A 121,896-nucleotide genomic window follows, 5' to 3' on the forward strand; every position below is an offset into this window, starting at 1 on the left:
ATAATAATAATAATAATAATCAAATGCCATATCAAATCGGACCAGACTCAGGGAGAAAAACAAACAAAACTAAATTAAAAGAAATCTCAATGAGTTTCAACTTACAGTTAGCTGTGACAATCAGGTTGAAATGTTTAGCAAAATCACTTCTTGTGAATATTTTCGAAGTTTGATACATAATGTTGACAGTAGATGACTTATATACTGTTATAGATGAGTGGGGATGAGCTATTTTTAGTCAGGGGAAGTTTACGAACTGCCTTTCCCGAAAACGGGTCAGAAGCAAATTCGAGCACAAAATCCAGGAATAGGGTTGGGTGAACAATTATATAAACTAGCATATATTTTATTTTATTTTTTTATACAGATGCGATGATATTGGCGAGTATTTGACAAACCCACGCTCTCGACAGTGACAATTGATTTTCGAGTTACGGTTAGATAGGACTTGATAAGATTAAACCCAAATGTGTGTTTTCCGTGTATCCTGTTACGTCCTCATCTTGAACATGTGTCTGTCACGGAGGAGGGGGCGGCATCGGGCGAAATAGATCTACAGTGACATCCTAATTTATCAGTCCCGTGTTCCTGCTTTTATTGGCGAGGGGTACCGTACCGAGTACCGTAGTCCACCCATACAAGTAGACAGCAGCGATACAGCACAGTTTCATATATCACGGAAGTACCTGTCATACAATGCATATATATTTACCTGTATGCAATTATGTCCACGTTCATGCGGTTTTCTAAACCAAGTTATGATCGAGAAAGTGATGTGAATTCTGATTTTCATCTGGAGATTCTGTCCGTCACGGCCTCATCTATTTGTTTAGTTCTTTTCATTCTTCAATTAGGGCGGTGAGGTAGCCTTGTTGTTAAAGCGTTCGCTCGTCACTCAGAACATCAGGGCCCGATTCCCACATGGGTACAATGTGTGAAGCCCATTTATTTATTATATTCCGCCGTGATATTGCTGGAATATTGCGAAATGCGGCATAAAACAATGCTCACTCATTCATTCTTCTATTCATCTTGAGGGTCTGTCAAAGTCTCATTTATGTACAGTTTATACATGTTGGTAAAATGTGACCTAAAACCTTACGCACAAATTCATTCAAGACTTACACACTCACTAACTCACTACGCTCCATGATGTAAGTAATCAATTTGTTACCTATTTTTAATATGTTAATTACTTTTAACAGCATTATTAAACACTGCTTATGATTTGTTACAGGTGTTCCTAATATCAAATTTAAAAATATCAATATCATCCTCATCTTTTGATATTGTTAGAAGCTGTATTGATTACATCAATTAATCAAACATGCACTCACTCACTCATTCACTCTGAGGGATCTTCCTAAGGCCCAGTCTGACAAAGACAGCTGTTACATACTTTATCACTGACTTACGGCAGTCTTAGCGCTAAGATCGCTTTGTGGAACGGGTCCCAGAGTCATTTATGAGTGAGGGAGTGAGGGAGTGAGGGAGTGAGTGAGATCGGTTTAACATGCTTTGAACAGAGTGATGCAGGTGTTAGATGTTATGCTTTGTCAGTCGCAAAGGTATGGGGCGGAACTCTACACAGTCGACCACCTGTAACCCTAATATAAGTAAGCAATTATTTATCACAACCAGTGATACCATGTACAAGTTTTATTTATTTGTAAGATAATCGCAGAAAACACGGCCTGTTTGATACACCAAGCTTGGGTATTTTCATTTGTGTCCGTGATAAGTGATTTTCTTTTTCCATTCAAACTCAACAATTACAATACTGAATAATAGTTCCTCTTGTCAAATCAAAACGGCCTCATCTATACCATCTTTAAGACGAACAATATTGTTGTTCATAGGAAGAAAATGAAAAAATTTCACTGTATTTTATAAAGTTTAATAAATACCCCCTTCTACACTCCAGTAAGGGGCGGTCGGGTAGCCTAGTGGTTAAAGCGTTCGCTCGTCACGCCGAAGACCGGGTTCGAATCCCGACATGGGCACAATGTGTGAAGCCCATTTGTGGTGTCCCCCGCCGTGATATTGCTGGAATATTGCTAAAAGCGGCGTAAATCCAAACTCACTCACTCACTTCACTCCAGTAACACAAGCAATTTTCAGTCAGCACAAACAACAGACGCATATTTTGGTTGCATTTTGTTTATTCAGTTAATAAACAGTATCCATGCACACACACACAGGCACAAAGACACACACACACAGACACAAAAGCGCGCGCACACACGCACAATATATTAATCGCACATTGCAGGAAAATAATGTTTGTGGCGACATAATTATTTATCGTGTGATAACATCTATATGTTGTGGGTAATATTTGTTGGGACCCAAATGAAATCGATCCAGGCAATTGGGATCGATGACATGCATCAACCCATCCCGTTAGTCGTCTCTTACGCCAAGCATGGTCGCCTTTTACGGCAAGCGTGGGTTGCTGAAGATCTATTCTATCCCGGATCTTCACGGGTCGCCTGTCAATGGCCGAGGCTAACCATGTTCCACTATAGGAATAACAGCTTCAACAGCTTCAAATGGGAAATTGTTACTTTATTTGAACTACACAAAATTCCCATGTCCAACTCTAAAACTGATCACGGTCACATACGCCTGGGGAGATATAAAAACAGGATCCGGTCAGATTAGATTAGGCGTTTACTCAACACTACGTCAGTGCGAGTATGCTTTATGAGGTGGCGATGAGCCAGCACAAATTATAACTGTCGTCATTCGCCAGACTCGGTGTTGAGCGGATGTAGCCTGTGTCCGCGTTATAGGGGGGACTTTCCACAGTGACGTAGGTCCTAGATGTTTAGCACTTGCAAGCTTGAGGTGATTTGAGGTGAAATTGGGTTTAACGTCGCGTCTAAGATTATTGCACTTCTATAGCGACGTGCATGTACGTGTGCGTCTGTGTGTCTGCTTGTCCGGACTGATGCCGATTTATTGACTTAACGTCTTTTGGTATGACGCGGCCGGGGATCGAACCCCGGACCTTCCGCTCTCCGGGTGGACGCTCTACCACTAGACCAATAAGTAAGGAATCATAAGTCTTGTAGAAATTTGCCATTTTTAAGGGTTTTGCTATATGTTATCATTCAAAGGACTAGTGGACTAAAAACGTTAGTTTCTTCCGCTGGACACGGGTCGTGACAAACCAAACATCACAAACACGTTGAAGCTGGGATTCGAACCAGCATCATCGAATATTGGGATTCTGTGCGGGAGAGGTGTGGTGGTGTTCTACTCCTGGAATAGAGAATAAAACTAATTCAATTATTGTCACATATTGTATGTAGGTGAGGTGAATTGCGTTTAACGTCGCGTCCAAGATTATTGCATTTATATAGCGACGTCCATGAACGTGTGTGTGTTTGTGTGGCTGCTTGTACTAGTCCGGACTGATGCCGATTTATAGTGCTGGCTCACTGAGATACCATGCCGCAGTTTAACATGAATACCCCACTCAGACACAGTATACTGACTCCGAGCCGACCAGTCCTTGTTTTAGCCCCTTAATGCCGAGCGCCAGACAGGGTAACAACAAGTACCATCTGTTAACGTCTTTTGGTATGACGCGGTCGGAGATCGAACCCAGGACCTTCCGCTCTCCACTAGACCACGGAGGCGGTCCCATATTGTATATAACACAGGTATGACATAAATTAATTCAAAAGCACTACTAATACCAAACACGTCATACAGATATTATGAAAGGGTCGAAAATGCATTTATTAATACCGGAATATATGTGGATATATTGTTGAAATGTTTAAAAGTGTTAAAGGAAGATGAAGAGAGAGATTGAGATGTCTGTGACTGATATTATCATTTTAAATGCATTATTATATTTTATGTTGCCTTTTGAAATTTGGTGCAACGGCAAATAGATCTTCCATCGGCACCGTCTTTGACTACGTTTGACATCTACTGCCCATGTTATACAAGTACGCAATGAACTTTGAACTGACACTCAACATGCATTCGTGACCGCTCGTGTTTTTCCGGGCAAGCCGGGTCGGGCGGGAACTAGTGCCCATTTTCTGATTGGTTTGTGGTGCGTTCGCACATGACAATACGTGCGTTCGATTATTTCCGTGACCTGAGTCAACAGAAGTTACCAGGATTCCGGAAACCGGGGTTGACTGGGTTCAACCCGAGTGAACCAGTGTTAATCATAAATGACTCCGGAGAGTAACCGAAGTATAACACATACACTGCAACCCTAAACAGTGTACAAAATTGTTGCTATAACACACAACTAGGAGAGTTAACAAGTTTTTATTGCTTGAGAAATCTGCCAATGTAGATTTTATATACAATGCATGTAAACGGACAAGAAAGTTACATTAAAAATGAAACAGATGTAAAGTCATCATACATGTTGCATTATTGAGTCTAAAGTATTTATTTCAAAAATCGATAGTCCCCCGTCGCATATCAGAATACACATATATATCTTACACCCAATCTGTGCAACTCCCCATTACGTGCAATGTGCAGGCCGTTTGCTCAGTGAACGCAATGTGCAAACAAATATCTACTCAGTGCACGCAATGTGCAAACAAATATCTACTCAGTGCACGCAATGTGCAAACAATTATCTGCTCAGTGCACGCAATGTGCAAACAATTATCTGCTCAGTGCACGCAAATGTGCAAACAATTATCTGCTCAGTGCACTCAATGTGCAAACAATTATCTGCCCATTGCATGCGATGGGCAAGAGTTGTGAATGAAAAATAAGTATTCAATAACTTTGTCCTTTTGGCTTCTGTAAATAAGATTTTAAAACTCATACACGTCACTGCCCATTGCACATATTATGTCATTCAGCTATAGAAAATGAAATTCATTTTACCTTTTTATGACCTTATAACTGTGATCTCAGTAACAAGTTTATATACCAGAACGTTATCTGTCAAATTGTCATGTGTCTGCGTAGACGCACTTTAATATGATGCTATATGAGGAGGGTACCAACCCCTTGTTACGACGGATGACAAGCCCTGTCAAGTGTCCAGTCTAGTATCTAAGACTCCGTCTTGGTTTTGCTGGAAATATGATGAGGGTACCAACCCCTTGTTACGACGGATTACCATTCCTGTCAAGTATCTAGTCTAGTATCTAAGACTCCGTCTTGGTTTTGCTGGAAATATGATGAGGGTACCAACCCCTTGGTACGACGGATGACAAGCCCTGTCAAGTGTCCAGTCTAGTATCTAAGACTCCGTCTTGGTTTTGCTTGAAATATGATGAGGGTACCAACCCCTTGTTACGACGGATGACAAGCCCTGTCAAGTATCTAGTCTAGAATCTAAGACTCCGTCTTGGTTTTGCTGGAAATGAATCCGAGACGCATTCTGATTCTTGTGTCAAGCTCTGAATTCTTACAAGATACAGTTTAATGGTTCCATCCGGAATTTCAGAATTTCGTCTTACACAATTGCCGTGTCCTAATACATCATAATAATTGATAATTAAAAACTAGGGGAACACAAGGGGAATTTTCAGGCGATAGGAGATGAGAAACGCACAATTAGATAGAGATTCCCTAATGGCCAATTCGTTGTCTCATTACGTCACAGTTGTACAAATACTAAAATGGGTTGTCGCCAAGGACTGCCTTACTATTCCAAATTTGCCAAAGCCCCACCCATAAATGCATTCCCCATGTTTTCTGGCGTCTACAGTACAATCCCTGAAGCTCATTTGGTTATTCAGGATAGAATGACCAAGATGATGTGTGTCGTGTACTGCTGACACTTACTTCCGTGTTTACAGGACCTCATGAAATGACTTAATGTCATATCACAGTGACGTTAAACGTTGACTCTCACAACAATGAACACAATATAAAGTCATTAGGAATTACTGTTATACTCGAGAAAAAGTTATCAAATGCAAAAGAAACATAACGTTTTAGAGAAAAATGATTGGAGTTCCCCTTAAATAATTTGTGATCAATTAAACTAAATATCATTCGATTCGTGTCAAATACTGCAAAGAAAAGATAGAAATGCTCTTCGTCTCTCGCGAAATGTATGATACAATAACAGAGATAGCTTAAGCAGGAGATTATCATCATGAATATGTATTGGAATCAGGGCCTATTTACTAAATACTTTATTCTATAATATCCGATAATTATACAGGTATACCTACAAGGTTAATAGCGTGGCACGCGCACTTGATACTCTCATACCCCACGTATGGCGTCACCAAGTTCGGGTCACTGAAGGTAGCACATGCGTTCCACTGACTCCAGTCAGACTGAGGCCGTGTCAGTTATCAGATTTCTCTTCCGTGTGTTTCAAGTAGCACTGCTGCGGGACAGTATCACCTTAAACAAAACATGTAGGATCGGTTTTGACAACCAGATTGTGATATTTCAATCAGATGCCAAATCATTTAGTGATTCTTCTATTGATGACCAATCGTTGTCATTTGGTCTTTTTTTATTCATTACATTTGTATATACATTTTTTATATTTGTGGAACTTGCCTAAACCGGCCCCCTCTGTGGATGTCATTTAAGTCCGGTTTAGACATAGACCCTGATTAGAGAGGTTTTAGCAGTCGAAAAAAGGATGGAATTGAAGGAAATATTATCTATAAAAGTATATTCGGGACCGTAAATGTTGACTGTATTAGTCCGGTTTGGACAGGTTGTCACTGTAACATTGTCTGTGTAAATACTTACAATACATAACATTGAGACCCGTGAAGATTCCGGGGTAGAATAGGTCTTCAGCAACCCATGCTTGCCGTGAAAGGTGACTATGCTTGTCGTAAAAGGCGACTAACGGGATCGGGTGGTCAGGCTCGCTGAAATGGTTGATATATGTCATCGATCCCAATTGCGTGGATCGATGCCCATGCTGTCAATCACTGGATTGTCTGGTCCAGACTCGATTATTTTACAGACCGCCGTCATATAGCAGGAATATTGCTGAGTGCGGCGTTAAACAACAAACAAACAAAAAAACAAAGCATAATAATGAACCTTGTCATTTCATTCACACTGATAATTGCGTAGTTTCTGAACGAACCTTATCGTCATATTAGTAACATAGATACGTGCTTATTTCAATGTTCAATTCAAGACAAGGTGAACTGGAAAAGCATTCTGGAATAACATTAAACATGTATCTGTTTATGTAAACATCTATTGACTGTGCATTACATTATGTTAAACCTGGTCAAATGACCTCAAATTGATAATTATATAAGTGGGTATCTTCAGAATGAACCTTATGGTAATACTAGTAGCATATTTAATAAAATAATAACTAGTATGTAATGCTGGTGATATAGGGCTAGGCCCATATCGACATTTATGTATATACACTTCTATACAGTGTGAATTGCAAACACTTTCTTCAATAATTTTGTCATTTTTTTGTCTCACTGTTTTATTAATCAAGGCAAGTACAATGCAACGAAAACGAAAATTCACTCGACAAACGCATGGTGTGAAAATGAGGAAGTGTCAAAAACTGGAAAATACCTAATCTATTAATAGAATTAAATCGTTGCTCGACAAAAAATGCTGCCTACAATGAATGTTCTACCTACGCTACGCTTATTTCCTGTTTTATTTGATACGATTGAAGGTTGATTGTTACAGTTCACTATATGCTAGTCGTGATTACGTTGAGGCTGTTCATGGTTACTAAGCGGATGTTGACAAATAGAAAACATTATGATGGCATTTGAATAAGTTGATATCAATACGTTGTTATAAACGTTCAATCTTTCGAAACTAACAATGGAACAATTTTTTTTAAAACTTCTGTCAGGAGAGGTAACTGTTTTCTGATTGGAACTACGCGTTAAAATGTCACCCACACAAAGTCACAAAGTTTATTCGTTTTTTCAAATGTTGTAAAACATCACGTCAGTAACGGCGTCCGTTACATTTGAAGAGGGTGTGGATACAATATAGGCAATGGCGGTTACGTTTAAATCACAAAATTTCTACACGTATAAGATGCATTAAAATAGTAACTTAAAACGTCTTCAATAAGAAATTCGTTATGAAGTTGTTTGACATTCTTATATGACATTCTAAACATGTTGAAGCTAAAAGATTTGGAATTTTCATATCATCATATCATAATTATTATAAAATAATAAATTATTTCCAAAATGAACATGGTCCGGACTTATCAAGTTTAAATGTGCAGGGTTTTCGAAAACCATCTTTTAAGGTGACAAACATTCTGTGAGGTCCCTACGCAGCTACGATAAGTTTTACAAATTTTACGCGGGTTTTCTGCGGAGGCTTCGTGGATATTTTAAGAATAAAGTTTGTTTGTTTGTTTGTTGTTTAACGCTGCATAACGCATATTCCACCTATATGACGACGGTCTGTAAATAATCGAGTCTGGACTAGACATTCCAGTGATTGGCATCACGGGCATCGATCCAAGCAATTGGGATACGATGACATGCATCAACCAAGTCAGCGAGCCTCACCACCCGATCCCGTTAGTCGTCTCTTACAACAAGCATAGTCGCCTTTTACGGCAAGCACGGATTGCTGAAGGCCTATCCTAACCCGGATCTTCATGGGTCAAGAAATAAAGTAAAAGACTTTTGCGTTGTGGTGCATTAAGCGTTTAAATCTTATTTCACCTTATTTCTCGAATGACTAATTGCTTCACGTATTTAACATGTCGTAACACAGTTTCGTGTTTTAAGTTTCCCAAACTTTACACGCCTACCTGTCTTCACTGCTTATTTAAGTACTTCAACGCCACACTGGACGGGCTTGATTGCGTCACAGGTATTCGTGTACTACATGTCTCAGGACCGACTTCGTCTATTGTAATGTGGAGCATGACACATATATTTCCCGGAGAATCTCTTTGAACTAAGCGTCTTGTTCAAACGGCATGTAAACACAGCTTGTGAGCATGAATGAAATTTCACAACCCCGTGATACACCCGCGTTGTACCAAGAGTAAGTGCGTAGTTGTGAATGAGAACGGAAACACACTACCCGTACAACTGATAAACCGTTGTGAGGTTTGAATGGACAAAGATTCATGCAATTCTATTTTGTACTAGATGTCTTGATGATAGAATATACATAAAGTCCGTGAACATTTTAGGGGATTTTAAGCAGTTAATGATATGTAAATAAAGTCGCGATATAACGAAAAGGTGGATATGACTGAACCGAAAATATATAACATTGGTTGACGCCAGGAGTGTTCTCGTAAAGCAATGCATGTCGCTTATCACGAATCATGAGATGGTATCGCATCGTCTGTGCTTAGTGTCGGGTACTAAGGTGTGATTCATTGACTATCTGGACTTTTCTTTGATAAAACATGCTATTATCAATTCCCGGAGAATTATTTCATACGTGATTCCATGCCATAATTTCTCGAGAATGAACGCTACAAGAACCCCAGTAATGGACATTTTCTATGAATCAAGCTCCTTCATCGTAAAATGCTCACAGCTTAGGAATGTCTAATTGGTGTTGTAACTTCTGGGTCCTTTTTTATCACTAAGCTCTTTACAGATTACTATGATTACTATGGCGTGGGTGTTTTCATGAAAACTGGAATTGTACAACACGTGGGAGATTTTGTGCACGGAAATTATTAGCAAGAACTGCAGGTATCTAAAACGAAGAAATGCCCCAGCTATATATACCATATTGTACTCTGTGCTTGTGTGATACGTCATCCATATTCAAGTTAATCGTGTCGTATTTAGTTAACCTGATACGATGTAAATAAGCGAAATCGAATGCAGGCTGTACATAATTAACTTTTCAGTACGAAAAGTTCAAAAACAGTTTCTAAAATAAAGTTATACATAAATTCATGAAAACATACATACTGTATATGATTATGTGACTACGTTTGCCCGCTTGTCTAGCATTAATATTAAGCTATGCAAAATTTATTTCAATGGGTTTTTTTTTTTATTAATTTGCATTTATGCTCCATGCATCCATATTCCAGTTAATCGTATCATATTTTACATATATAAACTTTTTTTTTTTCTACGTTACATCATTTCGATTATGTATACATTAACGCATTTATAAAGATAATCTTAGATTTATACAGCAGAATTTCTGTATTGATAAGTGTAGATATTCTACATCACGAGTACAAAGGCTGGTGTGTGTGTAACAATGTATCTATTATATATTTAGTTCACTATTTCTTTCAAAGAACTGCGAAAACACAAAGTTTACGTTCATGGGTGAGTGAGTGAGTGAGTTTGGTTTAACGCCGCTAACAGTATTCCAGTTATATCGCGGAGTGTCAGCTTAATGTGGGAGGAAAGCCCAAAGTGATGCAGGTCTCAGACGTTTACCACTTCGGTGAAACCCACGAGCACGGGTATGGTGCTGACAAACCTAGAAACATAATCGGGGCGAACCGGGATTCGAACCCACAATCATAGGTTTCTGGCGTTACCAAGGGACGCAACTCTGCACAGCGAATCGTGGCGTTACGTTCATGAACTGTAACAAGGTGAGGTGAGGTGAAATGGGGTTTAACGTCGCGTCCAAGATTATTGCACTTACATAGCGACGAATAGAATAGTACATAGTATTTGAACATAAGGAACTAAAGAGCAGCGGCACGTTGACAGAAAGGTAAACCGTCTAAGGCTGTGCAAGATGCGCTCCTTAGGCGTGCCAGAAACATATATGAGCGTGGGTTCAAATTCTAGTTCCCACTGATCATGGCTCTTTATTTGTCAACACGATACCCGTGCTCGTGGTAAACGTCTAAGACATGCATCACTTCGGGCTTTCCCCCCACATCAAGTTCACAGGCCGTGAAATAACTGAAGACCCTCCAAAGGGTTAAACCAAACTCACCCAATAACCATAACAGGATATGTGTTAAAACATGTCAGAATATATACATTGATGAACTGCAAAGTTTTATGTTGAAGATGTGTATATACTTTACAGAAACTGAGATATCGTACACAGTCTCAAGTTTTACTTTCTCCTTAAATGATTAGTACACATTTTGATATGATTTTTACTGTAAGTCAGATGTTTCCAACGATAGTAACGCTAAGTCAAATGTTTCCTTCAAAACAAAGCATTTGGTGTATAAATGTCCAATAAAATCGTGAAAGAAATGCTATTACTCTATTACAATCACAAAATGGTGAAACAACGCTGAAGCCTTTATGTACGATATTTATTGACCGTTATTATTAACATACTCAAGAACTTTCTTTGTGGAAATTACACATACATAAATATCAAGTTCTACTTCACACACGTGTTCTTGTTACTCAGTAGGTAAATACTCAGCAGACAATCCTGACACAGATGCATGTACATTTAAAACATGTAAGATGTAAACCAGGCCTCTGGACATAGGATTGATGCAAATACACAAAATAAATCACCATCATCCAGAGTGTTGTTCAACAATGTAATGTTATACCCGGACCTGAGAGAAGAAATACAGTATGTGATAAGGATTGGGTCCAGAAGCAGAATATTTAAGGAATGTACGGAATGTGATACTTTTGCTGATGGTTGTCATCACCCTATCATGTTAAACTAGGTACAGTAAACTTCGGTTATAACGAACTCAAAGGGACTACTAATTTTAGTTCGTTATAACCGTAGTTCGTTATAAACACATATACAGCATAACTACAGAAAAGTAGTCGGGACCAAAAAAGTGAGTTCGTTATATCCGTCAGTTCGTTATAAGCGTGTTCGTTATAACCGTAGTTTACTGTACATGTACTTTAAGGGAGAGATGTGTTCTTTTCCAAGTTAATAATAAATGTTGATGTTGAAACGTATGTTAAAATAGTGATGATGGACGACCATGAAATGTTAGCATTCTTTCTTGGTGCAGATAACGATGATATTGATGAAGTAACGTGGCATTTTACTATTATAGAATTCTCAAAGTATGTACATAACATAAAGAAAAGCTTGACCTTCTTGTGGCAATGATAATACCAATATTTCTCATTGTTTGCAGCTTGTAACACTGTTCCCACCTTTGTGGTATGTAAGTTTGAATAATTTGTATGTAAATAGTTACATAAAAGATGTTTTGAGAATCTTCCGATTTATCTGGAAGCAATAACGATATTCATTCATCCATCCATCCATCCATCCATTCATTCATTCATATAATCAAAGCTCCGGAGAAAAGTTAACATACGTTTGCGTATTTCCGCAAAATATCACCGGTTCCCAATCAGTAGTGAACTGCTTGCGTGCAAATGCACATACAAACATTAAAAAACACAACCCTGCGTAATAACCCAATCGTATTTACTGGTGGAATGCAGACATGTGTATCGCTATTGTGCGTTTATGAGACATGTTACACCCGTGGCGTAGTACACGACAAGACACAGAGTAGAAATCACCCAAATACCCAATAGCCTAAGGGAGTAGATTTTTTTGAATATTCAAAGCAAGCTATCTATAACCAGTGTAAATGATAACATGTGCGTAAATATTCAATGGCTAAAAGAAAATATCTGAAGCTTTTGTAATATTTTTAAAGTTTGAAAAACACAACGAAAAATAGATGAAGACAACTTAACTCAAGATTTAATAAATACTTCACAAAAATGCATATACTCTACAGCCATGGTGCAGGACTAAATCAATGGTTGAATATAGTATCTGTATCCCTGAATGATATTTCATACATCCTCAGGTATTAGCTCAGACATACTGACCATGACCGTGAGGTTAGGTCTTTGTCCCAGCATAAATACAACGTCAGTAGATTAACCGCGTCCACCTACAGGACATTTCAGGTTATAAATCCCCTAACAATACCAATGCCTTTATGCAACCGGATCTGTTCCTTGTTTTTAATTTAATATAAATCATTTAAATTGAAGAAATACCTTCCTATCATGTTCCTGAAGTTCGTAAATAAATATATCTCTATTGCTCAATAAAACCTTTACTTTGCGTAGGTTCATTTAACACGAGACATGATCTTCTTCCATTCACGCTCATGCGGAAATACAAACCAGCCGTGTTTAAAATTTGACCTAGATTTTGGACGCCTTCTTGTTCATGCCCTGATGACTCATCCTCACTGATAAGGCATTTTCATTCAGTTGAAGCTATTGCCCCCGATATTTGAGGGAATCACAAGCGTTTGCGTGACGAATAAAGGGAGACTACTCTTCTGTCTGCCGCTCATTTTCAGCCTCGCTCAACAGCCGCTGTCATAAATACTTTGTGTGAAACTGAGATACTGTCTATGGACATTTAATTTAATCATTGGCTGCTAGATTGATATATTATGATAGAGGTTTTCAGTCAAAGTGAAACAGTTTGTAAGACTTATATTACAATTGCTAGGATTGACTATGAAACGAACCTTGTCCCCTAAAATCTGAGTGATTGAATTGGGTTTAACTCAGCTCTTTCCTTTTAAGGCTATAGTTTCTCTGTGGAAAACTTTGCAAGGTGGAAACCATTCGCCGAAACATTGCAAACGTAATGTCCAAAACACAACTTTGATACCCATATCAATACATCTCCATCGAATACACATTTCTTGTTCGTTCATTTTTACCCATCATCAAACATGGTGTATACCTTCTTTTGTCCGGTAGTGTAGTTCAGCCATTGTACCTCTGATACTACAATACGTATCATTAAGTTTCTGTAACCAGTTTATACGATCAACGTGTACATGATTAATTATCGTATAGTTAATTTATATCATTAATTAGTAGATGATCAATGTATATTCAATTACAATCTAATAAATTTCCATATGATCCTTTTATATGTCGAATTATTTGTGCCCTTAAATATACAAACATGTCGGGACAGTGTGTGCATTGGCTTCCACATGGAATATCTCGAGATATTTTAATAGCATTTAACATTTTGGAGAAAAAATCATTTCGTTTTCGATGAAACTGAGGGAATATATTTAGAAGCTCGTCTAATCTAAAAACACTTGTCATCGTTATCACAAAATATTACCCCTTTTTCAAATAGTTTCTGTGTTTATCCCATTACAATCATGTGGAACTTTAGAGGTAAATGTTTTTACATTTCGCATCCTCTGGATGCTGATTGGTCTGCCTCTCCTGCACGTGATTAAGGATACATCAGAAACTCGCCTCGTGATCTGTTCATTTCACAGCAAGCGGCTATGACGAAAGAAGGTATGTCCTTGTAGACAACAGCTGGGTATATCAACGACGGGTCACGAGCGCAACTCTACGTACAAGCTGATGAAGCGTCATAAGTCTAAACAAAGCAAATTTGGTTGATTATTTTTTCTCATGATACATGGCCCCTCTTCGTGAAATTCCCAAGTTACAGATGATGATTTTTTTTCTCACTTTGTCGTTTATACAAAGGTTATACTCTTTTAATCCTGCAGTTTTGCTCGAACATGTTGTCACTAAACACAAATTTTTTATCCACTAAACACAAACGTTTTATTTACCAAACATGAACGTGTTATTCACTAAACCAGAAACTTTTATTTAGTAACGCGAACATTAAAATTACTAACACAGACTCTTTATTTATCAAACATAAACGTGTTATTCACAAAATATATATAAAATTTCTATTAAATACGAACATTTTATTTACCAACACAAACACTTTATTTATCAAAATAAACGCATAATTCACCAAACACGCACGTTCTTTTTCTCAAACCTCGTACATTTTACTACCCCAAAAGGACGCTTGTCGTTTGAAGTGAGATCCAGGAAGGATATTGGCGTTAGCTCTGCGTCGCTGGGAACAAAGATTTTTTTTTCGACTCAACAATATTTTCATGACGGATATTGTGAAAAATGTCAGTGCTGTGTGATTGGCCACGATATAGTGACCGCGGAAATCGCAGTGTGTCGAGGATGGGTGTTTACTCATGCCAAACCGACGCGTCACCGTGACATCCGGTCGTCACGCTCGTTATTGAGGTTCAACGTTTTCTGTTGTCATCACACTAAAAAGTCATCGTTATTGTCATTTCAAATACTGGAATTCCAGATGAAATTACCAATAGGTAATTCAATTTTAAGCCATGAATAATTGCTATGCGTTCTGATCTAAATTCAATTTACAGGTAACCTTTCAGGTAAGGCTTTTTTCATTCAGTTTATTCAGTATGCAAGACCATATGACAAGTTCAGTTTTAACAGATACATATAAATCAACGTGATCTTGAACATGGTATAATATATTCACCTAAGTCTAAATACATGTTTCAAATATATTGCTAGCGATTTGATAACTTCTTCATTGGTCGAATTCAACAAATTGAACATCAATTGATTGTCTTTGTGTGTAATATCTAAATTTGGTAGAAACTTTAATCTCAACGTTTGACATTTTTCACATATAAAAAGAACATGAAACTCGTCTTCAATCTCCTTGTCGGTACAGTTAGAACATATATAATTTTCAAAATCACTATCCTTGGTTCTTCGATATTTATTGACAAGTTAGTTATGGAGAGATATTCTAAATTTACAAAGAGCTCTCAATTGAGTTTTAACTTGTAATATGCTTAAATGTTTTTCTGGTTGTAACAATGATTTAATACCAGCATAATGCTTGAGAACGTGTGGAGAGGACATTTGTTGGTGCCAGTTTTGCTGAAACATATCTAATAATCTTTGTTTAAATTTAAGCAAAAATAGTTTTCCATTACCAGGGTCTTGTGAGATCCATACAAAGGAAAATCCAGTTTGTACTTCTTACTCCAGACACCCAATTCGTTTTCCCTTCACCATCTAATTGCTTTATAATTTTGTAACATAGAAATTGGGTACCTTTGAGCTTCCATCTTTAATAATTTTATACAATATTTAACAATACGCAGATGGCTATGTACATATAAACTACACCGACCAGTTTCAACAAGTATTGACTTATTTGAAGAATATTTACCAATGCATAAAAACTGCTTAAAATACAAAGTGTAAACTTTCTCAATGGATTCAAAATATTTAATGCCCCATATTTCCGTACAACAAAATGGGTAGAATTTTACCATCAAATATCGAATTTGCTGTTGAAAATGAGATACACATGTATTTGTTTTACTTGAATAATTTATGAACAGGAAACATTGCCTTAGATGCCTGTAGCGCTAAGTTCTTACAAGCCTTGGACCAATTTAATCTTGAGGACATTAATAGACCTAAATACTTATAATAAGTTGCAACTTTCAAATGTTTATCACCATATTTCCAATTTTCATGCTAAAAAAGATGAATAAGCCTGGGCTCAAGATGCAACCTTGACGAACACCACAGGAAGTAGTAAAACAAGGAGTTGTACCAGAGTCAGTTTTAATACATGCTTTGACTGAGGAATACATATTCTTAAGAACTATTGACAGTTTACCACGACATCATTGAGTGATAAATAGGTACAGCAGGTGTTTTTTCTATCAACGTAATAAAAAGCTTTGCGGAAATCAACAAAGGTCGCGCTCGCTGACTTGGTTGATGCATGTCATCGATCCGAGTTGCGTGGATCGATGCTCATTGTATTCTTCTTTACATAACATGTATATCGGTCACGATTAATTTCACGTTCGTTTATAGGCATATTATAGACATTAACTATATTGATAATACCTGTGACCTAGTTAATCCACGTCTCAACTTCTCCTTAAAAGCGAAGTAAGGATAATCAAGGTTCACCAATTTGGGTCCTATAGCAACTATTATGTAAGTACATCCAGTGAGGGGGGAGTGACTTTCGGACATACACTGTTTCACTGATTATGTGTAGGTTTATTTATTTTTTTATTCAGTATCAATTTGTTATTTTACTGATTTTCTTGTCCAAAATTCAAATGTCAAATACCAAAATTGACTGACTAGAGGATGGTCATTTTGATGAATAAACATGACGACAGATATGTACACTAAATACATGCTCGGTATTAGAAGGCTTCTTTCCTTTAATAGGCTTAAACAAAATCAATTACACTAGCAAACGCTTTAACCACTAGGCTACCCGACCGCCCCTGTATGTCTTATAAAGCGTAGGGCTCCTTTCGCTACAAGAATGGACGCGTGCTGTAAACATGCATACGAAACCGCAGTCATAAAACCGCTGGGAATTCGAAAAACGGTTGATTAAGGGGATTTCGACGATACAACGAAATATGGCTCTCGGCCCCAAAATATAATTCAACTAAAAAACAGACATGACATTTTTTCCAGGGCCATGTGTATATATATATATATATATATATATATATATATATATATATAGTGAGCCTGACCACCCGATCCCGATGACCTGATGATGTCTTGATGATATCATCGTTATGGTTGGTTGGTTGTTTAACGGCGCACTCAGCAATATTCCAGCTATATGACGGCGGTCTGTAAATAATCGAGTTTGGAACAGACAATCCAGTGATCGATATCATATGAGCATCAATCCACGCATTTGGGATTGATGACATGCATCAACCAAGTCAGCGAGCCTGACCACCCGATCCCGTTAGTCGCCTTTTACGACAAGCAAAGTCACCTTTTACGGCAAGCATGGGTTGCTGAAGACCGATTCTACCCCGGAATCTTCACGGGTCTCATCGTTATGGCAATTAATCTTCATGTCATATCCCATATCAACACGAGATTCTCATATCAGCCTGAAGGACGAAGGTCATGGGGTAATTAAGATTGGAAATCTGCAATGTGATAACCTCTTTCGCAAATACATAAGTTGATAACATCAAATTGTGAATAGTATCCATTCCAACACACATAAATGCATGCCGCTGTCTGTTTTACCCAGATATCTACCATGCTCTCGTTTTTCAATTTGTTCACAAAACCTTCGATCCTTGTCCGTTTCTTTTTAAATGTATATATGTGTCCTCAGTTTTGTCCAAGAGATTGTATTTGCAAGTGGATGTTATACATTTTCACCTTGTTTGGAAGACATTGTCACGGCAAAGCAAGCCGAGCAGACGACATTCCAAGGGACGTAACTCCACTTTCTTACCACCGAGGATGATATCGACCGCCTATGTAACACGAGCCTGTAATACGTACGTGCCATAATTGTTATTATACCCCCTGTGATATGCCCGTCTCTGTGCTGGCTCTGTCGCAAATGCAGAGTATATGATCCGTTCATGACAGTTGTTATTACCACACTTACAATGACTGATTATTTAAAGTTAAAAGTCTACAGTAACCTAAAATAAACAACATTCAACAGACGCCTTCTCTCTGTCACAATACTTATTTTACTATTCGTCCCCAAGTAGTATCTCCACGTCGAGCGTATCAAAGGTCGGTAGTCGCTGCAACTTGGAGACAGATATTTAGATCATCATGCCACTGAAGAAAATACCTAATATCATTTCACCGGATTTACTGCATGTGCTTGCTCTCATGGGTCATGGAGACGAGATAGGTAAATATTAAAAATGTAGATTTCCGCAACCGGCAGTGACTGCAGGTTGTCTGCACTGAGGTCCGTGAACAGGTGCATGTCGCGGTGTCGATAGGACACTGATTTTCTGCGAAAGCGAGACAGGCTCTCATTCAGAGCGCGATCATAGCGCTACGTCTGTCGTATTCTATGTTGAAATGTTGCACTAGGCTCACAATCTATCTGTGATATCAAAATGTTAAACACTTTCGGTATATTTTTGTTTGGTAAAGGAGCCCAGAAAATCTCTTCAGTTTAAGATTAATAAGAAGAAATCTAGACTTGCCAAACTGTTATAGACTTGCACGGGTGTTTCAGATATTTTTGTTTCAGGGTCTGTGTGCATGATCTTGCATAGTTTGAGAGACTAGAATAAGATTAGTGATCGAACATTGCTTTTTATTGAAAAAAATATATTGTTCCCAAAAATTCTTGTAAAAAATAATAATGCTTCAGACTGTGAAAAAAGAAATTGTCTGCCACAAAAATTACATTGATGCAAAAAGATTCAGGCTCGTAGTTTTAAATGAAAAAGTATCTGGTTTTGTCGCTGTAGCTGAAAAATATCTGATCTCCATACAAAATCCTAGGCTCCCCACAAGAATATCAAGGGGTCGGTCCCTTACCACAATCAGGGGGCACGGGGGGCCCAGTCGTCTAAGGCGCCGCGATTCGCTGTGCAGAGTTTCATTCACTTGGGCACGCCAGAAACCTATGCCCGTGTATGAATACTGTTACACCAAACTCACTCACTCACCTTACCACAATCAAAGGACTAATTATGAGATAGGTTTGTGGACCATGGTCATGATTGTTTTAATGGAGCTGGTGTTTTATCAATAAACCATTTCAAAGAGTCCTTCCATTGTTCATGCATCCCTATATATACTGGCTAAATGAAATGAATAGTATTACCGTATTGGACATAATAAGCACTCAGGGCACTCTCAAAATTAAAAATAGGGGTCTCTTATTAGAATATTATTTTGGTTGAAAGATTAATTTTGTGGTTTATGCTGACAGCCTGAAATGTTTAAATACACCAGATATATTCTTCCGGAATTTGATTGCCCATATTTAAGGGTGCATATAACGCACGAGTGCGTATTATACACAAATAAATAAGTCTTGTGTACATTGATCTATTGGAAGGGGTGCTAATTGGGATTGTTCATTAGCCAATATATTAACAAATATCGTCATGGGCACTTATTAGAGCGGGAGGCTTATTACATCAAATATGGTACAGCCAGGATATTTCTGACTATGATGTAGTAATCCCTCACTCACTCACTCACTCAGGGGGCACCGGTGGCCCAGTCGTCTAAGGTGCCGCGATTCGCTGTGCAGAGTTGCGTCCCTTGAACACGCCAGAAACCTATGATTGTGGGTTGGAATCCCGGTTCGCCCCGATTATGTTTCTAGGTTTGTCAGCACCATACCAGTGCTCGTGGGTTTCACCGAAGTGGTAAACGTCTGAGACCTGCATCTCTTCGGGTTTCCTCCCACATTAAGCTGACACGCCGTGATATAACTGGAATACTGTTAAAAGCCCAACTCACTCACTCACTCACTCTGCTTTGTTTCAGTATTTGCTGATGCCCACTTCCCCTCGTCCTCCATCTGCCGAAGCGGTCCAAGGGAGCTGCGCGCTGATGGTCAGACATATTTTAAGAAAATTATATTGCATGCATTTTTAGCTCACCTGACTGAAAGTGTTGTGCATCATAAACAACTTCTTACAAACTGCTGGACCAATGAAGCTGACATTTCGCATGCGAAAAAAATTGTGCGCTCCAGTGACGACACCTGAAAATATGGGTTGAATTTGTTCAAGGGGTTTGAATCAGATTTTCAATATTTCCTCCATGGCAGGCATAGTGATGAAGCTATTTATCGTCTTTCCTCAGCCATTTTTGACAAAAAGTATGAAATTTGGTACATGTGTAGTGGGTCTGAAAATATATGTTAAATTTTTGGTGATGTATTAAAGTTTGACCTTTGTGATTTGACCATTATCTTAAATTCTTTCAATTGGGTCTGTAAGCTTCTATGATATTGTCAGACTCATGAAGTGGAACTTTGGCATATATATGCCTTTTCTTATTATAGTACGTCGTATAAGCTCACCTGAAACAAAAACAAAATATGGCTTTTGTGAAGGTTTTGCATCCACACAAACAATTAATGTTTCACATTATCTGCGACTTTAATGGTGATAGCTTCTTATAGCTGCTTATATGTTGGTGTTTATGTTTCAGGTCTAGATATCCCGTCGCTGTTAGAGGGAGTCTTAGAGCTGTTTACCCTGGACCAATATGTAGACAAACCGGTAAGATGGAAGATGAAGAAATAAAGGACATTCATTGTCAGTCAAAACCTTTATGAGAATACAATTGAGACTTTCAAGTGTTAAGATATATTGCACTAGTCAAGCCTCTAGCAGCAGCCTATTATGAAAGTATGCCAGCAGGAAAATAGTATCTGAGCTTCCACGACTTTTGTTACAGCTGTCCTGATTGGATGATATGGCTCCATGAGGATCAGGGTTAGAACTGGTCCTGGGCACTCAATTCCTTGTCAGACAGTGACTAAATTGGACTAGTAAAGATTTGGTTTGGTTTGTTTTTTGTTTAACGCCGCACTCAGAAATATTCCAGCTGTATGACGGCGGTCTGTAAATAATCAAGTCTGGACCAGACAATCCAGTGATTGACATCATGAGCATCGATCCACGCAGTTGGGATCTATGACATGCATCAACCAAGTCAGCGAGCCTGACCACCCGATCCCGTTAGTCGCCTTTTACGACAAGCATAGTCGCCTTTATCGGCAAGCATGGGTTGCTGAAGACCTATTCTACCCCGGAATCTTCACGGGTCGACTAGTAAGGAAACTTGCATGGTGACTTGGTTGATTGTGTATGATCATACACTGAAGATGTTTGACATTGCTCATTATATCAACCACTGGTTTGTCTGGTTCTGACTGATTATTTACAGTCATTACTATGTATTGAATATTGCTGAGTGTGGCGTTAAACCTGACAGCGAAAAAGAAAGCCCTTTTTCCTCCCATTGGAATGTGAAGTTTTCACTAACAATTTAAGAGGCACTATGATAATGATATGGGTGCTGTTGTACGGAACAACCTTAGCGCTACGACTGTCATAAGTCTATGTTAAGGAATGGGAATTACGGTGACCTTAGCGCTACGACTGTCATAAGTCTATGTTAAGGTATGGGAATTACTATCGACCTTAGCGCAACGTTCACTTTGTACAACGGCACCACTGACCATATGGCTTTAAAGAGAGGTCACATGAATTAGAACACAACAAACTGCTTGTCATATTCATGCACATCTTCCCGAGGCAAGCGAGTTAACTGACTATAAAAGTCCAGTTTCCATCCTTGCCGAACTAGGTGCAAGTGATGTAATCGGATTGGTCCATAGGAGAGGCTCAAAAGGGACATAACTCATAATAACCACTGGTCGGCAACGATCCAGCCCAGGAATTCCAGCCTAGTTCGGCAAGGATGGAAACTGGACTTTTAAAGTCAGTTAACTCTCTTGCCTTGGGAAGATGATTCATGCGGAGTATAGTTAGAGATCATAAATATTTTTTAAATATTTTTATGAAATTGTGTGCTCATTCTTCATTATGCAATAACTTTTTTCTTCAGTACATTTGGGTAACATAAAAAGTTATGTGTCATAATTTCTTAGTCCTCAAAACAGCTTATGTGAGTAAAAAAACATGAAACTTTTTTCCATGTGTACAGAATACAGATGTCTACGTTTGAAATTTACAAAATTATGGATAATAATGTGCAGTAGTATTTGAACTGGTTCAGAGTCGTGTGTCATAAGGGGTGGTAGGGTAGCTTGGTGGTTAAAGTGTCTTCTCGCCCAAGTTTGATTCCCGTCATGGACACAAGTCTATTTCTGGTGTTCCCTGCCCTGATATAGCTGGAGTATTGCTGACAGCATCTTCCCAAGGCAAGCAAGTCAACAAGCCTATATCAAAGTCTAGTTTCTACCATTGCCAAACTAAGGCCACTTGTCTTGGCTCGACCCTGGTGCCACCTCGTGTAGATCACGAGTTGTGCCTCTTGTAATGAAAACGTGATATCCAATCAGATCACTGTTCTTATTTCGTATAGCTTCAAAAGGTGGCAACTACCTAGTCGATCAGATAACTAAACCATTCGCGAATTCATCCCTGACACAAAAACATAGGCAATCGTTGGGGGGGTTTAAAAGATGAAAAAGACGTATTCGTGTCATCAAGAACAGGCAGCAGTAAATCACTTTCGTACGAAGGTGTACAAGTGGTAGATGTTGATTTTGTGAAACGTTCTGTGATTGGACTAGCGATATGTGCGACAGTCCAATCATATTTAGCACAGGAAAGTGGGCTTGATGTGGCAAGGGTGGAAACGAGACTTGATGAAAAGGATAGTGGACGCTCTTGCCTCGGGAAGATGTGCTAAGAGTGGCTCACTCACTGATGTGTGTTAACCTGAATGCGTGAGCTTGTTGTTTCAGGTGGGCAGAATGGATCTGGTTGATTCCGACAAGGCAAAGAAGCTCCCGACCCCAGTCTGGGACAAATACATGGCCATTATCAACAAGGCCGAGGGCAAAGAAGTAAGTCTCCCTCACATCAGGACTTGCGTTAGTTAGCGGGTTATGTGTAATGTAGTCACTTGTGAATAAGCTTCAGTTATGGTGGGCACTCTATGGCAGATTGTTGATTTTACGGCTTTCTGATTTTACGATTGTTGAGGTCTTGCTCCCTCATTTACTATTGTTTGTTTGTTTGTATGTTTTTTAACGCTTGGTTGGTCGGTTGGTTGTTTAACGTTGCACTCAGCAATATTCCACCTATATGACTGCGGTCTGAAAATAATCACGTCTGGACCAGACAATCCAGTGATTGACATGAGCATCAATCCACGCAATTGGATTTAATCACTGGATTGTCTGGTCCAGACTCGATGTTTACAGACCGCCGTCATATAGCTGGAATACAAAACGTTAACGTTAAACAACAAACCAACCAACCAACTGTGCTATTTTAGAACTTAAGCTCTTTTTACAAACTTAACCCACTCTCCACCCTCTTTTATCCTTAGCGTCAGTTTATTTGAGGAGGGAGGTGATAGCAACAGACATTTGGGAAGGGAGGTAGTGAAAATCTGGGATTCAAACTCCACATCAAATTGCGGTACCTTAAATGACAGGGCCACCCGTGCCCCCTATATACCACTGAAGTGATTGAATATGTTCCACACTTATTGAACATGTTTTATTTTATATTTCAGGTTCCCGTGGAACTCATTGAGAGATTTGAGTTTTATGAGCGAGCCAAGAAGGCTTTTGCCATTGTGCATACAGGGTATGTATAAACAAATAATATGTCCTGTCCTCTCACTATCAGTATAGTGATGTCAGCCTTATGAAAATCCTTATCCTCTGTCCAAGGCGGGGCGGTGGGGTAGCTTAGTGGTTAAAGTGTTGGCTCGTCACGCTGAAGACCCAGGTTCGTTTCCCAATATGGGTACAATGTGTGAAGCCTATTTCTGGTGTCCCCAGCAGTGATATTACTGGAAAATTGCTAAAAGTGGCGTAAAACCATACTCACACACCATCCACAGATGAGGCAAATTCATGGCTAAGGGGAGATAATTAGTCAACCATCCACGCCTCAGGTAGCTTTGCACAGACTATCCTATCTGATTAAAAAAATATTAAACTACTTTTAATAGTCTTGTTTTACAGTCTTGCATTTAGTGAGTGAGTATGGTTCCACGCCACTTTTAGTCTTGTTATCGACTGCCTCTGTGGTCTAGTGGTAGAGTGTCCGCCCAGAGAGCAGAAGGTTTGGGGTTCGCTTCCTTGCCGCGTCATACCAAAAGACGTTAAAAGATGGTACTTGTTGTTACCCTGGCCAGCGCTCGGCATTAAGGGGCTAAAACAAGGACTGGTCAGCTCTGTATGCTGTGTCTGAGTGGGGTATTCAAGTTAAACTGCCGCATGGTATTTCAGTGGGCTAGCACTATAAATCGGCATCAGTCCGGACTAGTACAAGCAGCACCACACACACACACACACACACACACACGCATGTCACTCTATAAGTGCTGCAATCTTGGATGAGATGTTAAACCCTGTTTCACTTCACTTAACACTTATAGGTTTGTATTCTGTTTAAGAAATAAACAACGACTGGGAGTTGTTTATCATACAATAAAACACTGCAGGGAGAATAAACCATGAGGGGCGCAGCATTTTATTTACAATTAACGACTACGATTCATTTATTTCTTTTATGAGAGATCAACATTATGTAAGTCCCTTTTAGAATAATGATCAAATGTACAAGCTGTAAAAATATTTACCCGTATTTGAATAATTACAAATCCCTCAATTAAATCCGACCTCAGCAATATTGGACAAGTCTGATATATGTGCACGTCAATTACCTGTACCTTTTCCATCCCTTCTCACAAATAATGTTGTCAAAAATATGACATCAGCAAGTTGCAAGCACATGTTCGAAACTCCAGAAATGATAGATCAATATTTTATCATGAAATAAACCATGCTTTGTTTTTTTTTGTTCTTTGCGATTTATCTAGCTAGCTATAAGTCTGGAAGGTAATTTAAGGTACTGACGTTTACTACAATATCTGGAAAACTATTAGACCTACTCCGGTCAAAGTTGGTATGAGATTATTAAACAGTCATACATTACTAGATATTACATTTAAAGACAATCGGTGCATGAATACAAAATCCGTCTATTTAGCTATCACTATATTTCAACACAGTTGAACTAATCAACTCAACTCGGAAGGGTGCACGGGAATCACGCATGCATGAATATGGTGTAAGCGTTGGGCGTCTCAACGTGCGTGATTCCTGTGCACCCTTTCGAGTTGAGTTGATTGGTTCATCTGTGTCATATGGCCCTGTGACGCAGGGGTAGCATTATGCAGATGGCTGTTACAATGAATGCTCCTTCCACCCGTGACGAACAGGTCTGGTTGTTGATGAAATATAGTGATAGCTAAATAGACAGATTTTATATTCATGCACCGATTGTCTTTAAATGTAATATCTAGTTATGTATGACTGTTTAATAATCTCATACCAACTTTGACTGGAGTAGGTCCGATAGTTTTTTAGATATTGTAGTAAACGTCGGTACCTTAAATTAACTTCCAGACTATATCTTAAATGTGCCAATAATGATGTTTTTGCCTTTACTTTTTCAGGGAAACTGCCCAGTACGGCAACATCATACTAAAGAAAGGCGTCTGCTTGTAGGCTAACAACTTACAAGTATCCAACATACATGTGCAATGAAAGAATAATTCCAAATGAGATATATAATATCAAATTTTAAGAATTATTTCATTATTTAAAAAATGATTGATGCTCAATCAAATGTGGGTTTGAAACTATTAATTTCATCAAAATGATTGGCCTGTGTTCAGACATCTCTCAGTAAAGTAGCATGAAGCTATTGGGGGTAGATCTTTCTGAGCAGGCAGTGGGTGCAACATTTTACTCGAGGCCAAACTCAATTATTTGTTTTACAGACATGCATGTCATTTTTTAGCCATTTGTCAAACTAAAAATGGGAATCTTTGGTACGCCATGCCTTTCAGTTGGGTAGCAAGCCGTTATCAAATTTGACATGTTTGTTTGTTGTTTAATGGCACAATTTTCAAGCAGAATGATAGAGGTTTGAAAATAATCCAGTCTGGACTAGACAGTCCAGTCAATGACATCTTGAACAACGATTCACAGAAAGAGGGAAATGATGACAAGCAACTCTAGATAGCCGAGGACCTATGGTCTTAACCCGAATTCTTGCTGGTTTTGACATGAAATGATCTCACAGTGAATTACATTACCTTTGAAACTGGAATACAAGACTGTAGAGCTCACATGGTTGCAAGGGATATTTGTTTGTAAATGGGCATTTAGTTTTGTGCCACACTGGAGTAGTTTTGTTATGTTTTCTCACTTGCTACGAGCACTGCTGGGCTGGTAGTGTTTCATGTGGACTGTATTATGTGTGGGTGTTTGTTTGAGGATTGTATGTCTGAGTGATTATATTTTGGAATAAAGATATTTTATTAAATCAGTTGTGTTTAGGTGAATTACAATGCCACATTTCCGCTCTGTTGAATGCTGATGCTATGACCTACATCTATACTATACATGAAACAGGCAAACAAGTGGTTGATAGTGTCAGCATTGGTGCACACCACGATACTTGTGTGTGGGAAAGTAGTTTTTTTTGTTAAGTCAGCAATATTCAATCTGTTGTTTAATACTGCAATCAGCTGTTTTCCAACTACAAAAGGGCACCTTATTAAAAATCAAATCTGATTCGTTTATTCTTTAACACAACAGTCAGTAGTATTCCAGCTGTATAATGATAAACAGTAAATAACCAAATCTGTACTTTCAGTTTACGCTGCAGTCAGCAATATTCCAGCAACGTGCCAGCTTGACAACGTTACAAGGATCTAAACGTCTCATACTAATAGAATAAAGAAGTAAACATCCATAAAATATCTTATCTTTAGTGATATGACTGATCATATTAGTAAAGATCCGGGTTAGAATAGGTCTTCAGCAACCCATACTTGCCGTAAAAGGTGACTATGCTTGTCGTAAGAGGCGACTAACGGGATCAGGTGGTCAGGCTTGCTGACTTGGTTGATGCATGTCATCGATCCAAATTGCGTGGATCGATGTTCATGATGTCAATCACTGGATTATCTTGTCCAGACTCGTTTATTTACAGACCGCCAACATATAGCTGCAATATTGCTGATTGAGGCGTTAAACTACAAACAAACAAACAAATACTATGACAGCAGCCTGTCAATAATCAAGTAACAGGACAGATATTATTTACAGTCTACTGTGATACAGTTGGAATGTTGTTGACATTGACATAAAACAACATTCACTCATTTCCAATTGCCGCATCTACCCACCATGATTACCTATTTCAAAAACCACCTCCGTCATGTGGATAGAGCGTCTGCCCGTGGAACGGAGGTTGGGGGCTCGATCTCCATCTGCGTCATACCATTAGACGTTAAACGATAGTACTTGTTGTTACCCTGCCTGGCAGTCAGCATTAAGAGGATAAAACAAGGACTGGCCGGCTCTGAGTGGGATTTCTATCTCAAAATGCGGCTTGTATCTCAGTGGGCTAGCACTATGAGAAAGGCTTAAGTCCGGACTAGTACAAGCAGCTACACACACACACACACACATGCATGTGGCTATTTTATATATTTGTATTTATTCATAATAAGGCCATGACTTGAAGACATTTAACAATACACAGTAGGCCAGTGACAACACTGTGATAGAGCTCCACTCACTTGACAGGTCCTCAACAAACACACACCAGTGCCAGGTTATACAGGGCCTAGATTTTCGAAACAATATTTCAGTATAACAAGATATCGTAAGAATGTCGTAAATCTAACTTCTCTGTCAGAGTTAGGATAGTACTTAGTACAATACGCGACATATTTAAGATATGTCGAAAATGTATCTTATCTTAAATTTAAGATACATTATCTTTGAACGTAAGTTAAGATTAATCTTAGCTAAGATTGTTTCGAAAATGTAGACCCAGAATTCAAAGAGTTGAAAAAGACTTAATCTTCTTCCCAGTGTGTCCAAGACTAGTGTTTTACTGTTGATATATCGCTTAAAAAAGAACTGTGTTTCATGTAACTCACTGAAATCATCCTTTCACTTGCGACCTAAAATGATCTATAATATCTGTAAATTAAAATATATCTTTTCTGAAAAAATTGTAATTTCAATATTTATCAGCTTATATATTCTGAAATGTTAAAGAAACAAGCTATTCATCTTTGACAAGTGTATGTTATCAGAAAACACAGTTAATTCTTTTACAAACATCAAACATTTTCAGATTTACAATCATATATAGCACCTTGAAAGTGGCAATCATAAATTCAGACATGTTGGTTGGTTGGTTGTTTAATGCCGCACTCAGAAATATTCCAGCTGTATGACGGCGGTCTTAAAATAATCAAGTCTGGACCAGACAATCCAGTGATTGACATCATGAGCATCAATCCACGCAATTGGGACACGATGACATGCATCAAACCATGTCAGCGAGCCTGACCACCTGATCCCGTTAGTCATCACTTACGACAAGCATAGTCGCCTTTTTCGGCAAGCATGGGTTGCTGAAGACCCATTCTACCCCGGATCTTCAAGGTCACAATTCAGACATGTGATAGGCATGTACACACATACATCAACATATTGCAGCATCAACACGAGCATAATCCCGAGGCAAGCATGCGCACTAGCCTACATCCATTTCAAGCCTACCAGGATTTTTCTTATTTTCTTTGCTTGATAGGAGTGGACTATATCACATATCGATACTCTAAGCAGAGAACTTTTTATGAAATCAACATTTATGTTCCGCAGCTATTGCCACAGACATATCCTGTTGAATTTGTGCTGAATTATTCCAAAAATATTTTCGAAATGGTTCTATGTCTTCTACCAATTCGCCCAAATACTTTTATATATTTTAGTGCAAATTGTTTTTTAAACTCAAAAAGACTGAATACCCATCACAGTGACTATTACAGTGAGATGCAGTGCTATTTTTAGACACACACCCCGCTGAGTGTTTCATGTTGCCACGATGTACAGTGTAACTGGTGTAGTTTCCGATGGTCTCTATGTTTCTGTTATTGTCAGAGTGAAAATCGGCAGTAATAAGTATCTTTACTGTGGTAATCTGTCATTTTGTGTCTGTCAGGGATGAGATCTAAAAATAATTCATAATCTGTACACCAAAACATATGGTATGGTAGTCATCTTTGTGAAGCCATTCAAAATAAGAACAACGATCTGATTGGATGTGGCAATTTCATGACAAGGGACACAACTCATGTCCTATACAGGGTGGAGCCAGAAAAGAAAAGTAGGCTTGAAATGTCAAGGGTAGAAGCTAGGCTTTGATATAGGCTAATGGACACGCTTGCCTGAGGAATATGTAACACAAGTTAACCAGTAACATTCCACAAGCATGCATGCACAGAAGTATTGATCAAGCAATATTTAAATAACTCAATTATATTAAGAAAGTCACGATCACCATGGTTACTACTATAGTAATGTTACTGTAGCAATGGAACGCAAGATGTATCCAACACATCATACCATATTTCCTCTATTATAAGCCTGGGTGTCTATTATTTTTCGCACAAGCCATTAAGACCTGGTATCTATTCTGTTTAATTCAGGCACAATGGCACTCAACATGCTCTCTACCTTAACGAATCCCAAATTCTTGTCAAACAAAGGGAGTAATCATTGCATGTCATTAGTTAATGTGATAGGGATCATTAATTTTATTAAAAGATGGGACCAGCTTCTATTTTTAGGACAGAGCATACAACTTGACGTTTTTTAATAGAGACGAGCATGTATTGATATCCTGGCGTCTAACAGAAGAAATACTGTAAATACCATCTGCTCAGTCTGTAACTATATAGACACTAACAAGCTTGAGAAACTTTCAGAATGGATGAAAGCTAAATGTACAATTCATTAATATTAACAAATTTTCAGTAAGGGACCGACTATTTGATAATTAGCACAGAGGGGCTGAGATTTTTGGAAAAAAAGCTGGAAAAACATAATTTTGCCTCAAGTAAATATACAAAAATAAATAGATCGGTAGACATGTTGGTGTCAAAACAATCTCATTAAAATCAGATCTTAGTTCTGGCTATCGCTAAACAAAGATCTGAAGACATCCCATTAGGGGTCACGTCAGAACGACCTTTCATCCAACCAATCAGAGCGTCGCTTAGCAGATCATGAAAGTGACAGTCGGAATGTGTTTCCTAATCATGCAACCACGAAATATTTAACACTGGGAATTCCGAACGACAGTTATGGGTTTTATGATTATATCCATACAATCTAGGTCATCTATTAGCAGTTCAAGAATGTTCTTCTTATCAGTCTTAAATTTTTTAATCGAGAATAGGTCAAAATATGTTTCGAAGCGTAGTTGCCAGTTTGATACAAGTGTCGTAAAGCTCGAGAAAGCTGCCTTCTGATTGGCTAATGTCGATTTCTTGTCAGTCATTTCATTGGTCGGTCAAAATTCGCGAGAGGTCGTTCTGACATGACCCGTAATGTGATGACCTCAGATCTTTGTTTTAGCAGTAGCGAAAACTAAGATCTGATTTTAATGAGATTGGTGATAAAAAAAATTACAATGACTAAATATGATTATTTAGATTCTCCTTCAGGAAAAACTCCCAGGCCCCCTGCCACAATATTAAATATTTGGTCACTAATAACAGTTAATATAACACCCCATCAACATTCCCGAATAATCCCAACCTGTATTTGGTTGGTGCATGGATCACAGATTGATTCTAGTGAGGTATTTATCTAAATCCTACTGTCAAATAAAGACATCTCTGAAAAATTAAATGTGAGAAATACTATTTACAAGTAAATGTGTAGGGTTTGTATTTTAGCTATACAGGAGACAAGGCGATCAGGTGGGATTCTATATATCCTGTACATAATCACATCAGAATCTACACACATTTGGTGTATATTTTCATGATTATCTATATCGTGTGATTATGATGATCGTGATTATCAGCTGCACTGCACCTAAAAAGTATCCATAACAACCTCAATATTACATTTCCTTCGTTCAACAGACTCAAACACGATCAAGAATCTGATCCTTTTATAGGAGACTTTACGGCATACAATTGCGTTCCTCATGTTCACAGCAGCCCTAGATAGTTTTCTTCTTGCATGGCAATGTACTTGTCTCCATGACAACAGCACCACTGCAGTACACATTCTTTTTTCATTGATAATTCAGCAGTTTCTCATTTCCATGGCAACAAAACTATTGGAACACATTCATGACGTCTTTTGCATCAGATGATTTATCTTTCATGATGTTACTTTACGGTGTATGTTTCAAATGTTATAAAGCTGCAAGCTTAGAGCTATATAAGTTAAGGTTCATCTTGACGTTGTGGTTGTGTTATCCATTGTACCAGTCGAGAAAGAGGAGAGAAAATGAACACACCACCAGGAAGAACAGAATCCAAACTCGAAACTCAGCCTTCTTCTTGATTGCCTTGGAAAAGAAAAAATCTTTGATCAAATAAATAAGCATAATGTTTTCAATAAACTGGAACAATTTACATAAAATGTGACATTAGAGGCAGCATTGATTCACATTTCATGACGTTAGACAGCAATGATTCCCATTTCATGACAGCGGCAGCAATGATTCACATTTCATGACAGACAGCAACAATTCCAATTCATGACATTAGCAGCAGCAATGATTCACATTTCATGCCATTAGGAGCAGCACTGATTCACATTTTATGACATTAGAGACAGCAATGACTCACATTTCATGACATTAGACAGAAATGAATCACATTTAATGCCATAAGAGACATCAATATTTCACATTTAACATGACACTAAAGACCATTTGAAAATGATCTAAAATTGATTTTGTTACTGAAATGTTCTCAATTGCTCTGGGTTTTTTCAATAGTAAACATGGTAAATGGACTTTGAACTACTTTTTATACATTTCTGTATTGTTTCTCGTTCCAAGTTTCCAGCAGTGCAGTTGATGCCAAATATGTTTCAGATTATTTCTATTTTCTTTTGTATTCAAATTTTCAATTTTAGATCATACCATTGTGATCACCAAATACATACTTTAAATCCCTCTTAAATTATTCATGGCGGTCTGGTAGCCCAGTGGTTAAAGCGTTCGCTCATCACGTCAAAGACCCCGGTTCGATTCCTGACATGGGTACAATGAGTGAAGCCCATTACTGGTGTCCCCTGTCGTAATATTGCTGGAATATTGCTAAAAGTGGCATAAAACCATACTCACTCACTCACTCTTAAATTATTAGAAAAATCATTCCAATGTGAGGAAGAAGGGATTTCTTTTTTGCTGTCAGGTTTAATGTCACACTCGGAAATATTCCAGCCATATGACCGCAGCCTGTAAATAATCAGGTCTGGCCCAGACAATTTAGTGTATGATATCACAAAAACAATCCACATCCGCAAGACACAATGACATACATTCAGCCAAGTCACCAGGCCCGACCATCCCATCCATTATATGTCGCCTCTTATGCCAACAGAAGATGCTGGTGAACAATTATGACCCACGATCCGAGTGGGACTCACCGACTTGATTATCATAATAAGCTGTAACCATGGTAACATACCTCTCTGATTTCCTCGTTGGCATCTTTAATATTCTCCGTTGATCCAACTGCTGTATTGGCTATCCGGTCTATATCTTTCTCCTGTAGCCAAAGTCATTAGAATTTTAACCATGGTAACAAAGCAAGCACAACATCAATGTCATTAAACATCAAAGTTTACACCGCCATCACACCTCTCTGTGTGAAAACCACACCTCCATAGGTCACATCAGCTGAACCCTAGGGGAGGATGTGTGGGTCCTTGAGCCAATCAGATGTTAGCTTTCTAAATGCGTCGCCTCCATATCTTTACCACAGAATCTCAGCACAAGAAAACCACAGCAGAACACAAACATACCTCCATTAGTACCCCTTACAGAAAATTTTTTGTGTTTTTTTTTTTTAATAACGCCGCACTCAGCAATATTCCAGCTATATGATGGCGGTCTGTAAATAATTAAATCTGGACCAGACAATCCAGTGATTGACGTCATGAGCATCGATCCACGCAATTTGGATACAATGACATGCATCAACCAAGACCACCTGATCCTGTTAGTCGCCTCTTACGCATGCATAGTCGCCTTTGATGGCAAGCATGGGTTGCTGAAGACCAATTCTACCCCGGATCTTCACGGGTCCCCTCAGAAACAAGATGATGTACAAACTATACACAAAAATATAACAGCATGGCTTTTATTTTTTGTATTCAGAACTCCCCAATCATATTTGTTTTCAGGTTACAGAAATCTGATATGATTGGCTGAATGCTTCGCTCACTTGCACCAAGAACTTTGCAGCCTCAGTGCTGATTAGCTAATTAGAATCTTTTCCTGATGTGGCCTCCTATAGAGGTGTGCACAGATCTTCCACAGAGAGGTAATGCATTGGAATAAAATATCTGATTTTAATGAGAATGACTTAACATACTCAAGTTTCAGGTGACATGCCCTTTATCATGTTAATACAACTTGTCAGCAGGAATTTCATTTTGTGTTTTAACTCTTTCAACACCGCAGGCTGGTACACCGGCCTTGACGACATGAGTGCCAAACAGACTTACAGGGAAGCCAACCATTAGGACTGACATGACTTTCAGAATGAACATGTCACAACAAAATGACAAAGTTTTGAGTAACTTCAAACAGACATTTGAAGCGTTCCAAGAAGGGCCTCTTTACATACAAGGTGAAGGTTGGGCTGTCAGGGTATGTTAACACATTAATACAAGTGTCACAGCCCCGTCCCTGTGCTTGTCATGACATGCAGATTTGGAAAATGATACAGTCAAAGGGAGATAATCTTACACTCATTTCTATAGTTCACTCAAATCAGATTTTTACTCTGATGGGTAACTGGGATGGGTAACTCTGGTCCTAGGTTGGTTGGTTGGTTGGTTGTTGTTTAACGCCGCATTAGCAATATTCCAGCTACATGACGGCGGTCTGTAAATAATCGAGTCTGTACCAGACATCACAAGCAATGATCCACACAATTGGGACACAATGACATGCATCAAACAAGTCAGCGAGCCTGACCACCCGATCCCGTTTGTGGCCTCTTACGACAAGCATAGTCGCTTTTTATGGAAAGCATGGGTTGCTGAAGACTTATTCTACCCTGGATCTTCACGGGTCTCGGGTCCTAGGGATGGTGGGTACTGAGTAGGACCTTCAGGACTACCCAGACCAGTGGGTAGTCACGTGATATATTGATGAATGACAAAAATTACCTGGGCCTTCCTAGTCACTAATGTTCGTATTTGTTTCTGACTATGCATCCATTCCTTCTGACCTTATATGTTGGAAGATAGATAAAACTTCAGTCGACTTCAGTGAATGCATGACCAGATCGTCTTACATGTGTATCTGTATATATTTTCACAGGGCTACAGTCAAACTATTCCCAATCTGACATTTTTCACCTATCTCTAGAGACCTACAGCGGCTACCTTGGTGGGGTTGGGCAATAGGGGATTGGAGGTGTCTAACTTCTCAGTACAGTTGAGAAAGCATTTGAACCAGCATATCCGAACTCTGATTTCGAAAATAGACACAAATGGGCAGTCATGAATGAATAATAATAAAGGCAGTGCTTTATATTCTGTAGATTTTGTACACATTATTTTGTTCTTTAGTGACATGGCATCTACATTGATATGGTTTATTATCAAGGAAAAATAATTTGTGTTATGATGAAGCAGAATCATCTTAGAAAGCTGACATCTGATTGGCTGATCAACCCAAGTATCCTTTACTTTGATAGGACAGTCAAAATTTCTCAGAATTCACACAAACCATGTACACAATAGAGTGACTTCTATAAAGATGAAAGATTTTGTCATCTGTCCGAAGCAAGGGAGTTAACTGCCTGTAAAAGTCCAGTTTCCACCCTTGCCGAACAAGGCTGCAATTCAGGAGTCATATTTTGGCTAGCCTAACTGCAGAATTTGCAAAGATTGTGTACCGTAAACTGGGCATCAACAGACATTTTCCAAATATTTTCATGATGTTTCTTTTTCATCAGTGTGCTCAAGGGTTGTGCTACAATCTACATGCACGGGATGTCTCAGAGGCAGTCGCCAGGTTGTACACGAACAGGATGTTAATTTCATATGCAGTTTTGATTGGACCATGCATTAGTCCAGCCAAAATATAACTTGGAAATTCGGCAAGGATGGAAACTGGACTGGCAGAGCTCCAGATACGCTTTTGGTGTTGTGGGTATTTTACCCATCCATTTTAAAGTCATTGGGTATCAGTAATTCTATCTGGATATTCAAATTTCTGTTACCCACTAGTTTTTACACATGTGGGTGTTTAAGTTAAATATTCAAAAACACTATTCATTTAGTCCCTGCAAACTGGTGTCGTGTGGGTTCAAAAGCTTTATAGGACTCAAAAATACCGCGATACTTCCACAAGAAAGTGTGATGGCAAATGATCATGATGTAACTGTCATGTGGAGTTTGGCAAGGTTGACGGAATGTCCGTATATAATTTCAAAATAAGTTGCTGATTTGCTAATCAAATACAGAGGGTTACTTCACAATATTTTGATGATACGCACAAGTTTTATTTTTGTAGCATATCTGTCATGTTCGTTGCGTATTTGATACGCTTGAATTTTATTTCACTGCATATTTCTGCATTTCTGATGCGTATTTTACGCAGATACGCAGCTTATTTGAAGCTCTGACTGGTCATTTAACTCCCTTGCCTTGGGAAGATGGGTTCATGTATCATGACACTCTTAATCAATACAACATTAATGACACACCGTGACCTTGACCTGCTGCAAGATACACACAGGTATTTCACAATTTTCAACTAAGGATACAATAAGCAAGGGGAACATATACATTTCATCCACACTCCATTAGAAGTTCTAAAAGTGTTTTCTTGAAAGAAACTCTTACCTGTTCTAAAACTTTTTCTGAAAATATTTCCTGTAGTTTTGCTATTTCAACCACCTTCCCTTCTATTTGTCTGAAACATAAACAAGGAGCACCACCAACTTTACTCACCATTACTCACCATTACTCAATTTTATTCACCATTTCTCACCATTACTCCACTGTACTCACCATTACTCAACTTTACTCATCATTACTCAATTTTACTCACCATTACTCAACTTTACTCACCATTACTCAACTTAACTCACCATTACTCAACTTTACTCAACCCATGACATCACCCTCCTAATCTTTACTTACACCAAAGAATTTGCATTAAACATTATGGGTAGAATGGTCATAAACATATTGTTTTCAACATAGATCTATGATACCTGTACATCTAAAGGCACTAAATGTTTGTTATGCCTATTATTTTGACTTAAATATGCGAGGGCCGATTACCTACCTTACTTCATCTGACATGCTGTTCATTTCGTTGTAGATTGTCTGATTTTCCTGCTCAAACTGAAATATAAAAGCTATAAAATCATATCCTGCATATCAGATGATGAAATCTGTCAGGCAACGGTTAATGCATGGTTGGTTGGTTTGTTGTCGTACGCTGTACTCAACAATATTCCAGCTACATGACGGGGGTATGTAAATAATCGAATCTCGACCAGACAATCCAGTGACTGATATCATGAGCATCGATCCATGCAATAGGGATGCGATGACATGCTTCAATCAAGTCCTGACAACCCGATCCCGTTAGTCACCTCTTACGGCAAACATGGCTTGCAGAAGGACATCTTCCTAAGACAGGGGAGTTAACCATGTTAACTGACCATAAAAGTCCAATTTCCACCCATGCCGAACTTGGCTGGAATTATGGAGTTACATTTTGGCTGGACTAATGAGTCTATGCATAGTCCATTCAAAATCTTGCAACGAAATCAAAATCCTGTTCGTAAACTGTGATGCAGATTTTGGTCGATTGCAGGATTTGCAAAGCATGTGCTCCGCCAACCAGTTATCAACACATATTTTTCAAATGTTTTAAGCAATGTGCTCACATGATTTGATGCACTTCGCGATGTAAGACTCGTTTTATCACAATATGGACCTTGATTATCGATCAGATCGTGAGGGTGATGGAGGAACGTATAGTGTTATGAGGATCCTTTCACTACCGACCATTATGAGAAACAAATCTGGATTTCTGTTTTTCTAGCTTACCATTTGTGCTTCCTCTGGGGAAATTTCATCATCATCGTCAGCATGGCTGCTTTTCTCCAGGGCAACTCGAGACTTTTCAGACTTCTCTACAAACAAAATATGAGTGAAACCTAAATATTCTTTTCACATTTGTACACTTATCCTGCATTTCACCTCAATGCATTTACTGCTTTCTTTTAACAGCAAACGAAGCTGTATGAGGTCCAGTTGAAGAAGACGTTGTTACAACCAGTTGTGAGGCAGACCCCATCTCACAGCCCCCACGGAATGATGACGTCACATGTCTTCACATCACTGCTTGTCACCTGGCTGACAAGTTGTATCAAATAAATTTGTTCAGCAAGTCTATGTTACATTAGTAGTGCTCAACAAGTGATCACTGTAACATAAATACTTGTAATTATTGTGTCTCTCATACACCTAGAGTTAACCATGTGTTACTCTGTGATATGCCTTCCTAGAGCTAAGTATTGTGCTCAACAAATGAGTGAGTGTGGTTTTACGCCGCTTTTAGCAATATACCAGCAATATCACAGCGTAGGACACCAGAAATGGGCTTCGCACGTTGTACCCATGTCGGGAATCAAACCCGGGTCTTCGGCGTGACAAGCAAACGCTTTAACCACTAGGCTACCCGATCGCCCGGTCAACAAATGATCACTGTAACATAAATACTTGTAATTATTATGCCTCTCGTACTCCTAGAGAAGCAAAGGAATGTGTCACTCTGTTGTGTGGCTTTCCTAAAGCAAAGTACTGTTTCCAGGCTTTCAAAGATCACTGAAGTGTCACACTACCTGATTGTTTAACATCAGCTTGTGGCCTTGGGTCTGCGTTGTCCTCCAGATGTTTGGCGATGTGCATCCTCCTTTCAGGCTCCAGACGGGATCTACATAAGACAGTCAGTGAGTGAGTTGGGTTTAACACCGCTTTTAACAGTATTCCAGTTATATCACGGCGTGTCAGCTTAATGTGGGAGGAAAGCATGAATTGATGCAGGTCTCACAAGTTTACCACTTCGGTGAAACCCACGAGCACGGGTATGGTGCTGACAAACCGAGAAACATAATCAGGGCGAACCGGGATTCGAACCCACAATCATAGGTTTCTGGCGTGCCCAAGGGAGGCAACTCAGCACAGCGAATCGCGGCGCCTTAGGCGACTGGGCCACCCGTGCCCCCTACATAAGACAGAAAGACATGACAGTGAGTGAGTGAGTTGGTTTAACAGAGCTTTGAACAGTATTTCTGCAACCTTACAACGCGTCTACTTGATGTGTGGGGAAAGCCCAAAGTGATGCAAGTCTCAGATGTTTACCACTTCGGTGGCGCCTTAAACAGTAAAATTAAACTTAAATATTTTTTTCCATCAATATATATCCCAGTTGCCATGGTTACTTTTCCTCTGGGTTGTCAGCAGTAGACATGGTAGATGCAGTCATTTCTTTCTCACAGTTTGTGCAAAATCTGAGTACTGTTTGATTCCAATCTTAACAAGGAAACTCAAGTGAAGGATCTGTGCCAGAAGTTTTCTCCCATCTAACAAATATTGGCACCATCTGATTCTACTGATGGAGGAAGCAGCAGCTTGCTTGTTCCCTCATTTGGAGTGACAGCAGACTCAAAGTGGAACCCTCCGTCCAACTCTTAATGATCAGTAGAATCTCTGTCACCGTTCAAAACACAGTTAGACATCTCTTCCAGACTCTTCTATCCCAACCTATGGGCACAGTGAGCATGTGTCAAGTGGCTCCCACAGGAGATATCGCTTGGATTAGATCAAGCGATATCTACACTGTAGATATCGCTGATATAAAATTACATCACAATGCTTTGCAGACCATTGTGACGTCACTGGTTACCATGATGTCACAATCAAATGACATCACTAATGGTTCTGCTACTGAAGCTGTTAGCAGTACTTTTTACACCGAGGACACTGCTAATTACTGTCTACAAATTGAAAAAGTTGGAAGAATGATGTTGGATGATAAATAAAATCTCACCCTCGTGTCTTTTGTTATCAAATATATCAACACTCGCTGATAAAAGTGGAAAAAATCCTCGGCAAGCCTCGGAATTTTTCCACTTTTATCAACTTGTGTTGATATATTTGATATCAAAAGACACTTGGGTGAGATTCTCTATATTAATGGACTTATTGCTATTATTATCACAAGACCCTACGAATGCTACTTACATCCTCTTCCTGTCCACGACTCTCTTCACTCTCACAGCTCTCTGCTCACTGTAGATCTTACAGACAACTGCAAGGTAAGGCACATCATCAAAAATACTGTATTTGACATAAGCACCCAGGGCGCTCTCAAAATTAGAAATAGGCGGCTCTTATTATAATATTATTTTGGTGAAAAACAACAGAGTTGAAAAATCATATATTTCGTGGTTTATGCTGACAGCATGAAATGTTTATATGCGACAGATATATTTTTCCAGAATTTAAATTCCCATAATTAAGGATGCATATAACACACGTATCATACACAAATAAATAAGTCTTGTGTACATTGATTAATCGAAAGGGGTGCTAATTGGGATTGTTCACTAGCCAATATATTAGCAAATATTATTAGAGCAGGGTGCTTATTACTTTGAATACAGAACAACGTAACTTGGGAGATGAAAATCTGAAAGAAAGGAAACTGTGAAGGAAAGATAAGTGGCCCTTTGGCAGAAACTTTGGCAATCTTTGCGCTACAACTGCCATAAGTCTTTGTTCACATGGCTAAAGACTGATTTTGTGAACAGGTCACAGGTTGGTTGGTTGGTTTGTTGTTTAACGCTGCACTCAGCAATATTCCAGCTATATGACGCTGTAAATAATCAAGTCTGGACCAAACAATCCAGTGATTAATATCATGAGCATCGATCCACGAAATTGGGATCGATGACATGCATCAACCAAGTCTGCAAGCCTGACCACCCGATCCCGTTAGTCGCCTATTGCGACAAACATGGGTTGCTGAAGGCCTATTCTACCCTGGTTCTTCACGGGTCAGGTCACAGGCGGTATGTCTGATCTGACCTTATGCACATAAAATCTGATGGTTGATGTAACAATGCAAAAAGATTAAAAGGACAGAAAAAATAAAAACTGTCTTTTGATATTTCAAATATCTTTGTTAAATATAAAACTATTACCCTTTAAATAAGCTCCAATAAGAACCATGACAGACTGTCGGTGTTCCTTGACCTGAGGATGAACCCGCTGGCTGTTTGCCTCCTGTCGAAACATGGCAATCGTCTCCTGGCACTTTTTAATGATCTGTTGTGAATCTGTGTCAATCTGATCCCGATCTGAATCAGTCATCTTTGATGATTCTGTTGCCAGGTGACTAAAGACAATAAATAACATTAATGTGCAATTGACTAGACATGTATAATATAAAACTGCAATGATTACAGAAGTACAATACGTTCCACACAACATACTCTGTGGATGAGTTGGTAAATGATGTTTAAACACTTTATTCAGCAAATATTCAAGCCTGACATTTGTCCGCCTGATATAGGTAGCGTGTAAACAATCACATATGTTTGTTTGTTTGGTGTCGTTCAATACCACTCTCAGCAATATTGCAGCTAAGTCATATTGGAATGTAAATAATCTAGTCTTGGCCAGACAACCCAGTGATTGACATCATGAGCACCAACCAGGTCTCCGAATCTGACCACCCAATCCATTTCTTACAACCAGCACAGGTTGCTGGAGACCCATTCCAATCTGGAATCCCCATGGGTTCCAGATGTAGTAGCAATGGCAGGGCTCGAATTACCAACATAATTAAAAAAATAAAGATAGAAGGGGTGGGCCTTTATTTGGACCAATTCAGAGTCAAACTGGCGTAAATTCATCAGTAAGCCTTAAGTCACAAATATCTAAAATAAACAGAATACAGTCATGCCCCGTTTATGCAGACTTCAAATATCCGGAAACCTCAGTTCCCGGACGATTTACATTTAAAACGAAATAATTACTATATACATTTCCAGGGTGGGGTTGGGTGGTGGACGCTTATTGGGACATGGGCACTTATTGGGTCGAATACGGTATGTGCACATGTTCCTATTATGTTTTACAGCTTTATGACATGAAACAGGTCATCAGAGAACATACTTATTTAGACAAGTTTAAGCATCTATGTTTCAACTTGGATACATTTATGGGACCAGGGTGCAACCTGTTTTTTCCTTGTGCAACTAGGTTTTCATGTCAGCATGCAACTTAAATCAAGTTCCACAAAATCGAGTCATGAACAGGACACATTCTATCCTGGGTCCAAAAGGGTTAATCATTTAAGGACCAGACAAACCCGTGCCAAAATATGAAGAACAATACCAACTACGACTCCAAGTCTGATTCTATCTAGTTGGCTCTTAAGACAAGAATTATCACATGACACTGGGAACTATTGTTCCTCTGAATCACACCGGGATCCTAGAATCCAGACAGGGTTCTTGCTTTGAAGGTTTGGTTTTGATCAAATGTTCATAGTAATTGCATTGGGGTGACTTTAAATAGTGCTTTACTTTCGCGGAGGGTGATAGCACAATCACGGTGATTGAATTAACTAGTATCAAGCGCTTCACTGAGGACTGTGGACTGCACCTGTCTTGCGTACAAGAGACGGCAGAGCTGTTTCGCGTACACATTACGTCTGCAACTGCTAATTAAGGCAGCTCCATAATCAGGACATCACACACACCTGCCAGCATTGACGTATTCCTTCCGATGCTGAAGCAGGAAATCCCGGAGCTTGGTTATGGTATTAACCTGCAAGGAAAGTTTTCAGCATTAACCATGAAAGCAGTAAAGTTTTTGTCCTGTTATCAGAATCAGCCTCCTTAATATTCTAATACCTATCAGTGTCCGAAATAACTGCCTGCCCGCCTGCCTGTGGCTGGTAACTTTCCTGCCGGGCTGCATGAAATTTTCCCCTATCTGCCAAACTGACTATTTACATATTCAGTTTTATTTATAACTCCTCGTTGATTCTCATGTAATTGTCAGCATTATTTCATCGGAATGAAGATGTGATTTGTCTCTATTTTTCATGATTTTTCAATACTTATAACGTCTAAATGCAGGCAGGCAAATTTGAAGATGGGCAGGCAACATTTATGGGTCACCTGACTGACTGTCTTGTTTAATTATTTCAAACACTGATACCTATGCCTATAGTCCCTCACTGTTTTTGATTACCAAAAACTTGGACAGCTTTAATGTTTAGTGTTCATGATCATGATGATAATGGGTACAAGTTCCTTATAATCATTTACCAAGTACCGTAATCGACGTAATAAGCGCCCAGGGCGCTCTCAAAATTAGAAATAGGGGGCCCTTATTAGAATACAATTTTCGTGAGAAAAATAACAGAGTTGAAAGTTCGTAAATGTCGTGGTTTATGCTAACAGCCTGAACTGATACAAAAGAAAAGTCTGTGCGTATTATACACGATAGATAATTTTTCCAGAAATTAATTGCCCATAATTAAGGGTGCATATAACACACGAGTGCGTATTATACACGAATAAATCAGTCTTGTGTAAATTGATCAATCGGAAGGGTGCTAATTGGAATTGTTCACTAGCTATTCAATATATTAGCAAATATGGGCACTTATTAAAGCGGGGCGCTTATTACGTTGAATACGGTATATGTGCCTTCATGGACATTATAGTTTCTGGAGTGGATTGTTCATTTATTGCATTTCAATTTCATTCATAAATGTATGTAACATGGTGAATGGACAATACACAGTGTAAAGGCAAACAAATCAGTGATCAGCTGGTGACTGTGACAATGGCAACTGCACGTTTTAACATGTAAAATATGGGTTTGTTTTGCACATTAATTTTTTTCCAATGAAGCTACACAAATTAACAGTGTTTAACAAGTTTAATGGTAACTATGTTTAACTAGTAGGCCTACGGTTATGACTGTTTTACTTAGAAGAAAATTGTGAGGAATACCACAAAGTCTTGACATTAATACTGTGTATTGTTTCGTAATATATGTATCAATCTAGTGAAATGCAACATGAAAACTGAGCCAAGGTTTATGTATACTCGGTTTTGTACTCTCTATAGGTAGTTACCTACTTCATCTGTACATGATACCACACTTGTGCATGATGCAAACGGTAATACGTAATCTACTTGCCACATCTTTGGCTTTCACTTCAAAATCTCCTTTCTTCCTCTTGGTACTGAGAATGGTGCTTTTGTCATTATCCGGTTCGCCGATGACCTTGTTGCGTGACTTGACAGCCTTCACTGTCGCTTTAAACAGATTTGTGATATCCATGTTGGCAGTGTTGACGAAAGTGCGTCACACGCGAGACACTCGTCGTAACTTCCGGTTAATTAAGTAAAAAGTAAGATTCATTGACGAAATATGCTTGACACAATTTTCTTCTGTGTATTTCTCAGATGCAAATACTTTACTTTGCTGACACCGGTTGCAGATGTATGTTCTTTAAATAGTATTACAAATATATTGATAATCAGAAAAACTATCATACAACCAGTAGAGATCGTAATGCTGCAGTATTCGGCTCCCAATATTCCATCTGGTAATTCAGGATTTATATTTGAAATAGCAAGTAGTATACATCCGTTTTCTTTCCTTGTTTGTTTGATGAACTTATATGAACTTAGGGTCTCTGTCAAAAGATGACATAAAATAATGTTGCATCGCCATACAAAAAGCTGTATTTTTACATTATTTGTTGTGGTTTTAATCTGCCCACCTTCGGTGATTGGGGGTAAAGATGGACCTGCTCTCGATGACAATTATTTGATGGACGAATCGACAGGGTACAGCTACGATCCCTATGGCCCACTGATAAACTGCTCCTATTTGTGAGTGCATTTTGTTTCATGTTAAATACGAAATAGGCCTAATACCCAAAAGTGTCATTCCCCGAACTAAAAGTGTGGGTGTTGTTCATTCATATTGAAATCAGAGTCTAATGCATTAAGCATAGAGTCAATGGAACATTGGTTATCTAACCCGTGAAGATCGGGGGTAGAATCGGTCTTCAGCATTCCATGCTTGCCATAAAAGACGAATATGCTTGTCGAAAGAAGTGACTAATGGGATCGGGTGTTAAGGCTCGCTGACTTGGTTGATGTATGTCATCGATACCAATTGCGTTGATCGATGCTCATGATATTACTCACTGGATTGTCTGGCCCAGACTCGATTATTTACAAACTGCCATCATATAGTGGGAGTATTGCTGAGTGCAGCGTTAAACAACAAACCAACCAACATTGGTTATTTTGTTAGGTTGGACCAGACAATGATAAAATGATACATACAACAGGCATTTCCAACTGGTCCACTGCATATTCTATGCCGCCAAAATCCATATGATATAATTCATTCACTTTTTATAGATGGAATGGTTACAAAAGCTTACCATCCTTAATTTGTGGGACCCCAATTAAATGTATGTAGTTTGTGGACAGTTTAGCATGTTTAGGTAAAATATCCATTGACCCTGTAGCCAACTGGTAGGTGTGTAAGTGGACAGTTTAGCATGTTTAAGTAAATGTCCATAGACCCTGTAGCCAACTGGTAGGTGAGTAAGTGGATGGTTTGGGTGTAATTCATGCAGAACTAACAGTCTTTGAATAACTGTAACCGATGAAAGGAAATACACAGATATAAAACAAGATCACAGAGTAAACATGGTGAAAGCAGAATAGGTGTAGGTCAAGTTACTGGGCACATGTTTTGTTTTCTAGTAGTGCAGTCAGTGCCAAAAGCTTTTGAACTCGAATTTTTGACATTTATTTCCGTAGCTATTAGTTTTAAGGTATGGCCAAGTCATGCTAGTATAAACTGATCATGTTTTACTTGGCATGTGACTAGTCACAAGTTGCTTGTGCCATATTCAAAGCAAAGCTGTCAATAAAGAATTATGTCACATTGAGATTTTGAGAAAGAAATGACATTACAATTCTTTTCTTGTAATCATTGGTAATTTGTGGTTCTCATACCTGCCTTGAAATGTGACTGACTTGTTCCAGACCACTACAGTTCCTAAACTGCTCCGAGCCACTAGATCTGAACGGAAATAACACGGAGAGGAAGCGTCTTGGATATGGATGCTCAGAAGTAATTTCTTGCCATGTTTTTTAAACCCTTTTTCGTTTCATTAGCTGTCTTCAACGTGCCGTTCAAGCTGAAACATTGCTTACGACAAGTTGCTGTATTTGTAACATCTTAAATATTTAAATTGATTCATGAAGTTGCCAAAGTCAGGTGTATCACTAGTGTATGGTAGCTTTGTTAATCATGGCAATCAAAGTGTTGTTATTATTTGATATGTACTCTGAACTTCTTTATCATGTTTCTCACTGTTTATTCTCATCAATGATCTAATCCCAATATCGGGGGTAAAACATACAACCGGTATGCAGGGTATAATCATTATCAGTATTTACAAACAATCTCATTAAAATCAGATCTTAGTTCTCGCTCCCGCTAAACAAAGATCTGAGGACATCTCATTACTCAGACAGAACTTGCGCAAACTTTGATCGACCAATGGAATGACTGACCAGAAGTCGACACTGGCCAATCAGAAGGCAGCTTACTTGTGCTTTACGGCACTAATTTCAAATTGACGACTACGCTTCGAAACATATTTTGACAAATTCTCGATTTAAAAATTGAAATCTGAACAAAAGAACATTCTTGAATGGCTAATAGGTCTAGAATGTATGGATTCAGTCGTTAACCCCGTAACTATCGTTCAGAATACCCCGTGTAAAAAGTTTTCGAGGTTGCATGATTAGAAATCACATTCCGACTGTCACTTTCATGATCTGGTAAGCGACGCTCTGATTGGACGGATTAAAGGTTGTTCTGACGTGACCCCTAATGGGTTGTCCTCAGATCTTTGGTTAGCGGTAGCGAGAACTAAGATCTGATTTTAATGAGATTGTATTTACAAACTGATGATATATGTGAAAATCGGCTTCCCATTGGCTTCCCATCAGCTTCCTATTGTTCTGTTATTATCTTTATACATTAATCCTATGTCATTGGCTTCGTCATTATGTTGTTATCTGTGTACATTAATCCTATGTCATTGGCTTCGTCATTATGTTGTTATCTGTGTACATTAATCCTATGTCAATGGCTTCGTCATTATGTTGTTATCTGTGTACATTAATCCTATGTCATTGGCTTCGTCATTATGTTGTTATCTGTGTACATTAATCCTATGTCATTGGCTTCGTCATTATGTTGTTATCTGTGTACATTAATCCTATGTCATTGGCTTCGTCATTATGTTGTTATCTGTGTACATTAATCCTATGTCATTGGCTTCGTCATTATGTTGTTATCTGTGTACATTAATCCTATGTCATTGGCTTCGTCATTATGTTGTTATCTGTGTACATTAATCCTATGTCATTGGCTTCGTCATTATGTTGTTATCTGTGTACATTAAAGGGGCACTGATCTAACGCCATTCCCCGGACTGGTTGTTGCCTTTGTTATTGTTTTTTCCCCCGTGAGTACCCGGATGATACGCAACGCAACTGAGCGTGACCAGAGACTGGGCTACCGTCTGCAAGGACAGCTAAATAAACTTGGAGGCTGGAGGCAATATTTGTTTTACGCATTTTTGAATAAACACTGATTGGTTAAATGTGATCTATAAAGATTCGACAAAGGGCGCATGTTAATTAATTTCTTCAGCCTAAACAAACAGACAAAAAGAACGGCGGAGCTCATCGGAAGTCGTCATTTGGAAATACCCCAGATGGTTATAGTTTAATTCTAATAAAAAGTATCCTTGCAGTGAAAGCATTTTCGGATTTCGGATTGCGTCGATAATACGATTACTACTCCCTTGTTGTCATCCACGTTTTCTCGTATAACCCTACACTTGTGTATTTGTCGTCATTCACTTGATGCTCAGTTAATGAATTTATTACAGGTACAATTAGTGGTAGCACCACTTAGATTACCTGACAAAGGTTCTCATTTGGCATTTATTGTGTCTGGGGTAATTATTCAATCTAAATCCAGGTTTGAAGTGAGGTGAAATGTGCGTTATGTAATATGCACGTGGCAGCCCAGCAAGAGATGAATAATCAGTTGATTTACTTTTTTAGGTAAATCAACGGATCGTTCCTAGTCATCAAAGGATTAACAGAAAATACGTTGATTGATTAATCACTGTTATCTTGCACAGAGGATATGTCAAAAGTGAGTGTTTACATGTCTAGGTTTACTAAAACAAAGGGAATACACTCATATCATGGCGTGAAGTGCCGATGTAAAAACAACATACTTTGGTCAAAGGGTTAACTGATAATACGTTGATTGGTTGCTCATTGTTATCAAACTCAGTGGATTTTTTAGGAACCGTGGACGTAATGAAAATAGTTGTCACGTGGCCTTTCTCAGCCAACCCTTGAGACTTGACACCTATGTGAAACACCTGAAACAATCCAAGTGATCAGTTGAGAAACGAACACTGGTTATAATATCCCGAAACGATATATATCTTTTAGAATATTTGATAGGTACAGAGGCACGTGACATCGAATAAGTTATTTTGTATAGCTGCAGATGAGTGGCACATTATTCCTTTGTGTGGATATTCACGGATACATTCCTCGAACAAGGAAGCAGCCTATTTATACACATAAATTTGGTAAGTTGTAATTATGGTATTTGCATTTTGTTTTCCTTCATTTGAACCGATTCGTTCTTGTTTCTCTACGTCTTGGTTGGGAAATTCTTCAATGCGCGATAGACGTTGTTTTCACAGGTCATTTCCTTTGTAAGCGTGTATAGATTACCGTCAATTTGTAAAATGTGATTCTCTCAGGCAATTTATAAAATGTGTAAATATTTCAGTCATTTTGACTAAAAAATCTGTCCAGATTGATTAAGACGATCAAAAGGGCCTACAAACATCACAACAGATTATTATGTAGGATTAGAAGCCAAACAACATAGAAATGTACTTTTCAACGTAACATTTTCAGTCTCTTGGTGATGACATTAAACATCAAAATGTTTGGAATTCGTTATCATAATAATACAGATGGAAATGTTTTTCAGTCACTTTGTAAAATAACTGAATATTTATACGTTTAATAAATGTGTTACACATTTTGACAGTAAAAAAATATACACACTATAAAAAAAGCAATGCTCAGGTGAAATATTTACTTTGTGTTGCAAGTCAAAATAGTGTAAACGAAAATCGCAAAATTACCAAGCAAGTGACTTATCAAAACTTCGTCACCATTACCGATGCTACCCACAAAGATACCTACATTTCCTTATTATCTCGAAAACTGTATTTCATTTTGTTGATCAATGTGACCATACGCTCTTATTACTACCGGTATCCATAAAAGTGACTGATGCGCTTACGAATGGCGCAACAGAGGTCGCGAGCTAGTCTAGATTTCTGCTCTACATCCGGGTACTCAATGGGAAAAAACAATAACAAAGGCAACAACCAGTCCCGGGGAATTGCGTTAGATCAGTGCCCCTTTAATCCTATGTCAATGGCTTCGTCATTATGTTGTTATCTGTGTACATTAATCCTATGTCATTGGCTTCGTCATTATGTTGTTATCTGTGTACATTAATCCTATGTCATTGGCTTCGTCATTATGTTGTTATCTGTGTACATTAATCCTATGTCATTGGCTTCGTCATTATGTTGTTATCTTTGTACATTAATCCTATGTCATTGGCTTCGTCATTATGTTGTTATCTGTGTACATTAATCCTATGTCATTGGCTTCGTCATTATGTTGTTATCTGTGTACATTAATCCTATGTCATTGGCTTCGTCATTATGTTGTTATCTGTGTACATTAATCCTATGTCATTGGCTTCGTCATTATGTTGTTATCTGTGTACATTAATCCCACTTTGTGTTGTGTAAACATCATGATTTATATTTATATTGTACTCTATGCCCTTACTAAGTCCATCCATCCAAAAAAATCGACAGAGTAATCACTAAACTCCAAACAGGACACACCAACCTAAATAACCACCTAAAAAAATTTAAAAAACACACTACAGGTAACTGCCCACACTGCAAACAACCAGAAACCCCAGAACACGCACTCATCCACTGCACACACTACCTAACACATCGAACCGCATTACAAACCACCCTCAATCTAAACAAGGCTCTCACTCTAGAAGCAATACTAAACCCACAAAATAAACTTGAAAACTTCAAGGCCTTAGGCGTATTCTTAATAAAAACGGAACTAATAAAACGCATCTAAAACCATAATAACCTATCAAAATCACAAAAACAAACAATCATCCACCATACCCAGCTCCCTTAGTTCTCCTCCCCAACCCCATCGGCATCTATTCCAAATCTCAAAATTCCCAAATTCTATATAAGCAACCCCTAAAGCCCCCTCTTGGGTTGCACAGACCACCCTCGCCCCTTTCGGAAACACATTAAATGGCCTGGCCGGGCCCGTGTGCGAAATACGCATCAGTCGGAAAGCGCACGTTAAATCTCCAAAGTAAGTAAGTAAGTAAGTACCTTACTAAGCATTTATTAATCAGATCTCAGTGCTCGCTACCACTACACAAAGCGTGTATGGCAAGCAGGAAGATCTGAAGTTGAATGAGACTGCATAACTCCCTCCTGTTGGTATTATGTTTCAGTGGGGCAATGAAAGATACGAGGAGGTGCAGCGGACCAGTGTAGTTTGTACGGCTCTTCCTGGCATCGAGTGCTTCGGGAACAGAACATTCCTCAAAGACGGTTTTCCATGTATCAGGTAACACCAGGGATGAAAGTCACCATTGTCTGCTGCCCGTGTACAGTAACATTTACAAGTCGGGCAAGTTTGTTTGTCGCTGCACTTGGCCCTGGTCCACTGATATACAGTACACTGTACATTCAGTAAAATCAAGAACATATAAACAATAATAATAATAATATTAATAAAGTAACATGGACCCAAAAGATCATCGTCATAGGGTGTTTTTTATATAGTTCTTTTTTTTTTTTTAAATAATCAGAGATTGTTGTTGAACAGATGTAACTTCCAGTGTTTCTTGAATTTTAGGTCCAAATAGGTCCTATCATGATTAGGCCCTGTTGTTGTCTACAATGGTGATGTGTTAATGATTGACATTAAGGTATTATTATTGACATATTTATTAAAAAGAATTTACTTCAATATGTTTTTGCGTTACGGAGTTATAAACTATACCGATTTGAACAGTTTGCTCACCTTTTTTTATATTTAAACATCATCGCAATTAGTATTGAAGTTAATTCTTCATTGATTAAGTAATATATATACACTTATGTCACTATATATTTGACCCCATCTGTTACCGTGGTAGCTGACAAAAATGAACTGTTTCAGGTACAATGGCCACTACTTTGTGACAACACTGTTATATTCTGTTCTCCTTGGGTTTCTGGGTATGGACAGATTCTGCCTCGGGCACACAGGTCAGTTTTAGGAACAGTTTTCTTTCATTTTGATTATTATTTTATTGGCTCAGATTTGACCTTCACCGTTTTGGACATACAAATTCATCAAAGCAGTTGTTGTTCCATTATCAGGACTTCACGGTATACACTATGTTCCTCTGTCCTGCGTGAAGACATATGGCTGCGACCCGTGAAGATCCGGGGTAGAATAGGGCTTCCGCAACCCATGCTAGCCGTAACAGGCGACAATGCTTGTCGTAACAGGCGACTAACAGGATCGGGTCAGGTTGCTGACTTGTTTGGTGCATGTCATCGATCCCAATTGCGTGGATCGATGCGCATGATATCAATCACTGGATTGTCTAGTCCAGATTTGATTATTTACAGACCATCGTCATATGGCTGGAATATTGCCGTGTTCGGCGTTAAACAACAAACAAACAAACATGAAGGATGTGTGTATCATCTGTCCTGGCTAGTGGGTTGTTTGCTGATGATATCCTGTCCTCTCCCCTCCAGGTACAGCTGTAGGGAAGCTGCTGACGGTGGGAGGCGTTGGGATATGGTGGATCATCGACATCATCCTGCTGGTCACTGGGATGCTGAAGCCAGCAGATGACAGCAACTGGGTTCCATACTTCTGATACAGGGTTCCGTTTGGGAGACAATTGTGGATGAACTTTACAGTGTACATACAGAAGTCAAGTTGTGCTTCTTGTCAGACGACTGCTCCATATTGTACATGGTTCACAACTGCTTGAAAAGTTGTTGAATTAAGTAAGGTCTTGAAAGGCGTGAAAATCGACAATATGCTGTGAGAAGACCTTGAATTTTCCTAACCAGTAACCATGTGAAACAAATCACCTAAACATTAATATATCTTATTTATATCATTATACATGTGTAGTTTGAAAAAAAGCCTGTTTAAATCTGTTAAAAACTGTTTTTTAGTCTGTCAGCATAGAGTTATCTCCCCTCAATGATTGGCTGCTTCCCTCAAAAGTCGAATACCCCCAAGTCTGTAAAAAATGGAACTGGCCAGGTTTTTAAGTTGAATTTTGAGGAGGGTGAATTAAAAAGGCCATAAGACTATAATTCTTAATGAACACTGTTGTTCATATTTCTAAATGTTAACGGAAATGAAATATTTGAAACTGATGAAATCATGCAGTATATTCCCTGCTCAAGTCAGTCTACAGGCGCAAACCAGCCCCCATTGTATTGTCGATATACGTTGCTCCATTTTAGGTTTAGTTCTAAGTGCCAGAACACAAGCAGCCGAGGTCAGGGTCATCTTGTTGGTGTTTTAGTACTTGAACATGTCAAGATAAGGGGTCCTTATCATCCCAAGTTGTAAGGAAAACATTATGGAGGTCCTCAGAAAGTATGAAAGTACATAGTGTCAGATCTTAATTCCCTGGCATGCCTGCACCCCCTTCCATTTCCAACATTGTAAACTCTCCCAATAGTCTAAGTACACCATGTGTATTTATCAGTCAATGGAAGTGCCCATCCTCGATTACCCAGGGTATATAGACTGCCTCTGTGTTCTAGTGGTAGAGCGTCAGCCCGGAGAGCAGGTCAGGGGTTTGATCCCTGATGCTAAAAGATGGTACTTGTTATCCTGTTTGGGGTTCAGCATTAAGGGGCTAAGGACTGGTCGGCTCAGAGTCAGTATACTGTGTCCAAGTGGGGTATTCATGTTAAACTCCGGCATGGTCTCAGTGGGCTAGCACTATAAAATTGGCATTAGTTTGAGGTAGTACAAGCAGCCACACAAACACACACACACATGCATGCACACACACACACGCGACGTTGAACCCCATTTCACCTCACCTCAGCACCTCCAAGATATAAACCAAAGCATCATGTCAGAAGTGATCTCATCCTCTCCATCTCTCATCACTCACTCACACCAGAAAGCCGTTTAATTGGACAGCTATCTTGAGCATTGCTCATTTTGAATCAAGACTAAAAATGAAGCAGTGTTACTCCATCTTCCTCTAATGGAAGCTGAGACTGTTGTTACTAGAATCTGTTCAAAGTCATCTTCGTGAGGCAAGCGAGTTAACCGACCATAAAGTCCAGTTTCCGCCTTTCCACCTAGGCTGGTACTATGGAGTTACATTTTGGCTGGACTAACAAGTCAATGCATAGTCCATTCAAATTCGCGCAATGAATCGAAATCCGGTTAATAAATAGTCGCGCAGATTTCGGTCAATTGCATGATTTGAAAAGCATTTGCACCATCAACTCGTTGTCAACAGATATTTTCCAAGTCTTTTCATGTTTTTGATCAAGGTGCTCTCGTGATGTGATGCACTTCGCGATGTAAGACTCGTTTTATCACAATATGGATCTTGATTATCGATCAGATCGTCTTAACTGGGCGCTGCCAATTTGGTCGAAGCAAATGCAAGTGATACGAGAGGTGGAATCTGATTGGTCCATTGGCAAGGCTTTTAAGGGACATAACTCGTAAGAACCTCTGGTGGCGCTATGATCGAGCCCAGGGATTCTAGCCTAGTTCGGCAAGGGTTGAAACTAGGCTTTTAAGGTCAGTTAACTCCTTTGCCTCGGGAAGATGGTTCAAAGTTGCACACAACTCATTGTCTTAATCCCGAACAGGATTTTTGTCCCATCATTTTTTCATGTGCCTGTATGTGAAGTTCATTCATTGTATGATTAAAGAGTGAATGGATGCAACAGATCATTTCAATTTTTCACAAGGTATTTAGGAATCACCTCTAGCATATACCCAAGGGTATAATTGTATCATATTGTAGCCAAGTTAGGGAAGTATTGTAGTTTGATGAATCAGGTCGTTTATGGATCAATGTTGAGAAAATTACTACCAGGCAAATATTTTTTTCCGGTAAATCATTTAGACTTGTGGCCATGAATTTGTAGATGCAGTTTTTATTTGAATAAAAGTGAATGGCCGTTCTGTTGCTGTAAATGTGAATCATGTTTGTTTCATTCTCCAGGCTCTCTAGCATCTCTGATCACCATCATCAACTGCATGTGTACATCATCATTTTATGTAAATATATGAAGAATAAATTATGTTTGTCTGTTCCCATTTCCGGTTGTCATTGATTCCCGATCATAAGCTGGTCTGACCCACATCCTCTGTGGCGATACTGTTACAATAGGTCCCCAGCAACCTACACTCGTTGTAATAGGTAATTTAGTGGATTGGTTGGTCAGGCCGCAGTCATATCATGGGAATATTCACAAGTGCTGTTTTACACAACAAACATTCATCGAAAGGATAACTAGGCCTGATGCTTGTCCATCACTCATGGGTTTACCTGCTTCAGGAATGGTGATGACTCACAGGCTGAGCTAAATATAGCACTGCCAATTTGTCAGTGAGCTGGACCAAAAGAAAGTATACCTTATTCAGTGTTTTACTTACCCGCCTGCCTGATAGTCCGAGACTGCCTGTTTTGCTGATAGTGTCAGTTTTGAAAAGTTGCACGCCCTAAGGTTTGTAGGGCTGGGACGGGCAATTCGGGTTGGGTGGGTACTCAGTAGGACCCAGATACGCACAGGGACTACCTGGACCCATGATTAGTCATGTGATATATTGAGTGAGTGAGTTGGGTTTAACACCGCTTTTAACGTTATTCCAGTTATATCACAGCGTGTCAGCTTAATGTGGGAGGAAAGCCCGAAGTGATGCAGGTCTCACGTTTACCACTTTGATGAAACCCACGAGCACGGGTATGGTGCTGACAAACCTAGAAACATAATCGGAGTGAACCGGTATTCGAACCTACAATCATTGGTTTCTGGCGTCTCCTGGGGACGCAACTCTGCACAGCAAATCGCGGCGCCTTAGACAACTGGGCCAACTGTGCACCCCATGTGATATATTGTTTAATGAAAAAATTTATCTAAAACTCTATGTTTAAACTACAAATCACTAAAGTTCACAATTCTCCCCGACTACTAAGCCCATTCCTTCTTACTTTTATATGTTTGAATAAAAATTAAACTTCAGTCAACTTCACTGTATACACAAGAATGTTTCATACATGTATCTGAACACATTTTACCAGTACTTCAGTCAAAATTTTCCCAATCGGACAGTTTGTACCTACCTCTTGAGCCCTTTGGCGGGTAGGGTCGGGTAATTGGGGTGGGTTCCTGGGTAGTAAATTTGGACTCATCCCTGCCCTATATCATGATATGTCGGGAGTTAAAGTTACTGAGATGACAATCCACCAGTTTATTGTTACTTTCTGAGAACTAACGTTAAACAGTACTATTCTTATATTTACCCTTTTGTTACTTTCTAGAAAATTCTCCACTGGCAACATCTTATCGGGTCTGGTAACTTTGCAAAGTTGCAGGCCAGTTGTCTGACTGAAACGTTTGGGAATTTTATACACTGCCTAATTCTGTCAGACCTTTTCCTGAAAATAAAAATCTAATTATAATCTAGCTGCTGCTGCATAAGACAAGATCATGAACTGTAGAGTTCTCTGTTTGCTCCTAACTAGGGAAGAAAAAGGTTGTGTGGTTCGATCCCTTGGCCGTGTCATACCAAACAAACAACGTTATGCTTCTTGTTGCCCTGCCAGCGATCAGCATCAAGGACCGGTCGGCTCAGAGTCTGTACACTGTGTCTGAGTATGGTATCCATGTTAAACAAACTGATGCTAATTTTCCCCCCGATTTCTGTATTTTTGAAGTATTGATAATGACCTCTAAAAACAACAAACACAATCTTGAAGTGGTAGTATTTTCATTACAAAAATACATTTGTAGACAGTGGAAGCAAAACCTATGTTCCCTCAACCAAGCATCCAACCTGACTCCCTTAACAGAAAAAGCATAGTAAACAATATTATTGTATGAGACTCCCACTGTAACCATGGTAACACTGTAATCAAGAATCAGTATCACTTGTACGGTTCATAACATGACACATGATTAAGACCTAATCCACCGAATAATTACCGTTTATTATATGAGTAAGTGAGTGAGTTGGGTTTAACGTCGCTTTTAACAGTATTCCAGATATATCGCAGCGTGTCAGATTAATGTGGGAGGAAAGCCCCAAGTGATTCAGATCTCAGACGTTTACCACTTTGGTGAAACCCGCGAGCACAGGTATGATGCTGACAAATCTAGAAACATAATCGGGGCGAATCGGGATTCGAACCCACAATTATAGGTTTCTGGCGTGCCCGAGGGACGCAACCCTGCACAGCGAATCGCGGCGCCTTAGACGACTGGGACACCTGTGCCCCCGTTTATTATAAGAGCATGCGTGTTATACTGATTTAACAAATCGTGTGTCAGACTTCTATTTCCCGAGTGAGAGCAAGGTAATACATGAATTCTTACACAAGTTTTGTACAATCAGTATGACACACATGCGAATGTAATAATTCGTTTATTATCCATTATTTGTGACCAACCATGAGATGAGGGACCTTATGGGTGAAAAATCACATTTTGACGTATTTGAAAACTACAGTATCTTAGGACCACAAAAATACAATTCATGAGCTTCAATTCATATTTATCACAGAGATACATGGCATCAAACATTTGGACTCATTTTCTGCAAAGTCCCATTTTGAGACGTATACTGTTGATGTAATGATCGCAGATTTTAGATATAATGTCAGATTAATTGAATGTAGACATGTACGATGGAATGGGTTTTTTTTAATTTCGAACAAACGAGAGAAAAACAAGATAGTTTTGTACAGTTCACACACATGTCGATTTATACGGAAGTTGGTCGACATTAAACATCTTTATGACGTCACAGCCTAATTGTATGTTAGCACCCATTAGTCCCTTTTCTCCTGGTGGCTCACATTTCATCCTTTTTAGCTCCCTTCCAAAAAATGCACCAATCATGACCGCCGTCTAAGAAAAACACAATTGTTGGGTAATATTAGAGCTATGACACCATTTCTAGAATGACATCATTCTGACCTTACGTCGCAATAAAAATCGAATGATGTCAAAAATGCCATGGATTTTAATAAACTGGGTTATTTCTAACCCTAAGGGTAATAATTCTTCATAATATCCTTGTTACTTCCCCAGACTTCTTATTAACTTGCATACAATATTAAAAACTATTATATATGACAATACATAAGGCGGATTCTGAGGACCAGGAAAACGATAATGTAGAAAGGGGTCGGCCTATGAAAAGGTTACACTTTCATGAAATTATCAAAAGATACATCAAAAACAATTAGTGGTCCGGCAAAAAACAAAAGCATATGGATCTCGGGCATCGACCTGTGACTTTAATTCTTATGGGTCAGTCATTTTTATTGTCAATACAAGAAATGTTTTTGATATTTCCCTTGTCATGGGAAGCAGATGTCAAATATCCATGCTTAACACAGACACTGTATTAAGAAGCCAAGGTCAGTGCATACCCAGCTGTGTTTGTTGTTATTCTTGGCGGGATACATATATGAAGTGTTTCTCCGTCATCAATTTTTGTTTCCAATGAAAATAAAAGAATATCCTACCTTCCTCACTTTTAAAAAGAAATTGCCAAAGAAACCTGTTTTTTTTTATGGAAATGTTCATTGACAGCTTCCAGTACTAAACATACCAATGGATAAGGATTCTATTCTGTGTACAGAACAGTGCAAAAGTAACAAGTGTTATATGATAACTCTGCTGTGAATATGATTGGTTAAAATACAGCCAATATTACATGTTAGAAAGCCCATGGGCCCATCAAAGCATATCGCAATATCCCATATCTTCCAATTTTTTCATAAATTGCTAATTAATATTTGACATGAAATATTGTAGATTGGTAGAGTGATTATTTGATCTTTTGATATAGTAAATGTTTACATCATAAACAAGCAAATAAATATATATTAAATAAATTGTGTTAATACTAGTTCTTGGACATCATATGGCACCAAGTCCTGATTATGTAAAGATGCAAAATCATTTATGTCATTGCTGAGTGTATGAATCTCCATAAGCTCCGTACTGGGACACCCCTGTCCATACAGAGAACATAGAAAATGTGAAGGTGCTGCAATTGAGCTCTTCTTACATAGACTGGTTCTGGGATGTTCTTGAATTGCATCACTTTTTTTTCTCGACTACAACCTGCTCAGGCAGGGGAATAAATGCAGTCTGAGTTTGTACCTCCTGCCCAATATGAGTCCAACTGATACAAAGACTGACCATGATAATAAGGCCACAATACATTAATTATTAGACTTAATCCAAAAATTTCAAAAAATTAGAGTAAGGTAGCATTATTTTGTATATGTTATTTTCTCAAACCAACTGTTCAAGGCATGAGTGAAGGTCTAATGTCATCTAATGTGTTTCACATGAAGCATTACTGTTTGGTTGCACAAGGTGTGTGGCATATTCCTATCTTTTTACAACGTTCATTTAAAGAAAGGAGGGGTGCCCTATTGATTTTCTTTGTCAGTACTTGGAGACAATAAATGATGTGAGGTTGGTGAGGATGAAAATCTAATAATTAATTTATCACAGCCTAATGTGTCAATTGCATACTAACATAAGATCTATGAAACATAATACAAACTGGTTCTGATAAAATTAGTAACTCAAAATTCTTGTCGGAATGAATCTTCCCAAGGCAAGCATGTCCACTAGCCTATATCAAAGTCTAGTTTCTATCCTTGCCACATCAAGGCTACTTTCTTGGCTCAACCATGGCGCCACCTCGCGTAGATCACAAGCTGTTCTTATCTCATATAGCTTCACAAAGATGGCAGCTACCATAGGCAACGAGCTAGTCGATCTGATCCCTGACAAAAAAAGATTGTCAATCGTTGGGGGAATTAAATGATGAAAAAAAACAAAGACAGGCATGGTAAATCACTTTCATACGAATGTGTACCAGTCATCAATGTTGATTTTGTGAAACAGTCTCTGATTGGACCAGGGGTCCGGAAAATTTAAAATCCCAATCGGACATTTGCATTTAGGCCACGCCCCCTTCAAACAGCATATTTTAGTACGACTTTTCACACACATTACAAGTTGTTACGTATTCATAATATGATGAACTATTTCAATTTAAATTGTTTATTTCACCGTCCACCAATCTTTGGACTATCGACATGTCCATATTTTAGCACAGGAAAGTGGGCTTGATGTGGCAAGGGTAGAAACTAGGCTTTGATTAAAAGACTAGTAGACGCTCTTGAAGATGGTAGGAATGATAAGTGTTTCTGTATTGGCAACCCGCAATATCGTTGTGAGAGGATATCACTAATAACAAGATCATCAAAACCATCAAGGTTCAGTAATTGGAATCAGATGAGTGTACTGCACAAGCTCCCAGTTACAACTACTGCTAACTAACAACGCCAGTATGTTCCATGTGTTAATCTGGTTGAAATCAAATCTTTTACCCGACTATGACACCTTTCAGCTTGATCTGACAGCAGCTCCACAGGAGGTCTCATCAGGTGAGCTTCATAACCAGCCAATCGGCACTGAGGCTTGGAAATTCTTTGTATGAGTGAGCAAAGAATTCAGAGCAAAAGACTCGAAAATGAACTTAAGCAGACAGTTCAGAATGTAAATAATAAAGGCCTCCTTATTCTATTGTGGATATTATTAACACCCTCGCATCTACACGAGAGGCAATACCATTAAATGAATATTTGTGTTCTCTGTGGTTTTCTTTTGTAAAAGTTGAAATTTCTGAATCAAGATGGTAAATGAAGTCAATCTTTGTAAAAGATCTGATTTAAATGAGATTGTTCTGTGTGTAAGCTGGTGTGCAGATGCTTCTAGCACAGCAGTGGTCAAGGCTTGACGGGCTTGTCTCCAACCCCAACGGCCAACTCGTACACCTTCAGACCCACTTCATACGCCAGACTGTCTGCAGATTCCTGTCACAATTAAAGATATATCATATTAGGTGGGCGTGTAAAATGTGAGCAAAATGATTAATATCAAAGTCCGAATCACAAACATTCAAGTCTTATTTTGTTTGTTTGTGTGTTTGTTTGTTTTACATTGCACTCAGCAATATTCCAGCTGCATGACGTGGACTGTAAATAATCAAGTCTGGACCAGATAAAAACTTGTGATTGATATCGTGAGCAACGATCAATCTCATCGGACTATGCTGACACACCATCAAACAAGTCACCGAGCCTGACGACCACCCTATCCATTCTGTCGCCTCTTACAGGTGAGGTGAAATGGGGTTAACGTCGCTTCCAAGAATTTTGCACTTATATAGCGACGTGCATGCACATGTATGTGTGTGTGTGGCTGATTATACTAGTCCGGACTGATGCCGATTTATAGTGCCAGCACACTGAGATACCATGCCGCAGTTAAACATGAATACCCCACTCAGACACAGTATACTGACTCCGAGCCGACCAGTCCTTATTTTAGCCCTTTAATGCCGAGCGCCAGACGGGGTAACAACTAGTATGATCTTTTAACGTCTTTTGGTATGACACGGCTGGGAATCGAACCCCGGACCTTCCGCTCTCCGGGCGGACGCTCTACCATTAGACCACGGAGGCGGTCCGTCGCCTCTTACAACCAGCATGGGTACTTCATTCTGTGGGACCTTCTGGAAGCACCATGGACAAACATCATGTCAGTGAGTAAGGGTTGCTTGATGCTGTAGTCAGCAACATTAGATCTACTTCACCAACTCTTATCATTATTCAAGTTTGGACCAGGCAAACCAGTCGTAAGGGAATACTTCCCACTGGCTGGGTGAGTGAGTGAGTGAGTGAGTGATGAGTGAGTGAGTGAGTGAGTGAGTGAGTGAGTGAGTGAGTGAGTGAGTGAGTGAGTGAGTGAGTGAGTGAGTGAGTGAGTGAGTGAGTGAGTGAGTGAGTGAGTGAGTGAGTGAGTGAGTGAGAGTGAGGTTTTAACTTTTACGCCGCGTTTAGCAATATTCAAGCAATATCACAGCGGGAGACACCAGAAATGGGCTTCACACATTGTACCCAGGTGGGGTAGAAGGCGACTAACGGGATCGGGTGGTCAGACTCACTGACTTGGTTGAAGCATATCATCGTATCTCCAATTACATAGATCGATGCTCATGATGTCAATCACTTGACTGTTTGGTCCAGACTTGATTATTTACAGATCGCCGTCATATAGCCAGAATATTGCTGGATTCAGCGTTAAAAAATAAACAAACAAACACTCTCACCACCAATCCTCAAGTTGGCTGTTACAACAATTCTAGTTACAATGGGACTTTTCCTACCGTATGGGAGCATCGAAACAAACCTACAATACAAGGTGGTATAAACAGACCTTATCACAATAATTTGCATACAAAATTTCATTAAGATTAAACTGATTTTGAAAAAAATGATGAAATGTCACCAACCCTTGTGTCTGCCTCTGAGTAAACTCGCACCACATCCTCTGTTCCCGAGGGCCTGGAAAACAAACATCACCGTTAAGAATATTATTATTACATATTTACATACCACAGGTATCTAGGTACTAGTATCTGCTTATTTAATTGCTCCCCGACCAGTGGGTCTGTTTGCATTCATGGCGTTGCTGTAGAATTCAAGCATACATTTCAGCAGATGTAAGCCTGCCTAGGTACATCCATCAGTGGCAAACAGTGTGTCCTAATAAAGCCATAACGAAAGAATTTGGTTCAAAATTGGACTTTTTAAAGTTAAGAGGTATTTACCAAGGCATGGATTGCAATAATGTAAAACTAAGCTTTACTGGCCGGGACCCCCAAAATAAGTTTGTTATATTCGTCAATTCATTATAAACGTAGTTTACTGTATATTGAATGCTTTCACACCTGTATTTTCTTACAAGATCTGAATTTCCACACTGAATGCAGCATGAACTCTACTGCAGCCAACAATACACAAAAGCTACTTCTCGCGTGTTGAAACTTAGACATGTTAGACATATATGTGGGCATATCCAGCATGTGACACACTTGGGGAAGCAAATGAACAGATTTCAGATTAGCAGTCAACTGTTTCAGTCAAACAATATAAATACCCAAAGAAAACTATCAATGCCACGTGTGAATGTTGTTGTGATTAAACACTCAATGGCATTCCTAATTGAGAGGTTTCCATCTGAATCATTGGGTGTGTCTTGACCGAATCACCGGTAGATTCCAAGAAAACGTGTGTACAGCTGATTGCTGTTTCTGGCTTAGTTTAAGAGAAAATACACAAGGTAATCTTAATCCCTGGATGTAAAACAATGCCTAGCAGAACAAAAAATACAATTTAAACGGTAAATAAACATGTCTGGTGATTTTTTTATCTCAAATTTCGAATTGGTACTGACCAAGTTTCACCCGTTCGTTTACTGGAATTCGCTGAAGGGGTAGATCTACAGAGTAATTTTTTTCTGCGCTTGACATTCAAATTTTTTTTCCTAAATACTGAATCCGCTAGAGGGGGGTGCGCATTATACATGGGTGCGCACTATACTCAAGAAAATACGGTATGTGTAAACTCCTTAACATTATTAAACATTGCACACTGCACCCTTGAGAAGTGACTGTTGATGAAGTGACAATGTACACATCACCCATCACTGACCACGGTGACCATGTGACACAGTTAGTGTTATACCAATGCCATGTTTGTTCTGTTGGACATGAAGGCGAGGTTACGGATGGGACTCACCTGACGAAGGAGCGGCCCTTGGTGTAGCCGGCCACCAGTTTGTCTACTTCACCCTGGAGACCTGCTGGAGTGACTACTTTCCTCTCTGCATCCGCCGTGGTGATGGCTGTGCGATCTGATACCTGGAGGAGCAGAGAGATCATGTGTATGATCATGTGATCACACATATTGGTTGTCTGAAGAAAGACCATTAATGTTGGGCACACAGAAACAGCTCTTACTAATTGATCCTACTTGTGGTAACCAGAGAGCACTAATAGGAACAGTTTGGGAACTATTTGGTCAATAGGTATTCAATTGACCTACAACCTGTCTCACCTTGACCTTGAGTTGTCTGTTGGGAAGATCTGCAACTTAGCACCACAACTCACCTTGACCTTCAGTTGCCTGCAGAACTGATCATGTCTCTGACCAATGACCTGACTTTCCTTGACTTTCAGTTGTCGGTTGGACAAATGTTCCTGAACTATGACCTGATTCACCTCAACCTGTTGAGCAGATCATGTTACTCAACTATGACCTGACTCAACTTGACTTTGATTTGTCTGTGGGCAGATCGTGTCACTGACCTATGACCTGGCTCACCTTGACCTTCAGCTGTCTGTTGGGCAGATCGTGTCGCTGACCCATGACCTGACTCACCTTGACCTTCAGCTGTCTGTTAGGCAGATTGTGTCACTGACCCATGACCTGACTCACCTTGACCTTCAGCTGCCTATTGGGCAGATCTGTGTAACATTTGTCCCAGTCCTCAATACTCCAGCCTCTGGCAAATAGTATTGCCTCCACAACCAACATGTCGGATATAGCATCGCCCACAGTCTGCAAGGAGAATATATTCATATCAATACAATTGTAAATGAAGTATAATATGACATTCAATGATAAAAAATTAGACGTAGGCAATGCAATTCAGGATCTGTCTATTTCCCATTTTCAGAGAGTTCTCAACCCTTTAAGAACTGTGCAGAATATTAAGCAGACGGATCAGTTGTCATGGAAGCATGTGACATCATCCTTTGTGTGATGGTGCCATGGTACAGCAAAAGAACAATGATGTAAAGCTGCACTATGGTACCATGAGTTTCCACATTTGAAGTTGTCATTCTCAGACCCCTGATGACGTCATCGGTTTCAAACATAATTCCTTGGCTTCATATAAGAATGGCTACCTTAAAACATATACTCCTGCCACACTCAGGGTCAAGCATCACACTTCAAGCTGATTGGCTATTCTCATTTTCCCATTTTCTCAGAAAAAAGACCAAAGATAATAAAGAATAATCTCCATGCAACTCCGACTCACAGATTATCTGTCCTTGTGAAATATGCTGAAAGTGACTTGCCAGCACCTGACTTACATAATAAGAAAAAGCTGTACTTCCTTGTTGCTCTATCAGTCTCAATGTAGCAAAGGTACCTGGTTTATAACATCCATTAAGACGGACAGCCTCTTAGCAGCCAGCTTTTGTTCTTCAGCACTGCTGCAATACAATCAGACACACACCATGAGACATCACATCCTTCTTGACACAGTGGGGGCACGGGTGGCCCTGTCGTCTAAGGCGCCGTAATTTGTGGTGCAGAGTGCTCCTGGGTTTCACCAAAGTGGCAAACGTCTGAGACGTGCATCACTTCGGGCTTTCCACCAACAAGAAGCTGACACGCCGCAATATAACTGGAATACTGTTAAAAGTGGTGTTAAACCCAACTGCCTCACTCACTCATCGACACAGTTGTACACTACAGTCATATATCACCTTCAACTGTGGACAGTTATGTCCAGCAGTTAGACTAGCAGCTTGTATTGTCCACTGTTAAACTCTTATTTGAATATTCAAATATAAGTGACTGCATGAGTAAGTTAGGTTTAACGCCACTTTGAACAGTATTCCAGTTATATCACGGTCTGTCAGCTAAATATGTGGGAAAAGCCTGAAGTGATGCAGGTCTCAGACGTTTACCACTTTGGCCACAACTATGCCTATATTAACTTGTCTGTTACAGTAACGACAATTTCAACATGTTTTGAATTTTGATTTGTTTGTTTGTTTTTTTGTTATCGGCACACTCAGCAATATTCCAGCTATATGACAGCGGTCTGTAATTAATCGAGTCTGGACCAGACAATCCAGTGACTGACATCATAAGCATCGATCCACGCAATTGGGATACGATGACATGCATCAACCAAGTCAGCGAGCCTGACCACCCGATCCCGTTAGTCACCTCTTACAACAAGCATAGTTGCCTTTTACGGCCATCATGGGTTGATGAAGACTGATTGAAATGTGGCAGCTCTAGTGGTCTGGGTCTAGCATGCTGACAGAAGGAGCTATCAGTCAGGTTTACCTTTCACTATTAGCAGCGTTCAAAATTTGATCTGTGGCTTTGTCATTGAAGATCACCTGGAAACAAAGGACACTGAATGTTATTATTGTGCATAGTAGACTCTCTACAAACTGGACTTTGTCTAATCTGGATGACGTTCAGGCCAAAAAAAGTATTTCTTGTTTTCATCCCTGGCCGTCTCACAAGCTGCCTAATGACATTTTATTGTACAACCCATAGCAGAATGATTTCATGTCTTACGGTTCCATGGCCGTTGGCTTCAAAGTAGATGCCCACGTCAAAGTCTTTAGCTTTGTGGTGAAGATGTTTCACGCCTGTTGGGACACAAGCGATGGGGACTTTCTGAAGAGACAAGTGCAGGATATATTATCATGACCCCTTAAGACTCCAGAGTACGAGCTGTGTCAAGCACCTTGCTTGTTGATGGAGCTTTCACATCAACCTGAAACTGGAGTACCAACCTGAATTTTCTTAGCTCTTTCAAATGGACTCACCACTTATTTTTCAATAAGTCAATATGAAACAATAAAAACATTGAACAATGACTCAAATATGAATTGTTAATAAAAAAGGATTGAGATTTAACTAATATTCCTAAGATTTTCTGGATGGTACAAAATTCCTCTTTCACAGCAGTCAGATCATGTTCAACAAACTCTGGTTACAAACATGTACAGTGGGGACTGAGGAACTGGCCAATTAACAGTGTAGGGGGAACAGGGACTTTGTTTGAAACAGAATATTTTTTCATAAAACTTCAAGACTGAAATACTTTTCTGTGAAAGCTCTTCAAACAGTTTCTATAGGAACCACACAACATTTAGTTTAAGGATATACAATGTTATACATTTTCTTTGAAGCAAAATTATTAATAAATTAAAATTTCTTTTTTTTCAAATTCCTATTTCCCAGACCAGATTATCAAATGGTTAGTCCCCTATTTTGGAGGCTCAATTCTTCAAACTGAGTAGGCAAGACTTACCATTTGTTCTGTGATGTAGGTAGTTGAGTTGCCATTGGCGTAGGCTGTCTGCACCAGCCCTAGGTTGAGGCTGAGCCCGCTCTGTGTGGCCAGCTCCTGGAGGTAGCCGGCTATCTGTGATAGGGGGGGGGGACACAGGGAGGAGTTACTGGAGGGTCATATACACAGGAACTCTAGGATTCCACACAAAGTGCCCTTGACATGCCCTGTAGTTGTTGGTTTGTTGTTTTACGCCGCACTCAGCAATATTCAAGCTATATGACGGCAGTCTGTAAATAATCAAGTCTGGACCAGACAATCCAGTGATTAATATCATGAGCATTGATCCGGGCAATTGGGATCGATGACATGCATCAACCAAGTCAGCTAGCCTGACCACCCGATCCTGTTAGTCGCCTTTTACGACAAGCATGGGTTGCTGAAGACCTCTATTCTACCCCAGAATCTTCACGGGTCCCAATGACATGCAACTGGGGAAGCAAATCAATAAACCTGTGAAGATCCGGGACAGAATAGGTCTTCAGCAACCCATGCTCGTTGTAAAAGGTGACTATGCTTGTCGTAAAAAGCGACTAATGGGATTGGGAGGTCAGGCTTGCTGACTTGGTTGATGCATGTCATCATATCCCATTTGAGTAGATCGATGCTCATGATATCAATCACTGAATTGTTAGGTCCAGACTATTATTTACAGACCAACGTCATACCGCTGGAATATTGCTGAGTGCGGCATTAAACAACAAACAAACAAATAATTGTTTCGTTCAAAATTGGGATTTTAAAGTTATCGAGGTATTTAACAGTGCAATGATTGCAATGATGTAAAACGAAGCATGAAGGCTTCTTCCTCGGTACTGGTTCTATCATCATTGAAGTACAAGTCACCTCTAAAGAGCCATAACTCTAGTTTTAACTGTATAACATAATTAGTAATACTTTCAAATCCAGTTTGGGAGCTTTCATTGCAGGTCTCAATAAATTAGTAGTAAAGTCAATTGTGAGTTCACCTGAGGAATTATGCCACTTACCAATGCTGCTTGTTTATCCCCATCTAACATATGAAACTTGCCAGCTGAAAAGTAAATGCTTAGTATCTATAGGATATTTGATATCCACACATCATTCTTTTCCAGGAAGCATTCAAGCATACTGAAGCCCCTTAAAGTAATTAATCAAAATAGGTCTTTAAGCATGAGGAAACTGACAGATATTTTTACATTATATGTAAAAGGTGATCATTGAACTTACTCACATAAATAAAAAGCAAACCCCACGTGTTGATAAAGAAAGTATTCATGGCAATAAATAGGCCTACTGGTGTAAACTATCAGGGTACTTTTTTAACAACTAACCCTATCACAATGAGGGTACTTTTCTGACAACTACCTTTATCACAATGAGGGTACTTTAAAAACAACTAACTCTATCGCAATGAGGGAAGTTTCCTAACAACTAACTCTATCACAATGAGAATACTTTCTTAACAACTAACCCTGGTCCTGGAAGAAGAACATGATTCTGTCGGCGTCACCATCATATGAGATACACTTCCTCCCTGCCTCAAGTGTCATTCCTGTGAAACAAGAAAGTAGCATGATTTCAGTTAACAAACCCTGACCAGATGACACAAGCATCATTCTTACAGGTTCCATTTTCTTTATTTGCTTTTCAGATCTCTCAACCCTAAATATCACGAATGTTGAGCATTAACCTGTAATGACATACCTGTTGGGGCTGTCTGCTGCATTTTAACAAAATCTGCTCCACACTGAAACACAGGATAAGAATAATAATGTCCAAACAGTGTTACAGGCTTATCACTCTTCTATCAATAGTACACATGTAATCAAAATGATAATTTTTAAATGAATATTTAGGTTCACAATGGAATGTCAAGAGACATTATGTGATGTGATGTGATGCCTTGATATACCTCTTGAGTAAAGTTCCTCTGCACCTTTGATGAATAATATTCAAATTTGCTAAACCAATGGATCACCTCCATGGTCTAGTGGTGGAGCGTCCGGCCTGAGAGCGGAAGGTCCAGGGTTTAATCACCAGCCGTGTCATACCAAAACATGTTGAAACATGGTAGTTGTTGTTACCTTGTCTGGCACTCACCTTTAAGGGGTTAAAACAAGGGCTGGTCGGCTCAGAGTCATTATACTGTGTCTGAGGGGGGTATTCATGTTAAACTGCGGCATGGCATCTGGTAGCACTATAAAATCAGCATTTGTCCGGACTAATACAAACACGCACGCACGCACGCACGCACGCACGCACGCACGCACGCACGCACGCATGCACGCACGCACGCATTTCACCTCACCTCTCCTTAACCAATTTAAACATGGCTCAAAACCAATAATCACCTGGTAATTAAGTTTTCCACTACTGCCATCATTGAACAGGTTAATCCGGAGAGTGTCATTGAGGTGTTTGAGGATTAGCTGTACTTTGATAGCACCGACGCCATTGGCTGCGTCCAGGTAGAGGGTGTCTTGGTACGCACCTTCCTTCCCTCCCTGAAGCCGAGAACAAACACCAACATAAACTCGGTGTTCATCAACAACCCACAATTCTTGATTACTAAAAACATTCCAACATAGAGTTTTCCTGCATTCTGATTGCTTTGCCAGAGGTATCAAATATACATGAGATCATGACTTAGCTGATGATCGCATCACCACAAAAGCAAATATGTGTTCAGAAGCAATTTTTCAAATTCAGATCTTACTTCATAAATGTTGCCAAAAAATATATGTTGCGGTCCTTTGATTATTCAAAGCAAGTGTGCTGACATTTGGGGGAGGGGGGGGGGGGGGGGGGGGCAATAGGCAACTCGGAGACACCTGTCTGTAGGCTGGACACCCTTCTGTAGGACATTATGATGTCATAGTTGTCTTACTAAGGTTTACAGTTTGAGCAAGACAAAAAGTCAGAAGGGCTCACTAACACCCCCGACTTAAACTCCAACATATTTCTAAGTTCAAAACATGTGAAAATGCAATATGTTCTCAGAAAATCTACTTATTGAAATTAAACCTTGCACTGCACCTCTCCTATTGGGACAAAAATCACATGCTGGTCAGAATGCTCTGTTCGATCATACAGAGAAAGTTCACCTGACAGAGCCACGGATGTTGGTCATTGGGAGGGTTATTAACTAAGAGGCATCGCTTGGGAGTAAAAAATCTGATTTAAATGAGATTGGCTCAGGATCTGATCAAATAGATGCTCTCACCATTTCCTTGAACTTGATGAACGCTGATGACAGTTTCTGGTAGTAGCCGTCTTCTGTGGGGGCTCCGTACTTGCCATTGGTGTTCTGGCAACACACGATGTAGTGGAGCTGAGGGGTGGACAGGAGGCCTGAAAGAAAGACATAGGGGTCAGAGGGCGTGTCACAAACAGGGGGTCAAAAGGCATATTACTCATAGGGGTCAGAGGACGTGTCACACACAGGGGGTCAGAAGGCACATCACACACAGGGGGTCAGAAGGCGTATCACACACAGGGTCAGAGGGTTTGTCACACAGGGTCAGAGAGCATATCATGTCAGGGGTCAGAGGGCATGTCACACAGGGGTCAGATGATGTGTCACACAGGGGTCAGAGGGCATGTCACACAGAGGTCAGAGGGCGTGTCACACAGGGGTCAGAGGGCATGTCACACAGGGGTCAGAGGGCATGTCACACAGGGGGTCAGAGGGCATGTCACACAGGGGTCAGAGGGCATGTCACACAGGGGTCAGAGAGCGTGTCACACAGGGGTCAGAGGGCGTGTCACACAGGGGGTCAGAGAGTGTTTAAATTAAACATAACTACAGGAGACTGTATATTTCAAAGGACTGTGTGCTGCGTGTGTGTACATGAAAGATGTTATTTGACATCCCCCATTATCCAGGGTATCTTACCTAAATTCTATTACGATATATACCGTGCATCCAATCACCATCATGTATCATGACCTTGAAATCAACAACTAATCAAAATGCCTCTTTTCAATATGATTTCAACACTGATATAATTTCGGAACGGCAAACTTTTGAAACATCTAATCAAATCCGGACACTGTAGAGCTGGGACGAGTCCAAATTTACTACCCAGGTACCCGTTCCCGTAGACCCGACCCTACCCTGGTACTCGCTGTAGGTCTCAAGCTGGGTACAAAATGTTTTACCAGAAGCCTGGCAAAAAGCATTTAGACAAAGTATTAAACAATCTGATCGTGCATACACTGAAGTTGGATGAATCTTTGTCTTTACCCAAACATATAAATTCAGAAGGAAATGAGTGCATAGACAGAAAGAAATATGAACATTAGCAATTTGTTCTTGTCTAACCATGGAAATTTATTATTATTGTCATTAAACAATATAACATATGACAAACCACAGGTCAGGGTAGTCCTGTGGTTACCCAGGTCCTACACAGACCCACCCGACCTGTGTATCCCAAGTCACCCATCCTAGCCCTAGGAGACTGATATGTTATTGTTTTGCTGGAATAATAGTTTCTTTGTTGAAGAAAAGTTATTTTCTTACATGTTTTTTTAATTTGTAGTTAAATATGAATAATTTGCTAAAGGGAAGTAAGCACCTCTACAAGGTTTTCCAGGTGAAACTTACCAAAATCCTTGAATTTTCCATCCAGTGCTTGAATCCCCTCCATCAAGGCGTGAGCCAGGGAGGCACTGCTAGGCCTAGAGGCAAGGGACATAACTCAGTTTTTCAGGTGGTCAAGAAGGACAAGACAATCTTGCCCCGGTTACAAGAATTTGTGCTGTATACACTCAAAATACAACTTTTAATACCTATGTCTGAGATTTATCTTGGACGGCCGATATTCGGCAGCAAAATTCCAAAAACATATCCCTTTTATGTTGGTATAGTCGTAAATAATATTTGTTTGTTTGTTTGTTTTTTAATGCCGCACTCAGCAATAATCAACTTATATGACGGCGGTCTGTAAATAATCGAGTCTGGACGAGACAATCCAGTGATTGCCATCGTGAGCATCGATCCACGAAATTGGGATCGATGACATGCATCAACCATGTCTGCGAGCCTGACTACCCGATCCCGTTAGTCGCCTTTAAGGACAAGCATAGACGCCTTTTACGCCAAGCATGGGTTGCTGAAGACCTGGATCAATGCTCATGATTGTCTGGTCCATTTCAATTATTTACAGACCACCTTAGTATAGCTGGATTATTGCTGAGTGCAGCATTAAACAACAAACAAACAAACAAACAACAAAACAAACAAACGAAGCAAAGTTAACATGGGACACACTTGGGGCTGCAAATGAACGAGTCTAAATTAGAAGACACATGAAATAGCCTAATAAGTAATATAGTTAGAATGTACCCAAATTAGTAAAATATATTAAATACTCAATAAGAATGATTACATTGTAGCTCACCTTGTATCCCTAGCATACGACACACATGCTTCGGTTGCCATGTCGATCTTCTCGGATGCAATGATCTTCTCCAAGACCTCTGGGATCTTCTCATCACTGGAAGGGAACATAGTTTCTGTTCACGTCAGCTGAACCACGCTGTTATTTATGGGAACACCACGCCTCAGGCTTCATATCACATGAAATGATATTATGTTAAAAAAGTGGTTTCATAGCATGCAGATCTTTAGACACTTGCATTTACACTTCACACAGTGACACCTCACAACTAGCCTTCTTAGGCCTCACAGCTAACCTACAACAGCCCTACCTAGCATACAGGCTAACCTACAACAGCCCTACCTAACACACAGGCTAACCTACAATAGCCCTATCTAGCATACAGGCTAACCTACAACAGCCCTACCTAGCATACCAGCTAGCCTACAACAGCCCTACCTAGCATACAGGCTAACCTACAACAGCCCTACCTAACACACAGGCTAACCTACAATAGCCCTACCTAGCATACAGGCTAACCTACAACAGCCCTACCTAGCATACCAGCTAGCCTACAACAGCCCTACCTAGCATACAGGCTAACCTACAACAGCTCTACCTAACACACAGGCTAACCTACAATAGCCCTATCTAGCATACAGACTAACCTACAACAGCCCTACCTAGCATACAGGCTAACCTACAACAGCCCTACCTAACACACAGGCTAACCTACAATAACCCTACCTAGCATACAGGCTAACCTACAACAGCCCTACCTAGCATACCAGCTAGCCTACAACAGCCCAACCTAGCATACAGGCTAACCTACAACAGCCCTACCTAGCATACCAGCTAGCCTACAACTGCCCTATCTAGCATACAGGCTAACCTACAACAGCCCTACCTAGCATACCAGCTAGCCTACAACTGCCCTACCTAGCATACCAGCTAGCCTACAACAGCCCAACCTAGCATACAGGCTAACCTACAACAGCCCTACCTAGCATACCAGCTAGCCTACAACAGCCCTACATAGCATACATACTAATCTACAATAGCCCTACCTAGCAAACAGGCCAACCTACAACATCCCTAACCTGCCTACAATCTACTAGCCACCAACAGCCCTATGCTGCTTAAATCTAGCCACATGCAAGCTTAGCTCACCTGACATTGGCCAGTTCGGTGCTGTATTCCTCCCACTGTTTCGGCATCATCTCCCCCATGGTGTCGATCATCTTGACGCCGTTGTCCTCCTCGGGGTTGTGAGACGCTGTGATCATCACACCGATGGTGGCTGAAAAGACATTGTCTGAGCTGAATGTGGATCCAATGTGATATCTACCACCCAAACTATATGAAAATAATCAGTTTGACAATTAGTATAGAAAACTACAGTCATGACAAACTCACAGGGATCACTAATTTTAGTTCGTAATAACCGTAGTTCGTTATAAGCATATATACAGCATAAATACAACAAATAGACAGGACTAAAAAATAATATTGTGATATCGGTCAGTTCGTAATAAGCATGTTTGTTAAAAACATAGTTTACTGTACTCAACTTGATTTTCGAAAACTCTATTAATTCACAGTATGTATTTTGATATTAGCCTACTCAATCCAAAGTCCCAGTCTAGCAGAATCATGCCAGGACAGGCCCCAGTTCGGACATCGTCAGTATGTTTGCAGAGCTCCAGATAAGCTGCGTATCTGCGTGAAATACGCATCAGAAATGCAGAAATACGCAGTAAAATATAATCCAAGCGTATCAAATTCGCAACGAACATTACAGATACGCTACAAAAATAAAACTTGTGCGTATCATCAAAATATTGTGAAGTAACCCTGCGTATTTGATTAGCAAATGAGCAACTTATATTGAAATTATAAGTTGGCATTCCGTCAACCTTGCCAAACTCATCATGATCATTTGCCATCACACTTTCTTGTGGAAGTATGGTGGTATTTTTGAGTCCTATAAAGCTCTCGAACCCACACGACACCAGTTTGCAGGGACTAGATAAATAGTGTTTTTAAATATTTAACTTAAATACCCACATGTGTAAAAACTAGTGGGTAACAGAAATTTGAATACGCACCTAGAATTACTGATACCCAATGATTTTAAAATGCATGGGTAAAATACCCACAACACCAAAAGCTTATCTGGAGCTCTGTGTTTGTATACTCCATGATCCGCATGAACACATGTATACAGACACCTTGCACTGTAGTCACTCCTTTGAGTGAGTGAGTGAGTGAGTGAGTGAGTGGTTGGTTGGTTGGTTGGTTGAGTGAGTGGTTCTGTGAGTAGGAGAGTGGGTGGTTAAAGGGGGTTGACAGACTGGTAGGGTGAGTTTTGAGAGAGTGGTAGAGTGAGTGGGTTGGTGGGTGTTTGAGAGAGTGGTAGAGTGAGTGGGTTGGTGGGTGTTTGAGAGAGTGGTAGAGTGAGTGGGTTGGTGGGTGTTTGAGAGAGTGGTAGAGTGAGTGGGTTGGTGGGTATTTGAGAGAGTGGTAGAGTGAGTGGGTTGGTGGGTGGTTGAGAGAGTGGTAGAGTGAGTGGGTTGGTGGGTGGTTGAGAGAGTGGTAGAGTGAGTGGGTTGGTGGGTGGTAGAGTGAGTGGGTTGGTGGGTGTTTGAGAGAGTGGTAGAGTGAGTGGGTTGGTGGGTGGTTGAGAGAGTGGTAGAGTGAGTGGGTTGGTGGGTGTTTGAGAGAGTGGTAGAGTGAGTGGGTTGGTGGGTGTTTGAGAGAGTGGTAGAGTGAGTGGGTTGGTGGGTGTTTGAGAGAGTGGTAGAGTGAGTGGGTTGGTGGGTGGTTGAGAGAGTGGTAGAGTGAGTGGGTTGGTGGGTGTTTGAGAGAGTGGTAGAGTGAGTGGGTTGGTGGGTGTTTGAGAGAGTGGTAGAGTGAGTGGGTTGGTGGGTGTTTGAGAGAGTGGTAGAGTGAGTGGGTTGGTGGGTGGTTGAGAGAGTGGTAGAGTGAGTGGGTTGGTGGGTGTTTGAGAGAGTGGTAGAGTGAGTGGGTTGGTGGGTGTTTGAGAGAGTGGTAGAGTGAGTGGGTTGGTGGGTGGTTGAGAGAGTGGTAGAGTGAGTGGGTTGGTGGGTGTTTGAGAGAGTGGTAGAGTGAGTGGGTTGGTGGGTGTTTGAGAGAGTGGTAGAGTGAGTGGGTTGGTGGGTGTTTGAGAGAGTGGTAGAGTGAGTGGGTTGGTGGGTGTTTGAGAGAGTGGTAGAGTGAGTGGGTTGGTGGGTGTTTGAGAGAGTGGTAGAGTGAATGGGTTGGTGGGTGGTTGAGAGAGTGGTAGAGTGAGTGGGTTGGTGGGTGTTTGAGAGAGTGGTAGAGTGAGTGGGTTGGTGGGTGTTTGAGAGAGTGGTAGAGTGAGTGGGTTGGTGGGTGTTTGAGAGAGTGGTAGAGTGAGTGGGTTGGTGGGTGTTTGAGAGAGTGGTAGAGTGAGTGGGTTGGTGGGTGTTTGAGAGAGTGGTAGAGTGAGTGGGTTGGTGGGTGTTTGAGAGAGTGGTAGAGTGAGTGGGTTGGTGGGTGTTTGAGAGAGTGGTAGAGTGAGTGGGTTGGTGGGTGTTTGAGAGAGTGGTAGAGTGAGTGGGTTGGTGGGTGTTTGAGAGAGTGGTAGAGTGAGTGGGTTGGTGGGTGTTTGAGAGAGTGGTAGAGTGAGTGGGTTGGTGGGTGTTTGAGAGAGTGGTAGAGTGAGTGGGTTGGTGGGTGTTTGAGAGAGTGGTAGAGTGAGTGGGTTGGTGGGTGTTTGAGAGAGTGGTAGAGTGAGTGGGTTGGTGGGTGTTTGAGAGAGTGGTAGAGTGAGTGGGTTGGTGGGTGTTTGAGAGAGTGGTAGAGTGAGTGGGTTGGTGGGTGTTTGAGAGAGTGGTAGAGTGAGTGGGTTGGTGGGTGTTTGAGAGAGTGGTAGAGTGAGTGGGTTGGTGGGTGTTTGAGAGAGTGGTAGAGTGAGTGGGTTGGTGGGTGTTTGAGAGAGTGGTAGAGTGAGTGGGTTGGTGGGTGTTTGAGAGAGTGGTAGAGTGAGTGGGTTGGTGGGTGTTTGAGAGAGTGGTAGAGTGAGTGGGTTGGTGGGTGTTTGAGCGAGTGGTAGAGTGAGTGGGTTGGTGGGTGGTTGAGAGAGTGGTAGAATAAGTGGGTGGGTGAGTCGGTGGGTGGGAGGGTGAGTCAGTGAGTCTTGCTTGAAGCCATTCTCTGCAATATCCCAGCCCTATCAAGGCAACCCATAAATAAAATCTGGGCCAGACAAACCAGAGGTTGACATTATGAGCTATGTCCATACATTCAGTGTACAAAGCCACGAAACCAGATTCAATATAGTCACCTTTTTAAAACCGAAACGGAGACTTTAAGACTGATTCTAAACGAGCTCCTTGTGTGCATGATCGATTACCCACTTTCAAAAGCCTTTGTTCGTGCTGTTTAAGAGAGGTGAGTTAAGATGCAGAACAAAGGCTTCAGTATATAAACTTGACTTATACACCTCGCTAAAAGAAGTACCTTTTCTCGCCTTGGACGCCAATACTGCCAACAATCCCATTCTGTAGATGACATGGTCCAAATCTTCTGCCCTAAAAACAAAGCAATCAGATTTAAACTTTTTCAAAAAACACTATCACTCTATTTAATCTTATAAATCTGCTTTAATTATACAAAAGCAATGGGCAGCATTTAGACAGACGAGAACGTACACATATATTACTCTTTATATCCACATAATATCAAGGACAAAATCAACATCGTGATGTTAGGGCCAATGCAAATAATTATTTTCATGATTTTAGAACAAATCAATTTATTCTAAAATACAAGTTTTCCGCTTCAGTCTCTCAACAATTTATACATGATATATCACCAATAATTTGTAAATTGAAGGAGTTTACACATTACTTACACAAACTTTCACCCAAATTTCATTTGCAAATTCAAAATGTAAATTGAAATTTAAAAAAAAAAATTATATGACTGTTTCATATCAGGAACTTTTTTTCACATAACCACAACATGATCAGAATCTTTCCAAATGGTTTAGAATTCATCTGACATGTTTGACCTTGTCCCCAGTGCTTAACGTCTTATGTTGACATGTGCCCCCATGTCATCTAGCAGGAGGTTCTAACCCGATTTAGCAAACATTACACAGCCAGTGCAAACAAACGCCGGACATCAACCCATGGCTTTCTGGTGCAGTTACACCTCTAGGCAAGACATTATTGATCCACAGGCTCGTTTTGGCTGTGCTACTCTGGGCAACTCATTTTGTATCCCTGATTCTGAAGTTATTGAAAAATCTTCTTCAATGACACTGCATTGGTCTCTTTTCATTACATGAAATTCTGTATTTTTAATAAGTTCAAATCAAGACAACAATCAATACTTTATCTTTAGGTGTTCTTTTAAAGTTTCACTTAATTGTAGTTTCTTCTCACATGGGAGGATGAAGAAGATGAACAATGATTCAACCACTCTATAATATAGAAAATCTCAAACGCTTAAATAATAAATTTGAATTTATGGTCAACAAACCCTATAAATGATGGCTATTTGATATATATAAATATAAAAATATATGTACATATATGAATATAAAAGTCATATTATTATTGAATATTAAAAAAAATCTAAAAGTAAAATAAAGTTTCTTATACTAATTTGTTATGATGACAATAGGAAAAGAAGGAAATTTCAAACTGACACTAGTATCAAAATTTTCACAAAGAATTATCTGATTGAAAATGGAATGTATAGTCCATAACATTTCCTAGGACCATTGAAACATTTCCAGGGCCATTGAAACACTTCCAGGACCGTTCTCAAATGATTTTTCAAAACTCACATTGTGAGAACGCCGCTTACTTTGGATGAACCAAATTCGAAAATATTATATTATCTTACTGTCTAATTGAGACCTATATAAATATTTTTAAGGACATACGTGACAATATTTGACAAATACTTGAAATAAAATAAAGACGATAGATACTTTCCCTTCGTTTTTTAGAGGCATTGTGACTAGTCTCCCGGAAAATGGCATTTTGAAAACCCGAAGAGCTTCGCGTAGCCGGTAATCACTTCCTCGTAATACGCTAAATTCAACGAGTTTACAGGTTGTCAGTGTCTAAAGTAGTATATTATGATCTCACTTTGTCCTGAATCCAGCCGTCCCATACTGCAGAAACTTTTCCTGTTTTCGTGGATGCTTTTCACGTGCAACTTCGCTCGCTTTCTGAGTTAAGGATGCCATTGCTGTAAACCAACAAAGGGAGGAAACTCTGTCGAAACAGATTCATTAACCATTGCCACGACTGCGTTTGACAGGTGTGGAGGGGGGCGTAAAATCTGTAATCGAATAGACCTAGAAGCGTTGATAAAACGGTACATATGAGGTTTGAGAGCATTTTAACGTCGCGTTGGTGCCAAGGTTATTTTTTTTGCACCATATGGGACCCGTAATTTTCAAACGTGTTCGTATATATAATAAATATTTCGGAAGGTCCTTTATTGACCCAGCGTTTTTTTCGAGACAGGTGTTGTTTTGTATCACTCCGATGCGATTTTATAAATTCAGTTTTGCCCATAGCTCAGCCATTTCCACGCAAGGTCTCAGCATATTGATAAACACACATACAAATAAATAAGAGCATCACAAACGTAATTAACATTAGATGTGGCACTAGCGTAAGTGAGTGATTTGGGTTTAACGCCGCTTTTAACAGTATCACGGCGTTGTGGCACTAGCGAATAAATGCTCAATAAATATTTAACACAAAACGTTTTACAAAACCTGATATGCAGGACAGTATAAGGTTTGCGATACATACATATACGTTTTTGGGGGCATATTTTTATTTTAGTTTTTATGTTGTTGCATTTTCGACATTCATGAAACTACAAAATGAACGTCCCATCGAACGCTCCAGAAACCTTTGATTGTGGGTTCGAATCCCGGTTCGGCCCACTTATGTTTCTAGGTTTGTCAGCACCATACCCGTGCTCGTGGGTTTCACCGAAGTGGTAATTAAAACGTCTGAGACCTGCATCACTTCGGGCTTTCCTCCCACATTAAGCTGACACGCCGTGATATGACTGTAATACTGTTAAAAGCGGAGTTAAACCCAACTCACTCACACACACTAAATGAAACTGTATGATGATCCCAGTTATGTATGGTTTCTAAAAAAGTGCTTTCAACATGGCCGACATTAAGTTATTCTTCATAATTCAAGTGTTCTATAGAGCCTTAATTGTGTCTCTGTTTGTTTTTTCTATTGTTCCTAGGTAGGTTGAAAAAAGGCATGGCTTGCGTCCGAATCATACAGTACTGATCAAAGTGCCTTTGGTTACGCGGGGTATTTTAATAATACTTCTTCTTGCGTTTCTGAGACAGCAAGTTGGACTGTGTAGAAAGGATGTTTGGGTTCATGTCCGGAGTATAACTTATAACATGTTCATTGATAATATTAATTGAACGAGAGTCGAACAGATGCTATGTGTAATTTAAAAAATACAATATGTGTTTCCAATGCAACACGCCCGACACATTACGTTTAAATGGGAGTAGGGTTTATTTCCGAAGGCTTAGCACATAAGCTGTTCAGTAAACCGTGCATAAAAATCAGACAAGTGCTGAACTGGTGCGGTTGGCTAGTCGTGATATTTTTGTTTAGATTTTGAGTTTCCTAGGGAAAATGTTGACTTCGTTGCAGTGTAGGAAGATTCCATTACATTGGGGTCACATCAACCTTTGTTGCCAGCTACCAGCTGGTATAGGCTGTATTGTTGTTTCACTCGTGCTTATATGGTGCATAAATAGTTGATAATGTATTTATAACAACTATAAACTATTAAATGATATAATTTATGACCCTTAAATAATTGCAATATGTCTTTGGTATCTAAATATAACAATAACCGGTCCTTCCGATTTGACATCTCTGACATCTAGATGCATTTAGCGCTCACCGTGGCTCGAAGTGGAAGAGCGGGAGAGTGAGTGAGTGAGTTGGGTTTAACGCCGCTTTTAACAGTATTCCAGTTATATCGCGTCGTGTCAGCTTAATGTGGGAGATTCGAACCCACAATCATAGGTTTCTGGCGTGCCCAAGGGACGCAACTCTGCACAGCGAATCGCGGCGCCTTAGACGATTGGGCCACCCTTCCCCCGGAAGAGCGGGAGAACACCCCAAAAGGGTGGAAGAACACCCCAACTGAACCGGCGAACACCTCAAAAGAATCTGGGGATTCCGGACGTTCACTTTGGCTCTGGGTCGATGTTTGACTCTTGGAGTTCCAGGAAGATGTCACGGAAGTGATGCGGGGTAGACAAGGAACCGTCCTTTCCCTGTCACGTTTGTGGGCGATCAAGATGAGGATGGACAAGTTGTCGTCGAAGCCTTCGTCGTCTGGTGATCAGCGAATCTCATATGTGTTGTGAGTGAGGTTTTTTTACGCCGCTTTAAGCAATATTCATGCAGTATCAGGGCAAGGGACGGTATAAATGTGCTTCACACATTGTACCCGTGTGGGGAATCGAACCCGGCCCTCCGGCGTGACGAGCGAACGCATAAACCACTGGGCAATATCGCCGTCCCATGAATGTGCATAAGCACAGGAGCTTGGACGAGAGAAGAAACAACGGACCAAAATCTGGATTTTTACATCTTTGAAACAAACTCAAATGAGGTGACGGGATTTGCGGATGATCGCGATATGAACTGACTATCGACGTTTATTCCATATTAAGCTATAGCTACACCTTTGAAACGTAGAATTATTGTTATTTCCATATACACAAGCACCATTGTCATGAATGTTATGACTGGAGTGTCAGGAATTGTCAAACATGAAATCCCAAATTGATATCCAAATAAATGCTTGCTCAAATGCATTTCATTTTATTGTTCTTGGGTCTAACACCAAGCTGTTTTCTATGGGTGAAGTCGGTAACTAACTGTAGTGATAAATACATTTATCATATAATGGGTAGGTTTTTCGGCAGGATAAAGCCAACGGATAAAAACGATATATGTTGGGGTCATATGCGGATAGAGATGCAAATATCAAAGGTCAAGAAGGGACTACTTTCAATGATTATAAACAAACATGGCGTCCCCCTCGTCATTCGGCGTTTGAGTCAGAATTAAGCATCGGGAATCTGGATAAACTACAGAGATAATTGCTTTCATTATCAAATGAACAGTCTAATATACTGAAAATCAGTGTCTAACTGTGACGTCGCTCAGGCATTTTATACGTTTTGGCAAGTTTGGAGATATAAATTTCGAAACAATTTTGCGAGGGCACGAGGCATAGCCAAGCGGGATCAGTAGCCATATCTGCGCTTGTAGACCTCTGCGACTTGAAACCTTCTCCACAAATTTGGCCGAAACAGTTTCAATTGTTACCTTGTTTCGTTTTTTGCTGTGTGTACATCTGACTACACTTCTTAACGTTATAACAGGACTGACCAACTGCCAACAACGTCTGAACGTGGCCGAGACGTCTCATAGACTAGGGTTAGAGTAGCTTCCCTTTGACAAAGGGCAGTTACTCTAGTGGACAGACCGATGGATTGCCGCGAAAGGCAATTAAAAACCATTGTTGTTTTTTTACGTATATGTTGCTTCGCCACTGTGTAAGAAACAGATTTCAGTTGGAACTATATGGGCTACTGTCACTGTCCGACTGACACATCACTTACCCTGTGACGTAATAAATATTAACGCGCGCATTCCAGGAAAATTCGCAATGTTTCGGTAATGTTTGTGAGAGAGGGAAAGCGATTTTCAAGCACAGAATTAAAGAATGGCATTATATGATAATCGAGGTTATCACGCTTGTGTGTTTGGGGATAGTAAATATCCCGAATTAGGAATAAACACTAAGTATTTAACTCGCCAAGGTTCGCTACATACAATGTTTATTCCTTGTGCAGGATATTTACCATCCTTAAACACACTCGCGTGATAACCTCTCTGCCTTTACACTCATTTTAGCCGCAGTATTGATGCTGCTCGTACTAAGCATAAACAACACTACAGTAAGTATGACGTCACACTAAATTGACGTCATTATTACGTGCCTGTCTATGACGTCACAACAAACACTCCGTCACTAAGACTCAGTCGCTCCTGTGATCAAGACGTCTTATCATTGTTGATGAAAGTGCATGTACATGATGGCTCAAGGCAGTCTACACAGCGCCCCGTTGGTGTATGTCCTTGTCAACAAGGGAGTAAAGGTAAGAACGATAGTGAGTGAGTAAGGTTTTACGCCGCTTTAGCAATATCCCATCAATGGCAGGGTAACACAAAAATGTACTGCCGGGAATCGAACCCGAGCCTTCGGCGTGACGAGCGAACGTTGAACCACAAGGCTACCCCCACCGCGCCAAACAACAGTAGTTCACTTCGAGAAAGCAACTACAGTCGGCAATCATTTGATCCGAGTTTTGTATCTTGTTTCGTCTGTTGATTCATCTGCCACTGAAGAATTTAACACATTTCTTGAATGCTGCTTCGGAAACGAACAACTAGTTCAATCTCACCTGTCTCACCTGTTTCTCCGACAACACCAAATATTCAAGCACAAAAAGAAAATTGCAAAAACGACCCCTTCACATGATTTGGTGATTATGTTAAAATAATATTCAACATAAATATATTGATGTATTCTTCGGAACGAAGGGACGGGTGAGACACGGCCGCCTACATTGAATGTCATTATATAGACGCCTCAATTGGGACATAACATTCCAAGGTATTTCGGCGTGTACACACGTGTAGTGATAGATTGGTTTATTTGTTAATAATAATCACCACTTTCATTTTCAAAGAGGAGCAAATGCATGTGCTTTGGTTTTTCCTGAGCCTGTTTTAACAAACAGGAATAGCATTAAAGGTCTGGTCATCTTTTGCAGGCAATGCGTACCGGGCTCCACAACATTGCCGACAACAATGAGCGATACCACCTTCCACCCGAGTGTCGCGCATCAATGACTTCACATCAAATCAGGTAAATAAATACCGGATATCTCATTTAATGAGTTCTCTACATTTGTGTACACACCCCTAAGACTACAAACTACACTTACAACTGCTAACATTACTGTTGTTTATTTCATTCCCAGGAACATGGCACGATCCAAGAATACAACTTCTAATTTCCTGAGCGGCACCTGGTGCAGGGAAACAGCTATTGGCGTCTTCCAAGATGGACACAAACGGAAGCAGAAGCCACTGTGGATGTGGTACAAGAACCAACTACTGCCCTTTGGCCGCACCAATCCAGATGGACATTTTAAACAATTCCAAACATCTGCCGAGGAGGAATTAAAAAGTAACACCAAAGAAATCGCCATGAAGCCGGCTGCTGAGGAAGAAACATTCCCTGGAAGTTCAGATGAAATTGGAATTCCCTCTGACATTACCACAGAGGGAAGGTTGGATAAGACACCGGAAAGTTCCCCACAGACACAGCCGGTCAATACTCCCACCCAGCATCTTCAGACAGTAAAAACCAGGAAGAGACGACCACGGACCCGAGGATCTCTTCTCAACACGGACCGGAAGATGTGGATGTCCCAGAGGTCGAGGGGGGATGAGGGGAGTGAGTCGACAGGTGATAGATGCTCGTCTGACCTGTCAGGCGTCCCCAATGCCTCACCATCAGCAGATGTCATGCCAGGCGCACCCAAGGCCTCTACACCAGCAGGGATATTCTGAGACAGGCCTTTGGGTACGACCCTTCAGAAGATGCATTCTGGAACATCAAAAGCCAGGGTGTTCTTCCTGATGACGTTCCATCAATACCAGGTAGGAAGCAGGTTCAATTCAAGAGAACTGATGAAGACGAATATTCCGTGCATGGTCGTGGCTCCACTTCAACCTTCTTCCATGCCACTGTGGAGGACACAGCTGTTCTTGTGAAGGACCGAACAGGGTCTAACCGGCCTGTAGCTGAGGTGATGACCGAGGCCAAAGTAATATCCTCCCTCTCTGGCACAAGGGTCACGCCGCATCTGTTGGGGGTTCTGGAGCAGGGCGTCCTGGAGAGGGAATACAGTCTTGTCCTGGAGGACTGCACAGGCTTCATCTCGCTCCAGGACCTCCTTAAGTCTGGATATTTCGTCCCCAGATCCGGTTGGACAAACATCTGCCTGTCCCTGTCCAGCCACCTGGAGACCCTCCATAGCCGCCGTGTCCTTCACAATAACATCTGCTCTAGCAACATCATCATCAACAAGGACACGCTGGAGGTGAAGCTGGTTGGCTTTGGACAGGCGTCCTTCGGGAAGGGAGTCAAGCTGCCCAGCGCTACACGCCACCAACCTGGACTTGCTCCAGAGGTGAAGCTGGGCTGTGTCACCTCCCCACAGGCAGATGTTTATGCTTTGGGCTCTGTCCTGGATGAGATCAAAGTGGCCAGCAATTTGATGGACCTCCACGAGGTCGTTCAAAAGTGCCATCAGGATCTCCCTAGGAACAGAGCTCAGGCATTGGAGATCCATGACTTCATGCAGGCTGCGTTTAAAAGATGTCAAGGTTAGGTCATCTTTGTTTGTGTATGCCAGGGTGCGTATAGATAATGGATGTTAACAGCAAGTTAACTTATGTTGCATAAACACAAATATTCAGAATTGTAATGAGATTCTTCATATGAAGATATCCATTTTTGTGTATATAAATGAGTATATGTAAAATATGGAGAGAACTAATATTTGACGTCGCACCAGCTATTTGTCAGCTATATGAAGCAATTATTGAAAATACGGAAACAATATTTATATAATGTTTCTAAAAAGATAGTTCTTGTTCTCTTATGCATGTGTAAAATACAAATATATTTATATGTTTGAAAATAATTCGAATGCATAAACAAATTTAGTGTTTAGTGTATACAAATACATTTATCTCAAATTATTCTTATACATGTCTGTTAAGAATGTCCATGCTGTTTGTGTTGTATTGACAGCGTAGCCATGCATTGATGTTAAATCATAAGGCATAACATATCGATTAAGTCGTAAAAAAGATTTTTAAAAATTCACCCGGAAAAATGTAAAGCACCACTCCTTGGTTATTGTTATATATCCCGAACGTCCTTGTACATATCTACACCAATCTCTCTTTGAGAGATGACCAAGAAGACAACTGATACCACTGGTTTCCTACCAGTGAAGATCCGGGGTAGAATAGGTCTTCAGCAACCCATGCTTGCCGTAAAAGGCGACTATGCTTATCGTAAGAGGCGACTAACGGGATCGGGTGGTCAGGCTCGCTGACTTGGTTGATGCATGTCATTGATCCCAATTGCGTGGATCGATGCTCGTGATATTAATCACTGGGTTGTGTGGTCCAGGCTCGATTATTTACAGACGCCGCCATATATCTGTAATATTGCTGAGTGCGGCGTTAAACAACCAACCACTGGTTTCCCAAGGTGGTTGCAAGTACTAGATTACATCATCATATCACACGAAGCAGAGGAAGCTATTGCAAGGCAGTCAAATAACAATTGCCGTGGAGCCCACACCAAACTTTATTATATTAAGAGATTATAGATTTCAGTTTCTCTACTTCCATATGAGCTTGCCCCTTTGTAAGCAAATATAATTACGTCCTGTCATAGAGTCAAAAAATATACAATTTCAAATGATGACTATTACATATGGAAATAGATCTTAAGCGGTTCCTAACGTGCTTCCATAAATGCTATATTGTTGAATGATTATTGTTTTATACAAGGTGTCATTGTTTTGTGTCCATACAGGGTCGTGTATGTAGAAATAATCGTTGATCTTTTTTATTTATTTTTTACATATTTATAGCAGATAAGCATGTTCAATAAGGAAAATTGTTCATTTTGTAATGACATTTTTCATATTAACAGGGGCGGTCGGGTAGCCTAGTGGTTAAAGCGTTCGTTCGTCACGTTAAAGACCCGGGTTCGATTCCCGACACGGGTACAATGTGTAAAGCCCATTTCTGGTGTTCCCCGCCTTGATATTGTTTGAATATTGCTAAAGGCGGCGTAAAACTCATTCTCACTCACTCACTCACTCATATTAAGATATACGCGTCTCTTTTGTATTACTAAATGAAGATATGAAATGGCGAGAACTAATATTTTACCTCGCGCCAGCTATTTGTCAGCTGTATGAAGCGACTTTATAAATATGAAAACAATGTTGTTCATATAAAGACAGTTTTTGGTTTCTTATACATGTGTGAAATAAAATAGATTTTTATGCTTGAAAAAATATCCGAAAACATAAAATCATTTAGTGTTTGTATACAAATATATTCTCTCAAATTCTTATAGATGTCTGGTTATAATGCCCATGTTGTTTGTTTTGTATTGAGTCATTTGTTGATATACGGTTAAATCGTTAAAAAAAGCATTATGTAAAAATATATATAACTATTTAAAAACAAACTTTATATGTGTATGTTGTTATTCATAATATATAGTTATAAAAATATGTTTTGGTTGTGTTCTATAAAATATCCTATCTTAATACTGGAATGAAGTTATTTTCAACCATTTTAATCCTTTTTTCATTTAATTTTTTTTAATATAGATACTTTGTTGTGTCGCATTTCATTCTTCGTAACCAGAATCGTTTTAGCATTATCTGTTTTTATATACTCAACCACAAAAGTTCCTGTGACACAAATATTTTAGTATATTTAGTGTAAAGCTTGGTGTTCAATATTGTAGTACATGTATGGAATCAAGTCACAAAAAAACGCAACTGCTACACAAAAGCATGCATTCCATGCAAAAGTTGACTTTTATGCAAGCCCGTGCATTTCACTACCCAAGAATGGGTATAAAAACATGTGCGTTAACGGGACTCTATATGCATTGTTTAGCATCGTGCTGACAACAACCACTCAGAAAAACACCACAATTACGCAATTATTCAACATTACGAAATGCCACGCCTGTCCGAAAATGAGCGTCTGCGAGCCATTGGTATGCTTGAAGCAGGATCGAGTCAACGTGGCAACGTTGGCAACAGACGAATGCAGTCAGAGACCAGCCTCGGAGTGGCAGGCCACGCGTAACCAATAATCGACAAGACAACTGGATTCGAACAACATACGAAATCGATTCAAGCCAGCAACAGTGACTGCAAGAAGCATCCCTGGCCTTCGACGAATATCTTCATAAACCGTACATCGTCGCCTCAGATGTGCAGGGATTGTCGCCAGAAGACCCACCAGACGTCCCATTTTGACAGGACAAGTCCTATTCACTGACGGGGCGGTCGGATAGCCTAGTGGTTAAAGCGTTCGCTCGTCACGCCAAAGACCCGGGTTCGATTCCCGACATGGGTACAATGTGTGAAACCCATTTCTGGTGTCCCCCCGCCGTGATATTGCTCGAATATTGCTAAAAGCGGCGTAAAACCATACTCACTCACTATTCACTGACGAGTCTCGTTTTCACGTCAGCCACAGCGATGGACGGATTCGAGTGTACCGACGTCGAGGTGAACGTTACGTCAATCATTGTGTCATGGAAGAAGATCGGTTCGGGGACGGTAGCGTTATGGTATGGGGTTGGATTACAGCAAGACAGAGGACCCGTTTGATAGTGGTTGAGGGAAATCTCAATGGACAGCGCTACCGCGACGAGATCATCAACCCTGTGTTTGCGTCGTCATGGCCCAGGCATTACCTTTCAACATGACAACGCCCGGCCTCATATTGCTTGACTTGTTCGGGATCCCCTTCAACAAAACAACGTGAATGTCATCCCCTGGCCGACTCGCTTCCCTGCTCTCTCACCAATCGAGCACATGGGGGATGAGATGGATCGGCGCTTTCGATGTCAACCACGTGTTCCACAGACACTCCAGGTACATGCTCCAGCAGATATGGACAGATATCCCACAGGACTGTGTGCGACGCCTGGTCCATTCGATGAGACGAAAATGTGTTGCTTGCGCCGCAAGTGATTGTCAAGACCACACAATCCAGTGATTGACAGAATGAGCACCAACTTTTAACTTTGTCACAGCGCCAGTGAGCAACTGTCGATGGATGTTAGGCGCTTTACAAATCAATTATTATTATAATCTACGCAATTAGTATACATGGACATGCATCAACCAAGTCAGTGAGCTTGACCACCCGATCCCGTTAGCCACCTCTAACGACAATTATAATCGCCTTTAACGGCAAGCATGGATTGCTGAAGACCTATTCTAACCCGGATCTTCACGGGTCCTTTCCATTTTGATCGGTATTTTAAGTGTGCACTCAACATAACACAGCGCCCGTCCCGACACACCTGGGTCACTCGATGTCGTTTTACGCGCAATAGGGTAAAAAAGTAAGTCACATCTCAAAACTTCTCTCCCTGTGAAATTTCAGAATATACAGATGAAAACGAATAAGGGGGCAATAAACAATGTATAGGGGAATAGCTATTCTGTCAGTGTATACAAATTCAACACATGTCAGAATCAAATCTTGAGAAGTGTTTGGTAGGCCAGGCTGGGAACCCATGATAGCATACTAAATAAAGTACCTTGTTAGTGAAAAACTGTGTCTCAGTGAGTGTTCCGTTGGTGTATCTGATTGTTATCCGCGCACCACACGTCCTTGCTTCTATTGTAGGTGACCCGTGAAGATTCCGGGGTAGAATAGGTCTTCAGCAACCCATGCTTGCCGTAAAGGCGACTATGCTTGTCGTAAAAGGCGACTAACGGGATCGGGTCGTCAGACTCGCTGACTTCGTTGATGCATGTCATCGATCCCAATTGTCTGGTAATTGCAATGTGTATTCAATACACGTCGCTCTGTAAAATATATGGACAGAACAGAAATCTGTTTCTTGTTCATCTAGTACATATATATTTGATCCTAAGGATTCCAAAAGATTAAAAAACCCGTTAAATTCTATTTGTCTTTTTCTTATGTAGTTAATTTTAGGTTCCGCTAGCTAAGGGGGGACTTCATTATAGGCAGTGTTTGCTATCCCCCGTTATGGAGATGGCGAGGTCGGCCGCCCATCTTTCCGTCCGCTTCTCAAAGGAGACAAAGTTTCTAAAAAAATATTTCAGTCAGAAAAGTGAAACTTTACCCACACTCATATCATCATATTACTGGTCATGATCTTAATTTTTTTCCAAAATTGGTGTCTTGAATTGATTTTTTACAGAGTTATGGCACTTGCTCCGTGCTTGTGCATAGTGTCTGCAATCAATGGGGATAACTTTTCTCAGAAACTACTGACGTTACATGAATGAAACTTTGCATGCTTTCCCTTGAGAATGAGTTTGAAAATTAGTCCCGTAAAATATCTTTTTGAGAGTTACTTTCTTGGTACATATTTTTAGATTTTGAGCATACACAGTTACGACATTTAATCCATGTTTTTTTACAAAGTGCATAGTGTTAGACTAAAATCTAGTCTCTGAAATGAACATATCGTACATAAAAACAGTTGTTCAGTTATCTTAATAAAAATATAATAAAAAGGAGCCCAGTGACTCTCTTCATTTTCAGATACTGCAGTAATCTAGACTTGCCAAACATTATAGACTTGCATGGGCTGTATTTGATATATATTTATATCAGGGTCTGTAAGACAGACTATGCATAGTGTCTGCAATCGGTTTTCTCAAAAACTACTGACGACTAAAATACTTATCAAGACTGAGTTCAAGAAAGACTGGCGCAATAAAGTATTTTGTTCAGAGAACGTGTATTAAATTCACATTTAATCATTTTTCTGATGACGAAAAAAGACCATAGTGCCTATCTCTTCTCTATGCTGTATATTATAATCTGAACCAATATTTGACCGTGAAGATCCGGGGTACAACAGGTCTTCAGCAAGCCATGCTTGCTATAAAAGGTGACTGTGCTTCTTGTAAAAGGCGACTAACGGGATCGGGTGATCAGGCTCGCTGACTTGGTTGATGCATGTCATCGACCCCAATTGCGTGGATCGATGCTCATGATATCAATCACTGGATTGTCTGGCCCAGACTCGATTATTTACAGACCGCCGTCATATAGCTGGAATATTGCTTAATGCGGCTATAAACAACAAACAAAACAAACCACAGCAGTTATTGACTGCATAGAAATTTTACTTCAAAAGCCAACTCTTCCTTCTTGCCAGTGAGTAACATGGTCATCATATAAACATAGAAATACTTTAAAGTGTTTGGTTGCTTGTTCTCCCAAAGGTTCATTTACTTTTGCTTCACAGTTATGGCGCCAGGCAGCATATGAGTAGAATCTTTCCAACAATCTGGTTTCTTAGATTTATTTTCTGAAATACCAAGTCAGCGAGCCTGACCACCCGATCCCGTTAGTCGCCTTTTACGACAAGCATGGTCGCCTTTTACGGCAAGCATGGGTTGCTAAAGACCTATTCTACCCCGGAATCTTCACGGGTCACGTAAGTGACGTTGCAGTATGAATCTGTACTGTACTCTTGAAGTGACACGTGGTCGACCGGAACTGGAAAGGTCATATGTTCTCCTGTGTGTCTGATAACGGTTCCACAATGGTCTTGTAATGACGTTTGGTGCTGTGTGGAAAAACCTGACAACGGCCAAGCATGATTCTCCTGTTTGCAGTCGGCGGATGGCGTTGATGCGTTTGGCTTCCGTCATTCGTGGCATGTTATCGCCGTTCACTTGCTGTCATATTGTAAAGGCATGCAAATGAAAACCCAACGTTTTTATAGCCCAACAAGTGATATTGCACGTGCTTTTCAGGTTGGTGTGTTTCGGCTTTCACGTGGTCGTGTTTTTTTGCGATTCTGCCATCTTCCCACCTATTTTCTGCTATACCTCATTAATTCCATTTAAATCAATCCCAAGTCATGCAGAAATGACCCAATCATTTTTGGTATTTATTTTGTGTGTATGTCAGCAACACTATGTCAGATATTTACGATTTTACTACTTTTGCAGAGTATATTTGCAGTAACATTTACACCATCAGATAGGAAATTTATTATTCCATATTTCAGTATACAGTTATAACCGGAGGTACATGTAAACAACATTTTTCAGATCTTTTTAAAAATGTGGCGAGATTATTAGGAATTTCCGAAACTTATTTGTTCATTTCCATGGATTTGAAATTGAGATATTATTTTGATACTAGATATTAATGTATTGAATATTACATATTAATTGCCGTTTCCCCCGATAGACGGAGGAAATAAGGATGATTTTGTGATCAACACGGCAGATGGACATAAGGTTTCAATGTCATAAATTACAGTTGCTGCAACACACAGTGTTCCAGCGTATTAACTGCATTAAATACGTCAGCTGTGTGCGCCGTCGATATTATAAATCATAATTGTATGGTTGAGAAAAAATTGTTTTGACAACAATTCGCATGCTCAGATTAACTACAATTCTATGTTTGATAATTTACAAGGTGTAACATGTGTGAAATTATCTTAATGGTCTTTCACGGGAGAAGGAATTAAAATGTCTTATAATTGATCCCTTTGTTCAATTTAGAGCACATGATGGAAGAAGCAGCTTGCATATTAACTATTTTAATACCATATATTGCCGACTGAAGAGTACAAATCCGAAAAACAACCCTTCTGTTTCAATTGAAAGATACCGTGTTATTTGAGATTCAGACACAAACGTGTACCTACGATTTGTTTATTACTATTAAACTTTCTCTCTCACCTTTCCCTTTTGCAGCCAGACCTGTGAAGATCCGGGGTAGAATAGGTCTTCAGCAGCCTATAACAACGACTGACCACCATATTTCATGACACGTGATGCTAAACATTTCTAAAAAACTTGAATTCACAAACGGAAAACATCGCTGATTTCAGTGTGCATATTTTGAGACGCCGTAATACAATGTTGAATACAGAGCATTACTAGAACCCCCAGATCAGCATGTGCGTGTTGCATGTCCTTCTGTTGTGCAACATCCACGTACACATTCTTTAAGAACATATTCAGAAAAATAAAAGTAAAATAGGTAAACGATTGCCAAAAAGTCCTATTGTTTGAATCACTATCAAATAGTGATGACACCAGCTGTTGGAAGCTGTCCCCACTGATGACCCTCGTCACAAACACATTCAAAGGCAAGTTAACTGTTAACCTGAACAAACGCGGTAACAGTTGTGGTATATCCACGTCTACAATGAAACATTTTGAAATCTTTATCAGGGACTTGAAATGTGTAACCCTGACAAAACAACGTTTGAGCGTGACGCTGCTTGAAACCTTCAAAGAAAGAGCATACTCAAACGTTTGATTGCTCGACGTAAAAGTTGTTTATTGGAAAGTTGACCTCGTCCTGCTTGTCTGTTTGTTTTTTCGACCGCCTCTGTGGTCTAGAGGTAGAGCGTCCGCCCGGAGAGCGGAAGGTCCGGAGTTCGATCCCCGTCCGCGTCGTACCTAAATACGTTAAAAGGTGGTATTTGTTGTTACCCTGTCTGGCGCTCGGCATGAAGGGGCTAAAAATACGACTGGTCGGCTCGGAGTCAGTATACTGTGTCTGAGTGGGGTATTCATGTTAAACTGCGGCATGGTATCTCAGTGAGCTAGCAGTCCGGCATCAGTCCGGTCTAGTAAAAGCACCCCCCCACACACACACACGTGCATGCACGTCGCTATAAAAGTGCAATAATCTTGGACGCGACGTTAAACCCCATTTCACCTCACCTCACCTCACCTGTTTGATTTTTCACATATTTAAATATGAAACAGGTTAGGCGGTTGCATGGGTCTCTTTCTATTTCTAATGGTATATTTGACCATTGTATCTGAACGATATCAGATCAACAGTGTAGCTTAAATTAGACTTCCTTGCAAAATTCCTGTGTTTTTATCCCCCCGTCTGTCCGTCCGTCCGTCTGTCTGTCCGTCTGTAATCTTTGTTTGTCTGGAGCATATTTCCTAAACCGTACAACCTAGCTTCACAAAACTTGGTACACATAACAATCAGGCTCAGTAGTCGTGCCTTTTGCTATTTAGAGATTTTTAGAATTTTATATTTTGGTCGTTTCCATGGAAATATTATGAACTTAGGACATTTGAGGGTACTGCTCTTGTCCAGAGCATATTTTCTAAACCGTACAACCTAGCTTCGCAAAACTTGGTACACATAACAATCAGGCTCAGTAGAAGTGCCTTTTGCTATTTAGAGATTTTTAGAATTTTATATATTTGTCGTTTCCATGGACATATGATGAACTTAGGAAATTTAAGGGTAGTGCTCTTGTCCGGACCATATCTCCCGAACCATACAACTTAGCTTCTCAAAAGTTTTTACACCTATCAAGCAGGTAATTTAGTGGTGCCTTTGCTATTAACATGGTTTAGAAGATATGCTCCAGACGAGGACATTACACTAGGTTCATCAATTTTCAATTTAAATTGAAAAAAAAGAATTAGTACATTCTCTTTATGCCTTTGTGTCACGAGGCTATACAGAGCTATTCATTTGCGAATCTGCGAAGTTATTGTTATTACAATTTCATGAGATCATCAGAAAGTGAGCTACATGAACCAATATTTAATAACCTTCATTATATTTCTGGTTTTGGCAGAAAAAGATTTCCTTGCCAATCTAAATACATTTGAAGGTACACACAGTTTACCGACATGCAACGTCGGGGGGATATGTCATCTTCGGATGCCTCTTGTTTTTATTTTGCCAATCCGAGCAGACACTCTTAAGCCACTAGAAGAAGGGAAATATAATTAATGTCCATGGGGATGTCTACCTCTATCTGGCCTAAATGTCCAATGCCCAAATTTCAAAAATGTGTAATCTTTGAAGAGGTCAAGCATTTCAAATATCGTTTTCTCAGTACATTTCAGATGATATTTCATTTCATTTCTCACAAGTTTGCGGGCATACCTTATCCTGGTTGGGATCAAACTGAATAAAAGCCAATATCACTTTCTGGTTGTGTTTGGACAGGATGGTCATTAGCAGATTAATATGGTACTTTAAAACAAATGATCTGATTAAGTGACTTAACCCACTTATAAAAGCGATAAACCCTTTCCCTATCAATAAGATATCTGCCAAAAAGAGAGTCAGTTGTACGATTGAAGACATTCAACGGGTTGTTCTTCTCTTTTGGGACCCGTGAAGGTCTTCAGCAACCCATGCTTGCCGTAAAAGGTGATCATGCTTGTCGTAAGAGGCGACTAACGGGATCGGGTGGTCAGGCTCGCTGACTTGGTTGATGCATGTCATCGATCCCAATTGCGTTGATTGATGCTCATGATATCAATCACTGTATTGTCTGGTCCAGACTCGATTATTTACAGACCGCCGCCATATAGCTGGAATATTGCTGAGTGCGGCGTTAAACAACAAACCAACCAACCAATCTTCTCTTTTGGTCCATTTGTTGGCATATGCTTCAACAGCATCCATAATGATATTAAATTTGTGATCCCAATTGGTAGGAGGCTGTTCACGATATTTTGGTGAGAAATAAATAATTTTACAAGTGCAGGCGATAAGCAGGATGTTTCTGAAAAGGTGTTTACGTAAAGCTTGTTTGAGGTGGTCCAATCAGGTTTGTGGCTTGGAAAAATATCATAAATTTAGTTAACCTCTAAGAAGGCTGATTGGTGATTTCAGAAAAGGGTGTGTCGGTATGTTTTGATCGTTGAGTATATAAACGACATCAGAGATCAGGTGGACATAAACGCGGGTTGGCAAGCTGATTAAACGACAACAAGCTAAGAAGAGATCCTCCAGAGTCTAACGCCATAATGACCAAGGTAGGCTTCCTGAAATCATTTGCACGTTCAGGTATGTTCTCTTTCAGACCAGGACTCGCCTGCACATTATGTTTTGACTGTAACGATTAAATTTGTAAGTGCCATCTCCGCAATATTTCAGGTGTGGTGAATGTGAAATATGATTGTTTGTGATCTTGTCACTTCTACTTTGTAAAGTCTCTCTGTGAAATATTTTTAACTATATATATATGTGTGTGTATTTAAACATGTAGATAAAACGGTTCACCTGAACAAACACCGGACCCATGGATCAAGAAAAGAAGTTCTCCTTTAAAATTGTCATGTGGGGTTCTTGTCTGCGATTTCACAAATTTGAGCAAATTCTTTTAGGTTTTGAAACTACACATATTATTAATCCACTTGTCGCAAATACTTATGGGGATATAAAGAAGTTCATCCATGACTGGGGGACACGGGTGGCCCAGTCGTCTAAGGCGCCGCGGTTCGCTGTGCAGAGTTGCGTCCCTTGGGCACGCCAGAAACCTATGATAGTGGGTTCGAATCCCGGTTCGCCCTGATTATGTTTCTAGGTTTGTCAGCACCATCGTGGGTTTCCCCGAAGTGGTAAACGTCTGAGACCTGCATCACTTCGGGTTTTCCTCCCACATTAAGCTGACACGCCGCGACATAACTGTAATACTGTTAAAAGCGGCGTTAAACCAAACTCACTCACTCCTCCATGATTGCATTGAGGATGTTTAACGTTTGGGACATGGATTTTGTGGTACATTGCTGGAGCCAGCAATTTTTCTGTTTGTACAGATTTTTATGGAGCTTTGGATTCTAGTACAAAAGATATATGGACATGTCAAATTGAAAGTACTGATGCGTGGTTTTAAACATATTCTTTAAACGTTTGCCTTTGCTTATAAGTTGCAAAATCTCTGTACTTTTGCGTATCCGGCTCAATGGAAAGTAAGCATTGTTTTCAGTTCCAGACACATAAGTAAATGCGCTAGCGAGTCACTGGATCACTTGATTGTTTCTTGTTTACGGGCCGCCGCCGTTTCCCTTTGGTCCCGTTTCGCGAACACCTGGTGTTATTCCTAATTTTCAGTGATACAGTTGATACTGACATTTATCTGGCGTTGACGTTGTATATCCCTCTGTTAAGTCTGAGGCAAACCTGGCTCAAGCATCGTGTCTCTCCCCGAAAATAAAATAATCAAGAACACACCGTTGTAGTCAAGAGAGTAGCAGGACAGAGACATGGATCGCGGATTATGCCTTCGTCAGCAGTCATATAATACTATAGAGACCTATGATGTTCCCATTTTTCAAAAACATTTCTCGTTTCCCTTTTTTTTTGGCAGATTCTGATGCTGTCTGTTTTAGTTGTAATTTTCTTCCGTGCATGTATGTGTGACCCCGGTGGGCAAAACGTAAGTATAATTTATTTTATTTTGTTGTGAGATTCATATTTCGACGAGTTATGCTCTCGTGTAGACTCTGCAAGGATCCTTTGCGGTAGGGCGGTCGGATAGCCGAGTGGTTAAAGCGTTCGCTCGTTACGCCGAAGACCCGGGTTCGAAAACCTCGACACGGGTACAATGTGTGAAGCCCATTTCTGGTGTTCCCCGCCGTGATATTGTTTGAATATTGCTAAAAGCGGCGTAAATCCATACTTACTCACTATATCAGTGTTGAAGGGGTCGAATTATGGCTAGTAGGCCCGATTTTGCACTGCTTTCAATAATGTGACATCCATTTAACAGCTAGGGTTCACACATTTTACCATGTGAGGAATTCAACAAGGTCTTCGTCACCAATACTTTAACAAAGTCAAAGAAATACATGTATTTGGACAGTTATATTAGTTCAGCAATTGTTCAGGTGTCTCCCTGGAAAACTTTCTACTCACGGCCGAACATTCGAAGCGAAATATGACTGATAATGAATACATGACACTTGTTTATGGAAAACAACCACTTTATTCATTGTATCAACTGGTCAGGGTTTCTCCATTTGATGACTATGCTTGTCGTAAGAGGCGACTAACGGAATCGGGTGGTCAGGCTCGCTGACTTGGTTGATGCATGTCATCGACCCCATTTGCGTGGATCGATGCTCATGATGTCAATCACTTTATTGTCTTGTCTAGACTCGATTATTTACAAACCGCCGCCATATAGCTTAAATATTACTGAGTGCGGCGTTAAATAACAAAAAAACAAACAAACAAACAAACAAACAAACCGACATAATCACTGGGAAAATAGGAATCTCCACGAAACTGTTGAATTTCAAATTTCTCAATTAGTTTTAAGTCGAATTTGTGATAGTTTAGTAATTATACTGTCCATCATTGACATGCTTGTTGTCAACGTGATGCTTCAGGTGAATGTTTTCTGCCTTTTAGGAATGTACAGTGGTACAGCTTGGACCGACAATAGAAGCGACGACATGCGGTGGAACCACAACCATCAGATACACCAACGGAACACTCATTGAGACACAGTTTTTCACAAACGAGGTACATGATACATATAGAATTGATGAAGATTATTTTCTGTTTCTATAAGTTACTGCAACACTTGTCTCTGTTATTTGACATGCTGTACAATTGATACACGTTTTTGGAAAAGAGGGGGTACGCTTCCCATACTACATTTCAGATGAATGCAAAACAATCAAGATTTCGTAGTTTTCATTCCTGGGATTTTATCGGAAAAAATAAATTGTTCCAGAAAATGCTTGAAAATATAATTCTATTCTAAAAGAAATTGCATCGCTTTGATTAAAATAACATTTTTTTCCATGTCAGGGGCCGACTATTTGATGATCTGTGGTGGGCGAGGGGAGGGTTATTTAGGCCTGGGATTTTATCGGAAAAAATAAATTGTTCCAGAAAATGCTTGAAAATATAATTCTATTCTAAAAGAAATTGCATCGCTTTGATTAAAATAATAATTATAATTAATAATAATAACAATGATAATAATTAATAAAAATATCCGGTTTTGTTACCAGCTGGTCGGTAAGGCCCATACTTGGCACAAACACACACAGACACACACACACAAACACACACAGACAGACACACAAACACACAGACACACAAACACACACAGACACACACACACACACACACACACACACAAACACACACAGACACAAACACACAGACACACAAACACAGACACACAGACACACTCACAAACACACACACACACAGACACACACACAAACACACTCACACACATACCACTGGATTTACAACGTATCCCAATTGCGTAGATCGATGGTCATGAGGTCAATCACTGATTGCCTAGACAGGACTCGATTATTTACAGACCGTCGTCATATTAGTGGAATATTACTATGTGCGACCAAACAAACAAACCAACATTTACTGATTTTTCAAAACTCATATCCTTTCCCCGCTGAATAAGGCACCGGTTTCCTTATCTAATATAACCTTTAATACTCTTAGACGATGACTGTGACCCAGGTAGGAGAAGACACCGCCTCCTGCTACGTGCAACCCCTGACCCCGATGCCGAAAGAGGTAAGTTAAATACTCAATGACATCCTGTTTCCATTAATATAACCAGTCACTTGTCGTAAGAGTCGACTAACGGGATCGGGTGGTCAGGCTCGCTGACTTGGTTGATGCATGTCATCGATCCCAATTGCGTTGATTGATGCTCATGATATCAATCACTGTATTGTCTGGTCCAGACTCGATTATATACAGACCGCCGTCATATAGCTGGAATATTGCTGAGTGCGGCGTTAAACAACAAACGAACCATCCAACCAACCAACCTCTTACGACAAGCATAGTCGCCTTTTACGGCAAACATTTAATAAGAAATATATGATATTAAATGATGTTAAATTATCATTTTAATATTAGATTGATTATGCTGAGACCACTTTGACTGAGTTTGCTGAGGAAGTTGATGCTGATGCAGCTGCCGCCATCCAAGCTCTAGTTCCTGAGTGCCAGGGTCGGACCATCTATGCCTTGGAGGCGGCAACTGAAGACCCCAGCACAGGTACGTGGATTACACACTTATACTTATGTATATCTCTATGAACATCTAATGCGGGTCCCCGGGGAGGGGTCGGGGAGCGGTCGCGGGCTGGGGTGGGGTTGTGATAATATCATAAGTATCGATCCACGCAATTGGGATCGACGACATGCATCAACCAAGTCAGCGAGCCTAACCACCCGATCCCGATAGTCGCCTTTTACGGCAAGCATGGGTTGCTGAAGACGTATTCCACCCCGAATCCTCACGGGTCTGCTACAAGAACCTGTTCAGGGAAACATTATGGGCAAACACAACTAGTCGTGCTAAAACAGATGGAAATGCTTAATCTCGGACCAATATGTTTTCAACACCTCCGATTTCAGTGTCATTCATGAATGAATTTCGTTTGCAGGAAGAAGGAAGAGAGCTTGCGGTTGGCATTTCGAATGTGGCCTGGTTTATAGTAGAGAAAGAGGGTGGTACACTTACTGCGCATTGAAATACTCGTGTCGCCGGTAATGTTGGTGATCACAAAGTCACATCACACACATCGACATCACGTCGAAGGTGGAATATCTTAAATATGATGAACATGATATTATGCTCTAGGTTTAGTACATTCAATAACAAAAAAGTAAAAATAGAACGAGACTGGAATACACCATTTCAAACCTGCAAGCAATTATTATATATTTAAATTTGCATGTAGTTTGTATCCTTGTAAAATGACGAGCGTATTTATATATATTGTACTTTATAGGAATATGTTCAGTTTTATGAAATACAAAACATAATTATTTTGTTTAAAGTATATGAAATTGGCTTATATACCAATGTGAAATTAAGGAGACTGCCTCTACTAGTATTGCAAATCTGATTATAACTGAATAAAATGTTCACCACAGATTTGAAGTATTTCTGTCGTTCCTTCAAACCTTACATAAATTGTATTGCGATTGTTAAATCTACAAGTTTTCCATCTCAAGTGCATACTCACATAAGGGGCTGCTTTTTTAAACACAAAAACAAAACAAAACACAAAAGGTGGTATGGGAGAGCCTGTGGTCTGGAACTTGCTTTGTAGAGTTGCGGCTCTTTGTTGTTCAAGGATTGTGAGTTATGAGTTGGAATCCCACATTATGAGCCTTGTTAGATGTTGTAAACATCTCTTTCCTCCAATCTTAAGCTGACACGTTTTGATATAGTTCAAATGACATAGCTGTGGTCAGGGTTCACTCATCGGTTCGTATCAAGGAATTGTCGCTTTGTCTACAAAACTGATGTCCAAGAGAAACGACACCAAGAGAGAGACGACTGAACATACACAATCATACGTTGCATATGCAAGAGATATGTGCCTTAACTTTAACGCTCCTTGACAGCACAGACGTTTTAATGAACAGTGACACAAGGGCAACTGGGCAACCTGGGAGCTGTTAAAATGCCACTATCAAATGGTGAACATCCGGGTTAGGCTATGGCCCTCGTCACAAACACATTCAAAGGCATGTTAATTGTCTTCAGCAACCCATGCTTGCCGTAAAAGATGACTATGCTTGTCGTAAAAGGCGACTAACGGGATCGGGTGGTCAGGCTCGCTGACTTGGATGATGCATGTCATCGATCCCAATTGTTTGATTTGGATTTTCGATCCCGATTTCGTAACGCGATTTTGATTGGACTATGCATAGACTCGTGAGTCCTGCCAAGATGTACCAGCCTAGTTCGGCAAGGAGGGAAACTGGACTTTTACAGTCAGTTAACTCCCTTGCCTCGGGAAGGTGTACTTCTGAAGGCGACCATGCTTGTCGTAAGAGGCGACAAACGGGATCGGGTAGTCAGGCTCGCTGACTTGGTTGATGCATGTCATCGTATCCCAATTGCGTGGATCGATAGTCATGATATCAATCACATGATTGTCTGGTCCAAACTCGATTATTTACAGACCGCCGTCATATAGCTGGAATATTGCTGAGTGCGGTGTTAAATAACATACAAACAAACAAACAAACTTTTGCACTTTGAACTTTTCATTTGGAATTTGCGCTGAGGAAGCTGGCACGTTTATATTTGTGGTGACATCATCTTGGGTACAAATCATTAGATTTTACTGTCAATATTGTGTTCTCGGGGACTATTTGAATATCAACACTGACTGTTTGTCCTGTTGACAAATCGAAACAGACAACTGCACTTTCAGGTAAGCTACAGTGCTTGTGGCAATAGTTTGGACAATTTGGGGTAACACTATATCCATGGTCCTCACGGTTAGTGACAAATACTCGTTTAGTAAGGAGTGAAGTTGTTCCTTAAGACTAAAAAAAGTGTGTTGACAATACTCAACTTGCTTCTTTTACGGGACTGTAAAACTTCTTTTGGTTTTGAGAATATACATGTTATTAATACCTCAAGTAATTGAAAAATTAAGTGTAAATATACAGAACGCCCTTTCCCGATTTCTATTCAGGATAATTGTTAATCTTAGAGACAGAGATTTGGTGGTGCATTGGACCCTGCAATGCCTTGCTCTTTGTGCGAATATTTATGGAGCTTTGGCGACCCGTGAAGATCCAGGGTAGAAAAGGTCTTCAGCAACCCATGCTTGTCGTAAAAAGGCGACTATATGTTTGCCGTAAAAGGTGACTATGCTTGTCGTAAGAGGCGACTACGGGATCGGGTGATCAGGCTCTACGACTTGGTTGATGCATGTCATCGATCCCACTTGCGTGGATCGATGCTCATGATGTCAATCATTGGATTGTCTGGTCCAGACTCGATTATTTACAGACCGCCGTCATATAGCTGAAATATTGGTGAGTGCGGCGTTAAACAACTAAACAAACAAAATCAAATTGAATGGACGTGTCTTTAGGTTTTGGAACCAAGTCAAAAGTCAAAGTGCATGTAAGGCCTACGGTCCATACACACAATAGTTACAAATAAGTAGTTTTACATATTTGGATATATACCCATGTTTACCAATTTGTTTCTTAGGGAAATTGCATTTTAAACATTTATAGCCGGTTTTAGTATGAAAGAAAGAGGTGAGGTGAGGTGAGGTGAGGTGGGGTTTAACGTCGCTTCCAAGATTATTGCACTTTTATAGCGACGTGCATGCACGTGTATGTGTGTGGCTGCTTGTACTAGTCCGGACTGATGCCGATTTATGATGCTAGCCCACTGAGATACCATGCTGCAGTTTAACATGAATATCCCACTCAGACACAGTCCTGAGCCAACCAGTCCTTGTTTTTGCCCCTTAATGCCGAGCGCCAGACAGGGTAACAACAAGTACCATCTGTTGGTATGACGCGGCCGGGGATCGAAACCCGGACCTCCACTCTTTTGGCGAACGCCCTACCACTAGACCAGGCGGACCCTTTGAGGAAAGAAGAGAAATAAAAGCAGGTACAGGCTACTTTGACAGATAACGTTCAGGTAAAGACATACAGAAGTAAAATTAATTTCATTTGTTATAGCTGAATGACATAATGGGCATAACCTCTTCGATTTTTCATAGGAAATTTTTCTTCCTTCATTTATCATGAGGTCTAACAGTCCAAGCCTAAATGAACGTCAAAGGGTTCTTGATGTTAATGTAGATAAAAAAAAATCTGGTTGAATAAGGCGCTTAAAAGTTATACCTTCAACTCTTTTCTAGTGGAATGCCATTCTTGGTAAAACATATTTGAAGATTGTTCACTTAATTGTTTAAAAAAGAGATTAACATCACCAACTGTTTGGTTTAACCATACAAAGCCGTAGCCATGAGAAAACAAAAGGTTTCTATAGCTAATATGTGATGCCCATGTTACTTTGCCCATGTCATCTAAATGTAAAAGCATATTATAAGCAAGTTTGGGGATTCGGCGTTCATGCATTCCAAGAATATTATACCAGCATTTCAAGCATCTAAGTTAGAAGTTGATGTATAACGGGTATCTGCCACACTCGCCATAGACCATACAATTGGATGTGGATGGACCAACGGATAAGAATTTGTACAGGCCAAAACGTGTAACTGTTTGAGACAATCGTATCACTGAAATCCCCAAACTTCTGATCCATAAAACAGGTTTGGTTGGATTGGGCATCAAATAATTTGAAAACTATATTCGGTGTAAAAACTCCTACTTTCTGCGAAACAGACATTACATCGATTAAGGCCTACTTTGCACGTGATGATAAGTCCGAGACACTTTTCTTGAAGTTCATTGCATGGGTAAACATTACACCAAGTTGTGTATAATTGCCCAGAACATTAACACATTTACCATCGATAAACCATCTTTCATTCAGTGACACCTGACCCACTCTTCTACAAATGACAATATTCGTTTTATCATAGTTAAATGATAAATTCCACTCCTTTGGTGTAACATTGTTTTTGAAGTCCAACAACAGAATTTGAAACTAAAATGACATCATCGGCAAAAGGAAGCACAAACATTTCTGTTACATTTGGGAACATTTTAATACCATAATTTCATAATATAATTCACTAATAAAAAATGAGAACAATATCGGGCTAAAGATACATCCTTGTCGTCAGCCAACATCGTAAACATGGTTTGCTATTTGAAAACATAGCTTTTAATATAGAGTAATTGTTCCCCTAAAGACCAGTAGTTAAACAGTACTATAGTTTTCAACGATCAATGGGGTCAAAAGCTTTTTTTTAAAATCGACAAAGGCTTCATACACTTTGTGTTTACGAGGTGATAGACATTTTTCAATTATTGCATATAATTCGAATATATGATCTGACGTTGAGTATTTTTTTCCAAAACCAGCTTGAGTTTCGGGAATCTTATCCCGCATTTTAGCTCAATTCGTAATGCTGGAATTAAATAATGATGTTAGCCCAATTCGTAATGCTGGAATTAAGTAATGATGTTAGCCCAATTCGTAATGCTGGAATTAAGTAATGATGTTAGCCCTATTCGTAATGCTGGAATTAAGTAATGATGTTAGCCCAATTCGTAATGCTGGAATTAAGTAATGATGTTAGCCCAATTCGTAATCCTGGAATTAAGTAATGAAGCAAAAATTTTTCCGAGAATACTCATCAAGAATATTCCCCGATAGTTGTCTGGGATGTTAAAAACTCCCAAGCTTTTGGGAATATACCACTGTCAAACATCCTATTGAACCATTTTTAAAGAAAAGACATCATCTCAAATTTGGAGTGAGTGAGTATGGTTTTACGCCGCTTTTTTAGCAATATTCCAGCAATATCACGGCGGGGGACACCAGAAATGGGCTTCACACATTGTACCCATGTCGGGAATCGAACCCTGGTCTTCGGCGTGACGAGCGAACGTTTTAACCACTAGGCTACCCGACTGCCCCTTTCAAATTTGGAACATTTTATCATTTCAACCACAATATGGTCAGGACCAGCAGCTTTTCCACTTTTTAGATGACATTATCAATTTACTGTGTCTAAAACATAGTGTTCCTTTAGTCATTTCTATCAGTATATTTCACTGGGTAATGTAAATAACCAGATATTTCACCACAACCGGTGTATATTTCATACTGACATTGCTGGACAGAATTTAATTCTAAATATCAATTGAAATAAAATTAAATTCAGTGAGCCCAGGATCATCGTCATCCCAAATTAACAACAGTACCGTTAACATCTTCAAAGAATAAAAGAATATGTTTTCCGCATCTCAACATATAGAGTGAGTTAGTGAGTTGGGTTTAACTCTGCTTTTAAACAGCATTCCAGTTATATCGCGGCGTGTCAGCTTAATGTGGGAGAAAAGCCCGAAGTGATGCAGGTCTCAGACGTTTACCACTTCGGTGAAACCCACGAGCACGGGTATGGTGAAAACATAATCGGGGCGAACCGGAATTCACACAATCATAGGTTTCTGGCGTGCTCAAGGGACGCAACTCTGCACAGCGAATCGCGGCAGAGCCACCCGTGCCCCCCTTGTTCAATGAAATGGGAACACATAATTCCTTTCTCATAAGGCCATCAACAGACCAATAACTATTTATGTAGCAATTAGTGTAACAAGTATTAGCCACTAATGTGGCTAAGTTCCCTGCTGCAAACAGGATAGAATATTTGTTATCTTTTGCATTTCTACTCTCCACCAAAGGGATTATAAGTTTCTGGCGTGCCCACGGGACGCAATTCTGCATGCACAGAGAATCGCGGCGCCTCAGACGACTGGGCCACCTGGGCCACCCGTGTCCCCTTCAACATACAGAACCCTTGAAGACTAGTTTGTTCTCTCCGTGCATTCCGTACTTCACATGCACAATAACACCTCGGCCTTTTCGGGTTAAAGTTCACGTGATTATTCACGCTTCCCAACACCACTATATCCGGAGTATAAGGAAATATTCCGAGGTCGTGAGCTGTTAACGACCTAGGTCTAGCCGTTGTGATGTAGTTGGTAAAGAGTGTCTGTGAAATCAGGATAAACTGCTAGATTCATCTATATCAGGGGCTGTAGGATAGCCTAGAGGTTAAAGCGTTCGCTTGTAACGCCGAAGATTCCCTACATGGATACATTTATATTTTCCCCCGTTGTGATAATGCATGAATATTGCTAAAAGCGGCGGCGTAAAATCATACTCACTCACTCGTCTATATCATAAAATGTTAGTTAGCGGGCTGGGTGAGAATACGGCGTTTTTGCACGACGACTCACTCCTACGCATGGTATAACAGTGTCCAATGATCCAAACACGTACACGACTCTAAAAGGTGGGGTTGGGGGTTGGGGTGGGGGTCGGGGTGGAGATGGGTGCAACCACCACCCCCTCCCGCCCTTTTTGAAGCAATCTTACGATGTTGAGGTATAAATACTTTTAAAACATATACCTTGTTCATTTGATGACATATTGCACACAAAAAAACAAAAGAAAAACAAATAATTGACAACTTCGTTGCACAATAGAAGCAACTTGTCCTACCTTACCAAATAATCAGTGCACCCCAGCTTTTCGAATATCTATCTGCGCTTGAAACCACGTCGTCTTTAAGCATGGGTCGTGTATTTTGCTACATTGTAGATTGAGAAATAAGTGCATATTATTCTGTCGTTAACCCCTTCAATCTGCCTTGTGAAATGTGTTGCAACAATATTGATGACTCAAGGTTTGATGTAAACACAAGAGAGTTTCAAAGTCCGGCTCAAAGGGAAATGATGTCGAAATCACGAGATATGGAACATTCACATTGGATGGTGTAATTGCACATGTCGCCGTGTCCCGACAATCCAGGAATCCAGGGGGCGATGCTATTTGGGGAACAACTATATATAAGTGTCGGTAACTCTTCTCCCTTCGTACATCGACAGACAAGATGGAGACACTCAGATGGGGAGTTTTATCTGTGATTCTTGCCTTTTGTGCTGCCAAAACGGCAGAAGAGTGGAAATCAAGAATTATATATCAGGTAACTATTACGAAAACGTATTTTTTTAAATTATATATTCGTTCGTTGAATTTTATTCATTTTGATTTAATTAGTTATATTTATTCTACAGCTGAAGCGTCTTTAGACCTTTCTTTATTCGTAGTAGGTTTATAGATTTCTTTCCCCCAAACCTTGGGTCGGTGGTCCAAATAAAAATATCATTTAACACTTCAATTGTTGTTCTTCTTGTAGTCTACTTTGGTAAAAATATGAGGTCGGTTGGATGAACAATAACAAACTTTCAAATTCTTTATTTTCCATGACATAATTATAAGTTTACCTTGACCGACATGTTTCAGTTGCTGACAGATCGATTCTCACAAAAGGGAGACAACCTTAACACAACTTGCAGTGATCTGAGAAGTTACTGTGGCGGGACGTTTAAAGGGATCGAGGAAAACCTGGACTATATTCAAGGCCTTGGTTCGTACTCTTACTGTTTGTTATTAACCGAGCAACAAAAGAAACTGTACCTCACAGTTGATTTTATCATATGTTTGATTTCCAATTGAAATTGAGTAAGCGTTCCTAAAAGATAACTGTAATCTCTCTTAGTCAGCACTTAAAGAATATTTCTACGAAGTCATTTTTAAAAAATATAATATGATTTCCAACTTTTAAAAAGTTAAACGAATTGCATGAAAATGGGTATTTAAGACATCTTATCTTTGAAATTCAATTTTAGAAAATTCGGCACCAATTTACATTTCAAACACGGTAGGGGTCATGTGGTTGCAAATTCATTTCTTACACCAGTCTTCATTGAGCCAGTTCAATTTGTACACAAAATAACCAAGCCACAGATTACTTTTCACAAACTGTTGGAGAAATAAGTGATGGTTAAAAAGACATAATCAAATTGAACAACAGTTCAAGCCTCGCAGTTTAAAACTTACATCGCCTCGTTTTGAAATACTTGATATCAAAACACATTTGGTTGACATTCTCTAGACACTGCCCTGTATCACCGAGGATGAAAAGTACTGAGACTTTTGAGAGTAGAGATTTTGTGAGATTTCTTAAGTATATATAGACTAATCTTTTAAACTAGCCCCCGTGCGAATTGTTACACGTTATTGATTTTATTTTCAACCAGGTGCCAATGCCATATGGATTTCTCCGACAGTCGAAAATACTGTCAACGGTTACCATGGATACTGGGCTAAGAACATTTACAAAGTTAACCCAGAGTTTGGAACAAAGGAGGAACTGAAAAGTTTGATATCTGAATGTCAGAAGCGGGATATCTGGGTCATGTTCGACGTGTAAGTGTTTACCTTATCCAACAATTTAAGGCACCGGTAGGGTAGCACAGCATTTATTAGTTGGTCTATACCCTATGGCGGACCTGGGTTCGATTCCCCACATGGGTATAATGTATGAAGCCCATTTCTGGTGTCTCCCGAAAAAATATGTCTAAAATAGTGCTCAAAGTGGGTTTTACCCTCAATCTATGATCATCCAAGGAAGAATAAAATGAATAAAATAACCAAAGGATTTACGAAATTATGTTAAATAATTATATGAATATTATAAGGTTTACGCGTATCCGGGGGCACGGGTGGCCCAGTCGTCTAAGGCGCCGCGATTCGCTGTGAAGAGTTGCGTCCCTTGGGCACGCCAGAAACCTATGATTGTGGGTTTGAATCCCGGTTCGCCCCGATTATGTTTCTAGGTTTGTCTTCACCATGCCCGTGCTCGTGGGTTTCACCGAAGTGGTAAACGTCTGAGACCTGCATCACTTCGGGCGTTCCTCCCACATTAAGCTGACACCCCGTGATATGACTGGAATACTGTTAAAAGCGGAGTTAAACCAGACTCACTCACTCACTAGGCGTATCCCTTGGGAATGCGGTCTGTGTATCTTCAGTGTGGCCGTGTAATCCTGTCGGCTTGAGATGCAAGGCCACGCAAAGGATACAGTATTCCCTACTCCCCGAGGTGTACGCCTACTTAGAAAACCCTCTGCAGGGAGAATAAACCATTAGGTGTGTTTTATTATACAATTACAACTCCAACGGGTCGTATATTTCTTATATGTTTTATCAACATTATGTACAGCCTCTATAAGCATGGGGGACAAGCTTTAAAACTATTTACACGTGTTTTAATAATGATGACTACTTGAATAGAATCCGACCTCGGCAATGTCGCAAAAGTCTATTTTATGAAAAGTTGGGTATTTGCCGCATATTCTCACAATCACGTCGTTATCTGTACCTTTTCTCCCAATACCAACTGTCATATCTCGCACCCACTTATGGATGCGATCGTTCGGCCATTGCGTTTATCTGCGTTGCATTGTTAAATCTATGTGGAAAAACTCACTAGACACTCCCTCTCAAAAATAACGTCGACGTCATCAAGTTGAGAGCGAATGCTTCGCTCTTCATTGTTCTTTGCGATTTATCGCGTAGCTTTCTGTATATCATTACACAATATGAAAACAATCAGATGCGAAGTGTTTGCTTGTCGTCATACTGCCTCGTGACCTCCAGACGACAATTTGTTTATATCTAAATTCTGTGTTTCATGCTTATTTCTGAAATTTGGAGCAAATTGGAAACAAAATGGCGGCCAAAATGACATTGAGCTTGACATGTGGGATGTCCATCATGTATTTCATGTAGTTTGGACATCAGGCTATCTGAAAACCACAATGGAAATTTGTCCCTCCATTTGATATTCAAACATAAAAATCAGGGGTCTGGCTCATGGACTATTAGGCCCTCTGCATCATGTGTGTCTAAAAGCCAATGTTAATATACATGACGTGGTGCCATTTCGCTGTACTCTTCTCCGGAATTGAGAACGTTTACCAGAGACCGTATATCTATATCTATTATATGGTCTGCATCTACTAACTCACTTTCAGGGTCGCCAACCACATGGGCCGAACCAGTGGCTGTAGTGACCGTTCCTGCCCGACAAAGAAACTCACCAACTTCACAGAGTTTGTTCCCTTTGACCAGCAGGAGCACTACCATGAGCTTTGCTACATCCAAGAGTCGTCTAACCAGTCCGAGGTATACAGCTGACTAAGGCTAACTAAGCTAATTTATGACAGGCCTATAAAATAAAAACAATAGATTTTTCTCATGACCCATCCGCCCCCTTCTCTTTATTTTAATTTCAAGCTCTACTAGACACAACATTTTAAACTCAATTTCATTTTTGCACCAGATTTAGATATAAGCAAAACCAGTGCCATTCAGAGTGTTTCGGGATGGTAATCGTGATCACCATGGCAACCGTCCTGCCTTTTCAAACCTCTAGATTTCCTACCTAATAAAGAAATAATAAAACATGAACGTACCCCCTTTCTACCGGATCAGTTGGGTTTTTTAAATGTCACGAGCGACAAGAATATGTTTTGAAATTGGTTTGCTTCATGCTGTGATTTAGGTCACATTGTTTTCATTTTTCGGTTTATGGATTCGACCAACCGTAGCCAAAAGCAACAATCAGAAAATATACAAATATGAAAAGATCCACATATTTCCCGGACCACCTTTCTCCGGTCTATCAGAACAACGACACGATACAACAACTATAATCATACAAAAATAACCTTAAACTAAATAAGTGATTAAAAGTTATAGTCTCCGATAATTGCAAACACGTTATAAAGAGAGATAAAATCTCTTTTTTATTATGGTTCTGTAAATATATTCAACATTCATGACTAAAAGCAATATGTAAAATAAATGTTTAGCTATACAGGTCGTAATATTGATAATTTACATTTTAATGTTTTGACCTACCAAAGCGGATTGGTTAGCAAAACTTTTAGTAAACATTATACAAAAGGATGCAGCGGTTTGGCATTCGGAGTAACCCCTCCATCCCCTGCTTGCCAGGCGGGGCAGTGGGGGCCGTTTGGCCTAACGGTACCTGGGCTGTATGTTGGTTGGTTGATTGATTTGTTGTTTAACGCCGCACCCAGCAATATTCCAGCTATATGACGGCGGTCAATCGAGCCTGGACCAGAAAATCCAGTGATTGGTATCATGAGCATCGATCCACGCAATTGGGATACGATGACATGCATCAGCCAAGTGAGCAACCTGACCACCCGATACCGTTAGTGGCCTCTTACAACAAGCATAGTCACCTTTTAGGGCAAGCATGGGTTGCTGAAGACCTATCTTCACGGGCCGGCTGTATGTGATCATATGGACTGTACAAGGCATTTATGTGCAAAGATATCGGGAGGTAATCAAAACAGTTTCTTTTAATGTTGTCAAAAAAGGACACATTTTGAACACATCAGGATAAGAATTGTTCTTTATCCACCGCAAACTCTTCAGCAGGATTCAATCTCTGCGACTGGCCACTGCCTCTAGACACACACTTCAACACAACTCAAACTCGATTCAGAAACGCAAGACATTTATAGATATCAATCTTCAAATTTATACCACCTGTACCTAATCTCTTCTATTGTCTTCTATTGTCAGATTGAAGAATGCCGACTGGGAATCCTTCCTGACTTAAACCAATCAGTGCCCTATGTGAGAAGGACCCTCTTAGACTGGGTTTCCAACCTGACGCGGGAGTACGACGTGGACGGTCTCCGTATTGATACATTGTGTGAGGTGAGACATGCATCCCGGAAGCGTACAATACATCCATCAACATGATGATGATGATGATGATTATTATTATTATTCTTTAGTGACTTTGTAAGACAATATAAATAATAGACTACGGTTGTCTGAATCAGTATACAGTAAAGTACGGTTATAACGAACTCAAAGTCTAATTTTAGTTCGTTATAACCGTAGTTCGTTATAAGCATATATACATCATAACTACAGTAAATAGTCGGGACTAAAAAAGCAAGGTCGTTATATCCGTCAGTTCGTTATAAGGGTGTTCGTTATAACCGTAGTTGACTGTATTTTTAAAAATACGTTGCACTTTTCTAATCGGCAAACTGAAGTTTATCAACTGCAGTTGGCCTTTCAGATGGCGAACCAAATTAAATAACGGACACTTGTAAAACAGGATTTGACCAGAAAAGTAGAAAGGTTATCAAAACGTAACAAGGTTGTAAACAGTCGCCAAAAAAACACTGCAAACTTAAGGTCTAAAACACAACCATGATACCCGTATCAAATCCATTAATATCGAATAAACATTTTTTATTTTCTTTATTTTCTTTATCCCGGCAGTTTATATAGATTCGGAATTCCCAATCACACTTTCTTCTGAAGCCTGTACTATTTTTCTAACAGGCTAGCTATTGTTACTTAACCTAGAAATCATGGTTTATAGTAAATTAACAATTACCTTCCGCAAAAATATCTGATTATACACGATCTCCTACCCATTCACATAATGCAATAATACCATCCTCAAGGAGGAGCGTTTGCTGTACAGGGTTGTGCCCCTTTGTCGTGCCAGGATCAAGCATAATTTCAGACATTTGTTACCGCCCCAGTAGTGTAGAGACTTCCAAAACATGTTACACCTGTGAGATCAAGTAAGGATTCGCCCTGAATACGATTCAAGGTTAAAGCCTTACTCTTGGAGGGGGCACGGGTGGCCCAGTCGTCTAAGGCAACGCAATTCGCTGTGCAGAGTTGCGTCCCTTGGGCACGCCAGAAACCTATGATTGTGGGTTCGGATCCCGGTACTCCCCGATAATGTTTCTAGGCTTGTCAGCACCATACCCCTGCTCGTGGGTTTCACCAAAGTGGTAAACGTCTGAGACCTGCATGCTTTCGGGATTTCCTGCCACATTAAGCTGACGTGATGTAACTGGAATACTGTTTAAAACGGCGTTAGACCCAACTCACACACACACCTTTTCATTTACCTGGGGTTGGCCGACGACCCGGGTTCGATTGCCCACATTGGTACAATGCGTGAAGTCTATTTCTGGTGTCCCCGCCCTGACATTGCTGGAATATTACTTAAGGCGGTGTAAACAATACTCACTCACTCACGCACTCATTCATATTGAGCTGATACTGTCATATTGATATTCAAAGCATGTCAAATCACTCTCTCGCCGTCCAAAACTAGGTTCCCAAGCCGTTCTGGCGCGAGTTCCAGGAATCTGCAGGGGTGTTCTGTCTAGGGGAAGCCAACTACTACGACCGGCCGCGCTACCTGGCGGCGTACCAGGGCTCCGCACTGGAGGCGTTGCTTAACTTCCCCCTGTACTGGGCCCTGCGGAGGAGTTTCAACGAGAAGAAGCCTATGACCCAACTGCTCGACAGTATTCACTTACAGGTAACTTCTAGCGCCCCACAGGGCAGTTGGGTTGTGTACTTACCAGGGAGCTGAGAATGAAATTCGGGTTCATAATTGTTTCACCCAAATGAATAACAAGTAGTAGTAAATAGGAAGAATGTTATGATTAGAAAATAACCAGTACACTTTCAAAGAAATGGCGAATGTGGTTCTGCTCGATGACTTGGTTGATTGCATGTCATCATATCCCCCTAATTGCGTGAATTGATGCTCATGATGTCTATCACTGGATTGTCTGGTCCAGACTCGATTATTTACAGACCACCGTCATATAGCTGGAATATTGCTGAGTGCGGTGTTCAACAACACCCAAATAAAACTGACACCGGGGCGCGTCAATGGTACTGCTGAATAGTTGAAGCACATGGACGTTTTCACAAAGGCGATCATTACATGACATCCGGAGATATAGTTGTTGTTTGCCACACACAGTCAAGCTCTGTCGGACGTATTTCACTCATCGTTTTGAAACAACACTGATAATTCTCTATCCTTCACGTTCTCTAATTGATTGATATTTTTTAGAAAATAGGGATAGACGGTTAATGAACCATTTGATTCCAAGAGTTGAACTACGTATGTACGACCAACCAACGCTGACTATGTATATTGATATCATCAATACTATAAAATAAAAATAATAAAACACAAAATTAATATTTTTATCAAATGTTCCAGTAGCTGTTACACATTCTGAGTATATTGGATTATATTTTGTTATTACCTTTTAGAAAGAAATCTTCAATGATACAACTGTGCTTGGATTATTCGTTGACAACCATGACTTCCAACGTTTCCTTAATATGACCCCGGACGTCACACTACTGAGGAACTCTCTAGTCTATGTCTTCTTCAGTCAAGTGAGTAGAGGGTATCTTAAATCTGTGTCTAGATCCAGCTTAGATATTTCAAACGCGGCATTTAATATTTCCCGATGCAGTCAGAACCATCGTTATCGCAGTACAGTAGAGTACGGTTATAACGAACTCAAAGGGACTACTAATTTTAGTTCGTTATAACCGTAGTTCGTTATAATCATATATATATACATTATAATAACAGAAAATTGTCGGGACCAAAAAGTAAGTTCGTTATATCCGTCAGTTCGTTATATCCGTCAGTTCGTTATAAGCGTGTTCGTTATAACCGTAGTTTAGTGTGATATGAAATGGTAGATGATCTTGTAGGGCATCCCGCTGGTGTACTACGGCACTGAACAGCTGTTCCACGGGGGAGCGGATCCTAACAACCGGGAGGCCCTCTGGCCGCACCTTGACAACACGACAGCGATGTACCAGGTGAGCTAAAGATAGGATAACGCCACGCAGCTACAGTTACCGATTCCCCTCATCCGTTCATCGTTTAATATCAGAGTTTCTATGTACCTGGATTACTGTTCAAAGCGGCGTTGAAAGCAAATCACTCACTCACTCACTTGGGCGGTCGGGTAGCCTAGTGGTTTAAACTTTCGCTCGTCACGCCGAAGAGCCGGGTTCGATTCCCGACACGGGTACAAAGCCCATTTCTGGTGTCCGCCGCCGTGATGTTGCTGGAATATTGCTAAATGCGGCGTAAAACCTCACTCACTCACTCACTCACTCACTGATAAATTATACCTGTCACAACAGGGGGTACGGTTACGGTTAGTCCAATGAGAAAAGTCTCTGTGCTGTAAGATTTACCGTGAGCCACTTCTAGGCCTCATGGGTACAAGTTATAGAATATTGTTGAAACATACACACCAATCTCAATGTGAAATTTAAATTGGGAGTCCAAATGAAAACTAAAAACAAAACCGGTTGTTTTTTCGTGGAGGCAGCTCTCTTACTTTCCAATACCCGTACCGCCCCGTGAAGATCCGGGGTAGAATAGGTCTTCAGCAACCCATGCTTGCCGTAAAATGCGACTATGCTTGTCGTAAAAGGCGACTAACGGGATCGGGTGGTCAGGCTCATGAACTTTGTAGATGCATGTCATCGTATCCCAATTGCGTGGATCATGATGTCAATCACTGGATTGTCTGGTCCAGACTCGATTATTTACAGACTGACGTGATGTAGCTGCATGCGGCGTTAAACAACAAACAAACAAACAAACCAAACTAGTACCCGCACCCTTTTTGTTTGTTTCGATCCGGAACCATATATATATAGTTCACTAACGACGAATAACATGATAAAATGAAACAGATTTGGGCCACGTCATGTCAATAAAACAATCGGAGCAACGTGTCTGTTTTCTGTATGGTGAAGGGGGCACGGGTGGCCCAGTCGTCTAAGGCGCCGCGATTCGCTGTGCTGGGTTGCATCCCTTGAGCACGCCAGAAACGTATGATTGTGGGTTCGAATCTCGGCTCGCCCCGATTATGTTTCTAGGTTTGTCAGAACCATACCCGTGCTCGTCGGTTTCACCGAAGTGGTAAACGTCTGAGACCTGCATCACTTCGGGCTTTTCTCCTACATTAAGCTGACACGCCGTGATATAACTGCAATACTGTTTAAAGCGGCGTTAAACCCAACTCACTCACTCACTCACTCACACTGTATGTCGAAACAATCGGGTAGTTCCGAGTGGAGAATATTATGCAAAAACAACGCACTGTTATTCTGAGCGTCATAGCATCTTCACTTAAAAGGGTGTACTATACAGAGAGTGTTTGTATTCTCAAGGGATTTCGCTTGTTAAAATCGAAATTTCTGAATCGAGGATGTAAGGAAATGAAACGAAAAGGATGTTAAAGAAAACCCAATGCGCCAATCATTTAGACTGGGCAGTTCGGGGACACTCGGCGTTGCCCTATTCATGGTTTACCTTTGTATGTAATGGTTTACTTTTGTATGTAATGGTTTACTTCAGTAATTCATGGTTTACCATTGTATGTCATGGTTTACTTTTGTATGTCATGGTTTACCTTTGTATGTCATGGTTTACTTTTGTATGTCATGGTTTACTTCAGCTTGTGATGGTTTACTTTTGTATGTAATAGTTTACTTTTGTATGTAATGGTTTACTTCAGTATTTCATGGTTTACCATTGTATGTCATGGTTTACTTTTGTATGTAATGGTTTACTTCAGTATTTCATGGTTTACCTTTGCATGTAATGGTTTATTATAGTATGTCATGGTTTACTTTTGTATGTAATGGTTTACTTCAGTATATCATGGTTTACCATTGTATGTCATGGTTTACTTTTTTATGTAATGGTTTACTTCAGTTTTTCATGGTTAATATAATAATAATAACTACAGATTTATAAAGCGCTGGTATCCAGTTCGAAGAACTGCTCAAAAGCGCTTGATTTGAGTCTACAAAAAAAAGAAGAGACATTACACAGCTAGGAAAACACAAAGTCTCAGTACTCTAAGAAAGATTTGGTGAAAAGATAGGTCTTGAGTCTTGATCGGAACAAAGTAGGACTGTCAATGTTCCTGATATCCAATGGCAGCCTATTCCATAGCTCAGTGGCAACTTTGGCGAAACTCCGACCTCCAAAAGTCGCCGTTTTAACACTAGGCACAGAGAGTAGGGACTGCCAGCTTGATCTGAGAGATCTCCCAGGCACGTACTCTTCAAGGAGCTCGTTGATATAAGTTGGTTTTTGATTGTGTCTCGCATTGAACACAATCAGCATCACTTTATACTGGATTCTCTCATTGATTTTGAGCCAGTGGAGGTTCCGTAGAATCGGTGTGATATGGTCAAACGTTTTGGATTTAGTAAAAAGCCTGGCAGCATAGTTTTGAACTCTTTGAAGTTTAGTCAAAAGGTTATGAGGAAGGCCGATGAGTAGTCCATTACAGAAATCTAGATGTGATAGAACACATGCGTGAACTAGAGAAGCAGCTGTTTTTGCATTTATACACTGGCGAATATTCCTGATGTTCAGATATGCTCGCTTGCAGATGTTATCGACATGAGAAGACATAGACAGTGATGAGCTGAAAATCACACCCAGGTTTCTTTGCCTGGAACGATCATATTGCCTCCGATGTCGAGACAAGGATAGCTCACTCGGTTTCTGATAGCGTTGTTGCACATAAAGAGAACTTCAGTTTTATCACTTCAGGTTTACCTTTGTATGTAATGGTTTATTATAGTATGTGATGGTTTACATTTGTATGTCATGGTTTACTTTACTATGTGATGGTTTACATTTGTATGTCATGGTTTACTTTACTATGTGATGGTTTACATTTGTATGTCATGGTTTACTTTACTATGTGATGGTTTACATTTGTATGTCATTGTTTATTATAGAATGTCATGGTTTACTTTTGTATGTCATGGTTTACTTTTTTATGTCATGATTTACTTAGTATGTGAAGGTTTACTTTTGTATGTCATGGTTTACATTTGTATGTCATGGTTTACATTTGTATGTCATGATTTACTTTTGTATGTCACGTTTTCCTTATTTTTGACTATAAAAGAAATCCTGGTGGACAGGAAAAACATAAGATAAAGAAGACATGTTAGATTAGCGGTGAACAACAAAAGTACGCTTGCTTCCGGCAGAATGTTAGAGTATTTCACTTGTCATCTATAGGATCGATTGAAATCAGCTGACAAAAATCTTCTCTCATGTTCGTGGTAAGCGCCGACTAGAATGGGTGTGTGTGTATGTATCCGTACCCCCACTTCGAGGATCGTTGATATTTTCAGATTTCAGAGAGCGTTTGATCTACGTTACAATACTTGATGGCCTGAGTGAAGATTTGAAACATGCTTCATGGTAGATACGTGGAGGGCATTTCCAAATTTGACCAAAATGCCCGATGCAATTCCGTATTTGTACCATATGTTCCCGTGTTTGTTCAGATGGACAATTGACTTTCCTTTGAATGTGTTTGTGACGACTGACACCGGTGGAGCAGATGACGCTCACCTTTTCGCGAACACCACATCACGCACTCACTTCAATATTGAATGGAGACATTTAAACTTATAAACTTGTGACATACATAACCCGATTTGTTGCCATGGTAACACCTGTCAACAAACTCTATTTCAGTTTATCAGGCAGCTAGCTGATGGGAGAAAGTCGGCCGGAGTTGACTTTGGCGCCCTCAACCAAAAGGAGGTGTACGTGGACAACGATACGCTGGTCATAACAAGGGGAGACAAGCAAGAGGTACTGATTCAGTCGACATCGCGGATTTCACCCGCCAATATACCTCGGGTGGAAATATATTGAGAAGTGGGGTAACCCAACCCAACATAAAGGATATTGAGTCAGATACCATATGTCAGGAGAACCCTGCGTGCACACACACATACATACATACACACACACACACACAAACACAGACATACGCACACACATACACACACACACACATACATACACACACACAGACATACACACACCCACACACACACGCACACACAGACATAGACGCACACACACATACACGCACACACACAGACATACACACACGCACACAAACAGGCATGCACACATACATACACACACGCACACAAACAGGCATACACGCACAAACACATACATTCATACACACACGCACACACACAGACATACACGCACACTCACGCAGACATACACACAGACGCACACACACACGCACACGCACATACACACACACACACACATGCACAAACTGTATTAAAACAAAAATTGATATTTATTTTGGTTTAGTCTATTCCCACAAGGTATCTGATGTGAAGGCAAACACCCAGCACGTGTTTCATCACCTCGTGCATTACACAGTGTCTGTGCTGGTAATGGGAAGTACAGGATTTAGCGAGAAATAGTGGGAAGATTGGGAAAAAACAATAATACAGGAACAGGTTGCTAAATGCCCCCTTTACACGTACAAGTAAAGTAACAGTAGATAGCGTGATTGTAACACTAATCTTGTCTTGTTGCAGCTACTAATTGCGGTTACCAATGTTGGCAAGTCACAAGGCAGTGTACAGAAATCTGTCGGCAATCTCACAGACATGGAACAAGGATCAGGTAAATGGAAGTAATCTAAATTAGATTCAGACTCGTCATCTTTTCAGCATTAAAGGCATACGTAATGTTCAAACTCGCCCTTTCATAATTATTTTTAGTTCAATACCTACCATTTGGCCACTTGAATTTATATCGTCCCACTGTGGGGACAAATGAACGAACTTCACGTGTCATGTACACTGTAGTGTACTGTATGGCGTGGATCGTTGCTCATAATATCAATCACTGGATCGTCTGGTCCAGACTTGATGATTTACAGGCCGCTGCTATAAAGCTGGAATATTGCTTAATGCGGCGTCATACAACAAACAAAGCAATGAAACGTGTCACGTTTAGAGTTGAAATATCAGTTCATTAGAAAAAATATACAGACGGGAAGTAACTCTGCTTGGTGTTATTTCAGTCATTTTGCTCATCTGCTTTTTTCGCGTTTTACTTTATAAAGAAAACGTTATGGGGATTGTTTTTATAGCTTCCAATTTGGTTCCAGTGTTCGTCAACATCTGGGACAAGTCAGACACAGCCACTGTTAACGGCGGAGTCATGACAATCTCTCTGACCAATGGAGAGCCAAAGATTTTCAAGCAAGTACCACCGACGCCGCCACTACGTCATAATTCTGCAGCAGCCATATTTGTGCATCCATTGGCGGCCATATTGTATTTCTGTGTTATCGTCTTTTCATAAAAAAAAATTCACTGTTGTTTCAGATGAAAGAAAGGAATAGCTCACAAAAAGGGCATTTGGACAAAAAGACAATTGTGTTTTGTTTCACGACAGTCTATATTATATAGGACAAGTTACTACAGGACCCTTTTTGACAAATGGGATATGCTTTCTTTAAGAAATGAGGGGAAAATATCTAGAAATCGTTATTAAGGAAGTACAGTGATTAAGAAGGATATGAACGAGAATTCTACCACGACTCTGTTTTATTTCTTTGTTCTTTAACGCCACACTCTAATATTCCAGCTACATGAATGTATATACGGCTGTAAATAATCGAGTATAGACCAGAAAAACGGGTATCTAATTCCATTAGATACCTCAAAATGACAAAAATGCCTTTTCATACAAATGTCTGAACATATCAATCTATCGAAAGCCGACCTTTAACAATGGTTGCCGATAACCCTTTGGAACTAATATCGATATCCAAATATTGTCAGAGTTTTTGTCACTATATGGCAAAATGCACAAGCATCTATGTGATCGTGGCAGCTTAGCAAACATGGCTAAATCTCTTTCTGAACGTCCTCTATTATGTGAAACACGCACAAAACAATGTGTCACACAAATAAGGGGTCACACACGTGAGGCCCTCTTGCCTTCAATTAAAAATGACATTCAGATAGATATGGTGAACATTATTCCAGATCGAGACAGTCCTCTAGGTTCAGACAATTTGTAAACAGCACTGTCACCGTGAACAACCATTTTGTCTGCCATGGGCTGTGAGGAGTCAAACATGTAGGTCAAGTTAAGCCGGGGCGACTTTTAGAGTTTTTCATTTTGAACATGTACTGCTGTCATAGAGTTATTTCAAAACAACTGGTATATAAGTTCAACTTCAAAACCACTAAAATCCTGTTATTTAATAAATAAACTTTGTTGAGAAATAATTGTGTGTCATGTGGATTTCCGAGAAATGAGTGAGTGAGTGAGTGAGCTGGGTACAACGCCGCTTTTAACAGTATTCCAGTTATATCACGGCGTGTCAGCTTGATGTGGGAGAAAGGCCCAAGGTGATGCAGGTCTCAGACGTTTACCACTTCGGTGAAACCCACGAGCACGGGTATGGTGCTGACAAACCTAGAAACATAATGGGGGCAAACAGCGATTCGAACCCACAATCATATGTTTCTGGCGTGCCCAAGGGACGCAACTCTGCACAGCGAATCGCGGCGCCTTAGACGACTGGACCACCCGTGCCCACCTGTGAGAAATGACTTCTGACGTTGTTTGATCAGTGTTACAACATTCAAGGCCTCAGTAAAGCTTTCAAAAAGCTTTATGGTTGAGGCTATTTCCACATTTGTCAAATCAGTGACAAAAATGATATCCGATGCAGTTAAATTTGGCTTGTATCATATGTTCTCGTGTTTTCTCAGGTGAACAATTGGCTTGTCTTTGCACGTGTTTGTGACTGGTGCACTTGGTGGGGCAGGATACACTAACCTTTTTGCGAAAACTTGGCAATATCACTATTTGATAGTGATTCATAAACACATGCTCATGATATAGTCACAATTGTCACTGCTATTGGCAGACATTTTCTCATGAATATGGAAAGGGTTTTTGCGCTTTTTTTATTAATTGCGTCATTAATTGTTTCAATGAAATTAAATATGTATCTAAGGAGGGATATTTGATTACCTCTTTGCCCAGAAGCTGTGTATTTTCTAACGATTGTCTTGAACTAGTCAATAATGTAATTTATTTATCTTGAACTTGAGTAAGTTTTGTTTCCTATAGCCCCTTACTAATGGCCTGAGACAGCTGACATGTGGAACCATTATGCGTTTCAAATAACTGTCGTTCTATTTAATATTATAAATTTATATACCGCACTTATACGGGTTCTGGTATCTTCTCAAATGTGGTTTATTTGTTCCCCGATAAATAGATTGGTAGCCATTCCAGTTATCTTTCTCAACTCCCTGGGGAGTATACAACCCAAGCTGCCTACGGACGCTGGAGGATTTTTACGTGTACACCTCACATATCGGGTACCCATTCCCTACTGGGTAAACAGAGGCACATTTGAACAAAGTCATTTGCTCAGGGCGACACCTCAAGTTTTGACACTTGTGTTTCGGGTGTATGTACGTTTTCGTGTTTCCACCATCTGGTCATCTACCATCGGACAAGTGGATCATTTGAGTGCACGGGTTGTATGTAATTTAGACTATACCTGGTAGTGACAACACTGTAAAGATCTGTAAACATTGCTGGTCCTAAGGCTGAATAACAATCCGGTCACTAGCGGGATACGATCTCAGCTCCTGGCGCTTGTTAGACTTGCGCTTTTGAATGCTTGCCCACAAAGCTCACACATGTTACATGTACGTCTTATATGTGTCTGTTTACATGTACGTCCTATGTGTGTCTGGTTACATGTACGTCCTATGTGTGTCTGGTTACATGTACGTCCTATGTGTGTCTGGTTACATGTACGTCCTTTGTGTGTCTGGTTACATGTACGTCCTATGTGTGTCTGGTTACATGTACGTCGTCTATGTGTGGCTGGTTACATGTACATCCTATGTGTGTCTGGTTACATGTACGTCCTGTGTGTGTCTGGTTACATGTACGTCCTCTATGTGTGTCTTGTTACATGTACGTCCTATGTGCGTCTGGTTACGTGTACGTCCTCTATGTGTCTGGTTACATGTACATCCTATGTGTGTCTGGTTACATGTACGTCCTGTGTGTGTCTGGTTACATGTACGTCCTCTATGTGTGTCTGGTTACATGTACGTCCTCTATGTGTGTCTGGTTACATGTACGTCCTGTGTGTGTCTGGTTACATGTACATCCTATGTGTGTCTGGTTACATGTACGACCTCTATGTGTCTGGTTACATGTACGTCGTCTATGTGTGTCTGGTTACATGTACGTCCTATGTGTGTCTGGTTACATGTACGTCGTCTATGTGTGGCTGGTTACATGTACATCCTATGTGTGTCTGGTTACATGTACGTCCTGTGTGTGTCTGGTTACATGTACGTCCTCTATGTGTGTCTTGTTACATGTACGTCCTATGTGCGTCTGGTTACGTGTACGTCCTCTATGTGTCTGGTTACATGTACATCCTATGTGTGTCTGGTTACATGTACATCCTATGTGTGTCTGGTTACATGTACATCCTATGTGTGTCTGGTTACATGTACGTCCTATGTGTGTCTGGTTACATGTACGTCCTATGTGTGTCTGGTTACATGTACGTCATATGTTTGTCTGGTTATATGTACGTCCTCTATGTGTGTGTCTGGTTACATGTACGTCGTCTATGTGTGTCTGGTTACATGTACGTCCTATGTGTGTCTGGTTACATGTACGTCGTCTATGTGTGTCTGGTTACATGT

The 121,896-nt window shown here is 40.1% G+C and overlaps 6 protein-coding genes and 1 pseudogene across 7 annotated transcripts; 5 read left to right on the forward strand and 2 right to left on the reverse strand.

Moving 5' to 3' along the window:
- Nucleotides 1–18,311: 18,311 nt before the first annotated feature.
- Nucleotides 18,312–26,407, forward strand: LOC139452554 (fucose mutarotase-like). The gene is made up of 6 exons (XM_071234074.1): nucleotides 18,312–18,441; nucleotides 20,049–20,117; nucleotides 20,721–20,791; nucleotides 23,011–23,112; nucleotides 23,790–23,863; nucleotides 25,746–26,407. Exons 1-6 carry the CDS (start codon nucleotides 18,360–18,362, stop codon nucleotides 25,795–25,797), a joined length of 450 nt encoding a protein of 149 aa, XP_071090175.1. The 5' UTR covers nucleotides 18,312–18,359; the 3' UTR covers nucleotides 25,798–26,407.
- A 4,165-nt stretch (nucleotides 26,408–30,572) lies between these two features.
- Nucleotides 30,573–43,775, reverse strand: LOC139452434 (syntaxin-18-like). Its single transcript, XM_071233906.1, has 10 exons — nucleotides 43,624–43,775; nucleotides 42,167–42,234; nucleotides 40,602–40,795; nucleotides 39,640–39,706; nucleotides 38,238–38,329; nucleotides 37,441–37,526; nucleotides 36,668–36,726; nucleotides 36,220–36,289; nucleotides 32,823–32,903; nucleotides 30,573–31,690 (listed from the first exon to the last, which is right to left on the reverse strand). The coding sequence occupies exons 1-10, from the start codon at nucleotides 43,765–43,767 to the stop codon at nucleotides 31,595–31,597; spliced, it is 957 nt and encodes a 318-aa protein (XP_071090007.1). The 5' UTR covers nucleotides 43,768–43,775; the 3' UTR covers nucleotides 30,573–31,594.
- A 326-nt stretch (nucleotides 43,776–44,101) lies between these two features.
- On the forward strand, nucleotides 44,102–54,018 carry LOC139452359 (TM2 domain-containing protein amaretto-like). Its single transcript, XM_071233813.1, has 5 exons — nucleotides 44,102–44,324; nucleotides 45,501–45,588; nucleotides 50,155–50,270; nucleotides 50,868–50,956; nucleotides 51,458–54,018. Exons 1-5 carry the CDS (start codon nucleotides 44,149–44,151, stop codon nucleotides 51,580–51,582), a joined length of 594 nt encoding a protein of 197 aa, XP_071089914.1. The 5' UTR covers nucleotides 44,102–44,148; the 3' UTR covers nucleotides 51,583–54,018.
- Nucleotides 54,019–55,680: 1,662 nt separating this feature from the next.
- LOC139452373 (phosphoacetylglucosamine mutase-like) lies at nucleotides 55,681–77,597 on the reverse strand. The gene is made up of 18 exons (XM_071233833.1): nucleotides 77,493–77,597; nucleotides 75,850–75,920; nucleotides 72,514–72,643; nucleotides 71,365–71,460; nucleotides 70,569–70,642; nucleotides 69,183–69,310; nucleotides 68,311–68,463; nucleotides 67,664–67,706; nucleotides 67,431–67,511; nucleotides 66,967–67,010; nucleotides 65,939–66,052; nucleotides 65,197–65,298; nucleotides 64,957–65,012; nucleotides 64,025–64,088; nucleotides 63,304–63,426; nucleotides 62,605–62,726; nucleotides 61,317–61,368; nucleotides 55,681–59,835 (listed from the first exon to the last, which is right to left on the reverse strand). The coding sequence occupies exons 1-18, from the start codon at nucleotides 77,591–77,593 to the stop codon at nucleotides 59,749–59,751; spliced, it is 1,641 nt and encodes a 546-aa protein (XP_071089934.1). The 5' UTR covers nucleotides 77,594–77,597; the 3' UTR covers nucleotides 55,681–59,748.
- Nucleotides 77,598–82,481: 4,884 nt separating this feature from the next.
- Nucleotides 82,482–83,896, forward strand: LOC139453079 (uncharacterized; annotated as a pseudogene).
- Nucleotides 83,897–94,049: 10,153 nt separating this feature from the next.
- On the forward strand, nucleotides 94,050–98,637 carry LOC139453081 (uncharacterized). Its single transcript, XM_071234704.1, has 6 exons — nucleotides 94,050–94,117; nucleotides 95,452–95,520; nucleotides 96,498–96,611; nucleotides 97,572–97,646; nucleotides 97,998–98,139; nucleotides 98,531–98,637. The coding sequence occupies exons 1-6, from the start codon at nucleotides 94,109–94,111 to the stop codon at nucleotides 98,635–98,637; spliced, it is 516 nt and encodes a 171-aa protein (XP_071090805.1). The 5' UTR covers nucleotides 94,050–94,108.
- Nucleotides 98,638–105,256: 6,619 nt separating this feature from the next.
- LOC139452514 (uncharacterized) lies at nucleotides 105,257–119,412 on the forward strand. 2 transcript variants are annotated; one of them, XM_071234022.1, is made up of 11 exons: nucleotides 105,257–105,544; nucleotides 105,875–105,988; nucleotides 106,662–106,830; nucleotides 108,441–108,591; nucleotides 110,026–110,163; nucleotides 111,599–111,808; nucleotides 112,561–112,689; nucleotides 113,017–113,127; nucleotides 116,843–116,962; nucleotides 117,721–117,808; nucleotides 118,299–119,412. In XM_071234022.1, exons 1-11 carry the CDS (start codon nucleotides 105,466–105,468, stop codon nucleotides 118,493–118,495), a joined length of 1,506 nt encoding a protein of 501 aa, XP_071090123.1. In that variant the 5' UTR covers nucleotides 105,257–105,465; the 3' UTR covers nucleotides 118,496–119,412. The 2 variants fall into 2 exon arrangements, with proteins under 2 accessions (XP_071090123.1, XP_071090122.1); XM_071234021.1 differs by having other exon boundaries at nucleotides 105,259–105,544; nucleotides 105,865–105,988.
- The last annotated feature ends 2,484 nt before the right edge of the window (nucleotides 119,413–121,896 follow it).

This window comes from Haliotis cracherodii, unplaced genomic scaffold (assembly GCF_022045235.1).
Source record: "Haliotis cracherodii isolate W230 unplaced genomic scaffold, xgHalCrac1.p SCAF_9, whole genome shotgun sequence".
NCBI classification, from domain to species: domain Eukaryota; kingdom Metazoa; phylum Mollusca; class Gastropoda; order Lepetellida; family Haliotidae; genus Haliotis; species Haliotis cracherodii.

Bases quoted from the DNA above. Each gene is read 5' to 3' on its own strand.
- LOC139452554 (XM_071234074.1), top strand. From the start codon at position 18,360: ATGCCACTGAAGAAAATACCTAATATCATTTCACCGGATTTACTGCAT. The intron at 18,442-20,048 runs GTAAATATTAAA...GCTTTGTTTCAG, and splicing joins GGGTCATGGAGACGAGATAG to TATTTGCTGATGCCCACTTC. The intron at 23,113-23,789 runs GTAAGTCTCCCT...TTTATATTTCAG, and splicing joins ACAAGGCCGAGGGCAAAGAA to GTTCCCGTGGAACTCATTGA.
- LOC139452434 (XM_071233906.1), bottom strand. From the start codon at position 43,767: ATGGATATCACAAATCTGTTTAAAGCGACAGTGAAGGCTGTCAAGTCA. The intron at 39,707-40,601 runs GTAATAGTTTTA...CTTACCTTGCAG, and splicing joins TATTGGAGCTTATTTAAAGG to TTGTCTGTAAGATCTACAGT. The intron at 36,727-37,440 runs GTAAGCTAGAAA...TTTATATTTCAG, and splicing joins CCCCAGAGGAAGCACAAATG to TTTGAGCAGGAAAATCAGAC.
- LOC139452359 (XM_071233813.1), top strand. From the start codon at position 44,149: ATGTTGCATCGCCATACAAAAAGCTGTATTTTTACATTATTTGTTGTG. The intron at 45,589-50,154 runs GTAATTTCTTGC...ATTATGTTTCAG, and splicing joins TTGGATATGGATGCTCAGAA to TGGGGCAATGAAAGATACGA. The intron at 50,271-50,867 runs GTAACACCAGGG...GAACTGTTTCAG, and splicing joins GACGGTTTTCCATGTATCAG to GTACAATGGCCACTACTTTG.
- LOC139452373 (XM_071233833.1), bottom strand. From the start codon at position 77,593: ATGGCATCCTTAACTCAGAAAGCGAGCGAAGTTGCACGTGAAAAGCAT. The intron at 75,921-77,492 runs GTGAGATCATAA...CTTTGTTTTTAG, and splicing joins ACGGCTGGATTCAGGACAAA to GGCAGAAGATTTGGACCATG. The intron at 62,727-63,303 runs GTGAGTCAGGTC...CTGCTCCTCCAG, and splicing joins ATAGGCAGCTGAAGGTCAAG to GTATCAGATCGCACAGCCAT.
- LOC139453081 (XM_071234704.1), top strand. The intron at 96,612-97,571 runs GTACATGATACA...TAATACTCTTAG, and splicing joins CACAGTTTTTCACAAACGAG to ACGATGACTGTGACCCAGGT. The intron at 98,140-98,530 runs GTACGTGGATTA...TTTCGTTTGCAG, and splicing joins AACTGAAGACCCCAGCACAG to GAAGAAGGAAGAGAGCTTGC.
- LOC139452514 (XM_071234021.1), top strand. From the start codon at position 105,452: ATGGAGACACTCAGATGGGGAGTTTTATCTGTGATTCTTGCCTTTTGT. The intron at 105,545-105,864 runs GTAACTATTACG...GACATGTTTCAG, and splicing joins AATCAAGAATTATATATCAG to TTGCTGACAGATCGATTCTC. The intron at 105,989-106,661 runs GTTCGTACTCTT...ATTTTCAACCAG, and splicing joins GGACTATATTCAAGGCCTTG to GTGCCAATGCCATATGGATT.